Here is a 114,085-nt window from a genome sequence, read left to right on the forward strand (position 1 = left end):
AATTTCAGTAATTAGTATAAAACTGAAACACACCAAATTTGGATTATTTTTTACATTTCCTTCTTCTTTCCCAGACTAAAGGAATAGCCTAATGTTTATACTACACGTACAAAAAGTGAGATATAAAATTTCAATATTTTGGGTGCCTGGGTGGCTCAGTTGGTTGAGCAACTGCCTTCAGCTCAGGTCATGATCCCGGACTTCCAGGATCGAGTCCCGCATCCGGCTCCCAGCTCCTTGGGGAGTCTGCTTCTCCCTCTGACCTTCTCCTCTCTCATGCTCTCTCTCACTCATTCTCCCTCAAATAAATAAATAAAATCTTTAAAAAAATTTTTTTTTCAATATTTTTTTCTGAAAATATTAGTTCCTTAACCACACATCATTTTTTTTAATTTGTTCTTCTGGGAAACTATGCGTCTAAAACTTTTTATTTTTTAATCCCCTCCAAAAGTATTAAGATTTCATTTTTTTTAAATGTCCAGCTTTATGATGCAGCTGCTGTCTGACAATGTATGTACGTCTCTCCATTTCTTCCCACATAGTTATGTAAAGAGCTACTGCCACAGACCCATGTTACAATGAATGAGATTCATTCCTTATTCCAAAATACCTTCCAGATGAATAAAAGATTTAAATGTAAAAAACAAAACTATAAAAATACTGAAATAATATATGACCAAATATTTAAAGCATAATTCAAAACCCGGAAGCCATAAAGGAAAAAAAATATGTAAATTCCAAGACTAAATATTTACAACTTCCACCAGGAAAACACTCCATTAAAAACATCAAAAGGAAAACAAAAAAATTGGAATCAAGAAATGATTGAATTATAGGGGCGCCTGGGTGGCTCAGTGGGTTAAGCCTCTGCCTTCAGCTCAGGTCATGATCTCTCAGGGTCCTGGGACTGAGCCCCGCACGGGCTCTCTGCAAAGTGGGGAGCCTGCTTCCCCCTCTTTCTCTGCCTACCTCTCTGCCTACTTGTGATCTCTGTCAAATATTTTTAATTAAATAATTGAATTATAAAGGGCTAATATTCTAAGTATACAAAGAGATGTTAATAAAATACAGATATACGGCCAAGTAGAAAAAAAAGTGCAAACAACACAAATAGGTAGTTTGTTGTTGTTTTTTTTTTTTAAGATTTTATTTATTTGGCAGAGACACAGCCAGAGAGGGAACACAAGCAGGGAGAGTGGGAGAAGGAGAAGCAGGCTTCCCGCTGAGCGGCGAACCCCATGCGGGGCTTGATCCCAGAACCCTGGGATCATGACCTGAGCCGAAGGCAGACGCTTAATGACTGAGCCACCCAGCACCCCCACAAATAGGTAGTTTAAAAAAACATACATAACCAAGAAAAAAAGATTTCAACTAATAAAAAATTGCAAAACACCAAAAAAAAAAAAAAATGTCATCTTTCTTCTCACTGAGCTGGCAGAGTTTTAAAACGATTGCTAATACCCACTGTGGCCCAGTGCGTAGTGGAGAGGAGCAGCCTTCTTGTGGAGTAACCGCTGAGACAGCCTTGAAGATGCAGGAATGGTGGGATAAAAAGACAGAAGCCAGACACAGATGAAAGAATGGGAACTGCTGCACTCGTCTGGGACTGCTGACTGCTGGTCTTGCTACGAAAATAAAAAATAAACAAATAAACACAAAGGAAATCTTATTTGGATAAGCCACTCCTTTTCAACACATGCGGCGGAAGGCGGTCCTACTCATACGAGGAGTAGCGCAGGGCTCCCGCGCTGGCGGCAGCAATGCCCAGAGACATGCGAGGCAGCACCGCAAAACGGAGGAGGCTGAGCTTTGGAGCGGGGACTGAGTTCAGATCCTGACCCTGCTGCCCGTTCCTCGGACGCTGAACAACTACTTTGAAGCTCAGTTTCCTTGTATGTAAAATGGGGACAGCAACAAATCGTATGAAAACGAAGTGGCATCATGTGGGAATGTACTTACCACAGTTTCTGACACCAAGCTAGCTGCTCAATAAATTGAAACTAATTTTTTTAAATGTCTAATTTTAAGGTTTTTTTGTTTGTTTGTTTTCAAAGATAGATTTATTTGTTTATTTATTTGAGAGAGAGAGAGAGAGAGAGAGAGAGATTGAGAGCCTAAGTAGGCAGAGCAGCAGACAGAGGGAGAGGGAGAAGCAGGCGCTCCGCGGAGCAGGGAGCCCGATGTGGGGCTCGATCCCAGGACACTGGGATCATGACCTAAGCCGAAGGCAGCCGCTTAATCAACTGAGCCACCCAGGGGCCCCTAATTTTAAGTTTTTGAAATAGTTCCTTTTCGTATGGCGAACAAGATTTCTCCTGCGAAACTTCAGAATAAATACAGGGCATCTTTAAAATGGGAATATCCAGGGGCGCCTGGGTGGCGCAGTGGGTTAAATCCTCTGCCTTAGGCTCAGGTCATGATCCCAGAGTCGTGGGATCGAGCCCCGCATCCGGCGCTCTGCTCAGCGGGGAGCCTGCTTCCGACCCACCCCCTTCCGCCTGCCTCTCTGCCTCCTGGTGATCTCTGTCAAATAAATAAATAAAATCTTAAAATAAAATGGGAATCTCCACAAACATTTAAATATATTTCTACGTAGTTAATAAAAAGTTTCGCCACTGCTCTACCAAGTGTATTAGGCAGTTGACGGGATCTCCAGAAGAGCCAGAGCCCCAGGACCAGATGCTCAGCCGCCAAGAGCAAATCACGTCTGCGGACAGTCATGCCGTGTCACTAGGGGCACAGAGGCCGCGAAAGGCAAGTATCTCTAATAGAAGACGGAGGAGAATATATTTCAAGAATGCTTTTTAGTTTTCAATGCTCAGGCCCTTGACAGGGATGAAATCCTCCTCCCGAAACAGACCCCCGGTGAAAGGACACAGATTCGCTCGCTCACCCACTCATTCATTTAACAAATATTTATTGACTCTCGGTCAGACGCCATGGTAGGGACTAGGGACTAGAGAACAAACAGGCAGTCTTGCCCTTCCAGAATCAGTAAGCTAGCAGAGATCTATAATAATAGAAATAATGATATAATTGTAGTTGATGGAAAGAAATACTCTTACAGAAAGCAAAATTTTTTAGGAGAACATGTAACAGATAAACCTAATATATTCAAGGTCAGGGAGGGCTTCTCTAACCAAATGATAATGATAAATAATATTTCTAATAAGAGCATGTGTTTGTGTTATAAAATTATAAGCAGATCGTTCTAAATGAAGACCTATAAACTTTTCAGGGGTCCCAAGAAAGGTTTGAGACCAGTTAAAAAAATATGGTGGCTGTAAAAATAATGAAAACTGCAAAACTAAAATATTTAATAGCTATGAAATATAAAACTTCATCAACATTAGTTCCTTTCATACTCACGAAAATGTCTTTAATTTTGAAAATAATAGGTAGATTAGCTTTTCTCAATTCCAACAAATTTCAGAGAATGTGTGATTATTGATGAGAAAACATAGCCAATAGTAAACTGAGTGACCAACAGAGAGCCCAATTCTTAAAACCATTTACAAAAAACCGTTCAACTTTATATTTTTAAATATAAAAATTACATTTAATGTGAAAGGGGGTTACATCTTAATATATTTGGTTTTGTGCAGGATAGAATCCATTACCTACAAAGATCTTAAAATTGTCTGACTTTTAAGGTCTTAGGCAGCTCAGTACACGGAATCCCAGACCATAAAAGCAGCAGGTGGCTGTGTCAGGGTCTTTAGCGGGAGATATAGGATGTCGCAGGCACTGGACAAGAGTAGGCAATCAGGAACTCACAGGTTGAAACATTCTTCTCCCATAGGTTTAGCAGACATTGACATCAAGAGAAATCTAGTCCTGTCACCCTCCACCTGGCCTCCCATTCACCATCACCAATACATTTCCAGGCCACATCTTTAATGATTTTTATTTCTGAGTGCATATATAATGAACTCTGGAGTACTGGTGAGCCCTTGAATCTTGCAAATGAGTGAGTCTGAGAAGTGGCAGATGATAAGAATGAGGCCTTCAACTGCAGGGCTCTGACAGCCAGAAAGACACCCTTGAGAAGCATCTCCTTCTAATGAGACTCTCCCTTCTGACCCTTAACAACCATTTCACAGACTGGCCTCTAGGAATGGCCCAGAAATGTGACCATCAGTATGGTCACATTCTACTTGCTATTATCTTGCTTATCTGAGCTCTCCTGATGGGTTCTTCTCATAGTGATCGCTCTGCATCTGGAACTGGTACTTAGTTATAGCAAAAAAAAACTTAGTCTGTACCCTTGCCCTAAAAGTTGACATCTTATTCAGAAATAACAAACCTCATTCATTCCACCCAGCTCATTTTGCCACACACCATACTATATTTCCCTTGCCCCAAGCAATGCTTGAAAACTCCCCTCCTAATTCCCCTAAATCACCACTTGTTATTTTAAATCCTGTTGTATTAACACATTTAACTATGATCAGATGTTCAAAATAACTATATATAAATACACCACCAAAGAAAATTGATTGGTAAATGGATAGGGTATGAATAAAACTTAGAAAAAACTCCCTATTAATGTGAATGAGCAAAAAGGATATTTTAACAGAGGTTGTTACCAAGACATAATCTCTTCAACTAGACATGATAGGACAGTAACATAAGCTATTACGGTAGTCCTCCCTTATCTGCACGGCATACCTTCCAACACCCCCAGTGGATGCCTGAAATCAGGGAGAGTACTGAACCCTACATAGCATATTGGTTTTTTCCTATACGTATATACCTATGATAAAGTTTAACTTATTAGACACAGCAAGAGATGAACAACAATTAATAAAACAAAGACAACAATACACTGTTGTTTTTTTTAAAAGAAGTTATTAATTTATTTGACAGACAGATCACAAGTAGGCAGAGAGGCAGGCAGAGAGAAAGGGGGAAGCGGGCTCCCCACTGAGCAGAGAGCCTGAGGCGGGACTCGATCCCAGGACCCTGAGATCATGACCTGAGCCAAAGGCAGAGGCTTAACCCACTGAGCCACCCAGGCGCCCCGACAACAATCCACTGTAATGAAAGTTAAGTGAATGGGGTCTCCTCTTGCACTGTAATCCGCCTCCTCGTGATGATGTGATGTGATGAAATATCTACATGAGGAGATGAGCGAGGCGACTGGCGCAGGCCCTGTGATACTTCCACTGACCTTCTGAACACACGGCAGGAGCGGGTCATCTGCTTCCAGACCACAGCTGACTACAAGGAGCTCAAACTACAGAAAACGAAACCGCAGATACGGGGGAAACTGTCTTATAACACAAAACTGCTATGTTACTCGGTGAATTTTTTTTAACTTTTTAAAGGTAATTTTCACAAGTAACACCAGAATGCGGAATTGAAAGACTATACATTGTAAGATTTTCTGAACTTACTTATGGAGAAATTGAAAACCTACAGTTAAAGATGCACTTTTCCATAACTAGTTCCTCTGCTTTGGAGGTCAAAGTCGTCGCTGTGTCTTCCTTCCCCAGCAATCTTGTTTCTGGTGTCCAGAAACTGTGGGGTTTACATAGCTGTTATCTAGAGCTTATTTTATAATTTGCTTTCAAAATCATAAATACGGCCCTGAAAATGTTTCATCCATTTACCTAACTGGACAGATGCAAATGTATTCTCACTAGAAAACGGCGTTTTTTTAAAGGAAAACCATTCATGAATTATGTCCTCTGCGTTAATAGCTTACAATATCTCAATTTTTTCACTAACTAGACCTAGATTATAATAGATTGAATTTTTGAAAAGTGAGGATTTGAAATTCCGTGTTTGATATTAAGTCACTTGACACACAGAGAAGGCTCTAGCCGAGTGACAACACCTGCAATGAGCAAGTCTGACTGAAAACAGCACATCTGGGTCCTACTTGAGAGAGCCGCCAGGTTACTGGAAGCCCCGGGAAAGAATGGGTACATTGTGAAGCTTTTGGCATACTTATAAATTAGCTAATGAAAGCTGGAGGCAAATGGGATTTTAGCCAGTTGATGACTGACCTACTTTTAATTTAGAATTGTAAGCCGGAGAAGGGGCTGTTTATAATCAGCCAAAATCACAGTAGTGATTAAGATATGCCCTAGAAATAAATCAGGAGTTTTGCAAGTCCCCAAACATCCCTGCTATTTAGTGTACTACATCTAATGTACCAAATACTCTTATTAGATGAAAAGATTTCGCACAACTGCCCACCTCTAACCTGCTCCCAGAAACTTAAGATAATGACTGCATTGTTAAGCTCTGGCTCCAAGAAGCACTTTGCTGCCCCAACTAGAGAGTCTTATCAAAAATACAATTTAAGGGGCGCCTGGGTGGCTCAGTGGGTTAAAGCCTCTGCCTTCGGCTCAGGTCATGATCCCAGTATCCTGGGATCGAGCCCCGCGTCGGGCTTTCTGCTCTGCGGGGAGCCTGCTTCTCCCTCTCTCTCTGCCTGCCTCTCTGCCTCCTTGTGATCTCTGTCTGTCAAATAAATAAATAAAATCTTAAAAAAAAAAAAATACAATTTAACTTTGGTATTTTAAGAATGGAGATGACCAGAGTCCAAGATAGCGGAGGAGTAGGAGGACTTAAGTTTGTCTGGTCCCAGGACTTCGGCTGGATCGCTATCAGATCATTCCGAACCCCCGTAAGCTCAACCACAGAGCGACGTGAAGAACAGCCCCAACTCTGTAATTAGAAAAGCCGTCGGCTTCTTGAAGGTAGGACATGCGGAGAAGCGAATCTGAGGGGATGTCGGGAAGACAGACCACGGGGGAAAGGGGGCCTCTGTCAGCCGGCTCCGGCAAGTGAGAGCACAAAATCCGAACTGTAGAAGTCTGCTCGCTGAAAGACATCATTCCAGGGGCTGAGCAGGGGTGAAACCCTCGCTGGGACAGTGAGGCCTCGGGACTCGGGGTCACAGAAGGATCGGGGGTGCCTGGGTGTGGCAGAGTTCCCGGGTATTGGAGTCGGGAAGCCTGCTGCAAAGACCGGGCCGAGGAGTGGGCGCTCAGCTCGGGGCTGCGTAAACTGTGATCTGAGGCACAGTCGGGCCACTACTTTCAAGCAGGGTCCCCACAAGTGGCAAATCCAGGAGACCCCCCAACTTCCTCCACTGGGAGGAGTGCTGTGGAGCGCCCTGCAGGAATCGGCTGGGTTTGGAGACTCCACACGGGGCGTGTCCAGGGATAGAGCCTCTCGGTCACAAGCCAGATGAGCTCGGAGTGTGGCCAGAGACCAAGGAGCCGGGAGCGATTGCTTTTCTCCGAGGGCGCACTGGAGGAGGGGAGAGCGCTCTTGGGTCCTCCAGCCCAAGGTTGGGAGGCCGCCATTTCCATTCTTGTCCTCCAAAGCTGTGCGGAAAGCTTTCAGGGAACATAAAGCTGCCAGAAGCAAACCCAAGCAGGTTACTGAGCCTGGCCACTGGCAAGGGCGGGGCAATACCGCCCAGGGAAATACGCTTGAGGGTCACACAACAGGCCTATCCCCCAGAAGATCATCAAGAACATCCAGCCAACACCAAGTTTACTGATCAATGAGAACTGCAAAACTTCAGAGCTACAGGAATAGAGCACAGAGAACTCATGGCTTTCCCCCATGAGTCTGTAGTCTTTCAAAGTTATTTTTTTTTTATTTTTTTCCTTCCTTTTTCAACCAATTATTTTATCAATTCTTTTTTAAAATCCTCTTTAATTTTCATCTTTATAGTTACATTATATCCTTTCAATATATTTATCTTTGCATATGTAAGTTTTTCGTTTTTTATGATTTTGAGATGTAGTTTCTTCTAACAAACTGAACAAAACACCCTCAGGAGAGTACACTGCTCCACTCAGCTCACCTATTTGTTTATATCCCTTTTTTGTTTCTCATTTTGTTTTGATTTTCTTTTAATTTCCTATTTTACAGTAACTTTTTTTTTTTAAGATTTTATTTATTTGACAGAGATCACAAGTAGGCAGAGAAGCAGGCGGGGGTGGGGAGCAGGCTCCCCGCTGAGCAGAGGGCCCGATGCGGGGCTTGATCCCAGGACCCCGGGATCGTGACCTGAGCTGAAGGCAGAGGCTTAACCCACTGAGCCACCCAGGTGCCCCTTACAGTTACATTCTCTTGTTTCAGTGTATTTAACTTTATTTTTATACATATATATATGTTTTTCTTTCTTTAAATTTTGGTAACTAGTTTTCTGAAAAACAGACCAAAATACACAGAATCCAGTGTACTGCTTTATTCTGCTCCCCTATCTTATTATATCCTTTTCTTTTTTAAGTGTTTTTTTTTTTTTTTTTTTTTTTCCTCGTCTCTTCTGATTTCTTTAGTGCATATTTCTCTGGGACTGTTGTTGCCATTTTAGTATTTTGTTCTCTCATTCATCTATGCTTCTCAAGACAGAATGAAAAAATGGGAAAACTCACCTCAAAAAAAGAGAACAAGAGGCAGTACTGACTGCCAGGAATCTAATCAGTATGGACAGAAGTAAGATGTAGGAACTAGGGTTCAAAATAATGATTATGAAGATACTAGGCAGGCTTGAAAAAAATCATAGAAGATACTAGAGAATCCCTTTCTGGAGAAATAAAAGAACTAAAATCTAACCAAGTCAAAATCAAAAAGGCTATTAATGAGATGCAATAGAAAATGGGGGCTCTAACTGCTGGGATAAATGAGGCAGAAGAGAGAATTAGGGACATGGAAGACCAAATGATGGAGAATAAAGAACCTGAGGAAGAGAGAAACAGCTCCTGGATCATGAGGGGAGAATTTGAGATATAAGTGATACCATTAAGCAAAACAATATTAGAATAATTGGGATCCCAGAAGAAGAGGGAGCAGAAGGTATATTGGAGCAAATTAAAGTGGAGAACTTCCCTGATCTTGGGAAGGAAATAGGCACTCAAGTCCAGGAAGCACAGAAAACCCCCCTCAACATCAATAAAAGTAGGTCAACACCCCCACATATAATAGTAAAACTTACAAATCTCAGAGACAAGGAGAATATCCTAAAAGCAGCTTGGGAGAAGAGGTTGGTGACCTCAAAGAGTAGAAACATTAGACTGGCAGCAGACTTATCCACGGAGACCCGGCAGGCCAGAAAGGACTGACAGGACATACTCAGGGTGCTAAGTGAGAAAAATATGCAGCCAAGAATACCTTATCCAGCTAGGATGTCATTCAAAATAGAAGGAAAGAGCAACTTCGAGGACAGACACTAAAAGAATTTGTGATCACCAAATAGGCCTGCAAGAATTATTAAAAGGGATCCTTTGAGTGAAGAGACCCCAAAAGTAACAGACCAGAAAGGAAAAGAGACCACATACAGAAACACTGACTTTACAGGCAATACAATGGCACTAAATTCATATCTTTCGATAGTTACTCTGAATGTAAATGGGCTAAAAAGTAATGGGCTAAATGATACCCAATCAAAAGACACAGGGTATCAGAATGGATAAAAAAGCAAGACCCATCAATATGCTGTCAGCAAGAGATTCATTTTAGACCCCAAACCTCCAGATGGAAAGTGAGGGGCTGGAAAACCATTTATCATGTTAATGAACATCAAAAGAAACCTGGACGGCAATTCTTCTACCAGAAAATTTAGATTTTAAACCAAAGATGGTAATAAGAGATGAGGAAGGACACTATGTCATAAAGGTCTCTCCAACAAGAAGATCTAACAATTGTAAATATTTATGCCCCTAACATAGGAACAGCCAATTATATAAACCAATTAATAACAAAATCAAATGCATCGACAATAATACAATAATAGTAGGGGACATGGACACCCCCCTCACTGAAATGGACAGATCATCTAAGCAAAAGATCAACAAGGAAATAAAGGTTTTATTTTTTTTTTAAGATTTTATTTATTTGAGAGGGGGAGAGAGAGATTGCAAGTAGGCAGAGAGGCAGGCACAGAGAGGGGGAAGCAGGCTTCCTGCTGAGCAGAGAGCCCAATGCAGGGCTCGATCCCAGGACCCTGAGATCATGACCTGAGCCTAAGGCAAAGGCTTAACCCACTGAGCCACTCAGGCACCCTGGAAATAAAGGTTTTAAAGGACACACTGGTCCAGATGGACATCACAGATATATTCAGAACATTCCATCCTACAGCAACAGAATACACTTTCTTCTAAAGTGCACATGGAGCATTCTACAGAACAGATCACATACTAGGTCACAAATCAGGTCTTAACCAGTACCAAAAGGCTGCGATTATTCCTTACATTTTTTGGACCAAAATGCTTTAAAACCGGAACTCAATCACAACAAGAAATTTGGAAAGAACTCAAATACATGGAGGCTAAAGGGTATCCTTCTAAAGAATGAATGGGTCAACCAAAGAATCTAAAAAGTTCACGGAAACATGAAAATGAAAACACAACTGTTCAAAATCTTTGGGAATACAACCAAAGTTATCCTAAGAGGGAAGTATATATCAATAAAACCCTTGTCAAGAAACAAGAAAGTCTCAAAAACACAACCTAACCTTAAACCTAAAGGAGTGGAGAAAGAACATCAAATAAAGCTTAAACCCGCAGAAGAAAGAGCAGAAATCAATGAAATAGAAACCAAAAGAACAGTACAGGGACACCTGGGTGGCTCAGTCAGTTAAGCCACCGCCTTCAGCTGGGGTCATGATCCCGGGATCCAGGGATCGAGTCCCGCATCGGGCTCCTTGCTCGGCGGGGAGCCTGCTTCTGTCGCCGCCTCTGCCTGCTTGTTTCTCTCTCACTGACAAATAAGTAAATAATAAAAAAATCTTAAAAAAAAAAAAAAAACAGTACAACAGATCAAGAAAACTCGGAGCTTGTTCTTTTATTTTTTTTATTTTTTTTAAAGATTTTATTTATTTATTTGACAGACAGAGATCACAAGTAGCAGAGAGGCAGGCAGAGAGAAAGAGAGGAGGAAGCAGGCTCCCTGCCAAGCAGAGAGCCCGATGCGGGGCTCGATCCCAGGACCCTGGGATCATGACCCAAGCTGAAGGCAGAGGCTTTAACCCACTGAGCCACCCAGACGCCCCTAGGAGCTTGTTCTTTTAAAGAATTAATAAGATTGATAAACCTTTGGCCAGACTTATCAAATAGAAAAGAGAAAGGACCCACATGAATAAAATCATAAATGAAAGAGGAGAGAGCACAACCAACACTGAAGAAATACAATTATAAAAACATATGATGAGCAACTATATGCCAGCAAATTAGGCAACCTAGAAGAAATGGATCCATTCCTAGAGACATATAAACTACCAAAACTCAAACAGGAAGACATAGAAAACCTGAACAGACACCTAACCAGCAAGGAAACTGAAGTAGTCATCAAAAATCTCCTAAAAAACAAGAGCCCAGGGCCAGATGGCTTCCCAGAGGAATTCTACCAAACATTTAAAGAATTGATACCTATTCTTCTGAAGCGGTTTCAAAATGGAAATGGAGGAAAGACTTCCCAACTTTTCCTGAAGCCAGCATGACCTTGATCCCTAAACCGGACAAAGAGCCCACCAAAAAGGAGAATTACAGACCAATATCCCTGATGAACATGGATGCAAAAATTCTCACCAAGATACTTGCCAATAGGATCTAATAGTACATTAAAAGGACTATTCACGACAACCAAGTGGGATTTATTCCTGGGTGGCAAGGGTGGTTCAACATCCATAAATCAATCAATGTGATATGCTACAGGGGCACCTGGGTGACTCCATTGTTAAGCATCTGCCTTTGGCTCAGGGCATGATCCCATGGTCCTGGGATGGAGCCCCACATCAGGCTCCCTGCTCAGCGGGAAGCCTGCTTCTCCCTCTCCCACTCCCTCTGCTTGTGTTACTGTGTCTCTCTCTGTCAAATAAATAAATTAAATCTTCTTTAAAAATGTGATACACTACATTTAAAAGGGAAAGGACAAGAACCATATGATCGTTTCAACAGATGCAGAAAAAGCATTTGACCAAGTACAGCATCCTTTCTTGATTAAAACCCTGCACAGTGTAGGGATAGAGGGCACATACCTCAATATGATAAAAGCCATCTATGAAAATTCCACAGTGAATATCATTCTCAACGGGAAAGAACTGAGAGCTTTTCCCCTGAGATCAGGAACACAACAGGGATGTTCACTATCACCACTGTTGTTCAATATAGTATTAGAAGTCCTGGCCTCAGCAATCAGACAACAAAAAGAAATAAAGTGTATCTGAATCAGCAAAGAAGTAGTCAAACTCTCACTCTTCACAGATGACATGACACTCTATGTACAAAACCCAAAAGACTCCACCCCCAAATTGCTACAACTCATACAGGAATTCAGCAAAGTGGCAGGATATAAAATCAGTGCACAGAAATCTGTTGCATTTCTATACACTAACAATGAGACAGAAGAAAGAGAAATTAAGGAGTCAATCCCATTTACAACTACACCCAAAACCGTAAGATACCTAGGAATAAACCTAATCAAAGAGGCAAAGGTTATGCACTCAGAAAGCTATAGAACACTCATGAAAGTAACTGAGGAAGACACAAAAAATTGGGAAGATGTTCTATGCTAACAGATTGGAAGAACAATTATTGTTTAAATGTCTATGCTACCTAAAGCAATCTACACAGTCAATGCAATCCCTATCAAAATACCATCACCTTTTTTCACAGAACTGGAACAAACAATCCTAAAAATTTGTATGGGACCAGAAAAGACCCCGAATAGCCAAGGAAATGTTGAAAAAGAAAACCAAAGCTGGTGGCATCACATCCTGACTTCAAAGGCATTTTGTATGACTGTATGACTTTACAAAGCTGTCGTCATCAAGAGCGTATGGCACTGGCACAAACAGACACAGAGATCAATGGAACAAAACAGAGAAGCGAGAAATGGACCCTCCGCTCTATGGGCAACTCATCTTCGACAAAGCAGGAAAGAATACCCAATGGAAAAAAGACAGTCTCTTCAACAAATGCTGTTGGAAAAACTGGTCAGCCACATGCAGAAGAATGAAACTGGACCATTTCCTTACACCACACACAAAAATAGGCTCAAAATGGATGAAAGACCTAAATGTGAGACAGAAATCCATCAAAATCTGAGAGGAGAACACAGGCAGCAAAGTCTGTGACCTCGACCACAGCAATGTCTTGCTGGACCTGTCTCCAAAGGCAAGGGAAACAAAGGGAAAAACAAACTACTGGTACCTCCTCAAGATCAAAAGCTTTTGCACAGAGAAGGAAACAGTTGACAAAACCAAAGGGCAACCAACAGAATGGGAGAAGATATTTGCAAATGACGTAACAGATAAAGGTCTAGTACCCAAAAGCTATAAAGAACTCAAAACTCAAACCCAAAACCAAAAGAACAAATAATTCAGTCAAGAAATGGATAGAAGACATGAACAGACATTTCTCCAAAGAAGATACCCAAATGGCCAACATAAAAAAATGCAAATCAAAACCACAATAAGATACCACCTCATGCCAGTCAGAATGGCTAAAATTAACAACTCTGAAAATAACAGATGTTGGTGAGGATGCCAAGAAAGGGAAACCCCTTTATCCTGTTAGTGGGAAAGTAAGCTGGTGCAGCCCCATTGGAAAATAGTATGGAGGTTCCTCAAAAAGTTGAAAATAAAGTTACTCTATGACCCAGCAATTGCACTACTAAGTATTTATCTCAAAGATACAAATGCAGTGAAAAAAAAAAAAAAGATACAAATGCAGTGTTCTAAAGGGGCACCTGCACCCCAATGTTTATAGCACCAATGTCCACAATAGCCAAACTGTGGAAAGAGCCCAGATGTCCACTGACAGATGAATGGATAAAGAACATGTGTTAAATATATATAATAGAATATTATTCAGCCATCAAAAATGAAATCTTCCCATTTGCAATGATGTAGATGAAGCTAGGGAGTATTATGCTAAGTGAAATGAGTTAATCAGAAAGATAGTTATCATATGATCTCACTCATACGTGGAATTTAAGAAACAAAACAGAGGATCATAGGGGAAGAGAAAAAAAAAATAAAAGGAAATCAGAGAGGGAGACAAACCATAAGAAACTTCCATCATAGGAAACAAACTGAGGGCTGCTGGAGGGGAAGAGGTGGAGGGATGGGGTAGCAGGGTGATGGCCATTAAGGAAAGCATGTGATGTAATGAGCTCTGGGTATTATATAAGACAATGAATCACAGAACTTTACCTCTGAAACCAGTAATACATTATATATTAATTGAATTTAAATTTAAAAATACTAAAATAGAAGTCATCAGTCTTAAAAAAAAAAAAAATGGAGGTTACCTGATGGTGCATCTTTACGTACTGGTACTACAGAGAAATCACATGGGAAATGGTGCTAGTTTCCTAGGCCCCATCCTTTCTTCATCTTTTCTACATTAACTCCCACACTGTTCAGGGATTTGAGGCCCCAGCTCTGCACTATCTATCTGTGGAAATTCTGGACCAACATTTAATTTCTGTGGCCTTGGTTTGTTGTTGGGTTTTTGTTTTGTTTTTAAATCTGTAAAACAAGAGGACAAGGGAGCTTCAACTAACCAATTGCTAAGATTCTGGGATTCTGGCTCTGAATATTTCTTATCTTTTTCCTTGGGATTTGCTAATACCAGCACAACAGAGCCCTCTAAATTGTGCTAAAAGAGCTCTTACTTTAGATTCAGTTTCTAAAATTAAGCAAACCCAAGTGATTCAAAAGTGGTGATAGGGATTCAATGTCCATGTTGCTCCTAAACAGAAAAATGTGTTTCCCAGTCTAGAAAGTGCTATACAAGACTGCACAAGCCTGATAGAGCTAAGTGTCCTAAAGATTCCAGACCAGCTGGTATGGGGCACACTCAAGTCTTACAAAAAGAATAACTAAATAGCAATTTCCCCTATCCTTACCTCGTATCTACCTGAGATGCATCTAGAAATTCTGCAATGGCAGCAATCTTTGTAAGCAACCAAAACATCACAGACCTGTTAAAATTTACTTGATTTCTGGGGTGCCTGGGCACAGTCAGGTGTGTTCAACTATTGCTTTTGGCTCAGGTCGTGATCCTAGGGTTGTGGGATTGAGCCCCAGGTCAGGCTCTGCACTCAGAGTCTGCTTGGGACTCATTCTCCCTTTCACTCTGCCCCTTCCTCCTGCTCTTTCTAAAATAAATGGATAAAATCTTAAAAAAAAAAAAATTTTTAGGGGTACCTGGGTGGCCTGGTCAGTTAAGCATCTGCCTTCAACTTGGGTCATGATCCTGGGTTTGGGGATTGAGCCCCATGTCAGGCTCCCTGCATGATGGGGAACCTGCTTCTTCCACTCCCACTGCTTGTTTTCTGTCAAATAAATAAATAATAAACAAATATTTTTACCTGATTTCCCTCAATCAAATCAACCCAAAATACAAGAGGGTTATTCTCCCCAAAGTCATGGTTAAAGATTCTCATATAGTATTAATCTCATAAAACAAGACTTTTAGGGGCGCCTAAGTTGCTCAGTCGGTTAAGCAGCTGCCTTCTGCTTAGGTCATGATCCTGGGGTCCTGGGAGCCAGTCCCTGTGCTGGTAGTGGAAGTCTGCTTTTCATTCTGCCTGTTATTCTGCGTGCTTGTGCTGTCACATAAATAGATTAAAAAAAAAAAAAGGCTTTTGAAATCCACCGAACTATTGAGATTCAACATGTCTGAAGTAGTCTGTCACATTTAAAAGACGAAACAAGGTACCTGACAACTCTGACCACAATCTGCTAAGAGGCAGAAGGTCAGGGGCTATCCTCTTCCTTTTTTTTGCTCTATGTAGCTTTCATTATCCTCTGCAACCCTGGGAAAAGCAGATGGTTATGCCCCAAGCTCACTCACTCTTTCCCCTAGGAACTTACACTAGAAGTGAATGTTTTTGATGTCACCAGATTTATCTCCCCTTAAGGAAACAATAGCTACAATTACTACTTCTTGTTTTGGAGTCTTTTACCTCATCTCCTGATTATACATCAGAGGGACTCCTAAAGCTTTTATTTTTTTTAAAGACTTTATTTGTCAGAGAGAGAGCACAACCACAGGGAGGCAGGCAGGGGGAGAAGCAGGCTCCCCACAAGTCCGATTCGGGGCTCGATTCCAGGACCCTGGGATCATGACCTGAGTTGAAGAACGTTAACCAACTGAGCCACCCAAGCGCCCCCCGCCCCACCCTGGAAGCTTTTAAAACTGTGACCCTCCCATTCCAATCAAATCAGTTTCCAAAGGTAGAACCCAACAATCTGTAGTTTTAAACTCTTCCTTTTTGATGTAAAGAGAGGTTTGGAAAACATTCTTCCAGCCCACTGTCTTACAACTCTCCTACTCTTTCACAAACTGGTAAGCAAGGTCTCTGAATCACAGAATTGTTTCATGTATCAAAAACGTAGTTATTAATGGATCAGTACAAAGAGGTTGCAGTAAATGGTAACCTGCAGGAAATGGTCTCAAGGTCAACATTTTCTTTTTTTTTTTTTAATTTGACAGAGAGAAATCACAAGTAGGCAGAGAGGCAGGCAGAGAGAGGGGAAGGGAAGCAGGCTTCCTTGCTGAGCAGAGAGCCTGATGTGGGACTCCATCCCAGGACCCTGAGATCATGACCTGAGCCGAAGGCAGCAGCTTAACCCACTGAGCCACCCAGGCACCCCCAGGTCAACATTTTCAATCAGAGACTTAAATGAACCATGTGATTGGAAGGCATAAAGAAGTAGGTAACATACAAGAAAGAGAAAGTACCACTAAAAGATTAAAAATTAAGAGTGTAGGGGCACCTGGGTAGCTCAGTGGGTTAAAGCCTCTGCCTTCAGCTCAGGTCATGAACCCAAAGTCCTGGGATTGAGCCCTGTATCGGGCTCTCTGCTTAGCAGGGAGGCTGCTTCCTCCTCTCTCTGCCTGCCTCTCTGCCTACTTGTGATCTCTGTCAAAGGAATAAATAAAATCTTAAAAAAAAAAATTGAGTGTAGCATGGAGAATTGAGATTCACAATGAATTTGAGAATTGCTGTGGTAGGCTGAATAAAGGCCCCCAAAAACATCCATTTCATAATCCCAGAACCTGTGACTGTACTTAGATAAAAGGGATTTTGCAAATGTGATTAAGGATTCTGAAATGGGGAAATTATTTGGATTATCCAGGTAGGCCCAATGACATAATCACAAATCCCCTGAGAAGGAAGCAGAGATCACTATACAGTATCAGGCAATGTGATGATTAAGGGAGAGACCAGAATGATGTGGCCACAAGTGATGAATGCCTTCCAGCAACCTGCAGCAGCTAAAAGAGGCAAGGAATGGATTTTCCCCTGGGCTTCTAAAAAGAACCAGGAAACTAATTTTAGCCTAGTAAAACTGATTTCAAGCTTCTGATCTCAAGAACTGTAAGAAGGAATTTATATTAAGTCACTAAACTACTATAGCAGATTTCAAAAATTAATACAATGACGAATGGTTATCTCAAGAATCAGAATCCAAGATCTGCATTTGTTTTATAAAATGTTTAAAAACCCAGAAGCACCAAATATTCTGGGCACCTGTGTGGCTCAGTTAAGTGTCTGTCTTCAGCTCTGGTCATGATCCCAGGGTCCTGGTATAGAGTTCTTTATTGGTGGGGGTGGAGGGGTAGGGGGGTGGGGAGTCCCTGCTCATCAAAGAGCCTGCTTGTCCCTCTCCCTCTGCCCTTTCCTCCAGCTCACTAAAAATAAATAATTAATTAATTTAAAAAATTTAACTCATTTAAAAACCCAGAAGCACCAAGTATTTTTTAAAGTGGTTTAAATATTACCAAAATCAAGGAAATCATAATTTTTCTCTATATACACCTGGTTTTAAAGACACAATGACAGGGGCACACAGGTGGCTCAGTCGGCTAAGCATACAACTCTTGGTTTTGGCTCAGGCTCATGAGATTAAGCCCCAGGTTGGGCTCAGCGCAGAGTCTTCTTGGGATTCTTTAAAAAAAAAAAAAAAAAAGAAATGTTTTAAAAAATTCATTTGAGAGAGAGAGCGCACAAGCGGGCGGAGAGGCAGAGAGAGAGGGAGAAGCAGACTCCCCACCGAGCCAGGACCTTGAGACCAAGACCTGGAGATCATGACCTGAGCAGAAGGCCTCTCCTTCCCCCTCTGCTTCCTCCCTCCCCACTTTGCACCTACATGCATGCTCTCAAAAAAAAAAAAAAATCTTTAAAAAAACCCACAAAAACACCATGACATTTTTGGGGGCAGTTAAGTACAAATTTCCCACCAAAAAAAAAAAAGAGTTCTATTAAATTACCCGAATCGCATAAAATGGGTATCTCATTTCTAATGACCATATCCACCATTTCCTTATCTCAGGAGTTTTGTTGTTCCTTTGACTCCTCTCGGTATATCTCTGAGGGAGACAGAGGAAAAATACAAGGACACAATTATATTGTTCCTACGTGATTCAACCTACTACTTTAAAAACAACATATAAGGCTTTTTTTTTTTCTTTTTTAAAGATTTATTTGACAGAGAGAGAGAGAGATCACAAGTAGGCAAAGAGGCAGGCAGACAGAGAGGGGAAGCAGGCTCTTCCTGAGCAGAGAGCCCGATGTGGGGCTCAATCCCAGGACACTGAGATGATGACCTGAGCCAAAGGCAGAGGCTTAACCCACTGAGCCACCCAGGCACCCCAGGAAATTTTTAAAAATAACATTTCCTGGGGTACCTGGGTGGCTCAGTCATTAAGCGTCTGCCTTCAGCTCAGGTCATGGTCCCTGGTCCTGGGATCGAGCCCCGCACTGGGCTCCCTGCTCTGCAGGAAGCCTGCTTCTCCCTCTCCCATTCCCCTGCTTGTGTTCCCTCTCTCCCTGTGTCTTTTATCAAATAAATAAAATCTTTTTAAAAAATTAAAAAAATAACACTTCCTTCTAGGCACTGACACTAAGGAAAATCAAAAATATTAAAATCAGCAAATATAGATATGTAGAAAATTTTCACATAAAGCATACTGTATAAGAATATCCCTTTGACAGCGTCACAAACAGGAGTGAAAATCCAACAAATCCATTAACTATAACTTTTGTTATAGTTATAAGAAATTCTAGTTTTGTACAAGATATAGATGGCCCTCATGAGATCTACCCAAAATAAAGTAGTAAATACACTACTAATGGAATTTTGAGATTTTATTTTTAACTCGTCTCTACACCAAATGTGGGGCTTGAACTTACAACCCAAGATCAAGAATTGCATGCTCTACCGACTGAGCCAGCCCAGGCACCCCCACTGTTTACAGAATGATAAATTGCTTTTACCAAGGTTTATAGCAACAATACAGAATAGGATAAAATGCTAACTTCATTTTAATAAATGAATAGCTAATTTTAAATGTTGATGCTATAATTAATCAGATATTTAATTGACATGCTTCCTTCATGAATATAAATTCAAAATATCAATTGTATTTATCCTTTGGAAATTTAGGTTATTATCAAAATTTAGTAGTCTGCTTAATTACATTAGGTTCTCATATCTGATATACAGCTTTTAGTACTATAAAAATAAATGTAAGTAGAAAAATCAAACAAGTGAAGCAATGTAATTAATTACCAGCCCATATAAAATAAAATAAAATAAAATAAAATAAAATAAAATACCCAGGTATCCCCAAATATTAAGAGTGAGACTCCTAGTTAAAATTTTTGGAGGAGTAATCTAACCCTCTAGTAGATTCACTTGGTAGTACCTGACTTTACTATGTACACAATAAAAATATGTTTTCAGAAACCACATTTGGATCTTTAGACCATCTCAAATACGCCACTGAATGTGTTGTACATCTGTAGTGGCTGCTTAGTTAACAATTAGCTGCATTCAAGAAATGAGTATCATCTACTTTTACTAAAACATTTACAAGCATGGAAAAACACCCAGAAACCTTTTAACCACATTCAAGTAATCAAAAAATAATAGAAAAGGGTGCCTGGGTGGCTCAGTCAGTTAAGCCTCTGCCTTAAACGTCTGCCTTCAGTTCAGGTCATCATCTCAGGGTCTTGGGATCCAGCCCACATCTGGCTTCCCTGCTGAGCAGTGAGTCAACTTCTCCCTCTCTGCCCCTCCTCCCTGCTTATGCTCCCGTTCTCTCAAATAAAATCTTTAAAAAAAACAAACAAAAAAAAAACAAACACAAGGTATATAAATAAAATGTAGAATTTAACTGTGCAAAGAGAACTATAGGAAACCTTCAAGCAAAAATTGTCATCACATAGACAGTAGGGCAAAAGACCCAGGGAAAAAACAATTTAGTTCTATTACAATGAATTTCACATCAGTTAGTAAATATGTTTAAAACTATAACATGGGGGGCGCCTGGGTGGCTCAGTGGGTTAAAGCATCTGCCTTTGGCTCAGGTCATGATCCCAGGGTCCTGGGATTGAGCCCCACATCGGGTTGTCTGCTCAGCAGGGACCCTGCTTCCCACTCTCTCTCTGTCTGCTGCTCTGCCTACTTCTGATCTCTGTCAAATAAATAAATAAAATCTTAAAAAAAAAACCCAAACCCATAACATGGTCCTTGCTAACAATGTAATCATGGATTTCTAATTTGATTCTGATATTAAAAAGCATGAACTCATTAAGAATTTAACTGAGAAACTGTTTGAGAAACCCAAATTTACAGAGAAAATCAGAAATATAGATACACAAAAGAATGATACTTAGAGAAACATAAATTATTAAAAGTTAGTTTTCCAGATACGATAGAGGAAACAATGAGCTGACTATAGGATCAAAATAATTTAGGGAAAATAAGTTTTAACTTTCAGATCAATGTTGGATAATCAAAAGTGCAATCTAACTTCCTTATTGTCCAAAATTGAGTTTTCTATACCCCTCTTCTTAGAAGATTTATTGTATAATTCCTTTGCTAGGCTAATTTTTTAAAATCCCACTTAGGGGGTTAAAGCCTCTGCTTTCGGCTCAGGTCATGATCCCAGGGTCCTGGGATCGAGCCCCACATCAGGCTCTCTGCTCTGCGGGGAGCCTGCTTCCTCCTCTCTCTCTCTCTCTCTGCCTGCCTCTCTGCCTACTTGTGATCTCTGTCAAATGAATAAAAGTCTTAAAAATAAATAAATGAATAAATAAAATAAAATAAAATCCCACTTAGGTACCATATATGTGTATTTTCAAAATTCTGTACACAGTATTAAAGAAAAATAGTAACTTTCATTTAGGTCTTACCTAGTACAGTGAGTGAATTTCATAGTACAACGAATATGAATGAGATGTCAGTATGAATACAAAAGCAAGCCTACAAACTGATGTTTCTTTCTGGGTTTGTTTTTGTTTTCATGATCACTTCCAAACACAGTATAGGGAAAATGGAATGAGTAAGAAAAAAACATCGTATTTTATTTCCCCCATTAACACCAAGTCATAGTATTCAGAATGTATTTCAAAATACTTAGCCAGATCACCAATTCCATCCACTGCCTTAGTTCAAATGTTCACTAAGAAAATAAGCAAACAACAGAAATCCATTATGAAACTCCATCTATAGAGAACAGCTACATTGCTATATATAATTTATTAACTTAGCAATTTAGTCTCCCAATATTTACCAAGTTTGTGTAAAAATTTCTATTCCCATTGGTTTATAGTGACATTAATATAAATGCATAATTTCAAAGTCAACATTCCTTTCACTATGAACATAAAACTTAGAAAGATACTTGTGGGTTACAGTAAAGTAATGACTGGCTGCTGGGATAGCACTGTTCAAGGCCGAATACGGTGGAAGGCTTAGAATGGCATAAATATATACACACACTCTCAATACACTACTACTTCCCACATTTCTGCTATACATCCTTGTTGTATAATATGGTATAAATTATTTCCTCAAACTTGAAAAAAAAATCCAGATGAATACATTTTCATCTTCACTTCAAAATAACCCTTTTAAATGAAAAAGAAGTTCCCATTTGTTAACTCTGTTCAAGAGATGGATTTAAATATTTTCTTCACTACGTGTATAATATTTTTTTTACCCCATCTTAGTGCCTCATTACAACCAGTTTAACAATAAGACCTCCAGTTGTTGAAAATTGCATTCAGTAGATTAAAAGGTTGTAAAATCTGCAGTTGAATCTTTAAGATATGAATCATAACAAAGTTCAAAAAATGTATGACCATCAACACCCTGGAAGCTGTGAATTATTGCCAAAAAACTCACAAGTGCATATAATTCAAACATAAACTTTGTGGGGAAGGAATGTAAAATAAATAATATTTTTCAATTCTATTTAAATGTTACTTAGATGCTTAGATGAAAGGATTAATACTACCAACAGGAAGAATCAAACTATTTTAAAGACTGCTTTCCAAGTAATTAGAACAATTTTGCAAAACAAAGATAAGCAAGAGCCTATGCCAATACATTTTTCCTGTAGTGTAATGTAATTGCTAATATGAGGTATAATCTGTAAGCAATTAATACAAATATAAATAGGTATAAGCCACACTAACTCACAGTCTGGTGAAAAGCTTCTCAGCTACTGTAGTTTGGATAGGGAGTTAAAAGAAATGAGAACGGAAGGACAGGGCAGGTTTCCAGTGGGAACATCATTTACATGCCTTATCATTATCATCATATTGTATTTAACAGTCCACTGTTGCAAAAAGGGAAATCCTTTCCAAGTATGCTGGTCTAGAATATACTTTAGTAGCACAGTAAGATTATTTAAGTATTACTAATACTTCATTTGCATTTATATTTGGATTATACACATAATCATATGTATATCAAAAACTATAAACAATTTTAAAACATTTTCATCTCATTTCTGAAAAGTTAACAGTTAAGACTGAACTATGTACTACAGAATTTTCTAGAATATCTAAACTAGGGGTAAAACCAAAAGAAAACTTGACTATTTCTTTAGTAAATGGCTTGTGCGAAACCTCAAGCTCACTCATCTTTTTATAGATGGGTTTATTTGATGAGGATTGTGATCCAATGATTGTTTAGCAGCAATTTTACCAAACTGTAAATTCTTTATTAACAGGCATTATAAACAGATAATACTAATCTTATTTAAAAACCATGAGTGCCACACTGGTGAATATACAGCTCATGAATAACTTAAAAAGTATTTCCCATTTTAAAAGGCAACACTCAGCATACAAAAACCTATACTAAACAAAGAAGCTATAATATGGATACATGATTGATGTGTCTAAAATGATATATATACAGTACATAATTATTAATTATGTAATCAGTACATTTTTTTCTATATGATTCCCTTCATGCTTCACTTTCCCCAGAAACTGAATTCTGAACTTCCTCTTCTAAAATTGGTACAATCAGGTTATCCTTGGACATCAAATTATATTTCATCACAAATTTAGTAAACCGGTGACACAAAAATGTTTCGTTCTGTAGAGAGAAAGGAAAAAAAGCAATTTTAGCTTACTATTCAGAACCAAAAAAACTAGACATAGCATCAACATATGACCACTATCATTCGCTAAACATGCGTCTGGACACTGAGGAAATACACTTACTTCATATTCGTCAAATATCTGCCGATGGTGGAAATACGCATGTGAGAATATCCTGTAAATCCTACGGCACACCGATCCCAGTTTTGCTACAGAGGATTCCTTTATGCTAACCCTAGAAATAGGAAAGAAATCAGAGTTATAGAGCTGGACAGATCTCATGGAAAAATAGTCTCATCTTCTCAATTTGCCAAGTGTGGAAACTTAGACCTAGGGGAAAAAAAGTGACCAGTGCAAGGTCACAGTGCTAGTAGGGGGCAAGACAGGACTACGACCCCTGTTCTTTACTCCTAGGCCAGTGCTGTATCTACCTAACCACAGCACCCAAGAAACTCACTGTTGTAACTTTTGAAACTTTAAAGTTCATTGCAATTAAATCCCTGACAAATCAAAACTGACTAAAACTTAATACTTTGTCCACTAAAGATGATTAAAACCACTAAAGGGAATTGTTTTATTCTATACAACTTGACTTTTTAATAAAAATGCCTCCAAATTTTGGTATTAAAAAAATGTAAAGGGGCACCTGAGTTGGCTCACTTGTTAGGCATCTGCCTTTGGCTCAGGTCATGATCCCAGGGTCCTGGGATCGAGCCCCGCATCGGGATCCCTGCTTGTGGGGCTCCCTGCTCCTTTTCTCCCTCTCCCACTCCCCCTGCTTGTGTTCCTGCTCTTGCTATCTATCAAATAAATAAAACCTTAAAAAAAAAAAAAAGTAAAAAAAAAATTTAGGGGCACCTGGTTCAGTCAGCGGAGTGGGCGACTCTTGATCTCGGGGCTGAGTTTAAGCCCCATGTCAGGTGTAGAGATTACTCAAAAATATAAAATTTTTTAAAATGGGGCACCTGGGTGGATCAGTGGGTTAATAAGCCCCTGCCTTCACCTCAGGTCATAATCTCAGGGTCCTGGGATCGAGGCCCGCATCAGGCTCTCTATTCAGTGGGAAGCTGCTTCCCTCCCTCTCTCTGCCTGCCTCTCTGCCTACTTGTGACCTCTCTCTCTGTCAAATAAACAAAATCTTTAAAAAAAATTTTTTTTAAATGTACATAGGATACTGAAACAAAAAATAGTATTTTTAACATATTTTATATGACCTCTATATTTGGGGGAAAGAACTTCCAAATCTATCCACCTGGTAACAGATACCTTAATTGAATGAAGGCCAGGCAACAAATCTCTCTAATAATATAATACACAGAAGCTTCGTCCCAGATCTTAAAAACCTATAGGCAAGATAAGGAATCCTTCAACAACAAGCAGTCCAACCTAGGAAGTTCTGCTCTCTAGGCATACCATGTAAGAGGACGCTAGCTCTAGCACAGAGATTCAAGTAAGTCAGTGTGTAAGTAGCCCAACACTAAAGCATGAGGGGGAGAGCCTCGGAGGACATACAGCAGCAGCGACTACTCTTGACTAACCTGACCTGTGAGCTTCAGGGGCCAAGTCCTGTGGCTTTTAGTTTAACCACAACCCTAAATTTCAAAATTTGAGTAATTCTGAACTAGTTAAACATATAATAGCATAAAAAAAAAGTTTTAAAGAATACAATGCAGTAACAGCAACCTAGTTTGTTTTAATAAAAATACCAATCTTCTAAATTAAATCCAAAAAGTTTAACACTAAGTTTAAAAGTTTTATTTACCTGCTAGGAAAATATTTATTGCTATTCAGAAGACATGCAGCACCATCGAGTGTATGTCTAGTATAGTCTATTGCAGGACACTATAAAAGAAAGGATATACATGAGGTCTGTTTATTATATATTTGTCTTATTCCAAAAACCTGAGCATGTTTGAAGAAAAAGTCTCTTACAATATCAGAATGATTGTAAAATTCAATGTTACAACAAATAAAGTTATATTTAAAAAGTTAACAGGTGAAATTAATTTTAATGATATATTTTATTTAACTCTATATAGCCAAAATTATGTCAACATATAATTGATATAAAAATTATTAATGGGCTTCTTTGGGGTATTTAAAAAATAAGATGTAATTCACATACCATAAAATTTCTCTTTTAAAACATGTAACTCTCAAGTTTTCAGTATATTCATAAATTTATGCTACCATCACCAACTACATTCCTGAACATTTTCATCACCCCAAAAAGAAACCCACTATCAATCAGCAGTCAATTCTCATTCTCTCCTCCCCCTAACTTGGAGCAACAATTAATCTACTTTCGGTCTTCCATGGATTTGTCTATTCTGGGTATTTCCTAAAAATGGAATAATATGGGGATGCCTGGGTGGCTTCAGTCAGTTAAGCCTCAGACTCCTGATACCAGCTCAGGTCATGGTCTCAGAGTCACGAGATCCAGCCCCACACTGGGCTCTGCGCTGGCCATGGAGCTTCCCCTAAGAGTCTCCCTCTCCCCGTCCCTCCCCCTTTCAACGCCCCCCTCCCCCACGGACACATTAGCTCTCTCACTCTCTGTCTCAAAAAAACAGAAAAGAAATAATATGTGGACTTCTGTGTCACTTAGCATGTTTTCAAGGTTCATCCATAGTGTAGCACTGAGTACTTTTTTTTTATTCAAAATCTTTTGAGAGTTTAATGGTTCTAATATATACAAAATGTTGTAATCCCTTTTAACTTCCTTTTTATGGCTGAATAATATTCCACTGTGTGCATACACTACATTTTATCTGCTTATGCATCCTCAGTTATTGAAAACTTGGTCATTTCCATGTCTGGCTATTATTAACAATGTGACTATACTAGTGTACAAGTTTTGTATGGACATATGTTCTCATTTCTCTTGGGTATATACCTAAGAGTGGAATTGCTAAGTCATATAGTAACTATGCTTATCTTTTTAAGGGACTTCCAAACTGTTTTTCCAAAGTGGCTACAGTATTTTACAGTCCTATCAGCAGTATATGAGGGTTCTACTCTCTCGACATCCTGGCCAACATTGGTTATTCTCTTTTTTATATTTTAATCATTCTAGTAGATGAATGGTATGCCATTGTGGAGTGTATCTTTTCTTTTTCCATTTAAAAAAATGTGGTGAACTATATTTCAGATGAGGGCGCCTGGGTGGCTCAGCTGGTTGAGCAACTGCCTTCCGCTCGGGTCATGATCCTGGAGTTCTGGGATTGAGTCCCGCATCTGGTTCCCTGCTCTGCAGGGAGTCTGCTTCTCCCTTTGACCCTCCCCCTCTCGAGCTCTTTCTCTCTCATTCTCTCTCTCAAATAAATAAAATCTCTCTTTTTTTAGATCAATTTATTTAATTTAGACACAGACAGAGATCACAAGTAGGCAAAGAGGCAGGCAGAGGAGGGGGGCAGGCACAGGCCCCCTGCTGAGCAGAGAGCCTGATGGCGGGGCTCAATCCCAGGAGCCTGAGATCATAACCTGAGCCGAAGGCAGAGGCTTAACCCACTGAGCCATGCAGGTGCCCCTCAAATAAATAAAATCTTAAATAAAAATTTTTTAATTTAAAAAATGTATTTCAAATGAATTTCGCCATTTCAACTTTTTTAAAAGTACAACTCAGTGGCATTAATTACATTCACTATTGTGCAACCATCAATACTATGTGTTTCTGACCAAAAGTTTTTCATCATCCCAAACAGAAACTCTATAAACCATTAAGCAACAATATCCCATGCCCACCATCCTTTCTAGATATTTCATGAAAGTGGAATCATACAATATCTGTCCTTTTCTGTATGGTTTACTTCATTCAGCACGATGTCCTCAAAGTTCATCAACATTGTAGCATGTATCAGAACTTCACTCTCTTTTATGGCTGAATAATATTCTATTCTATACATTCTGTTGATCCACTCTCATCGTGGTTTTGATGATTAATGATGCTGAGCACCTTTCCATATGTTTTCTGGCCATTTGTTTACCTTCTTTAGAGAAATGTCTATTCAAATCTTTTGCTCACTTTTTATTTGGGTAGTCTTTTAACTGCTGAATTGCAACAGTTCTTTATGTATCTGAATACCAGACCCTTATCAGAGATACAATTTATAAAAAACATTTTTCCCACTCTTTAGATTGTCTTTTCACTTTCCTCACAGTGTCAAGGCAAAAAAATTTTTTTTAAATTTTGAAAAAATCTGATCTATATTTTCTTCTTTTATTTGTACTTTTGGTGTCATATCTAAGAAATCAGTGCCTAGTCCATGTGAAGAGTTACACATGTGTTTTTTTCTAAGAGTTTTATAATTCTGGTTGTTTTATTTGGCTTTTGATCCATTCTCAGCTAAATTTTGTATAAGGTGTGAGGTAGAAGTCTAACTTCATTCTTTTGTATGCAGATATCCAGTTATCTCTTAGTAAGATACGTGATATCGCCTTTTTGTACTAACTCTTTGAAACTGGTATTTTACTTTACACTTAGAGTACATCTCAGATTGGACTACCAACATTAAATGCTCTGTACCACATGTGGTTCATGGCTATTATTGTATCAGTATAACTTTAGATCTTTAATTGGTTTCTGAAAAAAAATTTTTTTGGAGTGGGAAGAAAAGTTTTACCTTGTTTTAGCTGCTTCCTTCCTTCCCTCCCCCCCCCTCAATTAATTCTCAGGTAACTCATCCTACTTTCTATCATTTTTAACAGCAAAAAGTTGGCAAAATACAGAAGGTTACCAAAAGCAAAGTTTTATAAATTCTATTCTGCCAAGCATATATGTAAAATGCTACTGCGGTCTGTATGTGACTGAAAGGGCTAGCAGATAATAACACATTATAACCTTTGTCACTTACACTAAGTGTCACTTATCACTGTGTACAGTTAATTCAATTTGCTGCAATGAGTCTCTTTAATTCTCAAGACATTGAGTAAATCATCACTGGTGCGGAGTACCCTAACTCTTCTATTTCAGAATCCTGCCATTCTTTTAACCCAAAAGAGCAACTCTTTTAGCTACTAATCTGTTAGTTGCTATTATTTCCTGCCTGCATAATTATTCCAAGAGTTCAGAAAGTATCCTTCCAAGATTTTCTTTTATTTTTACATTTAAATCCCTTTCCAGAAAACTATCCCTTGAATATTCTACCATGATCTTCCCTTGACATATAAACAATTCAGTGGAGCTTGTCTTCAGCAAGCAATGTTACAATTTTAAGACTCATTCACAGGACTCAATGCTGATGATCATCCTATCTTACATTTAATATTAATCAAGAAAAAAGTAGATGTGACAATGAGAGTACATATAAATCTCACAATCGCAAACTGGGTATCTTTTCTACTCTAAAGTGAGAATAAAACATCCTTACTATTTGCAAAAATTAAACTTGTCTTCTTGATTCAATTTCTTAATTGCAATTATCATGTAATTCACTATACTTATTAAGTAGCAATTTCAGTAACTTATCAATAAACTGCTATGTGGGTTTTCCCAGATGTAAAATGATACAAAATCTTAATATTGCTTCAATTAACTAACACACACACACAAAAACAGCCTGAATAAAATCAGTCAACCAAATAAGCACTATTTGCTTAGACAGGTACAAGATACTCCTTATTTTAGAAAATTTACATTCTCAAATAAAAGAACACCAAATGTTCACTTTGCAACTAGAAAGTCACCTGTTGTCAAGTCTTAGAAGTCTAGCAATAAAATGATTATCTGCAGGTCTATAATTCTACAAAACTGGCCTAACCCAAATATTTTCAGTACGTTTAAGTGTCAAGTAAAAAGTACTACAGATTGAAAGGAAATGCAGATCAAGGGAAATGCAATGCATAAACAAACCGGCTGTAATTACTGAGATAATTAAGGAAAATTGAATTATGTGCTATTAGATAATATGAAAGAATTATTTCTAACTAAAAATGTTCTATAAACAATTGCTACTTCCTATATCCTCACCTTGACAAAAACTAAATGAGGAGAAAACAAGAATAACTTTTTCAATGTAGGACCAACTATGGAGAGGAAAATCTATGGTTGGTTTCAAATATTTTAGTATATGTGCTGCCGAAGCGAGCACGGTTGGTTTCAAATAAAGGGTAGGAAATATTAATAAAATGTAGAGCAAAAAATATTGACCTATAAAATCAGAGAGTCCTAAAGCAACATTACATTAATAGATTAAGCATCAACTAGTAATCACCAACAGTTACTCCTATCAAAAGAAATTATAACTAGAAAAAGAAAAAATTATGACTGAATCAAAAAACTAAACACGTATATGTCATCCATTATACATTAGATATCAGCATGATACGACAGATGTTATTCTGTGATAGCCAGTAAATCATAAATTGAGTTCTAACCCATGATATTGCCCAGTTACCAAAAAATTAACACTAATTCTAAGAAATTCTAAAATAGCACAGTGGCAATAAATTTGCAGTGAAGAACTCTAAACCAACTAGCAAAAACAAACAGCAAACTAAACACTAAAAATTTATCTACCACTCTCTTGGAGAGATTAAGGTTATGATGATTTTATCAGTCATTCTATTTCATAATTTCTCACCTCTTTTGGAGTTTTATGAGCTGCACAAAGAAAAATCCACTGTTCAGTTGCTGTCATCTGAGTACATGTATCTGGATGGCATTCACTCTGTTAGAAAAGAGTTACATTTCTTAATATATAAAGTTTATCATTTGGGTTACTACATTTCCACATAAAATTCTAGAATAATTAGAAATGATGGCTAAGTCCTTGTAAACACCTTAAGTTAGAAAAACAGAAAAATCAGGACTTCCAATTATAGCTTTAACTTAAAGAAAGTATTACCTGAAGTTTAACAGCAAGTCCATTTAGTTCAAGACAGAATTGCCTAAAAATGAAAATACATAAATGAAAAGTCTTATCCATTCTCCACATTATTTTTAGAATTTCTAATTATAAAAACAGAATCCCATTCGTACCATCCTTCCTCTCTCATCACCATTATCAACCACCATTGGAATTTACAGGGCACATTTCTTAAAAAGACATACAGATTAGTAAGTAAAACCCCAAACTAACAACCGTAATAACGTTCAATATCAGAGTACAGTGAGCTGATCAGACTTATACACTGGAAATTCTGAGAAGTAATCTGTAAATATATACTAAAACCCTTAGGAAGTGTATATTTTTTTCTAAGTCATTCTCCTAAGAATCTATTCTAATAAAATAATCAAAATTCCATGCAGATATATGTACAAAGATGTTCAGAGAAAATACACATAAAAATTTTTTATAAACATTTTTTTGAAATATTCCAAATAATCAGCAATTGCAGAGTTGTAAACTGTTGGTATATATATGTTGTATATACACAAACGGTATATAAACAATAAACTACTGGTATATATATGCTGTATATACACAAACATTCATATAGAAAAAGGACTAGGGGCACCTGGGTGGCTCAGTCAGTTAAGGGTCTGCCTTCAGGTCAGGTCATGATTCCGGGGTCGTGGGATATGCCCTGTGTCACGCTCCCTGCTCAACAGAGTCTGCTTCTATCTCTTCCCTCCCCGTTCCTTGTGCTCACCCCTCTCTCATAAATAAATAAATAAAATCTTTAAAAAAAAAAAAAAGACTAGATAGATCTTTTATATGCCTATATATTTTACAAGTTTTGTTCTGATTACAAACAACATACTCCTTATAAGAAGTCAAACACGAACATATAATGTACAATAAGAAAATCCTCCATAATTCTACTACCTCTTCCCAAAAGTTATTATTTACAACTAAATTTGATTTTCTATGCAGAGTAAAATATATTGGGATCATATCATACATAATTTTGTAACTTGTTTTTGGTCACTTAGTAGATTGCAAGCATTTTTTCATGATATACTTCTCTTCTAAAACTGCCAAACTAAGAATTATAAAGCCTAGAACAATGCTCAGAACCTAGCGTTTTATATACACACACACACACACACATATATATATATTTTTAAGTTTATTTATTTATTTGACAGAGAGATCACAAGTAGGCAGAGAGGTGGGGGGGGGAGGCTCCCCGCTGAGCAGAGAGCCCAATGAGAGGCTCGATCCCAGGACTCTGAGATCATGACCTGAGCTGAAGGCAGAGGTTTAACCCACTGCGACACCCAGACACCCCCAAAAATATTTTTGAATAAATGAAGAATGAAGGAAATTTCATAGCATCAAGATTATCTTTTTTTTTTTTTAACCATTTTTAAGATTTTATTTATTTAACAAAGAGAGACATAGCAAGAGAGGGAACACAAGCACGGGGAGTGGGAGAGGGAGAAGCAGGCTTCCCGCTGAGCAGGGAGCCCATGTGGGGCTCGATTCCAGGACCCAGGGATCATGACTGGGGCCAAAGGCAAATGCTCAACCAACTGAGCCACCCAGGCACCCCCAAAATGATTTTTATATGATATGTCATTTTTATATCATTGTATATGAAAAGACAATCATTTATGTTATAAAGCTACCTTACTTTATTGCTGTCAAACTACTGAACGCACTACCTCTTAAAAATTTACCAATCACTATGTTTCCCCAACAAATGAGAACAATCTGATTCCCTAAAAATACAAAGCTACAAAGGTAAAAGACAAGACAGTCCCAAAGGGCAGAAAAAAAAAAAAAAAAAACCTGCCCACATATGAAAGAAAAACTATTTATTTAAAGTTTATGATAACAGAAGAAATCAAATAGCCAAATTTTCACTTGTCTGTGAATGTATTTCCTTTGAGATCCCTAACAATAATGCTCTTTTTAAATCACAAAAATATCACTATTTCTGAATCAGCACATCACCCTCTACTCCCCCATATCTATAACTTGCATGTTTCAGGTTTTCGAGTTGTTTTCCACTCAGTAATAAAGACAGGTGGTGAAAAATAAGTTTCTCATCTAGTTTAGCTCCCTTAGGGCCAATAGCAAAATTAAGCTACCGATCTGGCAGTGCTATGGGTACAATCTGTGGCACACAGTGCAAATTTAACAGCTTCAAGTTTATTCAACATAGGGCTAACAGATACAGTTGTGCAGCTGAAGAGACAAGCCAGAGCTGAAACCCAGCCTACACTGTAATCTCTAAACCATGCATCCTGGCATGGGATTGTATCCACTCAGAAGGGGCATCTCTTCCTATTATAAATATTCCATATGGGCTAGTGAGAGATTTGAACGAAGTCTCGTTAACACCATAATTATCAACTATATTAACCAATAAAAAAGAGCAAGTATTAAGCCTCAAATCAATTACATCAAGCACATGAAAAACACCAAAAAGTTACTTCTGAAACTCTTCTTGGTGAACTATAAAGATGTATAGACTATGATAAAGACACAAAAGAATATATTTGTGATGTATAATACATAAATACAAAACCAAAATAAATTGAATATTCAATGGGAAAAAAAGTAAAAATAACAGCACCAGAACAGGAGAAAGATTTTATAAATGTGCAATATAAAATATTACATATTTTATAGTCTAAGTTAAATAGGGAGGAAGAGTTGTTCTTACATCTGAAATTAAGATCTTGTTTACTAAAATCAGCCCTTGGGGGTACCTGTTGGTAAAGCATGTGACTCTCGATCTCAGGGTTTCAAGCCCCATGTTGGGTATGGAGCCCTATAATAAATCAATCAATATAAATTTATGAACTCTAAAATCAGCCCTCACTTCTTTGGAATTACACTTGTGGAAAAAACATCCTCATTTATTTTCATCATTAATCCCAACAGGTAAGTAGGTCGTTATTTTCAAAGCTGATTAAAGTAAGGCAGAGAATATGCACTGAAGTGCTACCTTGATTTATAAGAGCAGGAAAATATCTACATGTTCATACTTTCAATTATCATGCATTAAGATGTGGTTTTTAAAAACTGGATCTGGAAAAATGAACTATTGGGACTTCATCAAGATCAAAAGCTTTTGCACAGCAATGGAAACAGTCAACAAAACCAAAAGACAACTGACAGAATGGGAGAAGATATTTGCAAACGACATATCAGATAAAGGACTAGTAATCAAAATCTATAAAGAACTTATCAAACCCAACATCCAAAGAACAAATAATCCAATCGAGATATGGGCAGAGGACATGAGCACACATTTCTGCCAAGAAGACATCCAGATGGCCAACAGACACATGAAAAAGTGCTCCACATCACTTGTTATCAGGGAAATACAAATCAAAACTACAGTGAGACACCACCTCACACCAGTCAGAATGGCTAAAATTAACAAGTCAGGAAACCACAGATGCTGGTGAGGATGTGGAGAAAGGGGAACCCTCCTACACTATTGGTGGGAATGCAAGCTGGTGCAGCCACTCTGGAAAACACCATGGAGGTTCCTCAAAAAGTTGAAACAGAGCTACCCTACGACCCAGCAACTGCACTACTGGGTATTTACCCTGAAGATACAAATGTAGTGATCTGAAGGGGCACGTGCACCCGAATGTTTATAGCAGCAATGTCCACAATAGCCAAACTATGGAAAGAACCTAGATGTCCATCAACAGATGAATGGATAAAGATGTGGTATATATGTACAATGGAATACTATGCAGCCATCAAAAGAAATGAAATCTTGCCATTTGCGACAACGTGGATGGAACTAGAGGGTATTAAGCTGAGCGAAATAAGTCAATCAGAGAAAGACAATTATCATATGATCTCTCTGATATGCGGAATTTGAGAGGCAACGTAGGGGGTTTGGGGTAGGGAAGGAAAAAAATGAAACAAAATGGGATCAGGAGGGAGACAAACCATAAAAGACTCTTGATCTCACAAAACAAACTGAGGGTTGCTGGGGGGAGGGGGGTAGGGAGAGGGTAGTTGGGTTATGGACCCTTGGGAGGGTATGTGCTATGGTGAGTGCTGTGAAGTGCGTAAGCCTGACAATTCACAAACCTGTACCCCTGGGGCTAATAATACATTATATGTTAATTAAAAAAATTAAAAAATAAATTGGATCAGGGTGACTGCCGGCTCAGTCAGTAAAGCATGCAACAATTAATCTTGGAGTTGTGGGTTTGAGCCCCATGATGTGTGTAGCGATTACCTAAATATAAACTCTTAAAACAAAACAAAATTAGATCAAGTAGTCAAGTGATTTGTCCAAGAAACTGGTGGAATACAAAGAAGTCTTAGCAACCTGATATTACTGAACTATTATGATAAGACATTATGTCTTAGCAATGTCTAGCAAGAAATGTAATCTAATTTATTTACGGAAAGTCCTATTTCTACTCCACATATTATGTAAAAATCAACTCAGAATATAACAAACCCTGATGAACATATATTTCATGCTACATTCTTTATATTTCACCTATCAACTCATCTCAGCTCCCATTTACAGTGGCAAGTTTGTAACTTCCGGAAACAACTTCGTAACTTTAGGATTTAGCTGTTTTTAAAGTTAACTCTAGTTGGGACGCCTGGGTGGCTCAGCTGGTTGGACGACTGCCTTCAGCTCAGGTCACGATCCTGGAGTCCCAGGATCGAGTCCCGCATCGGGCTCCTGGCTCCACAGGGAGTCTGCTTCTCTCTCTGACCTTCTCCTTGCTCATGCTCTCTCTCACTGTCTCTCTCTCAAATAAATAAATAAAATCTTTAAAAAAAAAAAAAGTTAACTCTAGTTAACTAGTCATTCACTAGTCATCAATTTGCTCATTTAAAGGGCATCATGAAAAAGTGCCCAAGCTCCTTACCTCAGAATTACAATTAAGTTTTTAAAGATTCATTTATTTGAGAGAAGAGAGTAACCACATGCATACACATATGCTTGCAAGCCAGGGGGAGGCGCAGAGATAGAAAGAGAATCTCCAGCAGACCACCTGCTGAATGTGGAGCCTGACAGGGGACTCAATCTCATGACTCTGACTGAGATCATGACTTGAGCTGAAATCAAGAGTCAAACACTTAATCTACTGAACCACCCAGGTGCCCCCAAAATTATAATTAATCTTTATTTATCACATGGAAGACTAGAAATTCACAGTAGGCAACTCATCAGATACCAAGCCTAGAATAGGGCCTTCTTGTGATCCTCTATAGGAAAATAAAGTTTGGGGTGCCTGGCGGCTCAGTGGGTTAAGCCTCTGCCTTCAGCTCAGGTCATAATCTCAGGGTCCAAGGATCGAGCCCCACATCAGGGTCTCTGTTCAGCAGGGAGCCTGCTTTCCCCTCTCTCTCTGCCTGCCTCTCTGCCTACTTGTGATCTCTCTTTCTCTCTCTCTGTCAAATAAATAAATAAAAATTTTTTTAAAAAATCTTTAAAAAGAAAAAAGAAAAATAAAGTCTATCTTGAGTGGATAAATTGAAATAATGCATTTGTGGTTAAGACAAACTGTGTAGAGGCACCTGGCTGGCTCAGTACATAGAGCATGCAACTCTTGATCTTAGGGTTGTGGGTTCAAGTCCCACTTTGAGAGGTAAGGTGTAGAGATAAGAAGAAAAGAAGATAAGGAAAGAGGGAACCGGGACCCCTGCACCCCCAGGAGGAGAAAGAGAGAGAAAGAAGAACAAAAAGCTGTGTAAATAGAAAATAATGCCCATATCCATAAATGAAGAAAAAAATCAGTAAATAACAAAGATGAAAACTTTGTAACACTGAAAACACAAAAGCTTTAAAATCTGGCTGTTTAAAGTCTGCGATTACATAAAGATTTTATTTATAATTCAAAATCATCAACATTAAAGATTATTTTTACAAGAGGAAGTACTACTACTATTTTGATACATCATAAAGATTTACCTTAAATGTTCATATTTCCATACACCTTCATCTTGGCCTTCAGGTGGTTCAAGTATTTTGTCAATATTGGAACAGTCTGCTCTTATGTTTTGTTGAATATACTATAAACAAAAAAAGTCCTCATAGTTAATTAAGATATTATACTTCATGGTAAATCTTCTGTTAAATATATTTAATTTTTGAACACATGACTGCTCTTACGTTCCAACTTTTTTGGGTTATACATAAAACAAGAAACCAAGTACAAAATCATAATCACTAATTCAGAAGAAAGGAGGTAATCCTTACCTATGCTTTCTCCAATTCAACCTCTTTGGGGTAAGATCTACCATATAAATGCAGATACGGTACTTACCAGGACTGGATATGGGATCAAAACTGTAAACTACAATCTTCCTAAGAACATAAAATGTAGACGATATAACTATGGTATACAGTATAGGATTCCACTAATATCAATTATCTAGAATAGGCAAATCTATGAAGACAAAAATAGTAGTTGTTTAGGACTGGGGGAAGAAGAGGAGACAAAGGAGAACAGAGATAAGTGCAAATGTAAATGAAATTTCTTTCAAGGGGGAATGGAGATCTTCTAAAATCAGACTGTTGTGATTGTGTACAACCTTGTGAATATACTAACAACCATGTATATATATTTTAAATGAGCGATTTCTATGGTATGTGATATCCCATAAAGTTGTTTTCAAAAAATGTCCAGCAGAAAAACTAAGTTAAAAGAAAAATAGGCATGGACATTCACTTTTAATTTATGCAAAATAAAACTTTAAATTTCAGATCTTTTTTTTTTTTAAAGATTTTATTCATTTCAAAGACAGAAATCACAAGTAGGCAGAGAGGTACGCAGAGAGAGGAGGAAGCAGGCTCCCCGCTGAGCAGAGAGCCCGATGCGGGGCTCGATCCCAGGACCCTGAGATCATGACCTGAGCTGAAGGCAGAGGCTTTAACCCACTGAGCCGCCCAGGTGCCCCATAAATTTCAGATCTTTTTAATGTTTCATGGATTCTATGATATAAATACTGTGAAATATGAATAGGTTATATTAGCTTAAAATGCCTGATTACAGAAACTGAACAACTACAGGGCCTATTAAAGCTATCGTTTATGCTTATTTTCAGGCAGTATTTCCTGAAGATTACGCTCATGTCAAAAATATGCTCAAAAGATTCTGACTCCCTAATGCCTACTTAAACCACTCTCCCTAACTTTCTGACCCAAAGTTCTAAATTCCAAAGTTCCGCATGAAACTGATTTTCTCCTCAAGCAGAAAAGAGCAAATTCTTTACCTTTTCCACTGGCCACCTCAAACTCCATACAATTTTTTTTTTAAAGATTTTATTTATTTGAGAGAGGGAGAGAGAGAGAGAGAGAGAGAATGTGTGTGTGTGTGTGTGTGTGTGTGTGTGTGCATGAGCAGGGTGAGTGGAAGACGGAGAAGTTGACTCCCCGCTGAGCAGGGAGCCGGATATTGGGCTTTAGCCCAGGACTCTGGTATCATGACCTGAGCGGAAGGGAGACTGAGCCACCCAGGCACCCCCACACTATTCTTTCCAAATTCTCTCTCCCCAGCACATTCAAATCGTTTCTGGTTATTCTAGTACTCACAGAACTCAGTCTGATTTCCTCCATTTGTCACTATATAATCTAAATTAGCAATTTGTCTATGCGCTCTTACCTTTCCTGCTCCCATCACACCTCCTATAGAACTCTTACAAGCATTTATTTATATTTAATATGTAACAGTTATTATCAAGGGTCTCCCTCAAATAAAAAAGAGAATTTTAAATTTTAGTATTAGCATCTGGCACATAGGAGATTTTTAACAAATTTGTACTGTCTTTTCCTAAATTATATTACTTGAAGTCAAGGATAAAGATATGTAATTACCTAAAATGTTAAAGCCATGAAAGATTAGGGATGAAAAAATTTACCAGAAATGGAGTGTGGTCCCTGATTCTTTAATATTCTTTAGTGGTCCCAAAGACAGTTTGGTAGTGAGCACACAAAAATATATTCTCTGCAATATGGTTTGCTCGTAATATTAATATTAATTTTTTAACTACATATTTAGTAACTGAATTTACGTATAATTATTAAAGTTTTTATAAGTAGAATTATAAGCTGTCAATCGTTAGGGAATCTAAATTTTTTTTTTTACTGATGATTTATCAAAACCTGTTTAGCCTGCTAAAACAAAAATATCAACATTTTCTATGGGATTAAATAAAACCAGAGTCTAGGGGCACGTGAATGGCTCAGTCGTTGGGCATGTGCCTTTGGTTGTAATCATAACCCCAGGGTCCTGAGATCAAGCCCTGCATTGGGCTCCTTGCTCGACAGGAAGCCCGCTTCTCCCCCTCCCCTGGCTTGTGTTCCCTCTCTCGGTCGCTCTCTGTCAAATAAATAAAATACTGAATAAATAAATAAATAAAACCAGAGTCTAGACATAATATTCAAAATGTCCAGAATACAATCCAAAATTACTTGGTATACAAAGAATACATGAAAATCTCAGTACAAGAAGAAGAGTGTGCTGGGGGAAGGGAGTTGTGGGAAGTTGTTATTGTTTAATGGGCACAGAGTTTCAGCTGTTAAAAGCTGAAAAGTTCTTTTAAAAAAAGATGAAAGGGCAACCCTTTTGGGTCCCTTCCTCTTTGGGAACTTTTTACTATCACTCAATAAACTGCTTTGCTGACCACCAAAAAAAAAAAACAACAAAAAAAAAACCCCTTCAGATAGAGTTGGTAATGATCACACAATAATGTGAATGTACTTAATGCCACAGAACTGTACACTTAAGGGGCCCTAGCTGGCATAGTCGGTAGCACATGCAATTCTTGATCTCAGGGCCATGAGTTTGAGCCTCATATTGGAGGTAGAGTTTACTTAAAAAATTAAAATCTTAAAAAAAAATACATTTAAAAATGGCAAAGTGGTAAATTTTATCCTACATATATTTACCACAATAGAGAAAAGCAGAGTGAACACCCAACAAGAAAACCAGAAGAAACCCATGCCAAGACACATAATCAAAGTGCCAAAAACTAAAGATAAGCCATTGAAAAAAGATACAGGACCTACAAAATGTTTAAAAAACTGTAGCTTTCTCATCAGAAACCACAGACAGCAGGGAATGGCACATGTTGAGAGCGCTGAAAGAAAAGAAGAGTCAGGGCACCAGTGTGGCTCAATCAGTTGAGATTCTGCCTTTGGCTCAAGTCACGATCTCAGGGTCCTGGGATTAAGCCCTGCATTGTCATCATCGAACTCCCTGCTCAGGGGTCAGTCTGCTTGTCTCTCTCCCTCTGCGCCTTCCCCATACCTTGCTCACTCACTTCCTCTCTCAAATAAATAAAAATCTTAAAAAAAAAAAAAAAAAAAATCGTCAGCCCAGAATTCTGTATCTAACAAATATACCCTTCAGGAATGAAGATAAGGACATTATCAGAAGAAAGAAAACTAAGGATAAATCCAAGCCAGCAGATCACTCTGAAAGAATTGCTAAAGGAAGTTCTTTAGACAGAGGATATAAATAAATAAGTAAGTAACAACAAAAGAAAAATTTAGACTATCAGGAGCAATCGAAATTATAAATATCTGGGTATAAATATAATAAACCATTCTCCCCCCGAGTTCTTTAAAATTTGTTTGGCAGGTGAAAGCAAAAAATGTAACATTGTCTGATGAGGTTTTCAATGTAGGTAGATGTGATACAGACGACAAAAGCATAAAGGGATAATGGGATCTATAGGTAAAGAGTTTTTACATTTTAATTAAAGTGGTAAAATACTGATTCTAAGTAGACTGAAAAGTATTTAGTAATCTCCAGAGCAATTACCAAAACATCATATAAAGAGATACCTGGGGTGCCTGGGTGGCTCAGTTTGTTAAATATCTGCCTTCAGCTCAGGTCATGATCCCAGGGTCCTAGAGTGGAGGCTCACATCAGGGTCCTTGCTAAGCAGGGAGCCTGCTTCTCCCTCTCCTTCTACCCCCCACACCCCTAGGGCATATGTGCTCTCTCTGTTGAATAAATAAAATCTTTAAAAATAATAAAAATAGGGACACCTGGATGGCTCACTCAGTAAAGCGTCTGCCTTTGGCTCAGGTCATGATCCCTGGGTCCTGGGATCAAGTCCCACATCAGGTTCCCAGTTTAGCAGGGAGTCTGCTTCTCCCTCTCCCTATCTCCCTCCTCCTGCTTGTGCTAAGAAATAAGTAAAATCTTTTAAAAAATTAAAAATAAAAATAAATAAGTAGATACTCAAGGGGTGCCTGAGTGGCTCAGTTGGTCAAGTGTCTGCCTTCGGATTAGGTCATGTCTCAGGGTCCTGGGATCGAGCCCTACACTGGCTCTCTGTTCAGCAGGGAGTCTACTTCCCTGTCTCCCTCCACCTCTGCTCCTGAACCATGCACATGCACACACTCTCTCTGTCAAATAAATAAATAAAATCTTTTAAAAATATTTTATTTATTTATTTGACAGAGAGAGAGAGTGAGAAAGGGAACACAAGCAGGGTGTGTGGGAGAGGGAGAAGCAGGCTTCCCGCCAAGCATGGAGCCCAATGCGGGGCTCAATCCCAGGACCCTCGGATCATGACCTGAGCAGAAGGCAGACGCTTAATCAATGAGCCACCCAGGCGCCCCAAATAAAATATTTTTAAAAATAAAAATTTAGGGGCGCCTGGGTGGCTCAGTGGGTTAAAGCCTCTGCCTTCGGCTCAGGTCATGATCCCAGGGTCCTGGGATCGAGCCCCACATCGGGCTCTCTGCTCTGCAGGGAGCCTGCTTCCTCCTCTCTCTCTCTCTGCCTGCCTCTCTGCCTACTTGTGATCTCTGTCTGTCAAATAAATAAATAAAATCTTTAAAAAAAAAATTTAAAAAGATAATCAAAATTAGAATTAAAACACTAAAAGTGGGGGTGCCTGAGTGGCTCAGTTGTTAAACATCTGCCTTCAGCTCAGGTCATGATTCCAGGGTCCTGAGATTGAGCCCCATGTTGGGTTTCCTGCTTGGTGAGTCTGCTTCTCCCTCTGCTGCTCCCCTGTTTGGCTCTCTCTGTCAAATAAATAAATAAAATCTTTTTAAAAAAGAAAAGAAAAATAAATAAATAAGGAAATAAAATAGTAAAAGTGCTCAATCTGTAAAATGGCAGAAAGGGGGAAAGGAACAAAAAAAAGGAGGGAACAAACTGAAAACAAGTAATATGATGGCAGACCTAAATCTAAACATAACCTACCAGTAATTAAATTAATATTAAATGGCCTAAATATACCCACTAAAAGACAAAGACTATCACAAAGAATAAGACAGCCATACACTGACTGTAAGAAACTTACTTCAAATATAATGATATAGGTAGGTTAAAAATAAAAGGATGGGAAAAGATATACCAAACAAACATCAATCAAAAGGAAGCTGCAAGGAATGAAAAGTGGTTCAAAACTAAGAAAAAAAAAAAAATCAGAGCACCTGGTTGGCTCAGTCGGGTGGAGTGCATGACTCTTAATCTCGTAGTTGTGAGTCTGAGCCCCACAATTGGGTATAGAGATTACTTGGAAATAAAAATTCTAAAAAAAAATTTTTTTTTTAAAGATTTTATTTATTTGACAGAGATCACAAGTAGACAGAGAGGCAGGCAGAGAGAAAAGGAGGAAGCAGGCTCCCTGCTGAGCAGAGAGCCGATGCAGGGCTCAATCCCAGGACCCTGAGATCATGACCTGAGCCGAAGGCAGAGGCTTAACCCACTGAGCCACCCAGGTGCCCCTAAAAAAAATTTTTTTAATCAATGAATATATTATGTTAATATACAAAGGGAAAAAAACACAACATCTCAATGCAGAAAATGCATTTGATAAAATCCAACATCTTTTCATGATAAAAACATTCAGAAAACTAAGTGCAGAAGAGAACTTCCCAATTAATGATGAAGGGCATTATGAAAAAAATGTCATACTCAATGGTGAGAGACTGAAAGGTTTTCCTCTAATATCAGAAAAGAGACAAGGATGCCAGCTTTCACCATTGCTATTTAACAATGTGCAGGATTTCTAGCCAGAACAATCAGACACCAAAGAGAAGTAAATAAAAGACTATCTCTATTTGCAGATGACATAATCTTATATACCAAAATCCCAAAGAATCCACAGGAAAGCTAATAAACAAAATCAGCAAAGTAGCAGGATGCAAGATCCATATACAAAAGATCAGTTTTGTCTGTATACTCCTTCAATGAATAATCCAAAAAGGAAATTAAGAAAGCAATTCTAGGGGCACATGCATGGCTCAGTTGGTTAAGCAACTGCCTTCGGCTCAGGTCATGATCCCCTAGGATCCTGGTATCGTGTCCCACACTGGGCTACTCCTGCTCTGCAAGGAGCCTGCTTCCCCCTTCTCTTTCTGCCTGCCGCTCCCCTTGCTTGTGTTCTCTGTCAAATAAATAAAACCTTTAAAAAAAAAAAAAAGAAAGAAAGCAATTCTTGGGGTTCCTGGGTGGCTCAGTCAGTTAAGCATCTGACTCAGCTCATGATTTCAGGGTCTTGGGAGCAAGTCCCACATCAGGCTCCCCACTCTGAAGGGACCACCTCTCCTCCTGCTGTTGTACAACTGAAGAAAAGCCCTGGGGCACCTGTGTGGCTCAGTGGGTTAAGCCTCTGCCTTCGGCTGAGGTCATGATCTCAGAGTCCTGGGATGGAGCCCCGCATCAGGCTCTCTGCTCAGGAGGGAGCCTGCTTCCCTCTCTCTCTGCCTGCCTCTCTGCCTACTTGTGATCTCTGTCAAATAAATAAATAAAATCTTAAAAAAAAAAAAAAAGAAAGCAAGCCAAGCCAAGCCAAGCCAAGCCAAGCCCAGCCCAGCCCTGGATCCAGTGGCTTCACTGGTGAATTTTACCAAACATCTGAAGAACACCAATCCTCCCCAAACTCTTCCAAAAGACCAAAGAGGGCATACTTCCTAATTCATTCTATGATGCCAGCACTGCATGATACCAAAGCCAAACGAAGACACTGAAGGAAAACTAGAAACCAATACCCCTTATAAATATGGATACAAAAATCCCAACAAGCTGAATTCAATTGCAAATTAAAAGATTATACATCACGATCAGTGGGATTTATTCCTAGAATGCAAGGATGGTTCAACATGCAAAAACTGATCAATATACAACATTAAAAAACGAAGGGAGAAAAAAAACCCATATGTTATCTCAATTGGTGCATGTGACAGAATTCAAGACCTTTTTAGGATAAAAACAGTCAATAAACTAGAATTAGAAGGAAACTAGTAACATAATAATCCAACATAATAAAGGTCATATATGAAAAACCCACAGTGCTCCTTATACTCAATGTGCAAGACTGAAAGGTTTCCTCTAAGATCAAGAACAAGACAAAGATGCCTGCTTTTGCCACTTCTATTAAAAGCAGTATTGGAAGTTCTAGCCAGGCAATTAGGTGAGAAGTAGAAATAAAAAAGCATCAGGATTAGAAAGGAAGAAGATTGCCTGTTTACAGATGACATGCTCTCGGTATGTAGAAAACCCTAAAGATTCCACACAAAAAAATTGTTCGAACAAATAAATTCAATAAAGAAGAAGAACACAACCCCTACTTTAAAAAAAAAAAGAAAATTTATTTATTTATTTGAGAGAGTGAGAGAGAGAGCACACGAGCCGCGGGAGAGGAAGAGGCACACTTCCCTGCTCAGCAGGGGGTATGACGCCTGAGCTAAAGGTAGACACTTAACCAACTGAGCCATCCAGGCACCCCACAACCTCTACTTTTAAAGGTAGAAACATTTATACATTTTTCCTCTTATTTTTCCCAATTTCCAGACATTGAGCTCTAAGTTTATATTTCTGTATCCTCCATAAGGCCTACCTCATTGCCCGATAAACACTTGCTGATTGAACAATACCCTTTTTTTTTTTTTTTTTTTTTTTTAGATTTTATTTGTTTGTTTGACAGAGACAGACACAGCGAGAGAGGGAACACAAGCAGGAGGAGCAGCAGAGGGAGAGGGGGAAGCAGGTTTTCCCCACGGAGCAGGGAGCCCAATGTGGGGCTCAATCCCAGGACCCTGGGATCATGGCCAGAGCCGAAGGCAGACGCTTAATGACTGAGCCACTCAGGTGCCCCTGAACAATACATTCTTAAAAGGCAATGTCCAAATAGCCATTCATTCATGAATAGTCGTCCATTTCCTATACTAAGTATCTAAATATTATACTGAGTCCATTCTAAAGGTTTTTGGTATTTGTTAATATTATGACTTGTTTTTTATGCTCAAAGAATTCAACTGTATTCCTATTTTATTTTCTAGGATCTTCAAATAACACAATAAATCCAAGTAGATATCTACGTTTATTATCTAGCCATCAAGATAAAGCCAGCTTCTGTTTATTGAGTATTTTTCCTTTAAACACGCTAGTTAACTAATGTCTAGTCCAATATACTAGTACACCCTAATTTCAGTCATTTTGTTAACCCCTTAAAGCAACTTTTAATAATTAGCTACAGAAATTATTTTTCCCCAGATTACAGATTTTATTCATTTTGGAAGAACTGCTACATTTTTTTTTAAACCCAGTAAGTATATAATGTGATTCTCATTAAGAATGTGTAAGAGTCGGGGCTCCTGGGTGGCTCAGTTGTTAAGTGTCTGCCTTTGTCTTGGGTCATGATATTGAGCCCCACATCCGGCTGCCTGTGCGGCAGGAAACCTGCTTCTCCCTCTCCCGCTCCCCCTGCCGGTGTTCTCTCTTTCACTGTGTCTCTGTCAAATAAATAAATAAAATCTTAAAAAAAAAATAAAAATAAAAGAACGTGTAAGAATCTCTTGAGGGACTTTTCAAACCAAACATGCTACAGAAACCCACCTCCTTGATATTCAATGCCTTAGTGAGCTACTTGGTAGTGGCAACAACCTAAAGGGAGGCATCTTAGCCCTCACGTATATTAGACCGGCACAAAAGTTAAGAACTAATGGGAACTTTTGGTAAATTTAGATACATGTTCTCAAGTGTTCAGTCACCAACTAGGTATGTTCTCTTTCCTACTTCATTATGTTATTCTAATTTAGCATTCAATTAACTTTGAATTAAATTCACTCTAAAATCAAATTTGGTACCCTAATTTGGTAGATTATTAATAGATACTAAAATGTACTTAAGTTTCGTTACAGTCTACTATATCATCTTAAAACAAAATGGAGGATTGATAAAAGTTTTAAACATGCATTCTATTATTTCCATGGATTCTGACTTGTGCTAAAAGATAGGAATATTTATGCCAAAGGAGGTAAAATGCTTAGGTTATTCGAGTTGCGAAAGAAACTCAGTTATTACCTGCTGAACAGCTAGGGTACTGTCCATTTCATCAAAGGATTCATCAGGCCAATTATAGAAATCCTATAAAAAAAAAAACTCATTGTTAAAGCACATACAAAGTCAAAAAAGGCAACAGTACTTCAATTCTTAATAAAGATCCAAAATTGCACTAGAGAGAAAGCTCTCATACTCTAAGTAACAGGATTATCAGTGAATAAGGGAACTTTACTCTATGTTTTTAAATGAACACCAAGATTTTATATAACTGAACTACAAGTTACATTTTTTTCCAACTACAAATCCCTCAAATAGGGATCCCATAAACTTTTCTTTTTTTTTTTTTTTTAAAGATTTTATTTATTTATTTGAGAGAGAGGCAGTGAGAGAGAGCATGAGCGAGGAGAAGGTCAGAGGGAGAAGCAGACTCCCCATGGAGCTGGGAGCCCGATGCGGGACTCGATCCCGGGACTCCAGGATCATGACCTGAGCCGAAGGCAGTCGTCCAACCAACTGAGCCACCCAGGCGTCCCTAGATCCCATAAACTTTTCATGTATTACCTGAAGACATAATCTATCACTTGTTTGTTTATGGGGGTTTAATATTTCTTAAAAAGTTAAGCTGAAAAACAATCTCCAAGCACTGTATCAGTTTTTTACTTTAAGAAATCAGTCTGTGGTGGGGTTAGGTACTGTTCCATTAAGTACTATTGTAGACTGACATTATAAATTATTATTCCACTTCCAAATGGTGTTTCAAATTTCTAAATCAAAATATGAGCTTCATCAAAAAGTAGTCATCCAGTCTTCTTTTAAGAGCAATCAATACTTTTGTGGATCACATGCACTGGTTCTGAATTCCTCTATAGATAGTCCAATCCACAGATATTCCCCTAAGTGATTAAGAGTCTTACCATCTGACAGATTTTTTCAGCAAGATCTACATATGGCAAGGTCTACCTATGTATCCTTAGCAAGCAGTACAACGCCTAACACACAGTAGTTGCCTGATAAATGTCCCTGCGGTATAACTGGGGGAAACAGTAGTAGTGAACCAATGATTTGTACCAATTAACATGTGTAAGTCACCAAACACCTTAAGCAAACTGGAGCAAACTGAAGAATTAAGTGTATGATACCACATGAACAGAAGTTTAAAAAATCCAAAGCATACCTACAGATATAATGCGTACATAGGAAAAGTATGAAGAAAAGGAATGATAATCACCATCACTGGTTGGAAGGAGTGGGGAGAAGATAGAAGAATGTGATAGAGGGATTCATCTATGTTAGTAACATCTTAGTTATGAGGGTAGGTGATGGGTATACCTTCTTAAATGTCTTAAACTTTTCATATCATTCTTTTTTATAGCTGCCCTGTATGAATGAAAATGAATTTTTTAATATGTTAAGTAATAAAAACAACTTTCTGGAAATTGTTCCAAGACGTCTTTCCCTAGATACCACCTAAGTATTATTGAAGACTAGTTTTTAAATTGTTTCTATGTAATTTATACTGAAAGTTGTTTCTATCAGTATGCTTTGACTATTCTTTCCTTTAAAAAATTTAAGGTATTTTAAAAATATTTTGTTTTAAAAATATTAGAAAGCACATAAAGGAATATCCAGAAAACATGCAAAACTGTTAACTGGTAATCAAATGTTTTGTCTCATCACAACTGTCATATAAACACAAAAGGAACCAAAATCAGCTTAATGAACATTCTCATCTATTTCAGGGAATAAACATTTATTGAATACCAACTACATGCCTATATCCCAATCTAACCAATTAAAAAAAAAAGTAGGAAAAAATGTAGGAAGATATAGTTCCAAATAAATTATTTAGACCTATTTCAGTGAAGGAAATTAGTGTGACAAGAAATAGGAAAGAATGCTGCTCATGCCGTCTTTTTTTTTTTTTTAATCCTGACCTTTCCTGTGATGATTTAACAACCTTGATCTATGACAATGTGGAAAAAAGCAAAGGAAATTTTTTTATGTGACTTATAACACAGAAAACAGATGTGTTACAATATTAACTTAAAATATTTTATAACATTTCAAAAAATATTTTATAACATTTCAAAATTAAGGAGTAAATAAAAATGGATGGCGATTCTCAGAATGTGAGTACAAAAGTCGACCTCTGAATATAATAAGAGAAACAATGTTTCCAAAGAAAAAGAAGTAAAGTTATCTGAGAAAAGGGCATTTATAGAAAAGTTTGGAAAAGGTAAAAACAATAATACATAAATTTCCAGCAATATGTCCATAAAACGGCCAGAAGCAACTGAGAGCTAAGTCTGACTCTATAATGGGATGTTTAAGCTCAATACTCTAAAATTCAGTACTAAAAAAAACTTGTTAGAGAAAAGGTCACCAGTGAACTAAGAATCCAGAGACCATGTAACCTTGAGCAAATGCAGCCGATTCTCTGGGACTCGGTTTCCTTATCTGGATCATGGATCTAGGAAGCTGTCTGGATCTAAAAGGTACTTTGAAAGGACTCCCTTTCTAAAATTTTTCTAAAATTCTGTACAGCATATTAAAATCTATTCTCTGGCATATGGTCAGAGCTCCATCGTTTTTTCCTGGGTCTTCTTCCCCCCCCACTTATATCACCTTTTCTTTAAAATTACACTTTGACACCTCTCTTCCGATGTTAGAGCATATACTCAACAGCAATGTATTTCAGCTGGTAGGTTAATCACGTCAAATCTAAATGCCTCTTTGACTTTTCTTTATAATGTGAGACATACCGTCTTTCGAAAACCCCCAGAATCAATGCCTAACCGAACACCACCTCACCCCTAAATACTGCCCTACTAAAAGTGGACAAAATGACCAGTTCATCCCCTGACTACGCCTCCTGTAACAAGGAACGACATCTAACCAGGGCAGCCCGAGGACGAAAGCCTGCTGGGGCAGAAGAACAGCTGCAGCGAGAAATGCTCAAAGGCGAACTGCAGGAGGATAAGGTAAATTGTCGCCACCCGGATCCGGCTAGACGGGCTGGATGGCAGAGGCCGGGCAGGCACGTCACAAACCAGGAAGGAACCGGAAGCCAGGAAGAGGCTGGCCGTGTTTACACCCCTCCCGCCGTGGCGCCCCCAACCCTCCCGAAATCCCCAAGGTCTCCACCTGGGGGGCCGCGCCCTCCGACGACGGTCAACTACGGTTCAGGGGACAGACGAGAACAAGCAGCCGCTGCTGACACGCTCTTGGCCCCGAGCCTCGGCGGTCGCCGCCCGCGTCTTCCACCCACCCCTCATGCCCACCCTCAAGTCGGGGCTCGGCAGGCCTCACGAGCCGTCGCCGCCTCAGCCATACCCCGGGGCTGCGGCTCCGGAAGAGCAGGCCGGGTACTGGTGCCCCTGCCCGCCAGCTTACCGCCCCGGCCCAACCTCCTCTCGGGGGCGGCCAGCTTCCAGGTGCGGCGCGGCTCGCCACCGAGAGTTCCAAGGCAGGAAAGGTGCAGAGAGAGTACCTGCGCCTTGGTGCCCGGCCTGTTCCGCCTCAGCACAGCCGTCCCCTCCGCCATGACCATAGTGCCAGAGTCTGGGCGGCTGGAGTCGATACCCGGATGTAGGGGAAGGCTGCCCGCGCGGGGAGGTGGGGGGGGAGAGCGGGGGGAAGGCGGGCGAGAGGGGAGGGGCGCGACGGGGTGGAGCGCCGCTCTGGATCCGGACGTCAGGGAGGGGCGGTAGCTGACGGATCCGCCGTAGCCCGCGCGGAGCAGGGCGGGAGGCCGGGGAGGAGTCCCAGAAAGGACCGGCTGGCGGAGGGAGAGACACAGAAAATGGAACAGCCGACGACTCACACGGAGCGACGTGGAGGCAAGGAGAGACATGGCCGCGGGGGCGGGGAGTGGCTTCGGGAGAGCGGGCCGGCACCGAGAGCCCCTGCGAGAGTGAGCAAGGCCGGCGTGACCTGTCGGTCCATCTCCCTGGACTTATATTAGTCGCGCTGAAAAGACACGGTTTGCACAATGGTGACTGCTTCAGTAAACCCTTGTACAAGCAGATACCCAAAGAAGCATAATTCTGCCCCTGAATCCGCCTAGACAAAGTGGAGAAACGGGCCAGCAGTCCGGGAAAATTCCTCAGACCCCCGCAGGAAACCGACCCAATTTCAAAAAAGACTAGGGCTTAGACTGTCAAATGATGTTTCCACCATCCTCTGACTTCAAAGCCAAGGACCTTTTCAATGACAAGTTTGTGTAGGTAAAAGACTTAGAGGCTAATTATCTGAGAGAGCGTGGACGTCTGGTATTCTGCGTTAGGCGGACAAAATTAGCTCTTATTTTTTTGCAAGCCAGAAACAGGAAGAGAAAACGAATGCCCCTTGACAGATGGTGGGAGTTGCACATCATTACATGATTCTAAATTTCTTTTGTTGCAAGTTTTAAGTGTTCTCCTAACGTTATGTAATCACGAAAGTTGGGCAAACTTTTGTTTCCTGTTTAGAAACATTAAATCTTTGATCTGGGATGACGGAGGCCATAGGATACCAGCTGTGAAGCCAGCTCAAAGGGTAAAAACCGCATATACTAGGGTGATTTCCAAAAGAAAACATCAAATAAACCATCAAATACACCTAAAGGTGCATTGAGAATGCCTGAGAGCTGTATCACAGACAGCCTCCAAAAATGGAGGGAGGAATGGAAGAAAGGTTCGTTAAACTAGTGGGTGCAAATTGCACTAATTGTCAGAGACTTGGAACTTTGCTCAAAGGGGTTAGACAACAGGAAGTTGGTTTGCCTTTAAGATTCCTCCTTTCTGGAAGATGTATAGACTGGTAACTTCTCCAGAGCAAGTAACAATTCCATCACTACTTCCTAGTATATTTATTTATTCAACAAATATTTATTAAGCCCCACTATGTGTTCAGCACTGAGGTACAAATATGAAAAGGCCCAATCTTTAACCATAAATTGCTTAGAGTGTAGCACTGGGGACAGACGGGCAATCACCAATTCTCTTGCTAAATATGGTGAGACTCTAAGACAAGTGGCACCCAAATGATGCCTTCCTAAGAGGCATGAGGTGGGCCCGGGGAAGAGCAGAGTCCTAAGTAGGCTTCTAAGTCTGTGAACAACTCTTACCTCCAAGGATTAAATTAAAATTTCCCAGATTGTGTGGTAGTGTCCCTCACTTGCAAGTAACAGTTACCTATAATTGAAGGGGCTCATCTTAATGTTCTTTTAAGTCCAGATTTGTTATATGATTTCACCTCACCTGAAAAGAACAAGAGAAAAACTGAATAAGTAGGTTTTAAATTCAGGAACAGAATATGCATTCATCTCTGAAAAGTCTGATAAGGTTGCATTGTGATGTCAACTCTGGCCTTGCTCACAGGAAGAACCTTGTTCTTTAGAGTTGAAATGTTTCTAGCTCATAACCTTCACATTTTAATTCCTCTGTCAGTCTGCAGATTATGACCTCCAAACAAAAACAATTTTCTAACCAGTGTTAACCAGTGTTTGAGGGGTGAGAGAGGGAAGTGAAGAAGAAAAGAAAGACAGCATGAGCACTAATAAAAATTGCATGTAGTAATGGGTTACTTGAATATTTTGGTTAAAGAAGGAATAGTCTTTTTAAAGGTAATATGGCCATATGGAAAAAACTCTGGGATGGGATTCAGAAAATCTAGATTCTCTTGCCTGTTGACTATAAGACTTTGAATGAACTATCAAAAGTTTCTTTATTTGTAATGAAAATAATGCACGGCACTTCTTTCTCTCTACCTCATAGAGGATGAAAGCAAGTATAAAAGTAAATATTCCTGGGATACCTGGCTGGCTCAGCTGGTAGAGTATGTGACTTGTGATCTTGAGGTGGTGAGTTCAAACCCCACATTGGGTGTAGAGAGTACTTAAAAATAAAAACTTCAAAAAAGTAAATATTCCTTGACTTTTTTTTTTTAAGATTTTATTTATTTATTTGACAGAGATCACAAGTAGGCAGAGAGGCAGGCAGAGAGAGAGGAGGAAGCAGGCTCCCTGGTGAGCAGAGAGCCCGATGTGGGGCTTGATCCCAGGACCCTGGGATCATGACCTGAGCCGAAGGCAGAGCTTTAACCCACTGAGCCACCCAGGTGCCCCAATATTCCTTGACTTTTATTAAAGTTTTAGAAGAAAATATTTTACAAATCCGAAGTATCATAAGTAATTTCAAAAATATCTATCTTATATGAAATTCTCTTTGGGGAAGGTTAAAATCCAAGTAAAATAGTGAATGCCCATTTTGTGAAGGGCAATAAGCAAATGCTGAGAAACATAAATAAGATGTATAAGCTTCTTTCCTCAGAGAGTTTAAAAATGAATGGGGAAGGGTGATATATAGATTACTGTATTTTACTATACTATATAACAAAATGTCAGGGCACCCTGGGTGACTCAGTCAGTTGAGTGTCTGACTCTTGATCTTAGCTCAGGTCTTGATCTCAGGGTCATGAGTTCAAGCCCTGCATTGGGATCCATACAGGGTGTGGAGCCTAGCTGGGAAAAAAAAAAAGGCAGCAAAATGTCTTAAGTCTCTTGTTGTCCATTCCCCTTCCCAAGTGTTCTTTGCAAACATACTTTTATCTTGATCAGTATCCATCTCTCCTCATGTGACCAGGGAAAGGTAAACCCATCTCTAGTTGAGGTTTGAGTCCCTATTGTCCTAACCCAGGGTTTGGTTAAATGGTAAGCATCTGACTCCGTTTAGCCTAAAGAGGTATAAAAGTATATCTGATGGAGGCCTTTGGAAAGATTTGGGGGAAGAGATAGGGTTAGGAGAAAGGTTTTCTTGTTCTTGAGGAGATACCGGAAGAGAGAGTTCTTTTTTTTTGCCCATGAACTTTGCCAAGTTCCTTAACTGCCTTAACCATATTGGCTTGAAGGGAGCTAACCTAAGCGCAAAACTGAGACACTATGAATGATGCATGAAGTAGTGAAAATCTGGCTTAAAGTATGGGTAGCATTTCTATGTGGAGATGCAGACTTCATCCCAGGCCAAGCAAAGTTGAGGCAGCAGGGAAGTATGGGGAGGTATGTTCATAGTTGAACAGATTGAATAATGAACAACATATTTAAAAGATTTCAAACTTAGACAACTTTGACTACACTACAGATGAGAAGCTACCAAAGTCCCATGGCACTTCACTTTTCTCTCTAGAATTCTAGAGCATTTGACCAAATCAGTGATTATAGTACACAGCTGCCAAGATGGGTCCCAGTGATTATTATATCCTGGTATGTACACTTTTTTAAAAATTACTATTTTTTTTAGAAATCTCTATACCCATTGTGGGGCTCAAACTCAATGACCCTGGGACCAAGAGTTGCATGCTCTTCCAACTGAACCAGGCAGGTGCCTCACTTCCTGTTTTCAAGAGGGCACCTGATGTCTTTCATGAAGTTAGCAGCACTTTCTGTCTTTATTTTTGCAATGACACGAATCATTGCCCCACAATGGGTATAGAGATTTCTAAAAAAAAAATTGTAATTTTTAAAAAAGTCAACGACCTGGCTGACTCAGTTGGTAGAGCATATGGCTCTGGATCTTGGAGTTTTGAGTCTGAGCCCCATATTGAGGGTAAAGTTTACTTAATAAATAAATAAAAGTATGTTATTAATTTAGTTGTTCACTTCTGTCTCCCCAATTTTATTCATTCCTGTTTCTCCAACAGTGCCTGGCACATATTAAAAAAAAAAAAATTAATGACTTAAAGGGAACAAAACTTGCCTTTTTGAATTGACACTCAAGTCAGGTAAGTAAGTACCCACTGATGCTTTTGCAAGTTAAGTCTCCAGGCTAAATGCTACTGAAAGACCATTTTGCAAGACTTGGGCTAAATTTTAACATGTCTTAAAGAACTAGGCTTGGGATGCCTGGGTGGCTCAGTTGGTTAAGCCACTGCCTTCGGCTTGAGTCATGATCCCGGGGTCCTGGGATTGAGGCCCGCATCAGGCTCCTTGCTCGGCAGGGGGCCTGCTTCTCTCACTGCCTCTGCCTGCCTCTCTGCCTGCTTGTGTGCGCTCTCTCTCTCTCTCTGGCAAATAAATAAAATCTTAAAAAAAAAAAAAACTAGGCCTAATCTGTAAGAGGGAAGGGGGTTGGTTGGATCCATTCCTTATGTCTTATAATAAGAAAATCTCCAGATAAAGTTAAGACTGAAATTTAAAAACAAACAAACAAAAAAACTAAAAACACCTATAGAAACCATGGAAGAACCTTTAAATACTGGAGAAGACTTTTCAGTTTGACATAATACCCAGAAGCCATAAATGTAAAATACTAATGTAGCTATACTAAAATGACTTCCTGCAAGTTCAAAGCATAAACAGAATCAAAGCCAAAATGATAAACTGGAGGGAAAAACTTATCACAAAGAACCAATTTCCATAATCAATAAAGATATCACACAAATCTTAAAAGGCCAATTGTCCAACAGAAAGACAGGTAGAGGATATTCACAGTCAATAGGAATAGTCAGTTAGCAGTAAAGAAACAGAAGTGACTGTCAAACTCAAGATGCTCACCTATTCATAATGATAAAAGTAGAATTGTTTGGGGCGCCTGGGTGGCTCAGAGGGTTAAGCCTCTGCCTTCAGCTCAGGTCATGGTCTCAGGGTCCTGGGATTGAGCCCCGCATCAGGCTCTCTGCTCAGCGGGGAGCCTGCTTCCTCCTCTCTCTCTGCCTGCCTCTCTGCCTACTTGTGATCTCTGTCAAACAAATGAATAAAATCTTAAAAAAAAAAAAGTAGAATTGTTTAAGAATGGCAACATAAAACCTTTATAACATCTTCTATCATTGAGGCTGGGAAGAAATCAGTCTCATACATTGCTGTTAGGACTATTAATTGATAGAACTTCTAGGAAGGGCAACTTGGAGATATGCATGTGTATATACACATATGACTAAAATCCACATACCCTTTGATATAGTGATTAATCTTATAGTTGTTCATGGGCAAAGTAATTTATGCAAAAATTTTATTCACTGCATAAGTATTTCTAATTTAAATAAGACTAGAATTTAAATATTCATCAGTGGAGAATGCTTAAATTATGATTTACCCATATAATAGAACATTATACAGCTATAATGAAAAATTTAAAAGTTGTTTGGTTTTTTTTGACAGAGATCACAAATAGGCAGAGAGGCAGATAGAGAGAGAGAGGAAGGGAAACAGGCTCCCCACCAAGCAGAGAGCCCAACGCGGGGCTCGATCCTAGGACCCTGGATCATGACCTGAGCCACCCAGGCGCCCCTATAATGAAAAATTTAAAAAACTCTAGGATCTTTATAGAGTCATTCCAAAGACTATTATAAAAAAAGGTGTCAAATGGTATGTATGGAATGTTATTTTTTGAAAAAGAAAAAATGAATATATGCATTTCACATACATGAGACACACATGTATACATGTCCTAGCACACACACATGCGCAGGCACATACACATGCAATGTATACATAAGATACCCCTGAAAATATAAAATGTAACACTAGTTGCCTCTTAGGATGGAACTGTATGGCTGGGAAATAGGGTAGGGAAGGGTACTTTTAGTGTATATCTCTTTAGTGTATATCTTTTATTTTTTTATAGATTTTATTTATTTATTTGAGAGCAAAAGTGAGAGAGATCACAAAGGGAGAGGGAGAAGCAGACTTGCTGCTGAGTGGAGAGCCCAATGCTGGGTTTGATCCCAGAACTCTGGGATCATGACCAAAGCAGAAGGCAGACGCTTAACCAACTGAGCCATCCAGATGCCACAGTGTATATCCTTGTGAATTTTTAACTATGTGAATGCTATCCATTTTTTTAAACTTATTTATTTGACAGAGAGAGAGAGAGAGATCACAAGTAGGCAGAGAGGCAGGCAGAGAGAAGGGGGAACCAGGCTCCCTGCAGAGCAGAGAGCCTGATGTGGGCTTGATCCCAGGACTCTGAGATCATGACCTGAGGCAGATAGAGAGAGAGAGAGGAAGGGAAGCAGGCTCCCCACCAAGCAGAGAGCCCAACGCGGGGCTCGATCCTAGGACCCTGGATCATGACCTGAGCCAAGGCAGAGGCTTAACCCACTGAGCCACCCAGGTGCCCCCCCTCCATTTTTAAATAAAACCAACGTTTAAGAAACAAAATAACAGGCCTGACTCAAAATGTTAAGGGACATCTAGTCCCCTCCTTTTACAATTAATTCTTAAACCAAGAGGTGATTTGTCCATGTCATATAACCAGTATGTAAGCAACACAGGATCCGAGCTTGGATTTGACTGGGCTTTCTCTAGAAGGATGCGCAAGGGTAAAGGAAACCATATAAATAGTCTTCACAGAAATAAAAAGTTCAAAACTCCATTTTGGTGTGGGTGCAGAGAAAACAACTTGCTGGAAGAGGCATGATTTGGTGTCACTCTGGAGAGCAATCTGGTAGTCTTTACCAAGGTTAAAAATGTTCACAAATAGCTAAGTGCATGGGAAGACTTGCCTTATCAGATATCAGATATATTATATATTAAAGTTTATATTTATATTGAATACAATGTGGTAGAATAGAGAAATCAATGGAACAAGGCTATAAAACCCACAAATAGACTTATTTAAAAATTTAATGTACAATAAAGGTGATTCCTCAAATTTCAAGGTGGGGGAGTGATAGTGGGTGAAATGGATAATCTAACAAAGTTGACACAAGCTAATTGTTGGTCAAAAAAAGACACATAAACCATAGACTAAATAAATTAGGAATTACTTACATGTTCAAAAATTTAAAAACTACTAGAAGTGAAATTTGACTAGCTAGAAATTAAAAATGCATATCAAATTAGAACAAATATGGTAAGTTAGTACCTCTAATATATAAAACCTTATGACCCATATTGGTTGGTGGTAATGCAAAATGGTGCAGCCACTATGGAACACAGTATATAGGTTCCTCAAAAAATCAAAAATAGCGGGGCACTTGGCCAGCTCAGTCGGTGGAGCGTGCGACTCTTGATCTTGGGGTTGTGACTTAGGGCCCTGTGGTGGGTGCAGAGATTACTCAAAAAATATAAAATCTTTAAAGTTTAAAATGGGACCACCAAAGTGCTTTTTAAGATTTTATTGGGGGGAGGGGCAGAGGGAGAGGCAGACTTCACTAAGCAGAGAGCCTGGTGCAGGGCTTGATCCCAAGACCCCAGGATCACAGCCTGAGCCGAATGCAGCTGCTTAATCAACTGAGCCACCCAGGAACCCCAGAAACTACCATAGTTCTATCGAGCAATCCCACTTCTGCATATTTATCCAAAAGAACTGAAATCAGAATCACTAAAAGGTATTAGCACTTCCATGTTAATTGCAGCACTATTCACCAAAGCTAAAGATGTAGGAACAATCTAAATGCCTACATATCAGAAGAATGGATAAAAGAAACTGGTATATACATTCAGCTTTAAACAAGGAAATACTGCAATATGTGACGTGAATAAACTTTGAGGACATTATAAATGAAATAGCCAAACATAGGATAAATATTTCAATAATCCACTTACGAGTTCTCTAAAATAGTCACTCACAGAAGCAGAGTAGAATGGTAGTTGCCAAGCACTGGGGCGGGGGGGGCGGGGAATGGGGAACTGCTAATCAAGACATAATGTTCCAGATAAGCAAGATGAAAAATTCTAAAGACGTGCTTGTACAACACTGTGCCTATAATGAACATTACTGTATTGTACACTTAAAAATCTGTTAAGAGGATAAATCTCATGGTGTGTTTTTATCATAATAAAAATGAAATCTTATGCCAACTTTTTAGATAAAAAATTTTGTAAAGCATGCACTTTCTGGAACAATAGGAGGGAAAGCCACGTTAACAGTAATACTCATACAACACAATAGCTTCCTGGTAATTTTATTCTCAATTTCCCCAACTTTTGGTGTCAAATAGTTTATGACACACTTTTTTAAAGATGTTAATCATTGAGAAAGAGATCGCATCTGAGGTGGGAAGAGGGGTACAGCGAGAATCTCAGACTTCATGCCATGTGTGGAGCCCAAACTCACAACCTTGAGATCATGACTCGAGCCCAAATCAGGAGGTGGACACTTAACTGAGCCACCCACGCGCCCCTTAAGGCACACTTTAAAGTCAGACAAACCCAAGTTCAATCCCAAGTTATAACTTAAAAGTGGTGTCACCGTGAGCAAGTTACTCACCTATAAGGCAAGGACTATCTGCCTCTCAGGATTGCTATGATTACATGAAATTAAACAAGATTATATATTAAATGCTTAGACCAGCGCACGGCAAATGCTCAAAAATGGTAGTATAATTACAAAAATTTCAGTTGGAATTTTACCTCCATTATTTTTCTGTTGACCAAAAGATAAAGGACAGCATAGTGTTGTGAAACATGTGGTTCCACACCCTCAGCACCCTGAGTTTTGGTCTACGTTTCTCATGCCAAAATTCTTCTCCCTACTCATTCCCAACATAATCTCATAACCTAAAATTATTTTAAGATTTTGTCAGCGAGAGAGCAAGAGTGTGAGCACAAGCAGGGAGAGGGAGAAGCAGGCTCCCTGCTGAGCAAGGAGCGCAATGTGGAACTCAATCCCAGGACCCTGGGATCATGACCTGAGCCAAAGGCAGATGCTTAACCAATTGAGCCACCCAGGTGCCCCTAAAATTACTTCTTTGGCAATTCTTCTAGGCAAGCTTTATGGGACTATTTCTATGGTACAAAAAAAAAAAAAAAAGAAAAGAAAAGAATTCCCCCATCCTTCTAATTTAGATTATAAATGGAGTCCTGAAATTTTAAATATACCAAGGATAAACCAAGGTTTGGAAACTATTGCCTAAGATCTCAAAACTCATTTGCTTGGGTGTTTGAAAAACAAAATTGGGGAACATGGCCTCTGCACTGGTTGCCTAACTACAATTTACCAGCCACAGAGCCTTGAAGAAGTTTCCTCATCTCTACTCAGTCTTCTCATTGGTAAAACAGGGAAATCCATGCTTGACAAGGTTGTAAAGAGTAAAGCTGATTATCTAGCTGTGCTTCAGGGACAACAGGAAACTGATGACCCACTAGGGTGCTGCAAATCGAGCTTTTCATCATAATTCTCATAACTGAGGATGACAAAGATTAAGCTTTAGTATACCCAAATGGCACTAACACATACATTAATGTAAATACATACTTTACTGATACGGACATGACCAAAAGTTGAGACTTATTCTGTGCAACTTAGTTTTTTTTAAAGAGAGATCATTTGAGAGAGAGCACAAGCAGGAGGAGCAGCAGAGGGAGAGGGAGAAGCAGCCTCCTTGTTGAGCAGGGAGCCTGATGAGGGGGTCAATCCCAAGACCCTGGGATCAATGACCTGAGCCAAGGGCTCAGACGCTTGAACAACGGAACCACCCAGGTGCCCACCATTAACAAGTTCATTTAGATTTCAATTCCACAAGACAAATACAGGTCACACTCTAAAAGACATGATCAGACTCATTTTTAGGTAACCAAAATAAGAAAATTTGACCAAGAACGGCTGGTCTGAAAGGCAAAGTCTAGGAGCTTGTAATTAAGTCTGTAGGACTGTTTGGGTTCAAATTCTCTCCCCAGCTGCTATAACTAAATTAAGGTATTTGTCCAGGTCTAACTCCGTTTCCTATTTGTTAAATTCAACAAATGATGAACTAGATACCAATTATTACCACTCAGGTGCTACCCATACCGGATCTCAGGGTTATCGACCATGACTGAAATGTCTATTGAGTGCTTAGGATTATCTGACAAAGAAACCACAGATGAAGTTTTGGACAGCAGCATCTGGAGGTAGACTGCCAAATCCCCGCTTTGCTCCTTCCTACTGAGTGTGTGTGATTATTACTCAATCTGCTTGAGTGCCTTACCTTCCTCATTTGCAAGAAGAGAACTACCATACCCTAGAGGGTTGTTCAAAGATTAAGATAAGCCATGCACACTAAGTACCCACAACAGTAACCAGTGGACAGAAAATGCTCCTGAGGTGTTGGCTGTAACCATCATGCAGCACCAGGCACATAAAAGGCATCCAACCAATGGTAGCTGTTAAACCAGCCATGGATTTTTGCAAAGTAAATTATGTAATAATATCAAGTATTAAAAACTAGACAACCTCACCAAGTTTTTCTAAATACTTACAAAACAAGGTATTTAACCCTAGCTCCATAAATGAAAAACTGAACTTCAATGTAAGCTTGTTATAGATGAAGTTAAAATACTGCTACTTTGGGGGGCTGGAGGGGTTGGGAGAGGGTGGTTGGGTTATGGACATCGGAGAGGGTATGTGCTATGATGAGTGCCGTGAGGTCTGTAAGCCTGATGATTCACAGACCTGTACCCCTGGGGCAAATATTACATTATATGTTAATAACAATAATTTTTTGAAAAGTACTGCTTTTAAAATGTAATTAAGTATAATTCCATGGCTTTTTATCAGCATCAATATCTATGTAATAAAGTGAATTCAGTGTGAAGATTGGAAAGCCTGTTTCCCAGAATTCTCTGCAGGTTACTAAGAAACATAAAACAAAAACCACTGGGGAACCCTAAAACCAGCTTAAATCACCAAATAAAGATTAACCACTCATTTATCCATTTTTATTTGCTAATGTTTTTATCAGTACACTAAAACTAAATTTTAGAGACACTGGATATTATTAGTTTGGATACTATTAGTTTATTATAAAAGAGACATGAAAATTATTTACATGATGAAAGATTTCACTACTTCACTGGAATGGGCAGCTTCACTTCATGCCATTTTAATAATGATTTCAGTCCACATACTTTCCAAGAATGTCACCATCTCTAAATAAGAAATAATCCTGCAAATAGAGAAACCATTAGTTAAGAAAACTAATAACAAATACTTAACTTTTTAAACAAGTATTTTATTTATTTATTTGACAGAAAAAGAGCACAAGCAGGAAGAGCCGCAAAAGTTACAAGGAGCCCGATGTGGGACTCCATCCCAGGGCCCTGGGATCATGACTTGAGCCGAAAGCAGCTGCTTAACCAATCGAGCCATCCAAGCACCCCACAAATATTTAACTTTTAAAAGAAATAATAAATTTACACACCTTGTCATCTAGAACTACTTTGGTGCCTCCATATTCTGGGAGAAGAACTTTATCTCCAACTTTCACACTAACTGGTTGAATCTCTCCACCCTTAAGAAAATGAGGATATTTATCAGTAAAACATCTAATTTGCAAAGATTTATACCTTTTATTAACTAAATATGCTTATTCAAATCAACTGTTAGAAAAAGATTTGGGACCAAATGATAGGATTTCCACTATAATCACAGTTCTTCGCTCAAAAATATCACTGCAGAATTACACTTTAAAATGCACACATAGAGGCTTAAACTAAAACCTAATTTCAGAGTAAAGTTCAGAGTTAAAATGGCAATGCTAACTAAAGCTAACTTTTTATTGTTAAATATTAACATAATCTCCAAACTATGTGAAATAAATCAGTTTTAAAAACCAGATATAGTAGTCATGTTTAACTTCTTCTAATACATACAAATCTAACCGATTTTTCCAGAATTTGGAACATATACTTCTTTCATGATTCCATCTCCTTTACATCAAAGTGCAGATTTAAGAAGAGAGACTGCAGCACAGTGCCCCCTCCTCAGAGCCTTCCTATTCCCGAATCCAGGATACCTCCTTGCTAGAACTTTCTTACAGGCAACTGGAACAATGCAATTAATGTATCTGACCCCAAAGGCACTTATTGGGTATTCAGGGTGACTTTGAGATCTGAAGTTTAATCAATTAATTGGAGGAGAATGCCTGTAAGGCTAGGTCTGATCTGTTCCTTGTTCAGAAGTATACAAACTAGGGCCAAAAATGGTTAAAAGATTAGGGCAATTAATAGTGTTAGAGATTAGATCTAGAGTTTAAATTTCCTCTCAACCTGTAAAAGTACCCCTGGATCATCCTTAAGTATTACTTTTTGTTTTATCAAGACTCTAGAATTTGAAGAAAACGTTGGTCATACTAGATTATCAAAGGGTTATTTTAATATTCTGCAACTCTCCATCATACAAAATAAGCAACTTCATTCGAAAGTCATTTTCCTTTAAGAGGGAGACGAGACGTGCCTGGATTAGGGAATGATCCTGAAAATAACACAAAGCTGTTTAAAAAACTACTTTTTTTTTTTTTTTAAGATTTTATTTATTTATTTAAACAGACTACTTTTAATAATCACCAAGGATTTCTTTTTTCACCTCCACTTCACATAAAAATAGTTCCACTTTAGCCCCATTTACCTTTCCTTTAGAGCCGGATCCAACAGCTACTACTGTTGCTTGCAACACTTTTCCTTGAGATTTTTCTGGAAGCATGATACCGCCTTTGGTTACAGTTTCAGCTGCACTCCTTTCAACTAAAACTCGGTCAAAGAGGGGAAGAAACTTTCTAAACGCCTGTCCTGCCTGTTAAGAAGAGAAATGTTAAATCTGAAATAAAAGCAGTTACGTGTTTACCTTCTAACCGTTACACATCAAAAAGCACGTGTGGCTTTCCAAATCAACGCCAAAAGTCAGATTATTCGTGCAAGAAAACCATCTGAATATTTTGCTCTGCATTCTGAGTTTAATTTCCCATTCCGTATGTTAGGGGTCATTGTTGCTCCTCTGGTCAGCAATCAAACGAGCTTTATGGGCAACCTTAGTTTATTTCAAGGTCAAGTATTTTTCCTTCCTCAGATTTCCCTGGGAAAGTTCAACAAAAATAGTCAACCCCTGCGCCTGAAGCCGCGCTTTTCAAGATATTACATACCCACAAAGGCCTCGCAGGAGACTCGTGTGTGCCGCGGCGCGTGCTTTCGGGTCCCCGCCCCCAAGCCCCCAGGCGTGCCGGGGACACGCGTGCAGAGCCCTTGGCGGAGAAGGGTCGGTGGGCCCCGGCCTCTCCAGGGTTCCTGCAGGCGCGGGTCACTCAGGGACCCCCACCCCTCCCGCTAGGCCCAAACAGAAACGTCCGGTCATCTCTGCGCCTCTCCCTGTCCTCCAGCCCACGCGGGACTCACCATGACTCCAGCCGCCGCAGACCGTACTCCTCTCTAGAGCTGCCGCCGCTGCAAGGAGACGCGCAGTCAGACCCGGCGCCCACGTGAACGTGAAAAAGGCCGCGCAGCGCGCAGGCGCGCTCGCTCCCGCCCCCCGCTCCTCCCCGCAGAAGAGGGCGGCCGCACCAGCGCGCGCTGCGATTCGTCCCCAGGTCTGCGCGCTGGCCACTGACGCGAGTACAGGGAGGCGGAAGAACAGAGGAGTTCTTTCTAGGCTTTTCTAGGCCGCCTGCCGAGGTGAAAGTACTAGCTCTTCGCCCCTCTCCCGGAAATGACGCGCTTTGAACCTTGACCCACAGAGCGCGCCGCGCTTCCCGGAAAGTTCTGGAACCGAGTGCAGCCCGGGAACTAGCCTAAGCCGGCTGGAGCAGGCTGCGCCCGCGGGCCCGGCGCTGCTCGGGTAGGCAGGGGCGGAGCTAGCGCGTGGCCTGTGCCGATTGCGGGGCCCCGGCCTACGGGAAGGGGTGGGAGCCGCCCGCGCACGCGGTGCGGCGGGGCGGGGGGAAAGCGGCGGAGGGAGGGGACACGGGCTCTTTGCCGTGCGCGCGGTGCACTCTGTCCCTCACTCGTCTCCGACGGCCTGCCTCACCGTGCGCGCGCTCCGCCGCTGCCCCGCAGGTACACGGCCGTCCCGCGCCGCCGCTCTCGGCGCCCCGGACCCCCGAGCCGGCCCTCTCCCCCGCTGTGGTCCCGCCTGACTGGGTCGGAGGGCGAGAGCCAGGGTTTTTCTCAGGTGCCGCAGGCCCGGAGCGCCGGGCCAGGCCTCACGGGTCCATGTCGGTGCCCATCACGTGCGGCGTGGATTCCTCGCTGGCGCAGGGCTCAGGAGGGAGGGCTTGCCCGGGACTCCGTGTGCAATCGGGAGAGTGTATTCCCGTGGGCTTTTCGTGGCAACCCTGTCCTGGTCGACTGCAGGGCGCCGGGGAGGGTGGTCGCAGCCGCCTTTGGCCCCCCGGACAGCTCTCCACTCTTGACCTTGCTGAGGGCGTCCTAAAGGAAAGACACGTGGGGCCGGGCGGAGTGCGCCGGGCCGGAGCCCCCAGCATCGCGGCCCTGCGGGCTGCTCTGATACAGTAACCTGAGTGGATACATGAAGACACATCTCGCTAAGCAGATTTTTGCACCGTCAGGAATGTTTTTTCTCCCTTGGTCGCTCTAGTTTGTAGCCCACCCCTTTCCTGCAGACTTGGTTTTTCAGGAGGACATTTGGAGTGGATTTGCTCTCAAGGCTATTTTAGCGGTGAAAGAGTAACTCGTTTGTAGCGGCCGGGGTAGGTGGCCTTGGGCAGTGCGATGGTGTGCTTTGTGCTGGTGCTCTAGGCTAGGCGCGGGGACGGCCTCACGTGGGGACTTACGCAGGTACTTGGTGTTCTGAACCTAGTTTCCGTGGCCCGGGAGCAGTGACTGGCAGAGGTCAATCCAACTTAAATCAAACGTTTCTCGTTCTGTTGTGGCGTATAGATGCCATGTTTGCTGTAATACACAGAGGTACTGCTAGTATTGATATACTGCTAATCTGATTGTTTCCTCCCTCCACAGAAATGCTTCGATTACCCGCAGTCCTTCGCCAAATTAGGCCAGTGTCCAGAGCACTGGCTCCTCATCTCACTCGGGCCTATGCCAAAGATGTAAAATTTGGTGCAGATGCCCGAGCCTTAATGCTTCAAGGTGTAGACCTTTTAGCCGACGCTGTAGCCGTTACAATGGGGCCAAAGGTATTGATGTTTTTTATTCTGTTGTAATTTATAGTATTGAGTTAAGGAATAATATTTTAATGTTATCAGATAATCACACCAAGCTATTGAATGGTAAGTACTTCCGTATCCATTGTTGAGAAATCCCAATATACCCATAAGAGTTCCCAGTTACTGCTTAATCTTTTTTTTCTTTTACTTAGATACAGTGGTCTTAAAACTTAAACTGTTTCTTTAAAATTTGCGGAACTTTGTTTCCTGTAATGTATGATGTAACTGAGTAGTAACTCACAGATGAAAGAGGATTGGCAAATAGGCAAGTGAGATGAAGTCTACCTTCCAAGTTTTAGATTTTTTCCCAGTAGTTCATACCATTGACGGAAGTATGTAATTTATCTCCAGTCCTACTTCAAGTATGTGCTTGTAGGTGCTAGTTTTACTTAATATTTTTCTGTTGTCCATTCTGTTCCAAAGCACATTTACTATTTTAAGTCTCATTTAACACGGAGAGGTTGGTGAGTGAGGGGTAACAAATAATTTGAGAAGGCCTTTGAGGGTGGTGCACAAGTGATGCTTGATTTCAGATTGACAGCTCCAATGTCAAAATGTTGCTATATACTGTATATATAAAATATATATAAAAACATGGCATGCCTCACAAGTAGCAGCTTTGGTTCAGATACAGAAGCTGCCATGCTGTTTGCACCATAACTGAGATTTAACATGGAAGCAGCCCTCCCTGGAAGAGTGACTTACACTTCGCTTACTGTTAGTATTTTAGTAGCTACATTTTAAAGCCAGTTTAAAAGTAAATTTTCACATTACTATCAAAGGTAGCAGGCACTGGACAAAACTTAACAATAAATTATGTGAAGAATATTTTTAAATTTCATTATAACCTACCAAGGTGTTTTGGTGTATCTTGTGTGGGTTTGTTGGAGGGGGGTGTTGGTGTTGTTTTTAATGAGATGACATCTCTTAGTCTCTAGGATTTTTATCGTTCATAAAATCTCGTGCAATAAGCACTTGGCAACAGAAGAGGTCATTTTGTCTGTAAGCTGAGAATACTGATGAATTTGCTTTTGAGATGGATGCTGCAGATCTGATAAATTGACAATTTGTGTTGGGACTTTGAAGTAATTATCCTATTATTCAAAACTGCTCATTGTGTTTTCAGCTAAATAGCACTTAAAGTATGTGTTCTGTCACATTTTTTTGTTGTTGTTCTCTAATTATAGGGAAGAACAGTGATTATTGAACAGAGTTGGGGAAGTCCCAAAGTGACAAAAGATGGTGTGACCGTAGCAAAGTCAATTGACTTAAAAGATAAATACAAAAATATTGGCGCTAAACTTGTTCAAGATGTCGCCAATAACACAAATGAAGAGGCTGGGGACGGCACCACTACTGCTACTGTTTTGGCACGCTCTATTGCCAAGGAAGGCTTCGAGAAGATTAGCAAAGGTGCTAATCCTGTGGAAATCAGAAGAGGTAGGAAAGTCTCTTCATTGTCACCACAGTGTTTTGAAGTGTCTTAAAAAGTTGATTCTGGTTTCTCCTCTCTCAAAAAATAAAATCTGAGTTTTCCTTCAGCAAATAGTGATTGGATTCTTGGCTTACGTGGTATGTGCTATGCTAGGTGTTAAGGAGGAAAATAGGACTAAGACATTACTTGTCCTTCTCTCCCCTGTGTTATGAGCTCCATAACCCCCTTCCTGCAGCACATAAGGAAAGATTATTGGAAGATACAGCATGTACTGTGTACCTTGAAAATAGTAAACTTCTGGGGATTAGCGTAGAGAGAGATTATACAGTTTTGATATTTTACAAAGTAGGGCTAAACTAAGTCAACCAGGATGTCAGTTTTTTTACTATATATATAAAAGCAGGGGGTTTTGTCTGTTTGTTTTTTGCTTGTTTTTACCTCTTAAGAGCACATGGTACATTACTGGTCTTCATTCTGTTTCTTATTGCTTGCTTTGGGGAACTAGGCCACAATTTAAAGATCTGCTCTTCAGCATGAGCTTCATAGTGACATAGACTTAAGTCCTGTCACTGCCGTTTTCTAGCTGAGTATTAAAATTTGGTTTTTCTATCTTGAAAGTGTAATTGCTACTTATTTCTAGGGCATATTATTGTCCAAAAGAAGACTTGAGAGTAAAAGGGGATGCTGGTAACCGTTTCGTCAAAATTGGCACCCCAGCACACTGATGTGTCAGCATTCCATTTATTTCCGTGTTGGAGGTCCAAATGAATGTGTTACATTAAAAGCAGTTTCAGGGCGCCTGGGTGGCTCAGGCGCCACCTGGGTGGTTAAGTGTCTGACTTTTGATTTGAGCTCAAGTCTTGATCTCAGGGTCATGAGATCAAACCCCCCCACCGGGCTCTGTGCTGGGCATTGAGCCTGCTTAAAAATCTCGCTCTCCCTCTCCCATCTCCCCCCCCCCCCCCCAGCCGCTGCGCTCTCTCCCCTTCTCTCCAAGTCTGATTGTAAATAACGGACAAGTATTAACTGAGGTTATTAAGATTACTTCTCCAAGAAAATGATTGTTACTATACACCTTTCTTTGGATTTTTTTGAAGTTACATTTCTCAAAGAAGGGAGAGCCAGCACTAACCCCAGCTGAACAAAATTGGGTTCTCTTAAATCCATGTTGTGATGCTGTTGACTGCTGAAACAAATATATTGCTTATAATTATAGATTAAATGAGGAAATTTCAGGTAATTAAAAAACCTGTAGGGGTATAACTGTGTCATTAAATTGAGAGAAGTGTTGGGTCACCCTGTTGCAAACATACAACATGATTGGATTGGGAATAGTTTACACAGAATGAGTTAAATGATGAGATTCTTGAAATTACACACTCTTCTTTTTCCTTAGTTCAGTTTTCAAAATAATTTTGGCCTGTGAGTTTGTATTGATCTATGAAGGTTCTTGTTTCAGTGCATGCCATTCAGCTCCCTGAGATTAGGAAAAGTGCTGGCACAGAAGCATTGTATAGGCTATTAACACATTAAAACGTTTAACATGAATTGAAATTTTTACCTGACCCGGAACCATTAGAGAGTAAGTATTATAATGGCATTTATTCTTGAATCAGGTGTGATGTTAGCTGTCGATGCCGTAATTGCTGAACTTAAGAAGCAGTCTAAACCCGTGACAACCCCTGAAGAAATTGCTCAGGTAAGGATTTTCCATATTTTATGATAAATGTGATTATTTCATAATCACATATCAGTGTCAGAATAATGATACCAACCAGTCACAATATATTTAACAATATATTGTGAAAAAAATATTTTCACAATTGAAAGCATTTCTTACTGCTACAGAACCTTTGAAAATAATGCAGTGACCATTACTAGAGTCTTAGTGGGCTACCACTTCAGTTCCACATGGCTGTGAGTAAAACTTGTTTCTATGGAAAATATTCTTTGGCCAATTGTCAAAAGGTGCATAATTTTTTGTCATGTTAGAATTTTGCCACTTTTGGGGGGCGGAGGAAGGCCTCCCTTTTTAAAAAAAGAATAGTTGTATGTTTATTTCATACCTTTTAATAACAGTGTAGCCAAGTGATGAATTTAAAAATAATTGAAAACAGAATCAACGCTTTAAAAATAATTGAAAACAGAATCAACGCTTGGTTAGAGATATTAGACCATATCATCATTGTCCATACTCTCTTCCCTGCCCCCTGCTGCACCCCATCACTTTGGAAGTTACTAGGAAAGTGAGGGGAGCTGATTGAGGATGCTGGCCTTAACCTTTTTAACTTGGAAGAGTAACTTGATTGTTTTAGGTTGCTACCATTTCTGCAAATGGAGACAAAGAAATTGGCAACATCATTTCCGATGCAATGAAAAAGGTTGGAAGAAAGGGTGTCATCACAGTAAAGGCAAGTGTTTTTAATGATAGCTTGGAAAGATTGATCATCAAAACAGTTTTCAAATACAAAAATTGAAACTATATGTTTCATATATTTGAGTCCTTTATGCATAGTGCTAGCATTTATGTACATTAGAGTAGTTACTGAGTTCTGTGTGAATTTTTAGCCTTTGCTATCAGGAATGAATTTGTTCTAACTTAAATGATACTGTCTTCTAGATGTAAAAATTCAAATACGCATTTTGGAAATTTTTGCAGAATTGGAGTTGATGCCCTACAGCATTTGCATACTTAACACTTGTGATCAGTGGGGTGTCTTAATCTGGCCTATCATTACAATTTTTTGTGCTTCCTTAACGAAATTCATAAAACGAACTGAATTTTTTATAGGATGGAAAAACACTAAATGATGAATTAGAAATTATTGAAGGCATGAAGTTTGATCGAGGTTACATTTCTCCATACTTTATTAATACCTCAAAAGGTAAGTCAGTAAACGAAATTTTAAAAATATAGCTTGTGTGTCAGACTGTAAGCATTTACCAGGTCATACTTCTAAGAAAATAAATATATATGTATTCCAAAAGTTACGGTAAATAAGAAATGAAAGGAAAAGCATGAATTCATTAGTCACTTGAAATGTACTGAAATTGTGGTTTATAGGATTTTCATTTAAATAAACTACAGCTGTTTGCAGAATATTGTTAGCTTTTTAAGTTGGTTTGAAAGGTTCTTTGTTTTTGCAGGTCAGAAATGTGAATTCCAGGATGCCTATGTTCTATTGAGTGAAAAGAAAATTTCTAGTGTCCAGTCCATTGTACCTGCTCTTGAAATTGCCAATGCTCACCGGAAGCCCTTGGTCATAATTGCTGAAGATGTTGATGGAGAAGCTCTGAGTACACTCGTTTTGAATAGGTAATAAGCCATGGTATTTGGTTTATATTTCCAAGTGAAAGGCAATTTTTTTGTTTTGATGTTTGAAATCTCCATTATGTACCCCCACATTGAACCATTTGTGTTAGTATCTAGCATTGTGTGTAATACAGGTGTGGTTCATGAACTCTAGGTCCCATTATAATGGTTCGTTCTTTTTGAATGGGTCTGTTTGAAAGTCCTTAGTATTTTGTGCAGGTTTTTCATAAAATGGTCTAAGTTTGTATGTCCTGTCTATATTTTTATTATAAATGTTTACAGTTGTTTTGAAGAAATGACTTTTTGTTTCTGGAAAAATATTTTCACAATTGTAATTTTGGATAGGAAGAAGTAAGTAAAGTATTTTTCAAATTTTAGATCAAAGTGTATTGTCAGTATTACATAGTCTCTTAAAGTTTTAATTAATGAATTGACACATAACCTAAGATAAATTGAGGTCTATTCATTTAATTTAAAAATCTGTAATGTTTTTTTTTTAAGATTTTATTTATTTATTTGACAAAGATCACAAGTAGGCAGAGAGGCAGGCAGAGGTGGGGGGGGAAGCAGGCTCCCTGCTGAGCGGAGAGCCCAATATGGGGCCCGACCCTGGGATCATGACCTGAGCAGAAGGTGGAGGCTTTAACCCATTGAGCCACCCAGGCGCCCCTGTAATGTATTAATTCTGACTTTAAGACAGGTAGTTCATGCAGTAAACAGTGTTTTAGGGTGTTATTGGGGTGCCTACCTGGCTCAGTCAGAAGAGTATAGTCATTCCAGTAGTAACTTGATTTAATACTATGTAGAATCCATAAGATAGGGGTAAATGCTCATTTGATCCCCAAATTTAGTAATTAGTAACTGTTCTGATTTTCACAATCTATAAAATTGTTATCACTGTGTTTAACTTAAAAGTTTTTTGTTTATATTAACATTTTTGTTCCCGGGCTGTTTAATGGGAAAGTAACCGACAATTTGTGAAGAAGGTAATTGGATATTGGCAAATACGGATGAATGGAAAGTTGCTCTTTCTTGTCTTTATGTGACCAAAAGTTGTTAGAAAGCAAAGCGTGGTTTCCAGGAGCGCCTGGCTGGCTCAATATATGTGTCTGCCTTCGGCCCACATCATAGTCCTAGGGTCCTGGGATTGACCCCTGCATTGGGCTCCCTGCTCAGCGGGGAGCCTGCTTTTCCCTCTCCCTCTGTGTCTCCCCAACTTCATGCTCTCTCTCACTCTCCATAAATGAATAAAATCTTTTTTTTTAATGTGGTTTTCTAAGTAATCATAATATTTAAAACTTAAGAAATAGACAAATGTTTTTATTAAATTTAAGTCTCATTATTAACTGTTTTTAACAGGCTAAAAGTTGGTCTTCAGGTTGTGGCAGTCAAAGCTCCAGGTTTTGGTGACAATAGGAAGAACCAGCTTAAAGACATGGCTATTGCTACTGGTGGTGCAGTAAGTAAAATATATGTGACCTTGGTTTACTGAATGTTTTATACTTCTAGGCCTAAAATTTATAGGTAGAGTTTATTGTTTTCCACAGTGAGATATTACTGTCTGAACTATTTACGTTGTGTTTCTCTTGGATATCTGCGAGGTGAAGGTTGGATTAAAGAGTGCTAAGGTGCCTTCTTTAACTTGCCATGAGTCTTGCCCAAGAATAGAGTTATTTGACGACTCTGTTTTTAAGAAAACAGTAGAAAAGATATAGGACTTAGAAGATTTTAGGATCTAAGGTCTAGTCCCAGTTCCACCAAAAGTGACCTTGGAGAAGTTGGAGTTTATTCTTTCTCAAATGAAGCTGATTATATTGAGGATTAAGTAAGAGGTGGGAAGTACAGTGAAAAACTTGATCAAGGCTTATCTGGACTAGGAATTATCTTTATCTCACATTTCAGAGAAATACAGTATTACAAGATGGTTCTCTCACCAGAACACTATCATGATGTATTGTTGATAAACCTGGTATAATGAAAAACTAACCTGCAGCTGATTCACTTTTAAATGTTTTTGTGTAGGTTTTTGGGGAAGAAGGATTGACTCTAAATCTCGAAGATGTTCAGCCTCACGACTTAGGAAAAGTTGGAGAGGTCATTGTGACCAAAGATGATGCCATGCTCTTAAAAGGAAAAGGTGATAAGGCTCAAATTGAAAAACGTATTCAAGAAATCATTGAGCAGTTAGATATTACAACTAGTGAATATGAAAAGGAAAAGCTGAATGAACGTTTGGCGAAACTCTCAGATGGCGTAGCTGTGTTGAAGGTAAGATTCATTGCTGTAAATGAGCCTCTTGGGTTCTGGGCCCAAGAATGATCTTGTTTCTGTGATATTCCCTAATAGTGCCTTGTAACCAACATGTTTTGGGAAATGGAGATAGTATATACTCTTCCTCCTTAAAACCAGAATTGAATCTTAGAAGTGTTGTTGTGGAAAAGGTGTTTTGTTAATGAACACTTTGGTATTGGACTGATGTGGGACACAGCACTCACCCTGTTAGCTGTTTAATCATACAGTCGTTTTTAAACAAATAGGCAACCTTTATTACATACCTTTTAAAAATAAACCCGGTGCTGTTTAGTGACTTGCCGGTCAGCATCTTGAATGGGAGAAGCCCATACTAACTGGGATTCTTTTAATCTTTAGGTTGGTGGGACAAGTGATGTTGAAGTGAATGAAAAGAAAGACAGAGTTACAGATGCACTCAATGCCACACGAGCTGCCGTTGAAGAAGGCATTGTTCTGGGAGGGGGTTGTGCCCTGCTTCGGTGCATTCCAGCCTTGGATTCATTAACTCCAACTAATGAAGATCAAAAAATTGGTAAAATTGCCCTATGAATGAGTTGATTTGCAGCCTCGCTTTAGTCTAGTAGAATGTTGCTGCTGCCCATTAAATAGAACAATAAATAACAAAGCAGCTTCCCGAATGACAAAGATAGAAGAGCACTGATAATCAGATAATATGTGAAAGATCCAGTCATGTCTCTCGAGGGGAATGATTTGAACTGTGAAATTTCCCAGCTGGGGTTTTCCTTTCTCAGTAGTCTCACAAATAGAATTGTGTTGTAATTTTTACAAAGGAATGAAACTAAATTTGCTAAAATTTGTTATCTTTAGGTATAGAAATTATTAAGAGAACACTCAAAATTCCTGCAATGACCATTGCTAAGAATGCAGGTGTGGAAGGATCGTTGATAGTTGAGAAAATTATGCAGAGTTCCCCAGAAGTTGGTTATGATGCTATGCTTGGAGATTTTGTGAATATGGTGGAAAAAGGAATCATTGATCCAACAAAGGTAAATAGTTGACCATTTTCTAAAAATTCAAGAAGTCTTGGTTCAAATCTTGTTCATTTTTCACTGAGAAAAAGGGTAATTATTTTATCAAACTTTTTTCTTAGGTTGTAAGAACTGCTTTATTGGATGCTGCTGGAGTGGCCTCTCTGTTAACTACGGCAGAAGTTGTAGTCACCGAAATTCCTAAAGAAGAGAAGGACCCAGCGATGGGCGGAATGGGTGGAATGGGAGGGGGTATGGGAGGCGGCATGTTCTGATTCCTAGAATAGTGCTTTACCATTATTAATGAACTGTGAGAGGAAGCCCACGCTGTGCTCCTCACCCATAACTTCAGAGAAGTCAGTTGAAGGAAATGACTAAAGAAAAGGCTGGCTGATGTTTAAGAAAATCACTATAACCATCAGTTACTGGTTTCAGTTGACAACATATAATGGTTTACTGTTGTCATTGTCCATGCCTACAGATAATTTATTTTGTATTTTTGAATAAAAAGACATTTGTACATTCCTGATAACTGAGTGCAAGAGCCATGTACCAATGTACTGCTTTCAACTTAAATCACTGAGGCATTTTTACTACTATTCTGTTAAAATCAGGATTTTAGTGTTTGCCATCACCAGATGAAAAGTTAAGAAGCAGCCTTTCTGTGGAGAGTAAGAATAATTGTGTACAAAGTAGAGAAATATCCAATTATGTGACAACCTTTGTGTAATAAAAATTTGTTTAAAGTTAATTGTGTTAGCCTTTCCATGATGTAGAAGTTCAGAGAAATGAAAGCCAATAGAGGAGGGGTAGGGTTTGTTACAAGCATGTAAAACAGTGTTCCACCTGCAGTGTTCTGCTGTTTGCTAAAGACAGTTACACTACCACAAAGATAACGGAAAATTTTAAAGGTGACAACTCATTCCTGTGGAGACAGTATTTTATGTTGAGGTCTCGTCATAAAGGGGCAATCTGTCATTTCTTGTGGAGGTAAAAAGATATTTCAAAGCCACAGTATAAGAAATAGATTCCTGGGGCACCTGGCTGGCTCAGTTGGAAGAACATAGAACTCTCGATCTTGGGTTTGTGAGTTTCAGCCCCCAATTGTGTATAGAGATTACAAGGGAAAAAAATGGATTCCTGTTAGGTGAGAAGGGCAGGGTTTGTATTGTAGGCACGTCCTTAAGTGGAAAGGAGAGCTGTGCCATTCAAGCATAATGAGTAGTGGGGAAAAGCATCCTTATATTATAGGCTCAGCCCAGTGTCTTCACTTTTATTAAGAATTTAAACCACATTTCTGGCTCAGTGCACTTGGTCTTCATTAGAAATGGAAATATGGCTTATTTTTATAATAGTACCTGGCGTGTGCATGTTGGGGGCAGAATGATTTCACAAGACAACTGCTTTCTAAGCTTATATTATAAATTGAAGGCATAAGATCTTGTGAAATGATAGACAAGTTGTTGCTTTCGCCTATGCTGAAAGACCTAGTCTGCTCCTCAGTTTGGCCTTGGGGCGGCTGCCTAGAGACAGGTATAAGCTAGGCATTGAAGCAAGTGCTCTTGTGTACAAAACTTGGACAGAACTAGAAGGAAAAAAAAGTCCATCACAGATCAAAACCCAAAGTCACTTGAGATCTGCACCTAAAATTATGTCCTTTGCTTGGATTAGAAACAATGACAAGAGATTAAAGGGGACTAAATAAAAGGCATTTTAAGTGAACAAAACATGCCTAGAATGTAGTTTTGGCTACAGAAGTAGCAAAAGACAAACTAGTATCAAACCTTAAAAGGTTTATATAGTTAATTATCTTAAAGGCCAAGCTAGGTGATGTGATTAGAAGAAAAGCTAAGAGATGAAAAACTCCTGGACTTAAAAAGATTATTAGAGCATGACCAGCCTAAAGAGATGAGCAGAGGAAAAGAATCAGTGCTAGTCACTACATACTAGAATTAACTCTAAATCTTGGATTAGGGACTCCTTACTAAACCTATACCACCCTTACTGTAAATAGGCTATGAAAGGTTAAGTAGCTTATACAAAGTCGCAGATAATTAAGTGGTAGACATCAGATTTGAACCTGGGTTTGAAGAGCTTAACCAAAGAGCCAGCCTGGAATGAATTCCTAAGCCAGGATCTAGGCAATTACAAAACCCTTTGAAAGCTGTAACCAAAGAAATCATTTAATCGAGAAATTATATTTTCCCCTCTGTCACTAACTTTACAGAATGCCAGCTAGGCTAGGCATTATTTCTACCCCCCCTCCCCATATTTCTCTAGGACAAGAGAAAAACAGAAAAGACTTCAGATTCTGCCATTTGAGAGTCCCTCCAGTGAAAAGCCTGGCTCACCTAATCACTACACAGTGAAACCCACTAGTCAGTATGCCCTACCTTAATGCCAATAAGCTTTTTAGTCCCTTTCAAATAACACCATCAGACAAGCCTATACGTGAAGGTGGAATAGCAAAAACCAGAAGGGATCTAGGAGAAACTTAAAAAAAAAAAAATCTAATAACTTAAAAATGAGATATTGTTGCCATAAACCAAGCAAGACATAACAAAAAGGAACAATTAGAAAACATTCTTGGAAATTAAAACTATGGCCAATATAAAGTTAACAGAAGGGCTGGAGAATGGAATTGAGGAATTTAAAAAGCAGCATAAAAACATGGACAGTCAAATATCTAATTACTTAGGAATGCCTGATAGACCGAGAGAATATGGAGAGGAGGAAATTAATAATTCAAATTCCTCACAATTAAGGGGCCCAGCACAATTAATTAGGACAAGGCAACAGGGCAGATGAGCATGCAATTTCAGACTACCCAGGATAAAGAGTCGATTTTAAAAGCTTCCAGAGAGGGGCGCCTGGGTAGCTCAGTTGTCAAGCGCCTGCCTTTGGTCCTGGGATTGAGCCCCCCATCAAGCTCCCTGCTCTGTGGAAAGCCTGCTTCTACCTCTCCCACTCCTCTGCTTGTGTTCCCTTTCTCGCTATGTCTGTCAAATAAATAAAATCTTTAAAAAAAAAAAAAAAAAAAAAAAAGAGCTTCCAGAGACCAAAAAAATGGATCCTATACAAAGGACTGGGGATAACAGTGGCATAAGACTTCTCAAGCATGGCACTGGACGTCAGAGTACGATTAAGTCAGATCTTCAAATTGGGATGAGGAGGGAGAGGATATTATCTTTAGAGTTCTATATTCAAGTGTGACTATAAAACAATGACATTCAGACACAGGGATTCTAAAAATTGACCTCCCACTTGCCTTTTCTCAGGAAACCACTAAAGGATTTCCTCAGCATTTTGAAAGTAAATTAAAAACAGGAGGCCAAGATTCAGGATACAGGGAGCTTCCAAAAGCAAGGTGAAGGGAAGTCCTGGGATCACTACAGGGGAGCCCTAGGATGACAGCTGCACCACAGCCCAGAGAGCAACCAGCGCAGACCACAGGACAACGGGGTGGCTGCAAGGAAGTGAACGACTGAAGACCGAACCTGAAGTGGTCTAAGCACGTTGGAACGCTGTTCTCTCATATAACCACGAAGGCAAAGTTGCCAATTGCAAGGTTGGTTCATTGAGCCCTTGATGTTCGAGTTGGCTCTTCTGGAATTACTGCCTCTTCCCTCCATGACAAGGTGACAGATGTAGCTGCAAAGCATGTCCTCAAAATCAGGAAAACACCAAGGAAAAGTTTCTCTTGGTTTCCAGAGAGAAAAACCTTACCTAGCAGTCCTATCCCATCAAACTTCCCCTAAGATTCCAATGACCCAGAAGTCACTTCAAGGAAAGTTGATAAAAATGTTGTTTTCCCTCTTCCAGTACAGAAAGCACTGATTCCAAGCTGAAGTCCACAGGTCACGGCCTCCAGAGTGTTGTATTAGATAAAGCAAAGGGCATAGGGACGGGAGCCAGATGCCTGGGCATATATATATCCCATCTCTACTTACTGTAATTTGGGTTCTCACCTTACTTAGGGAACCTCATGGTTGACTAAGATGGATGGCTAGATCAAGGTGGTATTTGTGTATTCCTGGGCTCCCTCACCAAAATTAGCATCTACATACTCTCATAGTAGCAGCTCAGTTAGATCCCAACCACTAAGTTAGATTCTGAACCTGAGAGCTTATCTATGGCATTTACAAGAACAGTGATAAATTACAGGTTCTTCTATCCATCAAAAGAAAAGTAATATAAGCAGGGATAAAAAAAAAATTATCTGGATCTTATCTCTGCTATTTGAAAAATAATTTGCTTTTGAAAAAGTAATTACAGGGGCACCTGGGGGCTCAGTCGGTTAAGGGTCTGACTTCGGCTCAGGTCATAATCTCGGGGTCTTGAGATGGAGTCCCGCAGTAGGCTCCCCACTCAGCAGGCCATTGGCTTGTCCCTCTCCCCTGCCCTGCTCATGCTCTTGCTCGCTCTAATAAATCAATAAAATCTTAAAAAAAAAAAAAGTAATTATATACAAACTACAGACACTCTAAGGGGATACCTCATTTGTAAGTGGAAAGACAACTGTTTACCTCTGTGAAGCCCGAGCAGGCTGTAGGAGTCCTTCACCACCGTATAACCAGCAAGGGGTACACAGCAGGCAGTCGAAACAAGATTTATCGAAAAAATTGATGCAAACATGCTTTTATGTAGGGAGCTAATTACTGAGGTTCCTTGTTGATCTGAGGAAACAAACAGCACTCTGACTAGAAGGTAATACAAAAGGGTTGTTGGGTATGGAGTGAAAGGAAGATCAGTATTAATTAAAGGAAGACTGAATTTTGCCCAGATTTGTTTCATAAAATGCTACCGTGAGACTTTACTACGTCTAGTTAAAATACACATGGATAGGGGCACCTGGGTGGCTCAGTGGGTTAAAGCCTCTGCCTTCGGCTCAGGTCATGATCTCAGGGTCCTGGGATCAAGCCCCGCATTGGGCTCTCTGCTCAGCAGGGAGCCTGCTTCCCCCTCTCTCTCTGCCTGCTTCTCTGCCTATTTGTGATCTGTCAAATAAATAAATAAAATCTTAAAAAAAAATACGCAGGGATATAACATAGGATTTCAATAACCAAAATAACTGTACAAAAAATAAACAAATTAACTTTATTAAGTTACCACTTCAGTCCTTCGACATTGATTTGTTTACAAAAATACCAGTTTGAAATATATTATTGAAAGTGAGTACACACAATAAATAGAAAATAGGGATGCATGGTGCTGGAAACATATAACCAACTTATCGTCATCCATTGCCCACTATTATAGGCAAGATTTGACGAACAATCAGCATTATTGAAAGAGTAGTGAAAGTACCTGGGAGAGGGTTGCAAACTACAAGAGAAGTAGCTTAAAGCTCTGGACCACTCACCAAAAAAAATATTCACTGTTTATCTGGGAGTTAATCTCACTATACCTGGCACTGAATTACCTACTGCCCATAAGAACAATTTAAAAATAAGGAAAGTAGCCAAGGATCCTTCATTAGCAGTATTTTTAAGTCAAAGTTTACTTTAAATATCTGATGATTACCCAAATATCCTAAGCTAAGAGGCATGTCCTATGACAATAAGTTATAAATAGTCTGAATTTAATAACTTAAAGGTGATATGGTTAATAGAATACATACTACGTGAGTATCTCAACTAACCTTCAAATAAGGTGATAATTAAAAGGTTTAAATTTACAGTTTCAATTTCTGGTAAGAGTGCTGTCCGTATTCTAGCAATAGTGACGACATCCCATTATCGTAAACATGCTAATACACCCATTACTCTGAATTACACTTGATTGAATTCTATATACATGTGGTTCCATATTCCAAGTGCAAATTCTCAATGGTGCACATTTATAATCAAAGCTGGGTTTAACAAATGCTTTCTGACTCCTGAAGGCAAATGATAAAAGCACTTCCTAAAAGTGAATAAGCGAAAGTTATAAGTAGGTGACCAGTTCTTTTTCCCTTTACGTGTGATGAACTTCATGAAGCATTAATTCCCGAGGTATATTTGTTTCTGGACCGTACAGCTTACACGCTCTTCTTTCAAAGGCAGCTACCATCTGCTTTACAACTTCATCAAAAAACAGTGTGGCAAGCTGAGAGTGTAGAAGGGAGCGAAATTCAAAAGAAATCTGTAGGAAAAGGTTAATTATTTTAGGAAGATCTTTCTTTAACTCAATCTCTATTTAGAGTAGTGGTATACACAGTGTGAAATGGGCTGCCTGGCCAGTATCTAAGGCAGAGCTGGAGGGGTGTATCTAGATGAAATTTTTTAACCTTCCTCAGAAGATAGATGCTCGGTTTCCACAGTAAACCCAACTCCTGCTGGTACCATAAGCTTAAGTAAACACAGCCTCAATGTCATTTCAAGATAAATAATCTGCTTTTATTATTAAGTTAAAGAAAACTGGAAAAAAGCTTTACTGAATGAACACCATATTATTCTGGCTTCTTTTTTAATGTGCCCCTTTTAGATCTATGCGATCTCTCAAAAGGAAATAAAGTAGGGAACTAATCCTGCTGATAGGTATTCTGGGAAAAGTAGCAGCAGGAAGAGGAGATTGAGCCACAAAACAGATGGGGTAGGTGGTACAATCTTTAAGTCAACAATGATTTAGAACTTCATTTATATCTCCTCAAGATATAAGTCAAGGCAGATGGTTTGAGAAATAGTTTTTTAAGGACCAAATACCCACTAACTTTTTTTTCCCACTAACTTTAAAAACTGCTTTAATTTTCATTTTTTGATAGTTTTTCATTTTGAAGTAATTTCAAATTTATAAAAAAAACTTGGAAAAATAGTACAAAGATTTCTTATACACCCATCACCCAAATTTCCCTTTTTCAATGCCTTATATAACCACAATGTAATTAGTAAAGCCAGGAAATTAAGAGTTAATGCTATTAGGTAATAACACTAATATCTAATCTACACAGGCCTTATTCAAATTTCCCCAACTGTTCCATTACTGTCCACTAATTTCTGAATGAAAACAACTCAAGAGCTTAGAACAGCAGCATATAGTAATTTAATCAAAATTATGACTATTCCTTGAAATGCAATGCCTAAGTTGCAAATACAGAGAAAAACTCATGTATTATCTGTTCAAAGGAAAGCCACAAGTGGCTTTAAGTTTTCTATAGCTAAGATGATGTGAACAAGGAAATACCATAGTCCCTAGATTTTAAAAACACATTTTCCCCCTTCTGCACTTTATTTCTGTATCATAAACCAATGTGTAGATTTTATTTGGTGTTAATAAACCGTTATTAAGCTCTTAGTGAAGTCATAATATGTGTCTTATAATCTGTGGACCTATAAAAATGAGACAATAGAGAAGCAATGACTATTCAAGGTTTCAAGAAATAGAAAAAGAGAAAGATTCATTAGTATTCCTTCTAATAAAGTTTATATAGAAAAAGGTATTCAATATTCAGAATTTGAGATTTTCTGAAAGCCATCTTTCAGTAATCACTATGCATAAAAGATTCATGTAAGATTCATGACAGCAGGTGGATTCTAATCAATGGATTATTCCTTCTTTATCAACTTCACCTGATACTTGGAACAAACCAACGGCTGTAAGAGAGACTTACTGAAAAATCCAAGGTACAAGTTCTTGGGTAGCCAGGAAGACCTGGGCTAAAACGCCAAACAGTCTCCAAATGATTGAAAAGCCTCCCATCAGTACAGGATGCCTAGAAAGAAATGGAAAAAAAAAAAAAAATGCAGTAAAATACCATTTAGACTGTCTAGAATCTACAGTTGAGAATGATTAATTTTCAAATTTTTTTAAATAAAATCTTTTTTTTTTTTAAAGATTTTATTCATTTGACAGAGAGAGAGTAGGCAGAGAGGCAGGCAAAGAGAGAGAGGAGGAAGAAAGTTTCCCGCCTAGCAGAGAGCCCGATGTGGGGCTCGATCCCAGGACCCTGAGATCATGACCTGAGGTAAAGGCAGAGGCTTTAACCCACTGAGCCACCCAGGCACCCCTTAATTTTTAAATTTTTAAGGATTTATTTCATTTTAGAGAGATAGAGCAAGATAGAGCATAAGGTGGGGTGGAGAGCAGAGGGAGACAGTCTTAAGTAGACTCCGTGCTGAGCGTGGGCAATGCAGGGCCTGACCCCATGACCCTGAGATCACAACCTGAGCAGAAAACAAGTCAGTCGCTTAACCAACTGAGCCACTCAGGTGCCCTGAGGATGATTTCTTTCTAAAATATGTTTGTACATCAGATCACAGGGGATAAAAAAACACCTCATTTTCAGTTTGGTACTAGAAAGTAATCTCTTGCCAATATAAGCCATTTTCTTTCCTCCTGGGATCCCCAAGATTGTCAGTTCCCCCCTTCACTGCTGTCACTCAGGGTGCTTACAGTTTTCTCCTCCATCAGCAAAACAGGAAGTGATTTTTCTGGAAGTTTATTTCCGGCCCTGCCAGTTATAAGTAATCCTGAATCATTTAATTCCCTGTACCATATTTCCTTAAATCTATAAAATAAGTATAATATATATTTTATGCCATCATTATATGTCTAAAATAGTTATAAGGTATCTGGCACAGATCCCAAGTAGGGTTCTAGAATTCTCCTTTCCTACCAAAGATTTTTCTCTCGGCTGTCACATTTAGTGACATTATTCTCTATTTCTAAGGGCAACTGTGGTTCTAGTTTTCCTGAGTCTGGCCCTGGCCCATGTCCCTGATCCATTGCTTTCTAACCTCTAATCTCTTCAGTGTTCATGTTTATTTTAGATGTGTATGTACACACTGAAACACAGTATTTAGAGATGTACAGTGGCATCTTGAGATTTCCCATTCTGTATCATTCAAAGAAGGCTGATTGAGACCCACTAAGAGCTGCCTCCTGCAGTGTGAAAAAATGGCAGCCTAGAAGATTGTCAGGACTGATTATGACTTTGAATGAAGTTCAGCTTCTTTACTTAGTATCCTAAGACACTATCTGGGCCTTAATACTAGTAGACAACTGATCTCAAGAATACGTATCACCTTCCCTCACCAGCAAACCATCTTTTAAATTCTTATTTCAAAGACAACACCCAGGGCCCCTGGGTGCCTCTCAGTCGGTTAACCCTCTGCCTTCTGCTCAGATCATGATTTCAGGGTCCTGGGATCAAGCCCCATGTCAGTCAGGCTCCCTTCTCAGCGGGGGCTCAGCTTCTCTCTTTCCCTCTGCTCCCGCCCTCACTCTTGTGCAGTGCTCGCCTCTTTCAAATAAATAAAATCTTAAAAACAAAACAAAACAAAACAAAAAAAACAAAGTCAACACCCCCCTCCCCAATTAAGCCTTAAGTTTCCAGCTCTTTTGGCATATCCTGGGGCCAATAAATAATCAAGTCTCTCTACCCTTTTTTTTTTCTTTTTTTTTAGAGAGAAAGAAAACACTCACAAGCCAGGGCCAGGGTGAGGGGTGGGGAGGCAGCACAGAAGGGGCAGAGAAAGAATCCAGGTGCCTCTATCCCTTTTTTCTTTGATAACTATTCCTCTTACCAGTTTAGATGTCCCTCCCATGAGCTTATACACTACAGATCAGCTAAAAGGACTTGCACATATAACCTCTTTTCCCCCAGAGTGTACTTTTTCTTCCCCAGCTATTGGCTCCCTAAACACAGAATGCAGGATTAATTCTGACTATATCTGGATCTCTCCACAGATAGTTTCAAGTAGAAGCCAAAGAGCTTAAAAGATATTTACAGTTTATTCCTCACTTCCTCTTCATCAAAACTCTTTTGAGTCAATTATCAGATGAAAACACAGTAGAATCATTATAAAGAAAATCAATTGCATCCATATTAAAAAGCATTTACAGAGAAATGCTCTGTTTCCACATTTATAAAAGAAAATATTTTAATTGTTAAAATGGAAACCAATAAATGTTCTAAAATTTATTTAGACATGATAAAGTAATAGTCATCAGAATGCTAAATAATAACTAAATTTAGTCACATTATGCTAAGTCAGTGGGGAAAAGTTAAAGTTTTCTTCAAGGGTTCAGTTTTATATACAGTTCAATAATGACCATCTAATTTTTATTTTTATTTTTTTGTTTTTTGTTTTTAAAGATCTTATATATTTTTTTGACAGAGATCACAAGTAGGCAGAGAGGCAGGCAGAGAGAGAGAGAGGAGGAAGCAGGCTCCCCGCTGAGCAGAGAGGCCGATGCGGGGCTCAATCCCAGGACCCTGGGATCATGACCTGAGTCGAAGGCAGAGGTTTTAACCCACTGAGCCACCCAGGCGCCCCTGACCATCTAATTTTTAAAAGCATCAACAATCTACTATAAAATCTTATTATTTCAGTTACTGAACTTTAAGGTAAATGTTCCGCCCTTCTTTATAATCATATAAGAAGCTTATACGAGGGGTGCCTAGGTGGCTCAGTTAGTTACACATTTGACTCTTGATTTCAGCCCAGGTCATGGTCTCAGGGTCATGAGATTGAGCCCTATATCAGAGTGGAGTCTGCTTAAGATTTTCTCAATCCCAGGGCGCCTGGGTGGCTCAGTGGGTTAAAGCCTCTGCCTTTGGCTCAGGTCATGATCTCAGGGTCCTGGGATCGAGCCCTGCATCGGGCTCTCCACTAGGTGGGGAGCCTGTTTCCCCCTCTCTCTCTGCCTGCCTCTCTGCCTACTTGTGATCTCTCTCTGTCAAATAAATAAATAAAATCTTAAAAAAAAAAATCTTCTCAATCCCTCTCTCAAAACAACAAAAAAAAAAAGGCAGCTTATAGGAAATTTAACAATGAAGGAGAAACAGTTATTGGGAATACTCACTATAATATACCAACTTCCTCTGACTACTTTTTCACAAAATGTGGCAATGCTGTATTCATACCAATAATCTAGCCCAAGGACCCACAGATTTTTCCTGGTATGTTTAGATATTGCTAACGGCCTCATTCCTAACAGAAGAGATACTGACTACAATAGGAGGTGTTATGATGACGACCTACAACTGGTTCTTCTGATGAACTGACCCAGACCATACAAACTATGGCATGTAAAATCTTTAGCCTGTGACCCAGGCAGTAAGATTTCCTGAACCAATGCCTTTATTAAATCTGCTGAAAACCTTCAAGGGCTTCTGGCCATTGCAAATTCATGTACAGTAGAATTACTGATTCGTCACAGGCACATTTGAGGAAATAAATAATTTGCAGAAAAAAAGTCACATGGCTTCTGCTGATCCCTTGGTTTTAATGATTTGAATTTTGTGCCACAGGCTTGTATTAGGTATTAAAATCCAAAACATGAACCCAGGGACAACTGAAAGCTGAGTGTATGTAGTTGCGTGTTATTCTCAAATACATCTTCAAACAATAAATTAGCACATTACGTGAAGAAGCTTATTTTAATGGAAAAATAGCTTTGGGATCTGACATAGAGTATGAGTTTGCATGAGGTTCATAATTTCTCTAAGCCTCATAAAATTGAGATAGCAATGATCATTTCATAGATGTTATTATGAAGATTTTTTTTCTTTCTTTTTAAAGATTTACTTATTCATTGGAGAGAAAGAGAGAGAGAGAGAGCATTGCACACAGGGGCAAAGGGAGAGAGAGAGAGAAATTCTAAGCAGACTGCGTGCTGAATGCTTAACCAAACGCAGGTTTTTTTTCCCCTCCCAAGAGTTCTTTTAGTTAGATGCCGCATAATACATGAAGATTTAAAGTTATAAGACACTGAGGTCAGGAAATAGAAAAACGTTTTAAGATTATATAGATACTCACTGGTGTCAGAAAGACTGAGCCAGAGTCTTGGCTCTGTAACCTTGGGCAAGTTACCTAATTCTTCTAAGCCTTAATTTGCTCAATCGTAAGATGGAGAACAGTTAACATTTGAATCTCAAAGGGCTGTAGAGAAGAATAAGTTAATAATTCCAGTAAAGCCCTACAAAGAGCTCTCTTACAATGCTAGCTATTGTAAGAGAGACAGCACAGTATAGTAGTAAAGAACTCCAAAACTATGAGACAAACAGGTGGAACCGTCACAATGGCAAAGTCCCATTGGGGCATTGCCTTTTAAGAGGAGTTCAAGTTTGAGAGTAAGACGAGTGTGGACTCCCAACTCTTAGCTTCACTGGACAGTAGACTTTTCTCCAGTATGAGAGACACAACCTCCTTCAGTGCCTAACAAGGAGCTGACAAAGGCATTTAGCTCTGGCTAATTACCAAGAAATGATATCCTATGGGCATAAAATACAACTAAGCTTTAAGCCTTTGGTCAAAAAACTCTAAGAATTCACAAGAACTCGATGGAATTCTGTCTTTCTGTGTGTTGAAGCCTTGGTATCTATCTATACATGTCCCCTCTGCTGACAAGGGTAAGATAATCAGTATAATGCATGTAATAGTACCTCGCATTTCAGTACCCACTGCATGGCAGGATGACCTCAACAATGTTTGTTACCCACATTTGTATCATTTTTACCCTTCTTTATCCTCTCACTTTCCCTTAACTAAAAAAAAAAAAACAAAAAAAAAACTAGGGCAAAAATTAACTTTAAACATTTTTCATTTGTGTGGTCCAATCTTTCCCAAGGGTCAGTAATCCTCAGATGAAGAAAAAAAGAAAAAGCTTCTTATTTACATATTCTAGTCAAATTTCTGTTTGGAAAGAAAAATGCTAATATTGTATAAAACAGCATAGTTAAGAGACATAAGAAATCATTTGTTTTTTCGCCCTCCTTCTCTCATTAGTTTAGGGAAATACTTTTAAGCTATTATACTTTAACTCGTTTGATATAATCAACATTTGGGAAATATTTCAAAACAATGAAAACCAAAACCATTACCTTTACCAAATGTGGTTTCACCAAGGTTACTACTGATGTGTAGCGCTCCAACACAGGTGGAAACCCAATTTCTAATCGTGTTTTGCAATATCCGGTTCTCTTTGATATTACATCTGATTTTTTGCACCAAGGAACAAAATGCTTGTAATCCTCCATTCCTGATACCACATCGTACATTTCCTGCATAGAATATCTTGGAAAAAAAAAAAAAAAAGGAGGTGTTAACTACACCTAGTTATAAGGCACATGAATACTTTAAACTGAATATAAATAAAACTTAGTGTGTATAAGGCAATAAATCATTTGGCAATTATGCTAAACCACATGATGAAATGAATGACTTTAAAGCAATACAAAAAAAAAGGGAGCTAAATATTTGTATAAAGCAGAGGTCATAATTTAGCATACCACAGGCTGAATACGGCTTACAGATGTGTTTTTTGAAATTTTAATTAGTGGCCAACATTTAAAAATCAAGAGTTTGGAAAAAAAAATACAAAAAACAAAAAAAACAACAGGGTACCTGGGTGGCTCAGGTCATAACCTCAGGGTCCTGGGACAGAGTCCTGCTCGGGCCTCCTGTTCAGTGGGGAGCTGGCTTCACACTTTGCCTCCCCACCCCTCCCCCACTCGTGTGCTCACTCTCTCTCTCTCAAACGAATAAATAAAATCTTAAAAAAAATACCCTCAACTGAAAGCAACTTAAATACATATCAGCTGATGGACAGTAATAAATGCTTAATATAATAAAAAGTAATAGTAAATTATGGTATATCCATACTGTGGAACTCTCTACCAGTTATTTAAAAGAATTAAATCAAATATATACTTAAAGTTTGTTTGTTTATTTATTTATTTATTTTAGTAATCTCTACACCCAACATGGGGCTCAAACTCATGACCCTGAGACCAAGAGTTGTGTGCTTTTCTGACTTAGCCAGCCAAGCACCCCCCTTTGTTTTTAAAGTTTTGTGTCTCTTTTTATGATAAAATATATACTTTAGAGCAAGGAGGTTTACAATATATTATTATATGAAAAAAAGCACTTTACAAAGCAGGCAGGATATGGATAATTCTATTATCCATTTAGGAAAAATTATAAGTAAATACTATATTTCTCACTTTTAAAACATTTGATGTTTAGTTTTTCCTGAAACTAATTGTTATGTTAATAGAATATCTGTAATGAAATACAATGTGGGGCTCGATCCCAGGACCCTGAGATCATGACCTGAACTGAAGGCAGATGCTTAACAGAGCCACCCAAGCACGTCAACAATAAGTAGTTTTTAACTCAAGAAAAAGAAGTAGGAGTAAAGATAGCACATATACTTCCATACTGTTAGGTTTTTATACAAGCATGTAGTATTTTTGTTATTTATAAAAAAAGAAGCCATTCTAGAACACAAGGGAAACCTCTCATTCTTTTAATGAGCCCGCATAATGCCCTGCCAACCTGACTATGACAACATAAAAAATAAAATCTGGAGACTAAATATCAGCAAATAAAATCCAGCAATGCATTAAAAAAAATTAGCAATCAAATGCAACTCTTTTAAAGATTCATGGATGGCTTAAAACCAAGAATTATATTATTATAACCATATTAACCAAAAGAATAAAAACTGTGTAATTCCCTCCATAAATGATCAAATAGCATTCCCATTAGAGTTAGAAATAAGATAAAGATGCTAGTTATTGTGGTTAGGTAATGTTGTTTTGGGGAGGAGTCCAAGATGGCAGAGGAGTAGGAGACCTTAGTTTCATCTGGTTCCAGGAATTCAGCTAGATAGTTATCAAATCATTCTGAACACCTGTAAACCCAACCGGAGAGCTAAGAAAAGAATAGCTGCAACTCTACAAGTAGAAAAACGACCACTTTCTGCAAGGCAGAACAACAAGATGGAAAAACTAACCTCAGAAAAGAGAACAAGAGGCAGTACTGACTGCCAGGAACCTAATCAGTATGGACAGAAGTAATGATTATAAAGATACTAGGTAGGCTTTATAGTGGTTATAAAGATACTAGGTAGGCTTGAAAAAAGCATAGAAGACACCAGAGAATCCCTTTCTGGAGAAATAAAAGAACTAAAATCTAAAGTCAAAATCAAAAAGGCTATTAATGAGATGTAATAAAAAATGGAGGCTCTAACTGCTAGGATAAATGAGGCAGAAGAGAGAATTAGGGACACGGAAGACTAAATGATGGAGAAAAAAGAAGCTGAGAAAATGAGAGATAAACAACTCCTGGATCATGAGGGGAGAATTCAAGAGATAAGTGATACCATTAACCAAAACAATATTAGAATAATTGAGATCCCAGAAGAAAGCGGGGGCAGAAGGTATACTGGTATATTGGAGCAAATTAAAGAGGAGGACTTCCCTAATCTGGGGAAGGAAACAGGCATTCAAGTCCAGGGAGCACAGAGAACCCCCCTCAAAATCAATAAATATAGGTCAACACCCTGACATATAATAATAACATTTACAAATCTCAGAGTCAAGGAGAATTTCCTGAAAGCAGCTTGGGAGCAGTGGTCAGTAACCTGCAAGGTAGAAACATTAGACTGGCAGCAGATCTATCCACGGAAACCGGCAGGCCAGAAAGGACTGGCATGATATATTCAGGGTGCTAAGTGAGAAAAATATCCAGCCAGCTAGGATGTCATTCAAAATAGAAGGAAAGAGCAAGTTTCCAGGACAAACAGAAACTAAAAGAATTTGTGATCACCAAACAGGCCTGCAAGAAATATTAAAAGGGATACTTTGAGCAAAAAGAGACCCTAAAAGTAACAGACCAGAAAAGAACAGAGACAACATATAGAAACAGTGACTTTACAGGTAACACAATGGCACTAAATTCATATCTTTCAATAGTTACTCTAAATGTAAATAAGCTAAATGTCCCAACCAAAAGACACAGGGTATCAGAATGGATAAAAAGGCAAGACCCGGGACGCCTGGGTGGCTCAGTTGGTTAAGCGGCTGCCTTCGGCTCAGGACATGATCCCGGCGTCCTGGGATCGAGTCCCACATCGGGCTCCTTGCTCAGCAGGGAGCCTGCTTCTCCCTCTGCCTCTGTCTGCCTGTGCTCGCTCGCTTTCTCTTCCTCTGTCTCTGACAAATAAATAAATAAAATCTTTAAAAAAAAAAAAAAGGCAAGACCCATCGATATGCTGTCAGCAAGAGACTCATTTTAGATCCAAAGTCACCTCCAGATTGAAAAGGAGGTGGAAAACCATTTATCATGCTAATGAACATCAAAAGAAAGCTGGGATGGCAATCCTTCTATCAGACAAATTTAGATTTTAAAACAAAGATGGTAGTAAGAGATAAGAAAGGACACTATGTCATAATTAAAGGGTATCTCCAACAAGAAGATCTAACAATTGTAAATATTTATTTCCCTAAAATGGGAGGAGCCAATTATATAAGCCAATTAATAACAAAATTAAAGAAACACATCAATAATAATACAATAATAGTAGGGGACTTTAACACCCCTCACTGCAATGCGCAGAACATCTAAGCAGAAGATCAACAAGGAAACAGGGTTTTGAATGACACGGACCAGAGGGACTTCACAGCTACATTCAGAACATTTCCAACCAGAAGCAAGAGTATACATTTTTCTCGACTGCACATGGAACATTCTCCAGAACAGATCACATACTAGGTTCACAAATCAGGTCTCAACTGGTACCAAAAGACAAGGATCATTCCCTGCATATTTTTGGACTATAATACTTTGAAACTAGAACTCAATCACAAAGGAAATTTGCAAAGAACTCAAATACGTGGAGGCTAAAGAGCATCCTACTAAAGAATGAATGGTCGGGGCGCCTGGGTGGCTCAGTGGGTTAAGCCGCTGCCTTCGGCTCAGGTCATGATCTCAGGGTCCTGGGATCGAGTCCCGCATCGGGCTCTCTGCTCAGCAGGGAGCCTGCTTCCCTCTCTCTCTCTCTCTCTCTCTGCCTGCCTCTCCATCTACTTGTGATCTCTCTGTCAAATAAATAAATAAAATCTTTAAAAAAAAAAAAAAAAAGAATGAATGGTCAACCAGGAAATTAAAGAATTAAAAAAATTCATAGAAACAAATGAAAAAAAAAAAAAAACCACAACTGTTTCCAATCTTTGGGATACAACAAAGGTGGTCCTAGGAGGGAAGTATATATCAATACAAGCCTTTCTCAAGAAACAAAAAAGGTCTCAAATACACAACCTAACCTTTTACCCAAAGGAGCTGGAGAAAGAACAGAAAATAAAGCCTAAACTCAGCAGCAGAGAAGAAATAATAAAGATCAGAGCAGCAATCAATGACATAGAAACCAAAAGAACAATACAACAGAGAAAGGACCCAAATAAATAAAATCATGAATGAAAGAGGAGAGATCACAACCAACACTGAAGAAATACAATTATAAGAACATATGCTGAGCAACTATATGCCAACAAATTAGGCAACCTAGAAGAAATGGATGCATTCCTAGAAACATATGAGCTACAAAAACTTAAACAGGAAGACATAGAAATCCTGAACAGACACATAACCAGCAAGGAAATTGAAGCAATAATCAAAAATCTCCTAAAAAACAAAAGCCCAGGGACAGATGGCTTCCCAGGGGAATTCTACCAAACACAAAGAAAAATTACTACCAGGCTGCCTGGGTAGCTCAGTCAGTTAAGCATCTGCCTTTCCCTCAGGTCATGATCCCAGGACTGAGCCCTGCAATAGGCTCCTTGCTCAGCGGGGAGCCTGCTTCTGCCTCTCCCTCCACCTGCCACTCCTCCTGCTTGTGCATTCTCTCTTGTTATCTCTCTCTCCTTGTGTCAAATAAATAAATAAAATCTTTTAAAAAATTACTATATACTTCTGAAGCTGTTTCAAAAAATAGAAATGGAAGAAAAACTTTCCAACAATTTCTATGAAGTCAGTATGACCTTGATCCTAAAACCAGACAAAGACCCCATCAAAAAGGAGAATTACAGACCAATATCCCTGATGAACATGGATGCAAAAATCCTCACCAAGATACTTGTCAATAGGATCCAACAGTACATTAAAAGGATGAATCACCACGACCAATGGGGTTTACTCCTGGGCCGCAAGGGTGGTTCAACCTCCTCAAACCAGTCAATTTAATACACTACATTAGTAAAAGAAAGGACAAGAACCAACTGCTCCTCTCAAAAGGTGTAGAAAAAGCATCTGACCAGTATAGCATCCTTTCTTTTTTTTCTTTTTTTTTTTTTAGCATCCTTTCTTGATTACACTTTCTTTTTTTTTAAAGATTTTTATTTATTTATTTGACAGACAGAGATCACAAGTAGGCAGAGAGGCAGGCAGAGAGAGAGGGGGGAAGCAGGCTCCCTGCTGAGCAGAGAGCCCGACACGGGGCTCAATCCCAGAACCCTGGGATTATGACCTGAGCGGAAGGCAGAGGCTTTAACCCACTGAGCCACCCAGGCGCCCCTTGATCACACTCTTAACTACACTTCTTGACTACACTCTTCACAGTGTAGGACTGGAGGGAATGTACCTCAATATCATAAAAGCCCACAGCAAATATCATTCTCAATGGGGAAAAACTGAGCACTTTCCCCTAAAGTCAGGAACACAAAAGGGATGTTTACTACCACCACTGTTGTTAAACACAGTACTACAAGCCCTAGTGTCAGCAATCAGATAACAAAAAGAAATAAAGGGCATCCGAATCAGCAAAGAAGAAGCCAAAATCTCACTCTTCGTAGATGACATGATAATCTATGTGGAAAACCCAAAAGATTCCACCCCAAAATTGCTACAACTCATACTAGAGTTCAGCAAAGTGGCAGGATATAAAATCAATGCACAGAAATTCATTGCATTTCTATACACTAACAATGAGACAGAAATTAAGGAGTCAATAGCATTTAAAATTACACCCAAAACCGTAAGACACCTAGGAATAAACCTAATCAAAGAAGCAAAGGATCTGTACTCAGAAAACTGTAGAACACTCATGAAAGAAATTGTAGAAGACACAAAGAAATGGAAAAATGTTCCATGCTCATGGATTGGAAGAAAAAACATTGTTAAAATGTCTATGCTACCTAGAGCAATCTACACATTCAATGCAATCCCTATCAAAATACCATCAACTTTTTTCACAGAACTGGAACAAACAATCCTAAAAGTTGTGTGGAACCAGGAAAGACCCCAAACAGCCAAAGGAATGTTGAAAAACAACAAAACAAAGCTGGTGGCATCACAATGCCAGACTTCAAGCTCTATTACAAACCTATAATCATCAAGACATTATGGTACTGGCACAAAAACAGGCACATAGATCAATGGACCAGAAGCCAGAAATGTACCCTCAACTCTATTGTCAACTAATCTTCCACAAAGCAGGAAAGAATGTCCAATGGAAAAAGGACAGTCTCTTCAAAAAATGGTGCTGGGAAAATTGGATAGCCACATGCAAAAGAATGAAACTGGACCATTTCCTTATACCACTCACAAAAATAGACTCAAAATGGATGAAAGACCTAAATGTGAGACAGGGATCCAACAAAATCCTAGAGAACACAGGCAGCAACATCTGTGACCTCAGCCACAGCAACACATCTAGACACATCTCCAAAGACAAGGGAAACGAAGGCGAAAATGAACTACTGGGACCTTTTCAAGATAAAAAGCTTTTGCACAGCAAAGGCAACAGTCAAAAAAACCAAAAGGCAACCAACAGAATGGAAGAAGATATCTGCAAATGACATAACAGATAAAGGGCAAGTATCCAAAATCTATAAAGAACTTTATCAAACTCAACACCCAAAGAACAAATAATCCAATCAAGAAATAAGCAAAAGACATGAACAGACATTTCTCCAAAGAAGATAGCCAAATGGCCAACAGAAAAAAATACAAATCAAAACCACAATGATACACCACCTCACGCCAGTCAGAATGGCTAAAATTAACAATTCAGGAAACAAGCGATGTTGGTGAGGATGCCGAGAAAGGGATCTTTCTGCTTTCAGCACCCTTTATGCTGTTGGTGCAAAGGCAAGCTGGTGTAGCCCCCATGGAAAACAGTATGGAGGTTCCTCAAAAATTGAAAATAGAGTTACCCTATGACCCAGCAATTACACTACAAAGTATTTACCTCAAAGATACAAATGTAGTGTTCTGAAGGAGCACCTGCACCCCAGTGTTTATAGCACCAATGTCCACAATAGCCAAAGTGTGGAAAGAGCCCAGATGTCCATTGTCAGATGAATGGATAAAGAAGATGTGCTATATATACACACACACATATATATACATATGTATATATATATGTATATATATGTATATATATATATACACACACACACACACAATGGAATACTACTCCTCCATCAAAATGAAATCTTGCCATTTGCAACATTGATGAAACTAGAGGGTACTATACTAAGTGAAATAAATCAATCAGAGAAAGACGATTATCATATGATCTCACTCATATGTGGAATTTAAGAAACAACACACAGAATCAGAGAAGAGAGGAAAAAATAAAATAAGACAGAATGTGAGAGGGAGACAAACCATAAGAGACTCTTAATTATAAGAAACAAACCGAGGACTGCTGTGGGGAGGCGGTGTAATTGGATGATAGACATTAAGAAGGGCACATGATGTATCTATACCTCTGAAACTAATAATACATTTTACATTAATTAATTGAATTTAAATTTAAAAATTTAAGTAATTCAAGATGAAAACAAAACATTGTTTTCAAAGTATTAGTCAATGTAATCAAATCAGAACATGAAATATGAGACATATGTGTGTAACAGTATTACGCAAAATGACCAGTCGGCAGGTTACAGGACTATCAATTCAGAAGAGAAGCAATTCAGAATTCAGTCAAGTAACCTGTTACAGAACTTTAAAAATTAATGCCTTTCCTATATTAACAAGAACCCGTTAGAAAACAGTCTATACCATAGAAATGCAAAACACCTACAAACAAATTCAACACAAAAACTTCAGGGCCTCAATAGAAAGCAAACAAACAGAAACCAACAGTCTATGGAACACGTAAAAGATGAGTGAATAATGAGAGCCAGATTCATATTATTCTTATAAAGACTCACCACTGTTACAACATAATTCAACTTAGAAATGGTAATGGTAGTATTTGAGACCACCGCTGTGGCCTGACAAAGACGGCTGGGAGTGTGATTCTGTCCCCTCTTCAACAGGTACAGGGTCATGATCAATCAGGCCACGCCCTACAACTACCCAGTGCCCGCCACCCCACAGGGCCCAAGCTTGGAGTGGCTGAAGAAACTGGGAGCACCTCTTATGGCAGGGAGGACACCTCCGAGTGGCCAATAAAATGTGAAAAGGGAAAGAAAAAAATATATACAGTAATTTAAACAATCACAATCTAAATTACAAAAGGGATGCTTTGGAATAAGAGAGAATGAGTCTTTATGTATGTTTAAATTGATCTTTATGATCATGAAATGAAGTCCACAGTAGAGGGGAGGGGAAAAAAAAACCCTACTCCTAAAACCTCTGAGGTTTTACTCACTTTGAGATAAATGCTAAAATAAATCCCATGAAGAAGTATGAAATCTTGCAGCCAGGAAGTTAATTGTAATAAATAATGATGTAATAAATAAAATGATTTATTTTGTGTAATAATAAAATAATGTAATAATGAAATATTTAAAAATTGTAATAAAAGCATCTAAGGAAGTAGTATAGCATAGTGGTCAAGGGGATGGGCTTGGTAGTCAGAAAGGACTATGCTCAAGTACCAACCCTAAAACTAAGCCACATGACCCTGGGTAGGTTGTTTTGCCTCTCAATTTTATTTTCTTCATCAATAACTAAAAAGTAACTCTACAGGGTTCTTTTAAGGGTTAAGTGAAATCGTTTTGGCATAGTGCACAAAACTTAATAATCATTTAATAAAGAGACACCTGGTTGGCTCAGTCAGTTAAGCGTCAGACTTTGGCTCAGGTCATGATTTCAGGATCCTGGGATGGCGCCCCACATTGGGCTCCTCACTGAGTGGGGAGTCTGCTTGTCCCTCTGCCCCTCCCTGCTTGTGCACACGCTCTCTCATTCTCAAATAAATAAATAAAATCTTTAATTTAAAAAAAGAGCACTTGGGGCACCTGGGTGGCTCAGGGGGTCAGGCCTCTGCCTTCGGCTCAGGTCGTGATTCCAGAATCCTGGGATCGAGCCCTGCGTCGGGCTCTCTGCTCGGCGGGGAGCCTGCTTCCCTCTCTCTCTCTCTGCCTACTTGTGAACTCTGTCTGTCAGATAAATAAACAAAATCTTTTAAAAAAAAAAAAAAGAGCACTTAATAAATAGTAACTAATATTATGTGTTTATGTCAAATATGGAAAAAAGGTAAGATGATCAATCAGTAAGACCAATTTGTAATAAAAAGAATTTCAGCGTGAGAAAGAATAAGGAAGTAAATAACAATAAGTAAATATGGTGGGAAAAAAATCTTAGGATTCATGCATGACACTTAATGTACATTATCTTCATGAGCTTTAGTTTCCCCATCTCTAAAATGGGAATAACAACACCTACCTTACATGGCTATTGTGAGAATTAAATGAAACTATAAAGTACCCAGTAATACCTGTCAAATGACAGGCACAAAATGACAGGCATAAAAAAAAGATATTGGTAGTGATACAAAAGTAAAACAGACCAACGCATTATTTATCTTTTCATTCACAGATACCAGCTCTGGCAAAGATGTCTCCCTACCCAATTATTTAGGCTCTCTTTACATGGTGTTATTGCTGGGAAGAAGTTGCTCCCCCCGCCCCAGAGGCTACTATTCCCAATTTCCCTCTTGCATTTAGATGGTATTATGTGACTAGGTCGTGCCAATAATCCCTTCCAGATCAATATGGTTTATTTTTTTTTTAAGATTTTACTTATTTACTTAATATTTATCGCTGTGCAGGGGAGAGAGAGTGCACAAGCAAGGGGTATGACCAGAAGAGGAAGAAGGGTCCCTGCTGAGCAAGGAGCCCCATGTGGGACTCGATCCCAGCATGCTGGGATCATGACCTGAGCTAAAGGCAGACACTTAACTGACTGAGCCACGCAGGCGTCCCTCAATGAGGTTTAGAATCGAGTTTATCTTTAAGAGACTCCGAGGACTGGGGCGCCTGGGTGGCTCAGTGGGTTAAAGCCTCTGCCTTTGGCTCAGGTCATGATCCCAGGGTCCTGGGATCGAGCCCCGCACCGGGCTCTCTGCTCACAGAGGGGAGCCCACTTCTCCATCTTTCTCTGCCTGCCTCTCTGCCTACTTGTGATCTCTGTCTGTCAAATAAATAAAATCTTTAAAAAAAAAAAAAAAGAGAGAGAGATACTCCGAGGACTAAGAAATTACGAAAGGCACAAGTTAGATGGAGCCTAGGTTCCTAAGCTGCTGCCCATGGATGGGGAACACCCACTTGAAGTTTACATAAGAAAGAAATAAACTTTGGGGTTTCACCTGTGTAGCTGCTAGTATTACCTTAACCAATACAGTGACTTAGCCAGTAATAAAGGTAATTTTAGTGACAAAAGCTGAGTCTGCTGAAGGTCCTTCACTACAGAAAAATCAGCACAGAAAAAGCAACTGAAAACATTAATGAAATGCACTTGTACACGAATTCATGTAATACTTAATGGCCTGCTGAGACCCCCTTGTAGAAGTTCCCATATGAACAGATGCTGTATTTCTGGTTTAGCAGAACTGCAGTCTCTCTATTCTCTTCTCTATATAACCCCTAGATCAAGGGCCCAGCCTTGCCCATTGCATGGTTCTGCAAATAAAGTTTTATTAGCACAGAGTCACACATTTATTACATATTGTCTACAGCAATATGTCACTTGGGGTACAATTACAATGACAGAGTTGATTGGCTGCTACAGAAACAGTACGGTCCACAAAACCTAACATATTTACTACCAGGTCCTTTACAGAAAAAGTCTGACAACCTACGCTCCAAGTGGTAGGAGCTGCTTAGCACATCTGTATATTACCTATCTATGCATGTCTGTATGTGAGGCAGCTATATAAACATATTGGGCCCAACGTACCACTAATGTTGCCACTATAAAAACAAACGGTGTACAAAAATGCAGGTCTAAACAGCTCAATTACTTCCTTTACACACCAAGGTTTAAATCTATCCTATAAAGTTACCACATAATTATGTTTATTCAACAAATAGTTATAAAAGAGCAAAAGCTATGGAAAGGCCCAACTAGAAAAACCAAAGCATAGTCTGTACGAAGAAAATCCAGGAAAAAAGTCACGATATTCTACAGAAAATTGTGAACATACTCTTTTAGCAGAACTATTATTCTATACAAACCCTATAATTCTCCTCTCTGAATATTCTTTTCTTTTGTTTATTAATGGTGCAGCAATTTTGAAGAAGGTTCTTGCATAGATCTCCTTAGGCAAAATTGAGGTATGTAGCAGAAGAGTTCTGCTCATCAGTATGCCACAGGAAGCTGAATATCTAAAGAGACAAAAAGTACTTGATTTAGAGTAGCACTGAAAATTAAAAGAAAACACAAATTAGACTGTAAAATACTTATCACATGTTACTTTTTTTTTTTTTTCAAGTAATCTCTACACCCAACATGGGCCTCAAACTCATGTTCCCAAGATGAAGAGTCACATGCTCCATCAACCAGACAGGCTGGCACCCCAGTAACTGTCACACGTTAGAAGGCTTCACAACTTTAGAATATTCCTGAAAAATGCACACAAACACACACACAGACATAGACACAGTTGCGCACACATGCATGCACAGGCACACAGAAAAAAAATAGTTCCTTAAGTGCCATAAAGAAAACTAAAAATAACAGCTTACAGTTAGGGTTAGAAGTTTCTGGCACAAATGGTATCTTTCCCAGAAAGTTGGCTTTCAGTCTATAGTCACAATATATTCTTCCCATACACTTGCTAGACTATTCATCATCTATTTTCTTTTCTTTTCTTTTTTTTTTTTAAGTAAACTCTACCTGCAATGTGGGGCTCAAACTCATAACCCTGAGACCAAGAGTCACATGCTCTACTGACTGAGCCAGCCAGGACCCCTCCATCATCTATTTTCTAACTCATCTATCCAGGTTGTCTTCCCAGCTGGATCCACAGAGGTTCCTTACTTCTTGATCTACTCCGAGACTGGAGACTGGAGATCTAGTGGCCCTGTTAGATCTGTTGCTTTGTTCTTTCCCTTCCAATCTCCGTTTCAATGCACATATGTAAAAACTCATGTCAAGGAAACTAAAGTGTGACTTGTTTGGGGTACTTCTAAATATAGATGCCTGATATACTTTTTTTCACACGAATATTTTTGCCTTTCCCTACTAAGATTATTGCATAACTATTTTATACTACTATTCATGTATTAGTTCACATACTTATTGAGCTCTTGTTCTGTGCTAGGCAGTAGGGATATAATGGTAAAAATAAAAATTCACTCCATGAGGATTACTTTGTAGGTGAGGATTCAAAAACAGTGCTAAGAAAGAAATGGGGGTGGGGACATGTAATTGGAAGCTCCTCTAGATAGGGTAGTGTAGAAGTTTTCTGAGGTTATATTTCAGCTGCAACTTAATGGAAGAAGTTAGCCATGGAAAGAGAGAAATAGGTATGTATGTACATAAGAAATGTGTGTGTGTGTGTGTGTGTATGGAAGGAGGAGAAGTAGATGGGGGGGCATTCCAGGTAGTAGGGAAAGAGCCTGGCAGTATCCAGAGACTAAGACCAACAGTGTAGCAGCATTATAGCAGGCCAGGAGAGTACCATGAAATAATGTTAGACAGTCTAGAGCTGGGTCATGCTAGGAATTATTAACCAAGATAAAGCAATTTGGAATTTATCCTTGGTGAGAAGCTGTTTAAGAATTCCAAGTAAGAGAGTGTTATTACATTAAATCAAATCTTCAAATTATTTTTTTAAACGGTATTTTTTTATAAAGATTTTATTTATTTATGAGAGAGAGACAGCGCGCATGCACACTGGAGGGGCAGAGGGAGAGGGAGAATCCTGAAGCGGAATCCCTACTGAGGGTAGAGCCCAAAGTGGGGCTTGACCCCAGGACCGTGAAATCATAACCTGAGCCAAAATCAAGAGTCGGCCGCTTAATCCACTGAGCCACCCAGGCCCCCCAAATTATTATTTTTTTAATATTTTTTTTTTTTTTTTTTAGTTTTTTTAAACGGGTTGGGGGCTGGGAAGGAACTCCAGAGGCTACCCCCCCACCCACTCCTGTCCCACTTACAGGCCACCAACTGCCAGCGATGCCCAGGTATGGGCCAACCCTCCAGCTCCATCCATTTTCAGGACGAGCTGATTCAGCATGTGAGCTGTTAAACAGTTCTTAGTGGGCCCAAATTATTTTTTTAAAAGGGTAATGGATGGCCTGGTCAAAACTCCTTATGTCATACATAAAATTTGCTTTATAAAATAGGATTTACATATAAATAAAATTTCTTTAAGGACATAGACACCCTACAATGTGGCCAGGGAGGAAGAGACAATGAAGTCAAACAAAGAATAGTTGAAGAAATGGGGAATATTCAGCCAGAAGACAGGGATGATACCTGAGAGTATGGTTCCAAAATGTAAAACAAAAGTCCAATTGGATGGAAACAAATTTGGGCTCCAGAATACAAGAAAGAACTTTTGAACAATTAACACTCTTTATAAAAATTAGATGGGCTTGGGGCACCTGGGTGGCTCAGTGGGTTAAAGCCTCTGCTTTCGGCTCAGGTCGTGATCCTGGGGTCCTGGGATCGAGCCATGCATCGGGCTCTCTGCTTGGCGGGGAGCCTGCTTCCTCCTCTCTCTCTGCCTGCCTCTCTGCCTACCTGTGATCTCTGTCTGTCAAATAAATAAATAAAATCTTTAAAAAAAAAATTAGATGGGCTTATTCCAGAGGCAGTAAAATAGAGGTCAATGAAAATGGTTAAGCTAAACACTGCACAACTATTAATTAAGATGTAACGGAAAAGAATAAAACATATAGGGGCGCCTGGTGGCTCAATGGGTTAAAGCCTCTGCCTTCGGCTCAGGTCGTGATTCCAGGGTCCTGGGATCAAGCCCTGCATCAGGCTCTCTGCTTAGTGGGGAGCCTGCTTCCCTTCCTCTCTCTCTGCCTGCATCTCTGCCTACTTGTGATCTCTGTCAAATAAATAAAATCTTTAAGAAGAAAAAAAGAATAAAACATATGAACTGTATTGATGAACTTATTGGCCCCTTGTAATATTTTAAGATATTTATGTATCCAGCTCTAAATAACACTTCAAAAAAATGAACAATGGGGAAAATATAGTAAAACAAGACAGCTTTCAGAATTCTAGGTTTTCTAAAGGGATATCAGAGGAGGTATTTGGTTTTATAATGATGGTAACAGCATATTTTAAAGATATCTATGATATCCTTTTTTAGTCAAAATAAGTTTTAGATAGATTCATCTCCTAGAGAGAAAAAGATGTTGCCATTTTAGATAGATTCATCTCCTAGAGAGAATAAAAGTGTTAGTGTTCCCAAAAATCTTTAAAAGTATGGTTTGTTATGTGAATCTTATTTTAAAGGCAGAGATAATATTAAAATAAGCCCATTGTGATTTTTCTTTACAGTAAACCTATGGAGTTTGCTTAGCAGTCAGATTACACCAATAAAAATGAATGACAGTCACTCTGCTAAATGAAGCAGAACAGCGGAAATAAAAAAGTAGGCAGTTAATTCACCTCCCCCCTTTAAAAAGTCACATAATTTAGGATCTCTGTTAGTTATATTGATCACAAAAAGCAAATCTGGTGTACAAAATACCTAATCACATTTCCCTTGTAAGATATTCTTTAGGCAACTTTGTTAAAAGTTTTATCTATTTCCCCACTTTTCGTATACTTTGTCACCTATTATTGGAAGCCAATTATGAGACAGATATTGAGCACACTTAATAATTTTCTGATAAATCAATGTCAGAAAAGGCAGCATCTCTGAAAACCTTTATTTAAAAAAATCTAAGACCACTGCTTCTGAAGAGGTGATGTGGTTGACTATGAAGCTTACTTGTCACTGTACACGGTTTTGAATTTTGTAGCAAGTTTATGTAATACCATTGCCCCAACCTCCCCTTCTCCCTGCCCCCCCAAAACCCCCAAAACAGCCCTTACACAATCTGATTACAATTATAAAGGAAATATCTGTGTTTAGAGCACGCTAATAGTTTTCCTGGTGAGCTCCCATACTATGGTTACAAGCCCTGGACAGCACATCCATTTTCACACATTATCAAGAATGATGTCTTCAACTGCAACGAGAAGCCATACAGTCATATGTATCGTTAAACTATGAAATTAAAACTGAATCAAATGATGGGCCGCTTTTTGTCACTCACCTTCCAATAATACTACATCTCAAATACTCTAATAAAGGCCAGAACGTATGTTAATGCTTTTGCCTAAAAATGAGCTCATAGACTCCCTCCCTCTTCATTATTATAAATAAATATTTGTCTTGGAATCTAAGCCTTAATTCGATCATTAAAACAATCATATTTTTTCTTAGAAATAAGAGTTTTATTTGCAAGCCAACATTTTATAAGGGTAACACAAACAATTTAAAGCAGGATAGGCTATGTTCTGCTTAGAACTAGTTTTTCAGGTTGTTTCCTTCAGCAGGACTAAACGACATGCGATATTTTATTTCAATTTCAACCATTATTTGTCTAAAAGGATTGAGAGTTGGCGGGGGTTTGGGGTACTTGAAAAATTCTTCATTAAATCTAAATTCCTGGAACTTAACATTTGTGCTTTCTCCCTTCATTCCGTACTGTTTACAACTGAATACACTTTAGACACTGTAATTTTCGAGCATAATTTATTCCAAAGTCATTAGTAGAAAGAAACGAAGCGGTGGAAGTGTGGAATCGTTCCTGACTCCGCCTCCACCCACCAAAAAGGAACCAACCAGGAAAATCGAGGGCTGGTTCAAGGTTACAGGACAAGTTACTGTCGAGTGGAAAACAAAATCGAGGTTCCCTACTTCGGCTACGTTTAGTTTTGTAAGCGCCGAAGGGCGGAGTCGAGGACCCCTACCCGACGCTGGGAGAGTACGTCCGGCCAACTCTCCCGGGAGCAGAAGAGGGCTCGCCGGCGGGCCACGAACTCCGGCAGCCCGGCAGCCGGCCGCTCGCGAGCCGCGAAGTTGGAACTTTCCGAGAGCGGCGACGGCAGGCCGTGGGGGAGGAGCCCGGAAGAGTCCCAAGAACCCGCGACGGGCTGCTTTAACCGCGGCCGATCAGTCGCGCCGCCGCGGATTCACCACCTCTCGCGAGGGTAGCGAGTCACCGACCCCGGCGCAGCGTCTAGGACAGGCCGGCCAGCCTCCCGCCCGGAGTGACGAGCGCGAAGCCTGAGTCCCTCAAATGCCGATCTCAGGACACACTCTCCCCTTAAAGACGCCAAAATGCCTCCAGTCCGGCGCCGCCTCACTTCAAAATTCCTCGGTCCCCCCACTCAGCAAGCCCAGGCCGAAAGCTACCCCCGTCGCAGCACCCCTGTTGTTTATTACCTGACGTTCCCCGCAGGCCCCTGCGCCGGAGCCGGGGTTTCGGCCGCTGCCGTCGACTTTGGACGGCATCCCGAAACCACCTTCCTCAGAGCCCTCTGACCGGTCCGAGCTGCCATGATCATCTCACTGAAGCCGGTCGCCACCTCCGGGACCAGGCCCACGGCACCGCCCTCCTGCGACTGGCCGAGCCGCCCGGCTCCCGGGCCTTCCCACCAATCGGCGGGCCCCGTGAGCCGCCAGACACGCCCCCTCTTCCCACCCTGAAAGCGCAAAGCTGACGCAAGCTCCCACTTCCTGTAAGGCCTACTGTAAACGCTGTCGTCATCCTCCTGGCCAATCAGAGGGAGCGCAGGGCCGCCCGGACACACCCCTCTGCAGGGTCGGCCTCTCGTTGCAGCCGCGCGCTCAGGCGCCTTTTTCACGAGACTCGCGGTGAGCGCCCTCTCCACCTCCCGCGCTGGAACTCCTCCCCGGATTCGCCAACCGACCCGGTTCTCCTGGCTGCTGTTTGTGGTCGCGATGCTCGGCGCGAGAGTCCAGCCCAGGGGTGGGAGGAAGCTCGAGTTTCTGTGTGTTAATTACGTAACTGTCCAAACCCGTGAGTGCCGAGCGGGACCGCCCTCGCTCCTCGCTGCGAAGTCCGGCCTTCGGAGTCTCACGGTTTAATGATTGTCTAACACATGCCTCTGCCTTTGGCTCGGGTCATGATCTCAGGGTCCTGGAATCGAGTCCCGCATCGGGCTCTCTGCTCAGCAGGGAGCCTGCTTCTCTCTCTCTCTCTCTCTCTCTGCCTGCCTCTCCATCTACTTGTGATCTCTCTCTGTCAAATAAATAAATAAAATCTTAAAAAAAAATTGAGAGAGAGAGCAAACTACAAATATTCAGGGCACCTGGGTGGCTCAGTTGGTTCAGTGTCTGCCTTTGCCTCAGGTCACGATACCAGGTCTTGGGATCGAGTCCCTCATTGGGCTCCCTATCAGGTGGCAGCCTCTTCTCCCTCTCCCACTCCCCCTGCTTGTGTTCTCTCTCTCACTGTCTCTCTCTCTCTCTCTTTCTGTCAAATAAATGAAATCTTTCTTAAAAAATGCATGTTACTGAGTTCTGTATGATTGTCCATCTCTATATTACTGAATCTTAGAGAACTCCAATTTCTGGCTGAGTGTGCCTTCATTTTTGTTTTTGTTTTTCTAGTAACAGATCTTCATATCCTCTCACTTTTTCAAGCATCTTCAAAAGACAAGAAAACCTATAAAAGAGGAATCTGAAGGGAAAAAAAAAAGAGGAATCTGATGTTTAATTGAAGGGTGCTCAGGGCAAGATCAGTTTATCTCAAACCATCAGCACAGCCTTTACGATCTATTAACAAGATAGATACATGTAGATGCGATCGTCCTGCTGTAATAACGCCCTGCTGAAGTTCTTCGGGCATATTGCACATTCCCCAGCATCTTTACTCAGTACATCCTTAGATTATCAGTTCATTATGAAAGGATATCTCCGGAACACCCCGATGGAAGCAATGCACAGGGCAAGATATGCGGGAAGGGGAACCAGAGCTTCTATGCTCTCTGAGTGAGCCACTCTCCCTAGGGGCCACATGTTTACCAACCCAGAGGTTCCTGATTGATTGACTGATTGATTGATGTAGGCCTTCTTTCATCTTTTGGCCTTTTTGTTAAAGGCCAGTTTTATCAGGAAGCTCTTTATTTATTCACATTAGCATCTTTATGCTTGAATTCTTTCCTCCTTTTTTGGAAGCAAAAATCTGTAATTTTTGCCAACACCCACCTTCTTAAACAGTCTTCGCTTTAGGAATCTCCCGTTTAATAATTAGAAAACATGTATATGGAATGTGCTTTGTGTATACATAACAATCAGTGAATATATAAAACACTCTTAATCTTTGAGCAATAAGACTGGTGAGGAAATGTTTTTACTTTTTGTATCTTTGAGGAGATACTTTTAAAAAATATTTTATTATTTGAGAGATGAGCACGAGAGAGAGCACATGAGCAGGGGCAGAGGGAAAGGGAGAAGCAGACTCCCTTAATGAGCAGGGAGCCTGATGCAGGGCTTGATCCCAGGACCCTGGGATCATGACCTGAGCTGAAGTCAGATGCTTAACTGACCGAGCCACCCAGGTACCCTGGAGAGGGAGGGGGAGGGAGGATAATTTTGAATAATTTGTAACATACTCTTTTTTTGGAAGCAAAACTACATTACCCATGACATTGGATTTGTCAACAAAACATTGGATTTGTTTAATAGGACACCAAATGCACAAACAACAAAAGAAAGAAAAAAAATTGGACTTCATCAAAATTAAAAATTTTGTGCATCAAAGGATACTGTCAACTGAGTAAGAAGTCAACCCATCGTGAATTAGAAAATCTCCTGTGTGTCTCCTTTACTACTCACACAAAACACTTGACTTCTGGTTACCAAATGTATGAAAATTTTTCCCACATCAAATAATTCTGGGCAATACCAGCTGGGTATTATTACCATTTAACTCAGTTCCAACATTGTCTCTACCTGGAGATAGTGTCAGATCCTACGGGTTAAGGGCTTAGTCCCACAAGACTGTCCCCATCCCATTTCAGATGCCACTTGCAAGTAGTCCACCGCTGGGTTACCCACAACTTCTGCTTCATTTGGCTGGAAATCAGAGATCCTACAACCCTCCTGAGTTTGAGGCTTACCAGTTTATTAAAGGATATGATAAAGGATACGGAGAAGCTGCCAGATGAAGAGATATATAAGGCAAGGTGTAGGCGCGTCCCAAGTGCAGGAACTTCTGTCCTGTGGAATTGGGGTGTGTTACCTGCTCAGTGTGGATGTGTTCTCTAGCCTGGAAACTCTCTGAACCCTGTACTCTTGGGATTTGATGGAGTTTCCTCACACAGGAATGATCAATTATTAACTCCATTTCTGGCCCCTCTCCCTCTTTGGACAATTTGGAGTGCGGCTGAAAATTCCAAGCTTCTAATTATGGTTTGGTCTTTCTGGAGACCAGCCTCTGTCTAGGAGCCCATCAGGGTCTCCTCACTGGAACAAAAGATGCTCATATTTCTTTTAATCACTTAGGAATTCTCAGGGGGTTTAGGAGCCATGTGTCAGGGACAGGATCAAAGACCAAATATCAGAACAACAGATATTCCTAGTGTTTTTATCACTTAGGAATTTACAAGGATTTTAGGAGATCTCTGCTAGGAACTGGAGGTACAGACCAATGAGTACATTTTCTATTATTTCCCATACAGAATGGAAGAAGATATTTGCAAATAATATATCTGATAAGAATTAAGATCCAAAATATATAAGATTTCCTAGAATTTAACAAGAAAAACAAAAACCACCTCAATTTAAGAATGGGCAAAGGGGGATGCCCGGCTGGCTCAGTCCATAGAACATGTGAGTCTTTATCTCCAGGCATGAGTTTGGGCTCCACACTGGGCATAGAGATTACTTTAAAAAATAAACATTAGAAAATGTTTATTGGATAGACATTTCTCTAAAAGATGTACAAATGACCAAGAGGTATATCAAGAGATGCTCAAAGTCCTTAGCCAATAGGGAAATGCAAATCAAAATTACAATGAAATACCACTTCATACCTCCTAGGATGGCTATGAAAAGTGATACACAGAACATAAGTGTTGATGAGGATGTGGAGAAATTGGATTCCTCATACATTGCTAATGGGAATGTAAAATGGTTTAGCTTCTGTGGAAAACAGTTTGGTGGTTCCTCAAAAAGCTAAACATAGAATTATCGTATTACTCAGCAATCCCACTCCTAGGTATAGATATACCCAAAAGAATTATTTATGAGACTGATGCGCTGTCTGCTGCGCTAAGAAGGCACTCCAAAAGATTTATTTAATGCAAAAACTCAAACATATTTATAAGCCTGTGTTCACTACAGCATTATTCACAATATCCAATTGGTGGAAACGACCTAAGTGTTCATCGGTGGATGAGTAGATAAACAAAATGTGGTATATACACACACTGCAAAATTACTCAGCCTTAAACAGGAATGAAGTTCTGGTATATGCTACAACCTGGATGGACCTTGAACGTGTTAGGCCAAGTGAAATAAGCCAGACACAAAAGGACAAATATTGTATAATTCCACTTCTATGAAATGTCTTGAAAAGGCCAATTCATAGACACAGAAAGAAGGTTAGGTATTACCAGGAGCTGGAGAGAAGGGGAAGTTGCTGCTTAATGCTTACAGAGTTTCTGTTTGAGGTGATAAAAAAAAGTCTGGATAAAGATAGTGGTGAAAGTTGCACAAAAGTTTGTCCTTAGTGCCCCTGAACTGCACACATTACAATGGTTCAAATGGTGAATTGTTCTACATATTTTACTACCAACTTAAATAAATAAAAGAATGCCTGCCAGATATGGCCCATGGGCCAGAGTTTGCTGTTCCTTTTTTTTTTTTTTTTAAGATTTTATCCATTTTTTGACACAGAGAGAGAGATCACAAGCAGGTAGAGAGACAGGCAGAGGCGGGCCGGGGGAGGGAAGCAGGCTCCCCACTGAGCAGAGAGCCCAATGCAGGGCTTGATTGCAGGACCCTGAGATCATGACCTGAGCCGAAGGCAGAGGCTTAACCCGCTGAGCGACCCAGGCGCCCCAAGTTTGCTTTTCCTTCTATGGGACATCATGATCTTAGTGCCCCACTTAACCCTTTCTTACTCACCTGAAGATCCGTGGGACCATTTATGTTGACAGTCTAATAGCAAGATATCCCTACTTATTACCCTTGCTCACTGTCTGAGTTAAAAGCCTGTCTAATGATCATCCTCTCCTATATCCTCGTTATACCCCTCAGTGTTCCTTCTCAGCTGATTTTCCTTCTTAAATCTTTCGTTTAAACCTTCTGGAACCTGTAATCTGTGATTCATAAGCTTCCCTTCTCAATACATCTTTTAATATAAGTACCTTTTTTCACTTTTTTTATATTGCAGTTATGGTATTTTATTAATATTTTTCAAAATTATCCGTGTGACCAGGACATATTGGCTATGATTTTTATTTCAGGAGAGTATAGGAGGTGTTGTATAGGGTTGAGAACAATAGAATTAACTGCATCTTGGCTTCCCCTTGAAGCTTTCCTGTACTTTCCCTCTCATATGGAGGCTTCTTATTTTTTTCTCACATAGGCACATTTTATCTAAAAGTGGGGGTGGGTGACAAGTGTTGAACACTTGGCTACATTTATTTCTTTTTCTGATCATTGGTATACTGGAGATCTGTCTCTCGTCTCCCAGATTCAGATGTAGATAAGAAAAGAGGCTTTGACTCTGGCTCAGGTCATGATCCCAGAGTCCTGGGATCAGCCCCCATCTGGCTCTCTGCTCATCAGGGAGCCTGTTTCCTCCTCTCTCTGCCTGCCTCTCTGCCTACTTGTGATTTCTGTCTGTCAAATAAATAAATAAAATCTTCAAAAATAAATAAGTTGAAAATAAGAAAAGAGACTTGGATATGCAGTGTTTCTCAATGAATGGTAGTAGGCCACCTGGAAAGAATTATCAGCTCTTCAGCTCCACCTGAAATCTGCTCCATCACTCTCAAGTTTGGGTTCACAACCAATATTTTCCAAGCTTCTCGGCACAGGGGCGGGGGCTGGGGGAGGCAGGGGACTCCTGGGTGGCTCAGTTGGTTAAACATCTGCCTTGGGCTCAGGTCATGATCTCAAGGAGGTCCTGGGATTGAGCCCCACATCAGGCTTCCTGTTCAGCAGGGAGTCTGCTTCTCCCTCTCCCTCTGTCTCCCCCTCAACACTCCCGAGCCCCTGCCCATGCTCTCTTTCTCTCAAATAAATACAATATTTTTAAAAAAAAAGCTGCTCAGAGGATTTGAGTGCTGTTAGAATTTGAGAATAAGTGCATTAGTGGGAGAGAAAGGTTTCAGAACTGAGCACATGCATGTGCCCCCTGCCCCTGCTAACTTCCACACAGGGAGACTCCTGGAGAGGTATAACCATTGGTAAGCTTCCGTGAATTAGAAAAAGAGGCTTTAAAAGTTATTTTATTTTATTTTATTTAAAGATTAATTTGACGGAGATCACAAGTAGGCAGAGAGGCAGGCAGAGAGAGAGGAAGGGAAGCAGGCTCCTGCTGAGCAGAGAGCCCGATGCGGGGCTCGATCCCAGGACTCTGGGATCATGACCTGAGCCAAAGGCAGAGGCTTTAACCACTGAGCCACCCAGGTGTCCCCAAAAGTTATTTTAAATTAGTCACCATTCCAAGAGAGAAAAAACGTTTGAGAATTTTGGAAGGGGTATTTGCTAACCCATGTACTATCTATGTACTAACTATGTACTTCAAGAGAATAGGACCATTGTGTCTTTCACTCCTCCCTACTGCTTTCAGACCATTACTTACCCACATTTTGGTGAAAGCTCAAACTTTGAGTCTCATATCCTTAGGGGATAGTGTTATCCTCTGTCTGTCTGCATCATTGTCATCTGATGGAAGACACTTTTTTACATTGTAGTGGAAGTTATGGTGGACTACCCAGTTGCCTTTCTTTCTCCCCTCATAACTGGAACCATTGAGAATTCTGTGGCAGCTCTCGGATGCATCCCTCTCTGGGTTTTGCTTATAGTTAAAAGAGAGCTACTTCTCCCAAGGTCATGCCCTCTTCCTGGGGAAATTCATATCCAAAATCTTGTTGATATGGAAGTATAAAGGCCCAATTCCCTTGCCTCAATTTAGGACAACTCTGAAGGGCCATCCCATCTCCAAAGCTCCCTATAGGGAACCCAACCTGTGATCCAAGAAAGCAGACTCTAAAATAGGACTTTTAGCTCTGAATCACTTACAGTCTGCCTGGCAATGAGGACCCTCTCATTGATGGTAAGTGAAGCACAAATAGATTCTACTGAGATATTGGAGGAAAGCCACTGAAAGGTTGAGAGTGACTAATCGCTTATTAAAGGTTAAATATAAAAGCTGGAGGGCATTCTTGGTGGTATATAAAGAGTCTCATTGGCTGCAGGTAGAGAGCAAAAAAAAAAAAAGCTGATAATTAGGTTTAGGACTTAATATTGAGTAGCAGATCTCCAAAAGTGGACAGAATTTTCAGCCTCAGCATATTTCTTACACAAAGTGAGGGCCCTGATTGGGAAGGATTGCAGTCCTAAGAAATAGGACAAGGACATCTGGGTCAGTGCACTCAAGAATCTTGAAATCCTAGATTTCCCTGAGTGCTCCAGGCTTACAGAAAGTGGCCTAATTGTTTCTGTTAAAAAGCTAGTACTCCCTCATTGCTTGAAGAATATACAGAGACCTCTGACTTATAAGACAACAGGTGTCCCGCTCAGGAACTTTCCTTATGTTCCTTCCTGGAGACCAGAACATTGATGGTAGCAGACCCACATTGGATAGGGAGGGTTTGTCACTATGAAAGCACTATCTCATGATATGAAGGACCCTGACAAGGATCTGTGAAGGCAGTGCTAACACTCTACTAGGATGCTCTTAGAAACTCAGAGAAAGTTCTTTTATAAAAAAAAAAAAAATGGTGGGGGCGCCTGGGTGGCTCAGTGGGCTAAGCCTCTGCCTTTGGCTCAGGTCATGATCTCAGGTCCTGGGATCCAGCCCCACATGGGCTCTCTGCTCAGCAGGGAGCCTGCTTCCCCCTCTCTCTCTGCCTGCCTCTGCCTACTTGTGATTTCTCTCTGTCAAATAAATAAATAAAATCTTAAAAAAAGAAACCTCAGAGAAAGCAATAGCCCATACTAAGTGGCAGGAACGACAGGACTACTGTGGAAGATGGTGGAAGAAGGGGCGATCAAAGGAGTCAATAAGTCTATGCTAGAATAAATATTCAGTGCTAAATATTCAATAAATATTCACTGCCAAAAAACTTAGCAGTTAATTATGTTCCATGGGGAGGCTCAGGGGCTACTCTGTTTCCTAAGGCTATAAGGAATGTGAGAGAAGCACCAGCATCACTGAACAGGACTGAGGCTAGGGTGAAGTGAAAGAGGTACTTGCCTCAGGTGCAAAACTCAAGAGGGGACCAAAAAGCTCTGTAATCAATATAATCTTTAAATATATTTTTAAAAATCAAAATTAATGCAGAAAAATCCAGGTGAACAAGATAAAATCTTAAATAAAGGCAGGATCAATATTACTGATTTTTCCTTTTGCCTCAGGCTCCAACATGGCCTAGGGAAAGCACTGTCAGTCATGGTGGCTGTCCTTTATAGGCCTCAGGTGATAGTAGCAGATAGAGTTACAGAGCGAAGCTCCATGAGAGCAGTGGGGATGATGGGATCCCCAAACAGAGGCCAAGTGGTGATGCTTAACCATCAAAAGCAAGGTGGGGACAATTATAATTAGCACAGGTTTGGAATGGGAATGGCTGCCTGGGGGGCGCTGACCTGTAGAACGATATTTAGATGGTTAATACAGTAGGATGTCCTTAGAGGCAAACTGATGGCAGCGTCCAAGGGTGTTGTTCAATCTATTAGAACTGGGTGAAATCGAGGATGAATGTTCAGGAGGCTGAAGGCAGCTATTCCAGTTAGAGAAAAAAAAAAGTAATTCTTTAGTTTTCAGACCTGACCTAGTTTTCAAACTTAGAATGATTTGATTTTAGACCATTTGATTGAAAGAGAAGCTAGGTCCTCCAGGAAGTACCATGTAACACCAAAGTATGCATTAATGAATCCCCTAGTACTTCTCCAAAGGCACCTACCTATCCTATTGCTCTGGTAACTATACCTTGGGAAAAGTGGAATAATCTAACATGTTGAGGGCCATGGACACAGAGTCCAAGTTGACACTGAGACACAAAGTGTGGTAGCCTGTTAGAATGGTGGTAGATAGGGTCAGAAATGGAGTCCTGGCCCAGGTCTGGCTCATGGTGTCCAGTGTCATTTCCCAAGTTCCTAAATGTGTAAATGTAATGAACATACTTAGAAGCTGGCCAAACTTCCATGTAAGTTCCATAGCCTGTAGAATAACATATGGGGAAGGCTACTAAATAGCTCCCCCCACACCCTGCCAAGATAGTAAATAAAAAACATTATTATATTCTAGGAAATATGGCAGAGATTGGTGCCTTAAAGACCTAAAGCATGCAAGGGTAGTGGTTCACATTATATTTACACTTAAGTCAGGCCCTTACAAAGCTCACACATATCCTGGAGGATGACAGTAAATGATCACATTCAACCAAGTAGTATCTTCAGTTGCAGTTGCTGTGTCAAGTGTGGTATCTAGCACGGATTAACAGATTAACACGTGTTCTGGAGTGCTTGGGTGGCTCAGTCTGTTAAGTGTCCGAATCATGGTTTTAGCTCTGATCATGATCTCATGGGTCAAAGGTCGAGCCCCACATCAGGCTCTGCATTCAGTGGGGAGTCTGCTTGAAGACTTCCTCCCTCTCCCCCTCCCTCTCCACTCTCTCTCTTTCTCTCTCTCAAATAAATAAATAAATAAATAAAAATTAAAAAATTGTTTTCAATCCCTAATGATATGGAGGATTTAAAACTGTGTGCATTCTCCTGGGCTGGACAACAGAGTACATTTTAAGTTTTACCCCTGGATTATGTTAACTCCCCTATAATACCATCTGTCATAATAACTCAATCATAATACAGTCTTTTTTTAATATAGTCTTTTTTTAAAAAAAGATTTTATTTAATTAACAGAGAGAGCAAGCACGAGCCGGGGGAACAGCAGAGGGAGAAGGAGAAGCAGACTCCCTGCTGAGCAAGGAGCCCGACGTGGGCTCGATCCCAGGACCCCAGGATCATGACCTGAGCCAAAGGCAGATGTTTAACTGACTGAGCCACCCGGGTGCCCCAACTCTACCATAATATAATCTTAACCAATATGGACAGCAGGACATAGAGCACAACATTGTATTAGTCCACCATGCTGATGCATTGTGTTAATCTTGTTAATAAGACTAGATGACCAGGAAATGGTAAGTACATGGAGGCCTTGAGAAGCCATATACTCTAGAGGGTGGGAGATAAATCCGAAGAAAATAAAGGGTCTGCTCCATTAGTTATATTTTTAGGGCAGGATTTCTCTACTGTGGCACTATTGACATCCTGTGCCGAAAATTTCTAGTTTGGAGAGCTGTGCAACATAGGATGTTGTGCAGTATCCTTGACCTCTAGATGCCAGTAATTTCTCCCCTTAAGTTGCTCTAGGTCTTACAGTCCAGCTTAGGAAGACAGACCCCATAGAAACCTCAACAATACAAAGTTATTACTTAGAGTTCTGTGGCATTTCAGGAGCATGGCAAAGCATGCAATCTTTATCTCACTCCTAGGGGGAGAATCCTGGGTAGGTGACATTGGGTCAGTCTGACAGGTTGAGGAGAAGTTAACCAACTGAAAGAAGGTAGAGGAGATGGGGTTGGAAATAGGAAGGAGGACCCTCTAGGCAGAGGATAGAGCTGTGCCAACCAAAAATGTCTCTAGATGTTGCCAGGTATCCCTAGGAGACAAAATCATTTCCAGCTGAGAACCACTGTTTTAGGGGCATAGTGGCCTGGGGCATGCCTGGACATCCCCTCCAAAGTAAAGGACAAACTAATGCATCTTGTGTCTCCTATCACTAAAAAGGAAGCACGAGGCTTAGTAGGTCTCTTTGGGTTCTGGGTGGCATCAAAAACTGATGTACTGTGGCTGTTGTTACCATTATTGCCAACTTGTTGACTCTGGTACCTGCTGACAACACAGCACCTGTCATTGACGCAAGGACTCTAGTCTCTCCAACATTCCTTACCCTTCTTCATAAATCCTACTATTTCTTTGATTCTTATATACCACCTTCCTCTGCCTCCTACCAATTTCTTAGTTTAACTAGTGACAACAGTTAGTCTAAGGTGAATCATTAATGATAATGTTTCCTGCTTTTTATGTACATCTATCATGGAGAATCCAGTAGCAAAAATTATGTAGTTGCTCCCCCTGTGTTAGCTAACAGAGGCAATATAGAGCAGGAAATTTAGAAGCTATCTTCATTCAACATTCATTCATTCATTCAACAGTGTAGTAGTACTGCAGGTACCTATGGTACGATCTTGTCTCCTGCCATTTTCCCCCATCCCTTATGTCACTCTGGAGACATACAGACCTCAAGCTCATTCCCATCTTGGCACATTTGCACTTACTATATCTGAAATACTCCTCTCCCCAATCTTCATTCCCTTATTTCATTTAAGTATCTGTTGAAATGTCATATCCTTGGATATCTCACCATTTCTGTTCATATTATACTTCCATCCTGACCCCTCTCCCTCCCTCATTCTGCTTTTTCTTCATAGTATTTGACAGTACCTGAAATTATACACACACATACACACACACTCACAGTTATTAATCTCTCTCCCTCAGAGAATCTACGCTCCATGAGGACAGTGTCTTATTCACCATTATATTCCCAGCATCTAAAATAATGTCTGGTAATTCTACTACTGGGTACTTTCCCAAAGAGTATGAGAACCCTAATTCTAAAAAATGTATACACCCCTATGTTCACTGCAGCATTATTTACAATAGGCAAAATATGGAAGCAACCCAAGTGTCCATCATACATGAAAGGATTAAAAAACAGATGAATGGATAAAGAAGATGTGTTGTATATATAAAATGGAATATTACTCAGCCATAAAATGAATGAAATATTGCCATTTGCAGCAACATGGATGGATCTAGAGGTATAATGTTAAGTGAAATAGTCAGAAAAAGACAATATACGATATTTCACTCATATGTGGAATTTAAGAAAGAAATGAACAAAGAAAAAAATTGAACAAGAACAAGAACAAAAAACAACCACTAGACTTTTAAATATAGAAAACAAACTGGTGGTTGCCTGAGGCGAGGTGGGTGGGTGAAGGGGATTAAGAATCCACTTATCATGATGAGCACTGAGTGATGTACAGATTGTTGCATCAGTGCACCTGAAACTAATATAACCCTGCACATTAATTATACTGGAATAAAAAAAAGAATAAGTATTAGCTAAACACGAGTTATGGATATATATGGATATATAACTAGGATGATTCTACTTACATAAAAGTTTAAAAAACAAGCAAAATCAAACAGCATATTTGATAACATACATATGTAGTAAAAGTATAAAGAAGTACAAGGTAATAACACAAAATTCAAAAATGGGGGGGCACCTAGGTGGCTCAGTCATTAGGCGTCTGCCTTCGGCTCAGGTCATGATCCCAGGGTCCTGGTATTGAGCCCGCATCGGGCTCCCTGCTCGG

General features: G+C 39.7%; 3 protein-coding genes across 5 annotated transcripts; 1 reads left to right on the forward strand and 2 right to left on the reverse strand.

The window, feature by feature from the left end:
- Positions 1–22,924: 22,924 nt before the first annotated feature.
- On the reverse strand, positions 22,925–62,723 carry HSPE1 (heat shock protein family E (Hsp10) member 1). 2 transcript variants are annotated; one of them, XM_032860155.1, is made up of 8 exons: positions 49,026–49,145; positions 45,557–45,619; positions 36,193–36,293; positions 30,237–30,279; positions 29,973–30,059; positions 25,154–25,233; positions 23,515–23,626; positions 22,925–23,386 (listed from the first exon to the last, which is right to left on the reverse strand). In XM_032860155.1, exons 1-8 carry the CDS (start codon positions 49,083–49,085, stop codon positions 23,255–23,257), a joined length of 678 nt encoding a protein of 225 aa, XP_032716046.1. In that variant the 5' UTR covers positions 49,086–49,145; the 3' UTR covers positions 22,925–23,254. The 2 variants fall into 2 exon arrangements, with proteins under 2 accessions (XP_032716046.1, XP_032716047.1); XM_032860156.1 differs by lacking the exons at positions 22,925–23,386; positions 23,515–23,626; positions 25,154–25,233; ... (3 more) ...; positions 45,557–45,619; positions 49,026–49,145 and adding exons at positions 60,139–60,379; positions 60,635–60,724; positions 61,840–62,004; positions 62,601–62,723.
- Positions 62,724–62,929: 206 nt separating this feature from the next.
- On the forward strand, positions 62,930–73,164 carry HSPD1 (heat shock protein family D (Hsp60) member 1). 2 transcript variants are annotated; one of them, XM_032860154.1, is made up of 12 exons: positions 62,930–63,039; positions 64,179–64,354; positions 65,572–65,824; positions 67,436–67,518; positions 68,135–68,230; positions 68,611–68,704; positions 68,967–69,135; positions 70,492–70,591; positions 71,155–71,400; positions 71,782–71,956; positions 72,253–72,431; positions 72,536–73,164. In XM_032860154.1, the coding sequence occupies exons 2-12, from the start codon at positions 64,181–64,183 to the stop codon at positions 72,686–72,688; spliced, it is 1,722 nt and encodes a 573-aa protein (XP_032716045.1). In that variant the 5' UTR covers positions 62,930–63,039; positions 64,179–64,180; the 3' UTR covers positions 72,689–73,164. The 2 variants fall into 2 exon arrangements, with proteins under 2 accessions (XP_032716045.1, XP_032716044.1); XM_032860153.1 differs by lacking the exon at positions 62,930–63,039 and adding an exon at positions 63,130–63,257.
- A 4,321-nt stretch (positions 73,165–77,485) lies between these two features.
- On the reverse strand, positions 77,486–102,052 carry COQ10B (coenzyme Q10B). The gene is made up of 5 exons (XM_032860157.1): positions 101,817–102,052; positions 96,592–96,741; positions 85,219–85,411; positions 80,002–80,103; positions 77,486–78,536 (listed from the first exon to the last, which is right to left on the reverse strand). The coding sequence occupies exons 1-5, from the start codon at positions 101,936–101,938 to the stop codon at positions 78,369–78,371; spliced, it is 735 nt and encodes a 244-aa protein (XP_032716048.1). The 5' UTR covers positions 101,939–102,052; the 3' UTR covers positions 77,486–78,368.
- Between the last annotated feature and the right edge of the window lie 12,033 nt (positions 102,053–114,085).

The sequence above is a fragment of the Lontra canadensis genome, unplaced genomic scaffold (genome assembly GCF_010015895.1).
Source record: "Lontra canadensis isolate GAN:19392208 unplaced genomic scaffold, GSC_riverotter_1.0 scaffold18, whole genome shotgun sequence".
Taxonomy (NCBI): Eukaryota; Metazoa; Chordata; class Mammalia; order Carnivora; family Mustelidae; genus Lontra; species Lontra canadensis.

Excerpts from the sequence above, each read along its gene's own strand:
- HSPE1 (XM_032860155.1), bottom strand. The coding sequence starts at position 49,085 with ATGGTCATGGCGGAGGGGACGGCTGTGCTGAGGCGGAACAGGCCGGGC. Across the intron at positions 23,627-25,153 it reads AATAAATATTTTCCTAGCAG|GGTTAGCATAAAGGAATCCT; the intron begins GTAAATAAAACT and ends TCCTATTTCTAG. Across the intron at positions 23,387-23,514 it reads AGATATTTGACGAATATGAA|AACGAAACATTTTTGTGTCA; the intron begins GTAAGTGTATTT and ends TTCTCTCTACAG.
- HSPD1 (XM_032860154.1), top strand. The coding sequence starts at position 64,181 with ATGCTTCGATTACCCGCAGTCCTTCGCCAAATTAGGCCAGTGTCCAGA. Across the intron at positions 64,355-65,571 it reads CCGTTACAATGGGGCCAAAG|GGAAGAACAGTGATTATTGA; the intron begins GTATTGATGTTT and ends CTCTAATTATAG. Across the intron at positions 68,231-68,610 it reads AGGGTGTCATCACAGTAAAG|GATGGAAAAACACTAAATGA; the intron begins GCAAGTGTTTTT and ends AATTTTTTATAG.
- COQ10B (XM_032860157.1), bottom strand. The coding sequence starts at position 101,938 with ATGATCATGGCAGCTCGGACCGGTCAGAGGGCTCTGAGGAAGGTGGTT. Across the intron at positions 80,104-85,218 it reads TGAAACCACATTTGGTAAAG|GCATCCTGTACTGATGGGAG; the intron begins GTAATGGTTTTG and ends ATTTCTTTCTAG. Across the intron at positions 78,537-80,001 it reads CTTGTACCTTGGATTTTTCA|ATTTCTTTTGAATTTCGCTC; the intron begins GTAAGTCTCTCT and ends CTTTTCCTACAG.